This window comes from Poeciliopsis prolifica, unplaced genomic scaffold (assembly GCF_027474105.1).
Source record: "Poeciliopsis prolifica strain line A6 unplaced genomic scaffold, Auburn_PproV2 SCAFFOLD003, whole genome shotgun sequence".
NCBI lineage: Eukaryota > Metazoa > Chordata > Actinopteri > Cyprinodontiformes > Poeciliidae > Poeciliopsis > Poeciliopsis prolifica.
This window is the reverse complement of record NW_026562378.1, coordinates 10889646-11032167: the sequence shown is the minus strand read 5'-3', so window position 1 is coordinate 11032167 and position 142522 is coordinate 10889646. Positions and strand designations below refer to the sequence as shown.

At 39.5% G+C, this 142522-nt stretch overlaps 7 protein-coding genes and 1 long non-coding RNA gene across 32 annotated transcripts in view; 2 read left to right on the top strand and 6 right to left on the bottom strand.

Annotated features, from left to right (window-relative positions):
- The window catches only part of LOC129358511 (nuclear receptor subfamily 1 group D member 1-like), a 13301-nt gene extending 3178 nt beyond the window's left edge, over positions 1-10123 (bottom strand). Inside the window, exons 1-5 of the mRNA XM_055027629.1 lie at positions 9384-10123; positions 2741-3052; positions 2540-2628; positions 2289-2433; positions 1-20 (exon numbers count right to left, since the gene is read on the bottom strand). The exon at positions 1-20 is cut by the window's left edge and continues 549 nt beyond it. Of these exons, the coding sequence (XP_054883604.1) occupies positions 1-20; positions 2289-2433; positions 2540-2628; positions 2741-3052; positions 9384-9402 (585 nt within the window). The 5' untranslated portion in view covers positions 9403-10123. The remainder of the gene's footprint in view (positions 21-2288; positions 2434-2539; positions 2629-2740; positions 3053-9383) is intronic.
- A 15108-nt stretch (positions 10124-25231) lies between these two features.
- LOC129358513 (retinoic acid receptor gamma-A-like) lies at positions 25232-72198 on the top strand. Of its 5 annotated transcripts, none has more exons than XM_055027632.1 (9): positions 25232-25492; positions 42356-42712; positions 65383-65531; positions 66809-66950; positions 67155-67318; positions 67452-67628; positions 67787-67991; positions 68090-68248; positions 69234-72198. In XM_055027632.1, the coding sequence occupies exons 2-9, from the start codon at positions 42517-42519 to the stop codon at positions 69542-69544; spliced, it is 1503 nt and encodes a 500-aa protein (XP_054883607.1). In that variant the 5' UTR covers positions 25232-25492; positions 42356-42516; the 3' UTR covers positions 69545-72198. The 5 variants fall into 5 exon arrangements, with proteins under 5 accessions (XP_054883607.1, XP_054883609.1, XP_054883608.1 ...); XM_055027633.1 differs by lacking the exons at positions 25232-25492; positions 42356-42712 and adding exons at positions 50945-51031; positions 52575-52720; XM_055027634.1 differs by lacking the exons at positions 25232-25492; positions 42356-42712 and adding an exon at positions 47908-48863.
- Positions 45565-50908, bottom strand: LOC129358520 (uncharacterized). The gene is made up of 3 exons (XR_008605810.1): positions 50560-50908; positions 50287-50364; positions 45565-46499 (listed from the first exon to the last, which is right to left on the bottom strand). It is a non-coding gene; the product is annotated as an uncharacterized LOC129358520 (long non-coding RNA).
- A 97-nt stretch (positions 72199-72295) lies between the features above and the next one.
- Positions 72296-83312, bottom strand: calcoco1b (calcium binding and coiled-coil domain 1b). 2 transcript variants are annotated; one of them, XM_055027630.1, is made up of 14 exons: positions 83061-83312; positions 82390-82539; positions 82190-82292; positions 80858-81063; positions 80576-80788; positions 79458-79606; positions 79314-79383; positions 78243-78497; positions 78037-78150; positions 77713-77808; positions 76817-76904; positions 76580-76734; positions 75664-75746; positions 72296-73933 (listed from the first exon to the last, which is right to left on the bottom strand). In XM_055027630.1, the coding sequence occupies exons 2-14, from the start codon at positions 82519-82521 to the stop codon at positions 73906-73908; spliced, it is 1692 nt and encodes a 563-aa protein (XP_054883605.1). In that variant the 5' UTR covers positions 82522-82539; positions 83061-83312; the 3' UTR covers positions 72296-73905. The 2 variants fall into 2 exon arrangements, with proteins under 2 accessions (XP_054883605.1, XP_054883606.1); XM_055027631.1 differs by having other exon boundaries at positions 82390-82536.
- A 622-nt stretch (positions 83313-83934) lies between these two features.
- smug1 (single-strand-selective monofunctional uracil-DNA glycosylase 1) lies at positions 83935-88018 on the bottom strand. Its single transcript, XM_055027623.1, has 2 exons — positions 87631-88018; positions 83935-85759 (listed from the first exon to the last, which is right to left on the bottom strand). The coding sequence occupies exons 1-2, from the start codon at positions 87916-87918 to the stop codon at positions 85226-85228; spliced, it is 822 nt and encodes a 273-aa protein (XP_054883598.1). The 5' UTR covers positions 87919-88018; the 3' UTR covers positions 83935-85225.
- A 570-nt stretch (positions 88019-88588) lies between these two features.
- Positions 88589-110755, bottom strand: znf740a (zinc finger protein 740a). Of its 17 annotated transcripts, none has more exons than XM_055027605.1 (21): positions 110440-110755; positions 108127-108289; positions 107689-107871; positions 107158-107304; positions 105731-105851; positions 105403-105486; positions 103239-103322; positions 101746-101829; positions 101265-101348; positions 99852-99935; positions 99437-99520; positions 98802-98885; positions 97341-97424; positions 96904-96987; positions 96257-96340; positions 95770-95853; positions 93517-93600; positions 93019-93102; positions 92609-92692; positions 92090-92208; positions 88589-91429 (listed from the first exon to the last, which is right to left on the bottom strand). In XM_055027605.1, the coding sequence occupies exons 2-21, from the start codon at positions 108169-108171 to the stop codon at positions 91256-91258; spliced, it is 1965 nt and encodes a 654-aa protein (XP_054883580.1). In that variant the 5' UTR covers positions 108172-108289; positions 110440-110755; the 3' UTR covers positions 88589-91255. The 17 variants fall into 17 exon arrangements, with proteins under 17 accessions (XP_054883580.1, XP_054883581.1, XP_054883585.1 ...); XM_055027606.1 differs by lacking the exon at positions 110440-110755 and adding an exon at positions 110119-110432; XM_055027610.1 differs by lacking the exon at positions 93019-93102.
- Positions 110756-114674: 3919 nt separating this feature from the next.
- Positions 114675-133860, top strand: LOC129358394 (LIM domain and actin-binding protein 1-like). Of its 3 annotated transcripts, none has more exons than XM_055027407.1 (10): positions 114675-114821; positions 119687-119815; positions 120922-120964; positions 127103-127537; positions 129821-129875; positions 129969-130057; positions 130883-130961; positions 131043-131074; positions 131169-131302; positions 132128-133860. In XM_055027407.1, the coding sequence occupies exons 2-10, from the start codon at positions 119697-119699 to the stop codon at positions 133089-133091; spliced, it is 1950 nt and encodes a 649-aa protein (XP_054883382.1). In that variant the 5' UTR covers positions 114675-114821; positions 119687-119696; the 3' UTR covers positions 133092-133860. The 3 variants fall into 3 exon arrangements, with proteins under 3 accessions (XP_054883382.1, XP_054883381.1, XP_054883383.1); XM_055027406.1 differs by having other exon boundaries at positions 131166-131302; XM_055027408.1 differs by lacking the exons at positions 114675-114821; positions 119687-119815; positions 120922-120964 and adding an exon at positions 126205-126323 and having other exon boundaries at positions 131166-131302.
- Positions 133861-138736: 4876 nt separating this feature from the next.
- The window catches only part of LOC129358422 (SPRY domain-containing protein 3-like), a 20308-nt gene continuing 16522 nt past the window's right edge, over positions 138737-142522 (bottom strand). For both annotated transcript variants that reach the window (XM_055027470.1, XM_055027471.1), the window contains exons 9-11: positions 142490-142522; positions 142299-142417; positions 138737-142201 (exon numbers count right to left, since the gene is read on the bottom strand). The exon at positions 142490-142522 is cut by the window's right edge and continues 87 nt beyond it. In XM_055027470.1, coding sequence (XP_054883445.1) covers positions 142067-142201; positions 142299-142417; positions 142490-142522 — 287 coding nt within the window. In that variant the 3' untranslated portion in view covers positions 138737-142066. The remainder of the gene's footprint in view (positions 142202-142298; positions 142418-142489) is intronic.

Genomic DNA, 142522 nt, shown 5'->3' with positions numbered 1-142522 from the left:
AATACGCCCAAAACGCACCGCTGAGGAGAAAAAGAAAACAAGACAAAGCGTCTTCTGTTAGCGAAAACCGACGCAGACCATAATATTACAGCGGTAGCCTCTACAACTAATGAATTTACCCTCTGGTAAAAAAGTATAATTATATGTTACACTATCATTTTAGAGATGGGGATGTTCAGCGAATGGTATTGACAAAACAAAAAAAATGGTATTCAAACACTGGATGTTTTCAATTGATATTTATTAAATCGTAATTGACATATTCATGATTAATTGTGCCAATTAAACATACATGATGCTCGCTCTCATAGCACCAATCCGTTAATGTAACAACAAATCTTCCTCTTGAACTTCTCCTGGTTTTCACCACTTATATTTTCATTAAGCCTTTTCCAGCCATGTAATCATCACGATCAAAAAGACAGATTTTATTTAGGAACACATAACATATAAAGAAGTCGATGTTTCAGAAATCAGCAAGTCTTTACATATTTAGATATCTGATGCTGTAATAAATTGATACAAGAGAGAAGTGAACATCTAAATTATTTTAGGGCGAAAGAGGTCTCAGAAATATTCACACACAACTGATACAAGGTGGGAAATGTCCACATAATGCTGCTTAGCGTCGAATGAATTAATTTAAGCTTCCAGCTGGAATGAAACTCGAACACTGTGCATGTGACTGATCGGCGGTCCTTCACTCCATCACAGCTGTTACACCAGATTGAGAAACCTTCACGTCTGCCCGTCTCATTCTCCTCTTTGCCTTTTGCAGGCTCCCTTCCCCCTCTTTCAGTGGTGCACCTTCACTGGCTGTCCTATTTATAGTCTCCACCCTCTCCCCCTCCGCATGTTTTCTCCCTGTTTTCGCCTTTCAGATGAGCTTCTCTGTGGAAATAGGTCACTGGGTCAAAAACATTGAACCTGGTGTCATTAGTGAGGTGACAAAGTGAATGAGGCTTGGAAACGTTGAAGACAAGGGGGCAGGTGTGATGGGCTGAAAGGACAAAAGGTCAGAGGTGGGCTAACGCTGGCTAAAAAGGTGAATAAAAGCAGCTTTTTCTCTTCAAAGTGAGCATATTTAAAATAAAGATATGGATACATAGAGCTTGGTCAGGTTGCAGTTTGATAAATTAGCAGATTTTCTTGCTTTGGCTGGTTTTTGGGTCAACTAAAAATATTTGCTCCAGAAAAAAAACATGATTTATTATCACCTAGTTCAGCTATTCCCCAAAGGGCTGAAGTGTTGCAGTGGGAAAAATGCAGAAGGGCAATTTCAAAGAAGTTACACATTATTCTATAGGTAAGCTATGGACGGTTTAATGATTAACAAGACAGGATAACAATATGTCGCAGATGATTGCCTGCAAAGACTGTAAATCATGCTGACCACGAGGGCGGTAATCAGCTGCTTTGTGCCCCAGTTTTAAAAAGTAAACTCTCTTTTTTGCTGTTTGAGCAAAACTGAAGACGACAGGGACACTAAAGCTCCTCTTGCCATAAATCAGAGAGGAGTGAGGAGGGGAGGGAGAGGACGAAAGGAGGACAACGGAAGAAAAAAGGGAAGACAGAATCTGGCTCGTGTTTTCATTAAAACATGGAAGACCAACAACGCAGCGCTAACTATGTTATCGAACTTTATAGTTTCCACGTGTGTACTTGCAAAAGTATTAGCACCTCATAAGATTTTCTCATATTACAAGCCCAAACTTCAATCAACTATATTGGCCTTTTATGTGATAGGCTATTAGAAAGTGCAGCACATTTTTTGTGATGTGAAAGGATATTAAAAATCTGTGATATTAAAAATCATTTGCAAACAAAAGCCTGCAAGGTGCGCATCGTGATGTATTCATCCCCCCATTACTCTGTCAGCCCATTAGCAGTTAGTTAGTTCATTTAGGTTGTAGGCTGAAGAACGAGGAACACACCACACAGATCAGTTGTAGATTTAAGAAAATATTTAAAGCAAAGTTAGGGTATTAAGTTTTAAGCTTCTCACTGAGCTTTGTTCAGTTCATCATTTTAAAATACAAGAAATCTTCCTAAAATCTGGATATGGAAAGCATTCATCAAAGAATGAGTTATGGTGACTTTGGAGAAGCTGCAATAATCCCGCCGAAAGCTTCCCAGAAGATGCTCTGGTCAGATGAAACCAAAGCTGAACTTTTTGAATTGGCTTTTTTTTCCCCCCATTTCTACACATGAGCTCATGAAATGCCAATAAATATACATAAAGGTTTATGGTAGTGGGATACAATTTAAAAACAGATCAAGTCCCTCACCATCTCGGGACATGCCCACAGAGAGGCACTTCTTGAAACGACAGTGCTGGCACCGGTTACGGTTCATGCGCATGATGAGACAGTTCTCGTTCTTCACGCACATCTTGTAGTGGATGTTCTGCTGAATGCTGCGTCTGAAGAACCCCTGGAGACAGAATACAAAAAAAAGAGTGAGAATAAATGCTTTTAATGACATCTTTTGTGTCCTTGAAGCTCAAAAGGGGAGTGGGAGGTCTTGTTTCTCGACCTACCTTGCAGCCCTCACAGGCGTGGACACCGTAGTGGAAGCCGGACGCGATGTCCCCACACACCTTACATAACAGCACCATCCCTCCAGTCTCTGCAAATACAACAAACTCAACATCAAACAGAGGAAAGACGAGCAATAATAAACTACAGACAGTGACGAGGCGAGCAACGAGAACCGGAGGAGTGGAAACATGAGAACTTACTGGTAAACGTCCCGGTGAAACTGCAGGACCTTTTGGCAGCTGAGGCATGGCTGTAGGTTGCTGACGACGCTGTGGTAATGTGAGCAACAGGAGCATTGCTCACTTCCGGGAACTGAAAGACCATTTTAGGGGAAACAGCTCCTCCGCCATGGTCGCCTCTCTGCTTCAGCACGCCGATCTCCTGGAAGGAGACCCCCTCCGGGGACGAGGGCTGAGAGTGGGAGGACGGCGACTGGGTCTGGTATCCGCTGGATGGGCTTCCAGGACTCGGGCTGGCGCTGCCGGATGAGCCGGCGTACAGGATGACACCACCTGGAGTAGGGGAGCACAGAGCGTTGGAAACTTAGTTTGACCCCCTCAGTGTTTATCTGGGTCACGGCTCACATGCAACATGTAGGTGAGAGTGCGAGAAGTTGCTCTCCTTTGACAAGTAGAGCTCTCTTGGCAGACATTCAGGGAGAGCAAACAACACTGTGGCCATGTAGGGACAGCTTGAAATTTGATCCAATTAATATTTCAGAATAATAATTTTTTTTAAAAACTGTCTCTCTACAGTAACAACTAGTCTGATCTGGATGATTGCGTCAAGGTGTCAAACCAGAATGACAAGACCGTTAAAGCAGGAAAAACGATCAGTGTCTTGTGAACTAGAAGAACCTTTCAAACAATGATCTTTAAAGAGCCATCTCACGAAATGAAATATGATGATGCCAAGAAATCTTTATCTGACAGCTGACACACACACCCAACAGCGCGTCTCTCTTGGCTAAAGAGCTTCGTGGTCTTTTGTTACTGTTGATAAAGTAGCCTTCAGGATGTCGCATCGCATTGAAAAAGAGAGGCTTGAGGAGTAAATATAGTGTCATATCACACAATGACAGAAAGTCACAACATGTTAGTGACTGCAGCCTCAGATGCTCATGAACGGAGCCTTTGTTTATCAATGTCACATCAGATCGGAAATGCCCTATTACCCCCCCCACACCCTGGCCCTCCACCCCCTTCCGCCCCGCCCTCACGCCTGCTTTGTTTGGCAGACAGCGTTCTTCCCCCGCAGGATGAAAGACGGCCCCTCACGTGCAGCCCGCTCCCTGCCAGCTTGCTTTCAGAGACGAGTCTTTTCTGCACTCCCTCTGGTTTTTTTCTCTTTCTTTTTTTTTTCTCTCTCCTGCACCCTCCCATCCTCTCTGTCCTCCTCCCTCCCTCTCTCTTCTTCCCTCCCTCCCTCGCTTTAGCTCTGGGCATGCAAACCCATCTATCTGCCAGCCACCTGACCAGGAGCTCACATGGACTCTTGACACAGTTCCCGCCTGGCTCACAAGGCTCTTTGCGCAGTCCCGTGTAGACAACAGCAGCAGCAGCAGCAGCAGCATGACAAGCGCCGGGGCAGATCACGTTTGGAATAGAGGAGGCTTATAATGCTGTGATTTCAGAGAGCGAGGGAGGAAAGCAAGCGAGGACACGGCCACCTTATACGCTCATAAAACAGCACCGTAACTGCTGTTTAATGACAAAATGTGCGGAGGCATCACGGCTGTTTTTGTGCTCTTATGTCAACCTGGAAGCATAAACATTGATCTGGGAATTAATAAAACGAATGGCAAATTAAAAATATAGAGACATTTGTTCCTATTTTGGTTTGTGCTCTTTTATTATTACAGCTGGATTAGAAAGATAGGTTTAAAAAAAACAAACACTTGTCCTGTGTAACCAAGGGTTGATTTTTGATGCAAGTAAAATAAACTTTGTCACGCTTTTAGTAATTTCCTTACAAACCAGCTGGACAGATTAAATAATATGATGCTTTGCGGTTAAGATTTTTATATAACCACAAACAGTTAATGTAGCAAATACAAACTTTTTTTTTTAATTAATGTGCTTGAAAAGGTGCTCACTTTATCCTTGAAAACTTGCAGTACACATTTTATTACAAATATTATTTAATTGTGCCAAATAATGAACACAAAATCTGTTTGGTTTTGATTAATGCATCACTGCAAAAGCCTAACCATCAATTTTTATACATCCAGTTATGAGCGAGAACGAGACCTAAAGTGAACTGAGCGAAGACCTACTTTTACTTTTAACCTACTTTTCATTTTAAACTGTATTATAAATTAAATAAGAAAAAAAAAACCTACATGCAAATATGTCTGTTTACGCTCTGTTTTAATTGCTGGATTACCGAGCAGTAAAACAGGTGTATGAATATGTAAAGAGACTTTTCACATTAGTCCTCAAAGTGGTCCTTCTTAAGGTTGGCTGGTGGCCATGACTCATGCTTTGCAGCCTGTTGGACAGGTTTGAAGCATAGCTCAAAACAGAAATCTGCACCGTGCTGCTAAACGGGTTACGGAAGCCCAGACTAAGAAACAGAAGATGTCTGGTGTACCTTATCTGAAGAGGCAACACCCCGATCAGCTATGTAATTCTCTACACATCTCCTGTTTGGACCTTGAATAATCTGAGAAAAGGATTTCTTGCCTCTCGTGTTTTCTTTCCCTTTGGGATCACGTGCAACATTTCTGTTTAGCTCCAAGTGCCTCTGGAGTTCCCACGTGAGGTGCTTTGGGCTTGCCACCTCATGTGTGGCAGCAGCTTTGGCATCAGACCCAGATGTTTGCCTGCACACCTCATTGTTGTTGTTGTGCGCGGAGATAATGAAGTTATATGGATGTTGGCTGATCTCAGTGTCATGTCCTGTTTGCACACAGGCGCCACTCCCACATTTTAAATTCCCGTTCCCTCCCACCCAGAGTAAAAACATTCCACGTTCTGACTGCTTCCTTGAATGCAATGTGACTGGGTGACAGAGTAAACTGCAGGAATTGAACGGGTGCCAGATGCAGACACAGGTAACAACATGTGAGCTGTTTTTAGGAAACACGGCATAAACAGTTTTCCTTTCATGCCCCACCTTCATAACTTCATACCATGAGAGCCAAACTGTACAAACATCCGCCCACAAGTCATGTTGGGGTGGGAGATGCCCCCTTTTAACTTCTCTGGCCAGGCCCTTTTTGCATGGTTGCTAAGCTTCGCTCCACGTGAAACAGCTGGCCCTGCGTCACGTGACGCTGATGCCCTCAGCGGACATCAGCCTGTTTTTTTTTTCCCCTCAGCATCAAAATAACATTTCAAAAATCTTCTTCTATGGATTTTTTTTTTTAATCTTGCTTTAAGGTGAATGAGCTGCACATTTATTTGTGAGGAACTAAATCTGGTGTCGTGTTTCTTCTGCTATTGTAGGAACTCGTCACAAGAAAATGTTTTCATGAAGACGTGATCTAAGTTTTTCAGGAGTCAAGATGTTCCCAGTGAGGAAGCTGTGGTTCTGTCAGGTCAAAGAGTCACCTTTGGATCAGACAGAACAACAAAACCTTCAGCTCACAGTCATACTTCTCATTCCTTTTCTACAGAAATGCAACCAAACTCAGAGCTTAGTCAGCCACGCCACCCACATGCTTTGTAGTTGTTCAGTCTAATCATCAACCAGCATAGCTGTAAAAAATAGAAATAAAAACACCTACGGCTTGTACACAGAGCAGGAATCATTCACTGAAGCATTCATTGATAAATATAGCTTGACAACGGAGCTCAGAAAACCCTGTCAATCTCTGAATACAAGTTAAATAGTAAAAAAGTTGACAAAATAATTTATAAAAATGTATAAAATACACTGACCTGAGCTGAACTGAACCTGGAAAACAAATGGCATTTTGTGATATGGGTAAAGTGGCTCACTGCCCAGGGCGGCACAGTCCTGGGCGTAGCATTAGGGCTTTACCGTTGCTTATTAGCTGTATAGTACAATGTTCATTTATAGCCCTGCAAGAAAATGCAACTGCAGCTGGCGTGGCTGCAACCACCGAAGCTTCTGATTTAGTAAAGGATAATTTCATTATTTTTTAGAAAATGAACACTATTTAGTCAATCTGAATAACTGCTAAATCATAAAATACCTGTAATCACAGTTGTTAATTTATTATAATTTCACAACCCATATCTAAATGCTGCCAGACCCGTTGGAAAAAAAGAGCTGCCACTGTCTGACGGCGGGAAGTAGGCCTAAATACCTGAAAAGGCAACATATTATGGTTGAATCTAAAGAAATCCAACCCGGCTTTCTGTCAGAAAACCCTGAAGCAGAACGTCAGCCCGTCAGTTCATGACCTTCGGCTCAAGTGTACTTGGGTTAAGTGGAAATAATTACTGCAAAATGCTTGACAGAAGCAGCAGCTGCCAACAGTGGCACAAACAGCTGTTAGGTTAAGGAGGTGATTATTTCTTCACATGGGGCCAGGCTGATTTAAATAGTTTTGATCCCTTAATAAATGGTGTTACTTTTTTTTAAAAGTGCATTTTCTTTATGGAAACTATCATGAAAGGCTAAATAATTTGATCAGCAAACCAATGTCTGGCACCCTTCGTATATTCTAAGAATATGACACAACTACGTCTGTGTTATCAGATCTAGTTTTTTTTTTTTTGTTTGTTTGTTTTTTCAGTAGCCAACTTTGCGGTTTCATTTTTGCATTGAATGTGTTGCAGTGAAACATAAATGGTGGTTTATATCTGGGTTAATGTGTCCTTTCATTCAGTGTGTCAGACTGAAACCCAACTCTTCTTACTTCCTCCAAGAGCGGCCATCAAACTGGTAGCTGCCCAGTAACACCCGGCAGACAGACTGGGGAGGCTGCGGTACCCCTCTGACCCACTGACCAATCTATCAACAAACACACCGGAATCCCCCCACGCGTGCGCGAGCTGAGAGCGCGAGCAGCTTGCACGCGCGTTGGAGGAAAAGGGAGGAGGCAGTGGAGGGAGGAGGGGGGACCATGTGCGGCACGTGTCTGCCGAGGCTGACTCCACGTGAAGGCAACTCGAGGCGACGCGGGGAGGCTGCGTGTAAAAAGCTCGCAGCTTCGCCACGGTTCAAGAACTTGGTGATATTTGCGTGGAGATTAACACGAGAGACATTTGCGAGAGGAGTATGTTGCGCTTCTAGGCTCCGGCGTGTCCGCTCGCGCGCAGGAGAGGCTGTCAGACTCGCTGATAGACGATGCTGCAGCTGAGTCGATGTCTAATGCACGCTAATGTCGCATTTAACAGCTGTAACAGTATCCCCAGTTCATCCCAGTAAACTGGCTGATATCGACTGGCCCGGTCCGCTTATGGGCAACGCATGATCTGCTCATTCGTCATCATCTCACTATATTCAGGCGGTGATTCAGGACAAACCTCTGCCTGTTTACTCCTCAGCTCGTGCAGAAATGGAACATTTTTGCGCATGTGAAAAAAATGTTTTGACCCAGTGGCCCTGAATGTTCCCACACACTCTCGGTGTGTGTGAAAGGAGGGGAGAGGAGCAGAGGAATAACGGGATAAAAGCGGCTAAAAATACATGTTCCTATTTAAAATGTGAAGCCCCACGTACCAGCTCCACGACGTTCAATTAGTTCAGAACAGGGGCGCACCAAGAAAGATTTGGTGGGGGCTGCTAATTACCTCGGAGTCAAAAGCTACGCTAACCCTAACCCCACATAAAGTACATGTTTTCCCAAATTTACCTAATTCAATAGTGTTCACAATTTTAAAATATGGTATTAAAATGAGAAAACATATTGATGTAAATTAGTAAATAAATATGGATATGAGCATAAATTTAGATAGAAATCCATTGACAACAAAACTATATAAATAAATAAAGGATATTGACATAAGTAGTGAAAATTTGCCTAAAAATATAATTATGTGATAGAAGAAAACTTACTCTATAAATCAAATATTTCAAATTATTTTTCAGCTTTATTTTTTGGGATCCTCAAAGCATATCAAAATTAAAAAAAAACGTATTTAATAGATAATATTAACAGATATAAATAAAATGATGCTTTATTGATCAATTGTGGCCAATTGAATAAATATAATGAAAGTTTGTAAAAACTACAAATGTATTATTCCATAAAGAAAAAAAAACATTCAGTCATGTATCTTTTCATTCTGAAGTCTTACTCAGGTCTCACACAATGCAAGTTCTCTAATGATAGAAACTAAGTATATGCACACAAGGCTTTCTTTGAAATCATGAATCATCACCTCCCATCGCCCCCCTTTAGTTACGCCCCTGCTAGTACAGGGAGCCGAATCACCGCTTAAAATAAACACCTATCTGCTCATCCAGCACGTGCTCTCCTTTAATTAGTATATGACAGTAAATATCACGCGAGCCAAACTACTCGGATAAGTGGGATAGTGTGGAAGGAGAACGGTCTCGGTCAGAGTGGGTGGGCTTTTTGGGTCGCGCTTCACGTGAGTTTGTTTACGTGGAGAGAAATCGGAAGTCCAAGAAGAAAAAAAAAATGTCAGTAGGACTTCCCACTGTCACTGAAAGCCCCGCGCGCTGTCTCCACGGCTTTGCAACAACAATGAATGTGGACGAATGTCACTCAAAACGCAAAGTGCAAACATATTTGGGTTGCTAAAGCACACAGCCAAAATATATTAAAAAAACAAACAATTAAAACAAAAAATGACATAAAAATTCAATGGAAGGGTAACTTAAACACAGTAGGAAACACATATTAGCTGCGAATATCCACGGCAACGTTGACAAAACAGAAGACGTTTAAATCCCACTCACCTCCAGGACTGTTCTCCATGTTCTCCCGTCGATTCTCGCCTCCGAGTGGAATAACTGTGGACTTTCGCCGCTGCTCCGCTTTCCGCCGCTTGTCACTCAGGAGTTCCGTGGACACGAGTGAGAGAGAGACTCCGGAGCTGCACGCGCATATGTACACAGTGTACTATCCCGGAGCTCAGACCCGCGTGGGTAGAGAAAAAGCCCAGCCGACGATGAGACAGTAAAAATAAATATTCGGCTAAATATATATATATTTATATATATGATGAGAACGAGCTCAGCTGAGATCCAGGCTGGTGATGAGATGCTGGTCCGTCTGTTCTGTACTGGTGGCAGGATGTGACTGTGTGAGTGAGGGGTGTTCTCTACATAACAAGAGATCCCAGCTGCTTGCCATGTACAGTCACCATTAACACACCAACAGAGTGGAAGTGGATTAAACACTCCCCCTCTCATCAATAAGCAACACGCGTCCTAAAATAAGCGGCACGTTTTCAGGTGCCTGAGAAATGTGACCAGCTTTCCTCGTCATCTCTCTCTCTCTCTCTCTCTCCCTCTCCCTCTCTCTCTCTTTCTTTCTTTCAGTCCCTGCTTGTTTGTTGATGGGAATCAAGAATCCTCTCTCTCTTTTCTCTCTCTCTCTCTCACCGTCATGCTCTGTGAAAACATCCCCCGTTTACCTCCCCTACCCCGCAACTCATTTTACTCTTTCCCAGTGTTTCATTGGCCCACGGCCCCGCGTGGACACGGCGCATTGGGCTCGTTCGACATTGGAATGCTGCTTAAAAGCTCTGCAGCATGTGCGCATGGCATGTGAGCTCGCGCTGCCCTACTGACACACATTTTATGTTAATGAGCGGCCCGGGCTCGGAGATAAGCGCGAGAGAGCGAGCAGAGATGCGATAGCAGGGGAAGATGTCTCACTCGGAGGGGGTTTTTTGGAACTGGTCAAAATGTTAAGAATTAGGAAGGCTGTTTTATTGAAGGAAATCTTAATTAAATTGGGAGAATTCGTTATTTTTAATCAAATTCAGAAGAATAGGAGTATTTTCAATTCAAATAATATTGAAGACTGAGTAAATGTAATTTTGTAAATTTCTCAAGAAATCTTCCTCTAGTAAATCGAGATCTAGTCAGGGGCCAACAGGGGCCAGTGCAGGTCCTGGCTCCTGTTATGACCCCTGTACTAAAGAGAAAAAAAAATAAAATCTATTACTTTTAGTGATATGCGCTGGCAAAGAGATCATAACTAAACATAACAGAAGCTCAGTATTATTGTGTTAGAAAGAAAATGATAGATGATTTCCAATTCATTTCACTGTTAGAAATATGAAAAAATAGTTATGCATTTAGCCCTCTTCTGCTCGCCATTGAAACCACTGAATAGATATGGAGCTAATTAATATGAAAATTCAAAAACTTTTAATAAACATCAGTGTGAATCTTCTTGCATAGACAGTTCTTGTCTCTTATGGTCGTTGGGCGAGAGGTGGGGTTCGCCATTGTCAGCTTCCCAGTCCATCACAGGTCGACAAAAAGACAAACAGGACAAACAACCATGCACACACATTCACAATTAAAGGCAATTTGGAGTAATCCATTAACCCAGAAGTCAGGTTTTTGGCCTGTGGTAAGAAGAGCAGCAGTTTAATTTAAACTCATTACTACACAGAATATTACAAAAACAAACAAAAGGGGAAAAAAATGCAGAGTGAAACTACAAAGCAATGCAGACGGACTGAAATGTTATCTTAAAAACAATGCATAGTAAGGACAAGGTGTGTGTGTGACTGAGCTAGTTTTTTTTTTTGCTAGCAAAAAGCAAACAATAACAATAATTATAATTTCATACAACAAAATAATCGTTAAAAGGCAGGTATTTAAATAATTTTAGTTTCTGAGGTCTGAATTTATGTTACACACCCTACATAATGCAGGACATGCATTTCATTAATGAGGCATTCTTATTTTAATTTATTTAGAGATTTTTTTTAAATTATGAAATGAAGACTATCTCTTTGGTGATGGGCTAAGTTGGATTTTTGGACAGCAGCATAAAATCTTCCTTTGCTACTGCATTTGGATTTGTCAGCCAAACAGAGAGGAAATTACTATTGTATTTGGTTTCCATAAGTCAGAAATAGGAGAAAAAAGGCAGAAACAAAATACTTAAGAGAAAATTAAATTGTTCAGGAGTCATTAGTGTGTTCAAGTGTTTTAATCAAGTAACTTACCAACTTTATTTATGAAGCACTTTATGCACCGACAGGAGCAAAGTGTTATACACGATCATAAAATACAATGCAATTATAAAATAGAAAAGATCGAACATAAAATACATATAAATATACAGACACAATAAAAATATCTCAAATTGTTCCAAATGCCAAAGAAAAAACATGTGTCTTAAGAAAGAACTTAAAAACAACACGTAAAGAAGCAGATCATTTCTTGAAAGCTGCCACAGGAGCTGGGAAATATATAAATCACTGACTCCTATATAAAGTGCATTACAGTAATCCAGCTGCATTTCGAAATGCTGTCTGGAAAGAATAGGTTTTACTTTGGCTGGCTGCCTTAAGTGGAAAAAGCTGGATTTTACAACAGCTCTGATATACAGAATGTTTCCAGCTTAAGACCAGCATCTATCTTGACCCCTAAATTTATAATAACTGGCTTGACATACTGGGCCAGAGAAAAAAGATTGGTCCGGGAATCTACAGTGGATCTGCCAAAAATCACGACCTCTGTCTCATCTTCATTAAGTTTCAAGAAATTTAGGGCCACCCAGGCCTTCAAATCTTCCAGACATAAAAACAGAGACGGAAGAGACGTGGAGTCTGCATTCTTCAGTGGTAAATATATCTGTGTGTCATCTGCATAACAATGAAAACCAATCCCATATTTTTTTGAGATTGGTTTTCCAATCCCAAAAATTGGGAAAATAGAGCCAAGAGGAAGGAGGAACAACAAAAAAAGAAGAGGGCCTCGAACTGAGCCCTGTGGGACACCACATGACAGTGGAGCAGAGGGGGACCTATGGGCATCAAGACACTTGGCCAAATAAGATTTAAACCAATCCAGAGCTATGTGACCGATGCCGGAAATGTAAAATGCCACATAAAATCAGTTGAATCAAAAGCAGCTGATAAATCCAACAGCACCAAAACAACACAGTCACCGAAATCAGTTGCTAATAGGATATCATTAAAAACTTTTTAAAAGAGCTGACTCTGTGGTTTAAAACCAGACTGAAAAACCTCTACAATATCATGTTCATTAAGATAAGTCATCAGCTGATTATAGACAATAATCTCAAGAATTTTTTTGAAATAAAAGGCAGTTTAGAGATAGGCCTATAATTCGCCAGAACAGTAGGATCCAGAGTTGGTTTCTTATGCAGAGGCTGCAGAACAAATGAAGCTGCTGTTCACAAGAGCAAGGACAGAAGGACCCACAGCATATTTTAATGTGGTGATAAGCCTCTTGAAGATGGCGAAATTAAAGAAATAAGTCCAAAAGCTAACCGGAAGTTGATCATCTGTTTTTTTTTTTATCAAGAAGCGGCATGTGAGCATCTCTTCGATAGACGATCTCTGCCTTGAGAAAGCCGACACGTGCGGGGAGGGCGGACCTCAGCGTGACTCTCCGTTCTCTCCCCGCACCCCTCCCCCGCTCCGTCACGTTTGCTCTCTCCCGCACATTGTGATCACCGGAGAGCGGCTGGGACGCGGCGAATGTAGGTCAGGAGCAGCTGGCGCAAACAAGAGCGTCGTAAAACAACCCAAATGTGCTAAAAAGCACCGCGTCCGCACAGAAAGAATAATAATAAAAAAAAACAACAAAAAAGAAAAGGAAAAAAAAAAAACTCCTGTTGCGGGCAGACACACAAAAGAATCAAATTTAGGTCACATAGCCAGACCTCGGGGGTGGATTTGGAGGGGGTGTATTTATTCACCTCTTTCTTCTTCTCCTTGGTAGGTGAGCTGAATTACAATCTCCTCGCCTCAGGCTTTAGCTGGTGCAGAATGAGGCTATATAGGGGCAAAGGCTGTTTGGGATGAAACTTGCACCTGTTTAGGTGGTGTCAGACCCCCCATCAGTTACACAATAGACCACAAATAAACTGATTTTACTGACTGCTGCAGCCCATTTCATCCGACCGTTTTCTTGTTTTGAGTTTGTATTTTAGCCTAGTTTTTGTCATCCACAGCAACAAAGCCTGATTTTACCACTGCAGCTCCAAGTCAAATAAAACAAATAAGCGTCTCGATCTGTTTTCAGCAGTACGATTACTATGATTATTAAGAACGTAACAGGCTGTTTTATGAAGAATTTTTACAGTCATTGTCTTTCATGGTGCAATGCTTCACTTTCACAATACTGTTGACAACTGAAGCCAGAGAAACTTTAATCATTTCGACAGTGAAATTATTGAAATTTCACTGTAGACTGTGAAATTTGCACATCTCTAGCTTTGCACTTCAGACTGAAATATTGAGCTCTTCTTCTAAACCACAAGCTGAAAATCAGTCCAATTTCTCTGTCTGTCCAGCAAATGTCAAGTATTGCCATCGATTCTCAGTTGCTTTAAAAGTGTGAACTTTGACCCATTCTAACACATGTACGTGCTTTCAGCTAAACCATTTTATTGTGGTTTTTAGTTTATGTGTAGAGTTGCTAACCTGTTAGAAAGTAAATGATTATGATTATGTGAAGTGTGAATTTTCTGTCTCACAAATGATTCTGAATGGTGGGCCTGCTCTGTCCCCTTCAAGGCCCATTTGAAACTTTAAATTGAACTTTTACGTCTTTATTTTAAGAGTGCTATATCACTCTTTTATCTGCATATAAAAACAAAGATATTGTAGAGAAAATACACTCTCTTCAGGTTGTAGCGTTTCCTCTATAGACGTTAACACTGATGTTGCTTTTTAGTGAAGTGGTAAAAACTCTGATGCCTATGAGCCACAACCATAATGTGGTGTGACCGCTCATAAAATTTGCGAGCTTGTAGATTTCCAAGGCATGAGGTTCTGAGTCCACATGGAGGAAAATTGATCAGCTGCAATACAGCTTACACATGGAGTCCCACAGAGCTCCATCGTAGGCCATGTACTGTTTGGATTTCTACTTCTGGAGATGGATATTCCTACTGATGATATTAAAGCGTATTTACCCAAAAACAGAGAGATAGAAATAACTAACTGACTCTTTGAAACGTTTATTTATTTGTCAAAATGCTATAAAATCACAGTTCAATGCAAATGTATTTCGTCTTGTTGGAAAAGAAGCTGAAGTTATTTTGTTTGGGAAGTCAGGAGTTTCAGAAAAACCCTGGCAGACCTGGTCTACAAAAACATTAATGTTGGAGGTGTGTGAAGAAAATAAGAACATGTGACTAAAAATGATCAGAAACTAAAAATAAAAAGGAAAATAAATAAATGAGCAACATAACTAAATACATGTAGCTTAGAAAAATTAAAGGTGTGATGAAAAATTCTAATTTATGAATAGAGGTGGTGTTTAGAGCAAAGACTGTCTGAAGCAACTCAATGCTTAAATGTTCTTAACCATGTCTGTATTTTTCTGCCTGATCTGTTTTAATCAACATATATTTGACAGAACTAACATGTTTCTTTGGTTTCAGTTGAGGAAATAAGTAATTAAACAGCGCCACCTTGTGGTCTGCTATAGTACCCACCCTGAGGAGGAGTTCTGTTGTCACTGCCTGCTTCTCAAAGGGAATCAGGTCACATGAACAATGTCTGTGCTTTTTGACCCTATACTGTGAGTTTCTTCCCGTGTTTTGATGCTGCTTGGGGAGAGAAAAACAGTTTTTATTTAAGAATGTTAAAAAGAATGAAATCCTTGATGGCTTAGAAGAGATCCCGACACTTATGTATAAAATGGTGCAGTGTTTGTGAATGCTGATGGCAGAAATAAACCATCTCGCAGTTCCTCTTTTAGATTTGCACCGCGATGCTTTTTCTTGCCTCAAGGTGGCAGTGCGAGCATGGAAACGTGAGGTCGCTTCAGCTCTTCTTTGTGTTTTTTTTCTTTTTTTTTTTTTTTTTTGAGCCTTCACATGCTTCAGTACAAATGGTGTTCAGACTTTCAAACCTTTGCTGTCTCCACTGTAAACCCAGAGTGGGCGTGGATGTTTGAGCATGTGTCTGCAGAGGTCCAGGAAGGACTATATTTGCCGCAGAACCCATTAGCATTGCTTCTCTAATTGGAGTTATATTAAGCACTGCAGTCTCTTGACACTCTTTGCGTTGCATGCATATACTTTGTGTCACGTTGAGTCAATACCTGGTTACTCACCATGTTTACTTGATTTTGGAGTTGCGTGGCAACTTGCTTACTTCAGCAAGTGACTCTTCACATTTCCCCATTCCTCTGGAAAACAGGCAGTGTCTTTGTCTTCAAACTGCTGTCTTACTATTTTGACCTTGTAAATGTGATGTGAATGTGTAAATGTGTTACTGGAATCAAATTAGAGAGCCAAAGGAGGATTTTATCTGAGGTTTTATAGCTTTATACATCAGATAACATTGTAAGAGAGAAAGTAAGGCTTACTGTAATGACATGTAGATATAATTAGTCAACAGAGCAACTATTTGGGCATGCAGTGTCTTGCAAAAGTATGTGGACCCCTTGAACTTTTCTACATTTTATCACAACCACAAACTTTGATTGTTATTTATTTTATTTTTTGGGGTGTTTTATTTGGTATACTGACATAGGGAATGCTATAATTAATGTGTTCCTTTTAATCTGTGATAGAACCAACTGTTCTGTCTTAGATTTGATAGGAAATATGGATGAGCAAACAGCATCATGAAGTCAAGGAACACAGCAGACAGGTCAGATGAGACCAAATTTCATTTTTATTGGATTCAGCGAAATGCTATAAGAAAACTTGTTTGAAGCTGCAAAAGACTTTAAATTTGGGGCTGGAGGTTCAGCTACAACACAACAATGACCCAAAAGATGCAACCAGAACCGCAGCAGAATGATGTGGATGAAATTGAAAGATCTAAATCCATTTGAGAATCTGTTACAGAACTTGAAAACCTGTTACTGGATACACAGTCCATTGTATCTGACTGAGCTTGAGCTATTAAGCAAAAAAGGGTCAAAAAGTTCATAATTTAGTGTATACAGACACCACTAATCTGTACTTTGTGTGTCTCCCAAAGTACTCTATTAGTCTATTTAATCAATATGACAAAATGTGGACAAGGTCAAGGAACACGCATACTTTTGTAAAGCACTTTAGCGAGATCTGTAAGGCTTTGACAGCTTAAAGCAAGTATTAAATGGTGGTTTTTAAAGTGCATTAAGTAGTTGGATTTTGCTCAACATACTGTGAAGCTCGTTGCTCAAGTTCTTTAAAAGTAAATGTGTTGCAGCCAAAGAGGAAATTTAAGCAGAATCCAGAGAACAGCTGCTTTTAATAAACTAATGACAGCCATACCAACAAACAGCTCTGATATTCTGAAAATAATGTTGGCCCCACATAGGGGCGTTGGACATATTAAACAACATTTACAAACTGTGTTAGTCACATAATAAACAGGACAGAAAGAGTGAACTTGAGCGGTGTTAATGCACCAAACGTCTCCTGGGCTCCCACCCGAGGACTAATGCGTTTTCGAACAGACTTCATGGCAGCAGCCAGCAGAGATCTGCTGACATCTGTGGACAAGTGCTCTCTTGTGAAGAGGTGCCAAACAATCCTGCAGGGAGAACAGCTCCAGTCTCACCATATCGAAACGGTTTAAAGTGTTTTTCCGACTTCTGCCATCATCGCCATTTGTCTTCCAATCATTATCGAAAAGGAAAAAAGCAGCATTGATCAAAATAAAAAGGTGAAGATTAAGTACATGAACGGTTGTGCCTATGATTGCTCAGATTAGGCTTTTTGGCAACATATACAAACCAGCAACTGGTGGAATTAGCGGGGCTTTGTTTGCTCAGATTTGGCATAACTTGTTGGACAATACATGTCAAGCCTTCCAGCTGTACACAAAAATAATCTCTCTAATGACAAAATTGCAGCCTGAAATAGTCTCAGCTGTTTATGGACTAAACCATTCTTAACTCACAGGTGACCCATCTATACAAATGAAACATATTTTAATAGATATAAATAAACCCATTTTACTTTTTATGAAAAGATTTCATATTTTAACGTTGCACCTCAGCACCGTAACGAAAACACCAAAAACATCATGTGCAGAAACATAGTCTCTCCTGGAACCTCTGTGCGGTGTCTGGAGTTCCTGAGGAAGTATTTGTTCAAACACCTTGGAGAGGAAACAAGAAAGACAGACGAGTAATCATACCTGAGCAATATCAGGTCACATCTTTACACTCATGCTTCTTTCTACCTTTAGATGTCACACAAACATTTGCAAAGTTTTGCAAAACAATAGACTTTATTTGCTCCAAGAGTCAGTTCTTTTCTCCTTCTTAAAGAGGAGCAGCTGTGCAGGGCCTGGAACAAAAGGGTGCATGGTAATTATCAAAAACTCAACAAATATTCAATAAATAGTTCAAACTTGTTGATGTGCAAATATGAATACAGTGCTAAGATGAGCACTTTAAATATATCACTTTTAAAATACTATATAAGTTAAGGCATCCATAATGAAGACCTCTCCATCGCACAGAGCTTTAATCACAAACAGCATGAAAGATTTTCAGTTTAGCCGATCTTATCGTCCGCACGCTACCGGCTTCAGAGCCAAAGTGTGTTTGCTTCATTCTGCGACCTACAGCAATGCAGCTCAGCCTTTGGTCTGAAAAGTTCCAGTTCTGTTTATTTTATTTTTTTTGCTCCACAGAACAAAGTCCCAAAGTCTCTTTGACTTATTTATACATACATTGAAGCTGACTTCTTTTTGTTGTCACAATTGGTGTACATCTTGGAGTCGTTTGCTGTTTCGTAGTGAACAACCTTAGCTTTACTTACAAACCTAAAACCTCATCGGTTGCTGCTTTTAATGTTTGCTTCCGGGTACTGCAGTGGCGCAGTCACAGGTTCGAATCCCGGCCGGCTGACCTTTGCTGCATGTCTTCCCCCTTCTCTCATTACCCACTTTCCTGTTAATTAGTTAAATAAATCCACTTGAGCCTTTGAAAAAAAAAGAAAGAAAAAATTTGCTTCCACATGCATTTCTGGGAACATTCAGCGATTGGTCTGTTTTTGCATCTTCTTCGTTGGTTGGAAAACATTTAGGTTAATTTTCTTGGCTCTGCCATATTATGAAAAATTCTGTTGAGCAGGTTGAATAATTTTTAACTGCATTAATTGTTTTATGGGAAATTAGGATACAGTCCTTGTAATTCAGTTTTATTGATCAATTCAATTAGTTCCTTAGTTTTATTGGAAACACCTGAAGATGTTTTCATGCAGCATCATTACTAGAGAGATGACACTTTATTTAATATTGTGTATCTGATCAGAATTTAGCAACACATTTAGTGACCGGTACTTTGATTGAAATTCTCCTTGTGCGTTTAGTACAAAGGGATGAAGTTCGTTTGCCAGCCTACAAAACTATTCTCCTTCCTGATTTTTGTTTTTTCCCAAATGTCAGACAGGGAAGTAGCATGCTAATGGTTGCCCTTGAATACAGTTGAAACCAAACATTTGCATATACTGTATGTCTTTTTTTTTCTCACACTCTGAAAGTAAGTTAGACTGAAGCTTTCCTGTTTCATGCCTCCTGGGAAGCAGGTGGTTTTCGCCCTAAAATAATATGACCAGGTGTGTCTCCATATGAGTTTCAACAGAAGATTACAAAGCTGCATCATCTTTGCTTTCCCAAACCGTTGAAAGACATAGTAATCAAAGTGTAGGAACACTTAGAAAATTGAAGAAAGTGATCAAAATAATTTTTTTAAAAACAGATTTTGTTTCTTTTTGTATTCGACTATCAGAAATAAATCCAAACGGAACATAAACAGGAAAACTTTAGCCTGAATTACTGTTGTGCCACTAATATTCCGGGTGTATCTGAAGCTTTACTTAACTAATTTTGTGATCTGTTAAGGACAAGATGGCTCCTTCACATCCAGGTGCATTCACGCTCGATAATAATCCTGTAAATAAAATGTAATTCCCAAGGAATCATTTGTAGCTGTGAGGATTCTTTAGTCTCTAAGATGGCGATGCATGACTAACTGCAAAAGCTTGTGACTTAGACAACAAAGCTGCGATGATTGAGGAGCCACCAAGGCTCATCTCTCTGACTTCTCCTCATCTTCTAATTATCCCTCTGGTCCTGTCATCTCTTTTTAATGATGTGCACCCTCCAATCACCTTCTGTCCTGCAGGCAGTAACACATACGTATCAGCTGTAATTAGGCAATCGCTTCCACATGTGGATCAAACTCCTGCAAACCACTCAACCCCTACCTTACCCTCCCTTCCGCCCACTGTCTCCTTTTTCTCCCTCTGTTTTTCTTATTTCTCGGCTACCCTCTGTGTGCCCCTTTTCTTTCTCTCCTTTTTTTTGTCTCTCCCCCTCTTTCCCCTTTCTTTCTGATTGAATTACCATAAGTGCGGGTTTTGGCCAAAATATGCCAGCTTGTTCTGATTAAAACTCTCGCTGTTATACTAGAGACTTTCCAAATGTCTGTGAGCAGTTTTGTGTTGTATATTTGGGGCGGTGTTGGGGTTCCTGGGGGGAGACGGAGGGGTTGGCGCACAGGCAGTTTGAAGAGGGGAAAAATGTAACCAGACAACTCCGAATGGCGAAAGATGACGAGTGTACGTCCAAGAACAGGATGGGAATAGATGGAGAGGTACGGCGGCTGAGTGGAAACAGAGAGCGGATGAGACGGTAATGGTAGTTGACAGTGTTGGGTTCACGACAGGTTCACAGTGACATCATGGTTGAATTTTGGGGAACATTTATATCGGAAAAAACTATTTGCTTTTCATTGGATGCACATGTACCCCTTTAACCACTTTTTCCTCGCGTTTCTTTCCTTCTAAGACAAACCACAAGCACAAACTGCTGCAAATATCCTCAAATATTCAGATTTGCTTCAGAAAACAATACAGGACTGGAAAAAAAGTACTTTTACACCTTTAAGATTTCTTCTGCTTTTACCTTTTGGTTACAATTATCCATTTTGAAATCATCAAATAAATCCCTATTCCACCTTCACTTAATATGCTGCCTGATTAGTACCAAATGTGTTGAATAGAACCAGTTGGACAGCATGAAGGTGGCTAGACAATCTTGAAGAGTAGCCCATCATGCCCCAATATGAAAAAAATAAAATAAAATAACAAACAGATGCAAAGCAGTCACCACTATCTGTCGGTACGGAAAAGCTGACAAAGTCTATTGAAGAATTTGAGACTCCTCTGAACAACAGTGGGAGCAAAAATGACGTCGATGTTGGAGTTGCAAGATAAAAACCAATGTTGAACAAAATTGCCCGAATCAGATTTCCCCAAAAAGCAGCCTCGAAGATCCCCAAGATTTTTGTAGAATCCAAAAGACAAAAATAGAAGCTATGTATGCACCATGACAATGACTTGAAGCGTAGGAACGACCAACTTAAAAGACAAAAAAAGATTTTAAAGTGACCGATTGATCTAAATTTGATTGAGAAGTTTTGTCGTGACCTGAAACAGGGCGTGCAATCTCCGAAACCCTTCAATGTGGCTGACTTACATTAATTCTGTAAAGAAGAGTGGTCCAAAATTCCTCCATAGTGATGTAAAACACTCACTGCCAGTTATAATAAAAGCTAGATGGCAGTTTGTGTCGCCAAATGTTTAGTGGAAAATTACTTTTTTGCATACAGCCAGGTTGGCTTGGAAAGCTTTTTAGCATTGCTGGATGAAATCATCGTTTGAAAGTTTCATTTTTTTATTCACTCGGATTTTATTTGTTTGACTTTAAAATTAGTATATCTGAAGCTTTAGTGTGGGGAGGGGGAATGAAAACAGAGAAAATCTGCAACAAACTTTTCTGTAAATACTTTTTACATCGCCATGCAACATTGTAGCTTGTTTTTCTGTAGCAAAGCATCTTAACCAGTTGTTTACTGAACTCCACAAACCCAAGCTGGCAATTTTACCCGGTTTTTCTACCCTTCTTTTCCATTTTCCTCGCTTCTCTTTTTCCCCTCACAGCTCTTATTTTCTCTCTTGCTTTTGCTCCCCCTTTTTTTTTTTTATGCCTGCAAGTCTAGCCAGCCCTCACCGCTGGTACAGTATGTTCTTTGTGTGTAGGCATGTTTAGCAGTATGAGAGACAGCAAATACATAAAGGAGCCTTGGGACCAGAAATGTGTTTCGAGTGTATGTGTGGGTGTGATTATGTTTGTGTCAGCTCTTTTTCTTGCTCGGGGAAAATTAATAACAGGGTGTTGTGTCGTATTAAACGCTCTCTGTGTGTTGTGCAAGTGTCGTTTCTGTATGAGCCGTGGTGCCAGTGTTAATTGGTTTGCGGGCTGTGTGAGTCTGGTTCTGTTTTTGCAATTCTGCTTACATGTTTGTAGGTTTGTTTGCCGAGAGAAAAACAGTGAGCATGTCATGCATGCCTGTCATCCTCTGCATGCTCGTCCACGCACCAAAGAGACTCACATGACATCAATCTGAGAGCGGCGGGATAGTGATCTCATTACCAACAGCCTGCTGCTGATTAAAACCTGCACCCTCTGCCTTACCAGCACTGCCCCCCCACCTCCACCCTCCTTCACCATTTTCTTCTTCCTCTGCCTTTACCTCAGCACCCTTCCTCCTCTCTCCACCCCTCGACTCCAGAGTCGCACCACTCTGCGGTTTCTCCGCTGCCTGCTGCCAAAAAGGGCCCCATTTTAAATTCAGCAGAAGGTTATAAACTCCCAATCTATTTTTTGTTCTCAGTTCTTCTCAATTTTATTGTCCTGTGTTGTACATATTTAAACTTTTAATAAAAGTAAAACGCTTCTAAAAACAAAACAAACGTGCGGTCTTTAGGCGTAATGAGCTTGAGCTAAAAGGGAAAGTTCGTTTTCAGGTCTGATTGCAAGAAAGGATGTTCATTTGAATTCAGAAATACACAAATTCCTCGTTCTCACTCAGCAGACGTACACACTCTGTGACTGTTCACCTTCCTCTGACACAGAAACACAAACAGCACTAACCTCTGGCTCTTTTAAGGAGTAGTGTGGCACTGGGCCAGATGGTTACACCAGTAAACCCAACACAGTTAAATGCAGTGCCTCGTAAAATTATTCAGCCTAGCTTTTTCTCATTTTGTTTTTAAAGGAACAAATATCTCTGGATTTTATTGCAGCTGCAGCTGTAAGTCTTTGCGGGGATGTTCATACCAGCTTTGCACACCTGGACATTAAAATGTTTGGCCATTCGTCTTTGCAAACAGCAGAAGCTCAGTCAGGTTGGTTGGAGAGCATGTATACATTTTCAAGTCTTTCTATAGATTTTAAATTGTCTTTCGATTTGGGCTTTGACTGGGCTCCATTGGATGTTCAGGGACGTTGTACGGATGAAAGGGGACCTTCAGGTCCAGAGTCGAGTCTTTTTCAGCCTGAACAGGTTTTCTTTCAGGATTGTCTTGAATTTCGCTTCATTCATGCTCCCACCAACTCTGACCAACTTCCCTGTCCCTACTGATACAAATCACCCCCACACCATGATACTGCCACCACCATGTTTCGGGATGAGGATGACACATTCAGGGTGATGTGCAGTGTTTGCTTTTCTCCACACATAATTTTTTATGCAGTTGAAAACTTCCACTTTGGTCAACGAAGAAAAGAGGAGTCTTAAAAATAATTAAGACAAATAAAAATTCATCATTAAATAAGTTGTCTTTCCAGAAATCGTCCTTTATAATTTATTCTGCCTTATTAGCATTTATCTAATAAGATAGACCCCACTAGAGACAAGTGTGTTAGAAAATGGATGAATGGATATATATTTTAAAAGCTCATATACTGCAACTTTAGGGTCCAAGTCTTTGAGTGTAAAGTCCAGTCATGTCTCAATTCTTTCACCTCATTTTCAAGTTTCAAGTCTACATTGCAGTGATGGAGTAGATTAAAATGAAAAAATGGTGGTTAAATTTGTGTTATTCTGAGGCAAACAGTCATATTATATAATACATCATATAATACATCATTCATACGGTGGAGGGTCTATGAATGTTGGCGCATAATTACCATGCGGATCCCTTCAGAGTAAAACAATACATGTAGCAACTGTTTTATAACATGATCTTTAATAAATACATCTTATTACAGAGTTATTACCACAAAGCTCTGTGGGTCTTTCCACAAAGCTACGCTATTCAGGACCATTTTTACTTTCTGTAGATGATTAGTTGTGGCTGACCTCCCTGTAACATTTTCATATTTGCTATTAAGTGGAAACTAAAGTACTTGTAGCTGTCCAGAACGTCTGAAAGGTTGACGTCTACTAGTTCGGCCTTTTCAGTTGGGATAACCTTCCCTCTCTTGGATAACATTTGACTGCATCCATCCAGTCTGAATGACATTCCAATGTCGTTACTATTTATCTTGCTGGCATGCCAAGTTTTTTGCTAATATCTTTTTGGGAATCACCTTCTTGCTGCCAAAATGCTATTTCATGCCTGTCAAACCAAACTATCTTCGGTATTTCTTCAGTACAGACAACAAACTGACTGGAAACAACTTGATTTTAACAGACTGCCAAATCCAAAGGGCCTGCATAAGATAAGATTTAAAACGGGTTCTTATTTACCTATTAAATATAGATACCATGCTGGCTCATCCTTTGAATTACCTGACCTGTCAAAGTGAAAGGTAAGGAAAAATGTAAATGCATGATCTCATCTCTTGTTTCCAGTAGGCCTCCTGCACCTCCACAGTAATTTTCTGGATGGCTGTGCAGTGTGTTTCCTTGTTGCTGAGGCTGGTCAGATAGACGGCAGACAGTTTTATCTCTGACATGAAGAGGCAGCGAGCTTTACCCTCCGAGGGCCGACTGGCCAGGTTTGATCTCATCACGGATCAAATGGTGCTCCATTAAATGTTTCCTCACCAGAAAAGCGCAGGGTTGATTTGCTTAGGAAAATCCCGTAGGAGGAAAAAGAGTCCTCTGAATAATTGTGAAGATGTTCAAACTGAAAGGAGAAAATCCCTTTGTGCTTTTCAAGCCAGACACGATGGAAAGTAACATTTAGTCATTTGCATTTCAGTGAAATGCAAAGAATATATATTTTCCCACAGGTTTGAGTGAAAGTCCCTCAACATTTTGTAAAGCTCTTTGCAGGTACGAGTTGTTTTTTATGGGAAAGTTTGGATCAGCGTGTTAACGCTAAGCATTTTCAGGTCACAATGAGGCATTTGATTGGCCCGATTCCTTTATCCCTCAGGTTAGACAGTCACAGTCCAAAAGTCAAAGCACGCAGGAATGGAACGAAAGCTATGGGCTGATACTGATACCCCCAAAGGTGTGCACCACTTGCCAGATGTGTGTTTGTGTATGTCAGGGAGTTAATCGCTGTTTCATGACTGCGACTGCTTGTACATGCATGTACAAGCCAGCCTATCCTCGGCTGATGAGCAGAAAAAGACACAAACTGGGAGGCTGAAAGCAAACAGTTTGCTGTGCATTAAAAATCCCACTCACGAGCGTTGACTGACAGTGCATCTCAGATGGACCGAAGATAAGGAGTGACTTTGAGACAAAGAAAGCGAAGCGGGTGGGGGTTGAGGGGGCAGCAAGTTGAAACCTAAGCTCTCTGAACCCTGTTTTCCCTGCCTTCGGGCATTCTGTGGCTGGTAAAAATATGTGCTGTATATTTGAAGTGTTATATCACGTGACAAAGGCAGGGTTTGTGAATCAAAGTACACAGCAATTTCAAGAGGAGGGAAAAAGACAGAGGGAAAGAGAAAGAGGGTGTTCGCTGGTGAGAAGACGACGACGAGAGACACGGGAAAAGCAGAGAGGGAGGTGGAATGCAACAGGCTGAGCTCTGGCGTCGCTGTGAGACGGACTTCTGACTGACAAACGCGACTGAAACGGCGCTTCGCTTCAAACTCCCTTCCACACTGACTCTCTGAGGCATTCACATCCAACATCTGGTAAGTTCAGTCTTTGCTCCTGTGGCTTCCTGATAACTTTTAGTCTGCTGGCGGTTTTTAAGAGAAGAAGACGACGGGCAGAGGACATGTCAGAGCATGAGTGAGAAGTGTTCCTCTTGTCCTTCTCCCTTCGCTCTTTTTGTGTGTGAGTCAGTGTGTGTTTGTGGGACAGCACGAGGGGGGAGACTGAGTTTCTCGAGGACAGCTTTAATTGAGAACAGAGATTTGGAGAGGAGTAGAAAGAACATCAGAAAAAGCTTGGAAAGAGAATAAAAGCTCATCAGACCTATGGTACGCTGATGATGAATACTTTGTATTTGTTTGCCCTGCACATGAGTGGAAAACTCCTTTTCACTGCAGAGTTTTAAATAAACAAGTCAAAACTATTGTGCAAAGGGAAATAAGACGAGTCGGTCTTCCATCCACAAAAAAGCAAACCGATTTCCTCTGTTGTAAACATCAGGCTTTGTCAGCTGTGAGGCCATTTCAATTTGCTTTCCTGCAGCAGACGAAGACGCTGCTGCAACCTGAAGGCTCTCAACCGCCAAACCGACTGTCAAAGTTGATTGATCACTCCATCAACGTCACAATGACTGAGTACGTCAAGTCTACCTTAGTTTCAGTGAGATCGCTCACCCTGACCCACTCCCCACCAGAGGAAGCTCTCACTCTGTCGGATATCATAAGGCGATCTGCTGTCTGATCATTACTGCTGCTTTGCATCATGTGTGCAAATAAACTAGGTGACCCTCTCGCATTGAAACACGAGCTCTTTTTATACAGACTGAATCACTTCAAATAGCATCCTTTGTGCGATATGTGGTGTATGACTACAAATGTGCTGCTTGATTGATAATGATGATTAAGATGTCATTTGCATGCCAAGTGCTTCCTCTGCGATCTTATTTCTAGATTTCAGAGCTGCGTTTGAGACAGTTCATCATAAGCCACAGCTTGAAAGACTGAGAAAGTGAGTGGGATTGTCTGGTACTTTGGTGAATTGGGCCGGATCTTATTTGGAAATACTTTTTGTCATTTGGCTTTCTGAGCAAACAATGATCACTTGTGGGGTTCTTCAAGTTTTCGTTCTCAGGAAAGTTTTCATTTGACATTTGGCCTTTAGTTCAGACCAAGTTGTATTACAACATCTCTTACAACATCTGAGCTGATGACAATTGACTGTATTTCTGTTCCACAACATGACAACAGTCCATCACATTTACAAAAACAGAAGGTCCAAAAGCATCAAAGAGTGGTTGAGTTAGCATTTCTGCCAGCTTAATGCAGAAAAAAACAACATATTTTTGTCCCAATCATGGAAGCCCAGAACGCAGCACCCAACTGGACTCAGTGAGGCTGAAGGCCACAGACAATTTCAAGATGTCGTTCTGGACTCTGATGTTTATTTCTAAATTTGTTACTAAATCAGCTTACTGAAGGCTTGAAAACATTACAAGAAAAATAAATCCTGTCAAAAGAGATCACAGACAAAATACGACAATAAAGGTTTTTATTTTGAGTTGGTTATATTATTGTGTAAAACTACTAATAAGGCAACTGGATCTCATCTAAGTATTTTCTCTAGAAACCTTTGAATGGTTTTGAACCTAAAACCTGTTTAAATTTGCTTGTCAAGTACACACAACTTAAATCACCAGATTTCTGCCCAATCAGGTCAAGAGCAAAAGAAGAGGAGAGAGCAACTAACCTCCTAAAAGCTGTACAGAAACTGTTGACTCCTTCAAATTAGGACAGAAAACAACTTTACCCCAACTTTCCCATACGGCCCAAAGACTACTTTATCAGTTCATTTCATCATGTCTTAATTTTTCAAAATGCTAATTTTCATTTCACGCTTTCTCTCTTTTTACGTCATGGTTCAGTTTTACTATTAATCTTTTCATTTATCCCAAGGCTTTTAGTTTCTTTCCCTTCATTATTTCACTTTTCTGTTAATATTCGTAGCTTTCCGCATCTGTCGGCTAACACTACGTTGACGAGTGCTCGATCAGACCCACAGAAACACGAGGCCTCGCCGCCGGTCGCTCTCGCAGACTCTTGACAGATCTGTTCCAGATTAATTTTCCTTGATATCTGGAGGAATGTTCATCAGCATGTCACAGGGAAAAGTGCATGAGTCTGCAGGAAGGGGGGAAAAAAACAAGTGGGTGTGAACAATGTATCATACAGTATATCAGAATCACATTGTAAACATGCTTTCCGTGGCAGGGTCATTTCTGTAGAGCACCAGCTACTGAATGGACTGAGTGTAGTTACAGTTTTAAGTTTTCCTTTTAGTTTCATTTATGCAGAGAACAAACTGTTGGAACATCTTGTGTGTGTGGTTGCATGGTCATGTGTTGGGGTGTGCTAACGTCTTTAACTGCGCTCCAATCTCATCTTTGTTCTCTTCACTTTTGAAGAATGACAGCCCCTCAGGCTGAGAGCGATGTCTGACTCTTCTCTGTCTTTCCCTTTTTCTTTTCCCTCTGTCTCACTGCCTTCTTTCTTCCTTATTTCCTATATATATATCAAAAATGGGAGCAAATTCTTCACTCTTTTCTGGTGCGTGTCAGCTGAGTTTCATTTTGTACGGGTTTGTTCTCTCAGTTGCTACTTTCAAGACAAAGATGCAGCCATTTGCTGCTCGTTTCGGAGAGCGGAGGGCGTCACTGTTTTCAGTTCTGCACAATTGTCTGCCGAATTATTTTTGATGGATTTGTTTGGAGTCATGTTTTGGTCATAGTTTGGCTCGATGCCTTCAGAGATTTGGAAGTCACTTTGTGACTTTTACTGTTGCTCTCCTGCAGTTTCTGAAACTGAATGCTAAATAAGCCTCAGTGTCTACAGAGGGCTTCAGTGTTATTAATCACGTCCAGAGGGCTGTGCCTGAGTAAAAGCAACTAGTCCTTTTTAGCACAGTTTAAACCACTCTGAGGAGGAACATCAAGAAACTGATGGGGGATATTTGACTTTAATGCTAAATGAAAAGTGTCCTACTGAACACTGGATAAGATGTGACCTGCACAGCCTGAAGCGACAGGCCGTGACCCCAGAGCCGACCTGGAGGGTCGCCTCCTTATAATGACAACATTATGTGTCTTATTAAACATTACTGCCATTGTCAGCCTCATTTGCACCACTGACACAGAATCTCGGAGTTCGTCGCGTTTCAGTTTTGCCTTTTAACACATTTCGGTTTTGGTTGTTTTATATGCTACACTGTTTGGGAAAATAAAAATACGGGACATTTTGTGCAGACAGAGTCAATTCCAACTAAAAAACAGTCTCTGCCACAACAACATGCCTACCATGTGTCTATTTATGCCCGCTTTGTTTCAGGAAACGGAAAGGAACAATCTGCAAAGGCAGTGGTTCACAAAGACTGGATTACGTGAAAATCCCCCCCAAAAAAGAAAAAAATAATGAACTGGGCACACACATCGTTCAACCAGACATAAACCTTCACACATATTTTGTTTTCAAACTCTACTGAAGTTTAATTCACACTTCAGGTTGCAATAAAACAAACTACACATCATCTTTACATTGAAACACTGAACTGTTTTTCTTTTTGTTTTTGTTTTTTTTTCCATTGATCCAAACCGCAACCCGCGCCCCCACTGCAACGGCACGGCGCCCCCTCCAGGGGGCACGCCCCACACTTTGGGAACCAATGTGCCATGGGACGTTTGGTGTTGATCTGGTAACGATTTGTACCTGTTTACCTTGAAAGGAGTCATCTGTTGCAGAACTTTTTGTCAATTCGTAAATATTCATAACATTTCAGAAAATGGAATGAAAGTGTCTGAGTTGATGGTTCAGGCTATTTTAGAAGAGATGGAAAGATTTTGTCCCTTCATGGGAAATTCTAGTGTTACTGTAGTACAGAAATATGCACAGATTAGTAATAATAAAACAACAGAAAAACCAATAGAGCGCACTGTAAGATTAAAAGTACAATGCAGGAAAAACTATACAATAATGATTAGTCTGCTAAAGTGCAGACTAAGCAGACTTAGTCTTCTAATTATGCTAAAATTAAACACTTTAGAAAGTGTTTAATTGCTTTTCAGCCTCTGGTACAAGCGTCACCGCTGGCACCTCGGCTGCTTTCTGTGGTCTTCAGAAAAAAAATGTGGTCAGCTAATTAGCAAGGTAAAATTAAATGTGTAATAAAAAGGAGTTAAGTGATTTGTATGTGACTGATTTAATGACCTACAAATTAAAAGTTCAAGTAAACAAAAATCTTGCCACTTGTTAAAGCCGGTTGACTTGGGTTTTAAGGTCAGAGTTGGTGAGAAGCCCTCATCTTTACCATTTGAAAAGAATGGAAATGTTTCCCACTTCCAACTTTTAAGTTTAAACTACGAATGGTGCATAGACTCACAAGTTGGTAGGTACTCCCTTACTTGTCAAACGCAGAATCAGCCAATCACATGCTGTCAACTGGACACGTTTAAGAATCTGATCATGGTGAAAATGACTTTCTAAAGTTCAAACGGAGTGACAACGATTTGAATCAGTAGGACTAAAAATGATAATCAGAGATCAAACTGGTTTCAAATTAAAGACAGGCGACAATAGGTTGAATAACCGCTCAATACAACCAGAACATTGAACCCTCACACAAATGGGCTACAGAAGAAGACCACCTGCTACATTTTACACAAGCTCATTAAAATTAAACTGTAGGACATTGGAGAAATGGCGTCTGGTCCAATGAGTCTCATTTTACACTGGAGCGTTTACATAACGCATGATCAAAATTTGCAACACAATTAATGCAGCCCCAAAAAGACCAAAGAATGTTAATTTCTATTCTTTCATGCTTTTATACTTCAACACAATGAACTAAACTGGCTAAGCCCAAATAACCCACTGCTTCCAAAGACTGTGGTGCTTAGAAAGTGGTACATGCTATGAAAAGGTTTGATAATGACTAATCTGAAATATTTGTTTCAAATATTTATAGTCCATATCGTGGAGAAATTTGGTTATATGTGTTTCCAGACATTTTGGTTTCAGTAGGAGTCATAATATGTAAATACTCACAGACAGATTTGAGAAGCTTAATTAATCAAAAGAAGAAAATATTATATAAAGCCTTCAGAAAAAAATACCGTCAAATTAAAGTGGGTTTGGATGAAAAAATGGAACCACTTGAACCAGTTTTTCTATTGTTGACCCGTATGATCACAAAACTGGAATTCATTCAGCTTTTTCCAAAGTGCAGATGATGCTCTAGCATTCATGCTGACCTTCCCGCAATCATTTGGATGAACTTTGGTCTTATTTATCTTTTGTTGTTAGTTTTTAGACACCATTTGTTGTGCTAAAATTGTTTATTTAATCTCTAAACTTGATTTATGACGCACAGATGCTGCACCTACACACTCAAATGAAGCCAAATGGCTGAAATCTAATTGTACTAATGCTAATATCATCAGTCTACCTTAAAATGGCTCGCAATTTAAAAAAAATTCCCCAAATTTACAGTTGAATCTGAGCAAATAAAAAATAACAAAAGATGAACTTTTGCTTTACTGAAAGCATTTATTTCCAGATATCTTCTTCAGTTACTTTCTTTCAAAAGTAAAACATACATCCTTCCAAAATGTGTGTTCAATTTGGACCATTAGCCTCGTCCTTCTTGAATTTCTCTCAATGCTCTAAAAGCTCAGCAAAGGTGGTTAAATTATGTCAGCTGCAAGACGTGTGAATAAGATGGATTCCTGCTAATAACTTCTTATTATTGTTTTTAAGCAATAATGCCCAGAAAACATATCAAGTGTTGTTTCTCGTCCTAATGCTCTGTGTGGATATTCTTGACTGAGCTAACAATATAATTGCGTTCATAAATTAAAAATGTGTCCACAGCAGCCAAAAACATTTTGTGGTTGTATGAAAGCTGTCAGAAACTGATGGTTTATCGCCAAGTCGTATTTGTGCTTTTCAAAAGACATTTTTTGCATGTCAGTTTGACATGAAATATATAGTATGGTCATTTGTTGGAAAATCTAATTATGTTGTTTGCGGGTGACGATGCCTGTTTTTGTTTTTTTTGTTGTTTTTTTTTTTCTTCTTCTGGTGTTTGTGTGTTCGTACTTGCACTTTCTCCTCGGGGTATTCAGCACAGCTCATCTTTAACTGCATTCTCTAAGAATAAGACTCAACTTTGGGTTTTAGTTTACTGGTATTTTCCCCTCTTGGAATAATTTTTTTTTTCACTTGGGACTTTTTTTTTTTTACCGCACTAAATGTTGTTCGCCCTTTTTTGTTCCGCTCTGTCTCAGTAGATATTTACTAGAACTTCATGTCCTACAAAACCACACACATTCTTTTATTCCCCGCCACAAAGCAGATAACTCCTCAATGGCCTTTCAGTAGATCTTTATTGTGTAAAACAAAAGACGCCGAGCGCATAAAATGCAGACTGCCAATAAGGAAAAAGCTTTTATGAAAAGAAATGGGATGACATAGAAGCAAACCACTTTAGATTTATATTGGAACACAAGTTACTAACCTGGTAAAGAAAAATAAAGGTCTTGGTCTTTGCTTCTTATAGAAGATTTAGATGCTCTACCTCAATAAAATTCACTGGAAAGTTGTAATCAACTCTGCGGGGCCACATCTCTGCCAGCAGTGGAACGTCTTACACATTCCTCTTCCTCCATCTTTAATTGCTCAATATTTGGAAGTGTGGCTAAGACGAACTGAATGGCTTCGTTCACTTCCTCCGCTGTCATTGCCAAACTGCAACCACAGGCAGACAACGGTTCTAAAACGTCGTACAAAAAAAGACATCAGTTGTTCACAACTCCTCCTGCTTGCTGATTGGTCCAGTTGAAACCAATCAGCAACCTGGAGAAATTGATGTCAATGGGAGAAATCCCACATTGAGCACTGAAGGGAGATGACCGGGCTAAAATGATCGGAAGATATTTATATTTACCAATAGATTGATGTCATAGTGCAAGATTATTTCTTAGCTGAGAGGAGAAAGTAGATTTTTTTATTGATTGTTTTTTGTTTTTTTTTAAGATTGTGTTAAAAGACTAAGGCCATGTTTTAGGCAAAAGCAAAACCAGACACTTTGGGTCAGTTTTTCTCATCCCAAACCTCAAAAGAAGTTTAGAAGAGTCAGATCGTATAAAAAATGTACTAATCTTAATTTGTGGACTGATTTCATCTGTTTAACCCTCATTGGACATGGCCTTTAGCAGCATACGTTAGTACTTTGGTGCAGAAAGCATCGCTAGAACTGCATTTTTTTTTGTGTGCGTATACAAGAGAACATCGATCCTTACTTTAACTTGCTTCCACTATTTCCTAATTTAGAATAAAATCTCAAAAGCATCTCAGCTTGGATGAAACACATCAGTTTTACCAACTACTGTGGGAAGAAAGTAGCTGCTGGCTTTAAAAGTCGCTAGAAGTCGCTAAATGAAGTTATTACCTAAATTTTATAAGTGGCCATGTGTATGTAATTGTAATGGACACAATAATAGAGGTTTTCTTTGATGTTCCTTGTCCTTTATTCAGGGTTGGACTGAATCAACTGACCCAAAAAGACTCTGGGAGAGTTTCTTTTTTGTTATTGTTGCTCTCGCTGACTATTATGAATAGTAATGCAATGTGCTTTCATGTCAAAGTCTCCAATAAGACTGGAAAAATTTAACTTTTATATATATATTATATTTATATATAGTGACTGGGACCGTCTGAATATTTGTTACATATGTCAACAATGACACACAGACATGCCTCGACGGGCTATTTCTGAAGAAAATATTGTTTTCTTATAAACCGCTGTACTCAACCGGTTGCTATTCTGGGGACTGATTGGGAAAAGATTCAATTTCACAGTTTGCTCATCAGATGGTCACTGGTCTGGGTGGAACAAGTTGAAAAGATTCTGTTTATTTGTGTTTTTATTTTCAAGGAGAAAACCAGGATATTTGTATATTTATGAGGCTTTATATAAATACCAATCTGAAATGTGAAACAAGCAGAAGGTCCTCTGAACTTGATTTCTTTGCCACCTCTTTGAACCTCCAAAATTTCATAAACAGCCTCCTATTTGTTTCCATTTTATCCTCTGTTCTTGTACGAAGCATGTTTTCAGCTAAAGTTCAATTCCTTTCAAATTTCCCCTACGCTTTGCCAAAACCCCAACATTTACCTCACACACAGCTAAACGCATGTTGGTTTGATGGAACTAAAAAGAGTGAAGTGATAAAAGAGACTCCAGCCAAAATCTTTGAAACATGAAGCAGCGGTTGGGTTTCTGGACAGAGTAGACAGAGTGATGCATTTAAAAAAATAAAGTGCGTCTATTCAAAGCCATCCTTACAAGGATAAACACAGCTTGAGTAAAAGTAGCAGTGTTGCAGCAATAAAACCAAGAACTCTTCACTTCGGAAGACAAAAAGTCGTATGGGTACCTTTTACATTTTATTTCCCTGGATGATACAATTATTCAGAGCATCACTACTTAAAAATGTTAGATCACAAACAATAAAAGGTAGTCAAGCAAAAAATATTTAACCAAGAGTAAAAAAAAAGTATTTGGCAAAAATATTACAAAACTACCAAGTTTTGTACTACTTGATCATAATATCAGATTTATTTTCGGGAAAAAATGAATGAAATCAGACAAATAAAAGTCAGTAAAATATAACAATCATGATAAAGTAGATACAAACAGAATACAATTACACATATTTATTATTCAAATTATTTTTAGTAAATGTTATAATTACTAAACTATTCCATTTAAATCATGCATTAATTATCTGTGCAACTGTGTGAATATATAGCAAGAAAAAAAAGTTATTAGGGCCACAATGGCAGCAGAAATCAGTGGAGTCTGACATTATGTGGTTCCTGCAGACACGCTTCTGTTTGAGAGGTAAGATCTGAACTATTCAACCCCTGGGGACCAGTAGGGTCACAGCAGAGAGGAGAAATGGATCTGACAAAGCAATCACGAACCCGACAGGCTCCGAAACCGTGGCAGTGATTACTGGACCAGAATCAGACGGCCGTAGACAACAGGCTGCAAATGTGTGGGGAAAGGTAAGGTTAAAATAAAACTGAAGAGATGTGACAGGGGAATGAAAGTGAACAAGCAAGAAACTACACTGTAAAAAAAAAAAAACACAAAAAAACGGCTCTAATTTACGGTAAAAAAACTGCCAGTATTTTATTATTATTATAAAAATGTTTCCTGTTCAGTTTCCTCAATATTACTGAGGTCTGAAAAATAAATAAAAAACAGCTTGTGTCCGTACAAGGATAACCCATTGAAGAAGAAAAGACGGAGATTCTTGCTCTGGGTTGAGAGTAACAAGTCGCTGAGTTCAGCATGGTGTGCATCATGGATATGGTCTTCCCAGTCACAGGCTGAGTTTGAGACTCACACCTTGTCAATCAGGTGTTTCCTCTTTGCTGGAAAACAGAAACAGAGCAAAAGTTAGAATGATTCACTACATGAAGGTCATATGAACTCAGCATTCGCTGAAATGTTTGTTTAACCCTTGTTTACTTGCACATGGAGACTCCAACCATTCCTGCCTGAAAATTCAGAAGTTCTTAAAGTTTGTTGTCGACAGGTGTGATCCTCTCTGCAACCAGACAAAAAACAAGCAAAAAAATCCTCAGATGAAGACTTGTTGTTTCAGGGAATTTTCTATCTTCATGTTTCTCTTTACAGTGTTTTACTTTATGACCAGTAATTCAGGATAGATGACACAAGATGGAGAAAGTCAAACAGAAAAACTTCATTCTGTTTCAGAGAACTGTTTGATCGCAGGTTGAGCCAATGGATCATCCACTGACCTGTTAGAGAAACTCAGGACTCACTTGGGAGCAATTCACCAATTCAGCACAAATTTAGAAAAAAAAATCTAATACAAATAAATTAAAATATGATTGACATTATGACAACTTCAAGACTTCTGCTTGTTAAGACTCACACGATAAACTGATGCTGTTCTGGAAGTTGAGACAATTCAGCAGAGACACGTTTAATGCATTTTGATTGACATGATCAAAGCAAATCAAAATGGGGGGAAAAAAGCAGAGAAGAGCACATAATTAGTTGCATGGTGTACAGAAGGATTTGCAGCTTGCTCAAAGGAATGAGATGAGAAACTCCTTTTTTTGATGTGCAGAAGTGACAAAATAATTTGAAGACTGAATAAGTAATTTTAAGAATTTAAATTTGGTTCTGAGAAATGCACCCAAACTGAGAAAAAACTGTAAAACTGATTAACAAATCTACTGTCTGACCAGTCAGGACAAAACCTGAGCAAAGGATTATTTTATTTATTTATATGTAATTAAGTGTATCTCCCGAGTGAAAACCGACTGACTCATTTCTAATGAGTCAGTTTTTGTAACTCTAATCTTTTGTAACAAGTTGAAGATTGTTCAACTCAGTTTTTCTAAAACCTTAATCTCCTGTCCTGCTTTTCCCAGAGAAAGCTTCTTCACACCCTCCACGATATTTCTTCCCCTGAACACAAGAGGAAGGAGGACAAAAAAGAGCTGATAAATAGCTCTACACTGTGAATATCATATACATACCCACAACTAGAAAAAACAGAAAAATGACTCCCGCAGTGAGAAAAATTGACTCTGAGATAAATTCTTGAACTCACTTGTTAAAGTCTATAAAGATTTTCTGGAAACATTAAATCAAACTTTGGTTTGCACAAACTTGAAATGCAAACCAAAATGGAAGTCCTTAAGCACTTCTTATTTCTTAGCGTCTCTGTCATTGGAGTCTGTAAGCGTTTTATTTATGACCGGCACCGCTGTTTGTTACAAACTGGAAGTGGAAAACATGGCGTTCAACTTGACTGAGACACGCCGGTTTGTGGAAAATTATATAATCGTTAAAAAAATGTTATGAACTTTACTTTTCTGTCAAGACACTCTAAATTTGCTCCTGCTTACTGTAGTTTTACGTGAAATGAGACATTTTCTTGTTCTCTGCATTTGTAGTTTGGTAGAATAAAACTGAAAATTAATGAGTTTTGTTAGATTTCCCTATTAATTACACAAATGATTAGCAACAAAGACGCATCGAGGCCAATTCTCCTTTTATCAGGTCAGAAGTTCCTCCTCAAATTTCACAAATGCTGTTTATTTTTGGGAGATTTAAAAATTACAGACCAACTTAGATCCCAGATATGTTAACAAAGCTTCATGTGAAGTGCATGAACTGTGATCTGATCAAAATATATTTGTTATGATCAGGTCAGTCATAGAGTCAGAGACTCTGACTCCTTGGTTATGAGTGGAGATGTTTTGCAGGATGTTTTTTGATGTGTTAATCCTGGCAAAGATGGACAGAAGGGAAAGAAATGGTCCAGAGTTTGTTGAGGTAGAGTGCTGAAAAGATGAGAGATGACCTCTTAGTGTGGACAAGTCGTTGGACAGCTCTTCATTTCTGGTTTAATATCTGCAATCTGAGCGTGTTTGAGTTCCTCGCTATTATATCTGGAAGAACTAACTACATGCAGAGATTCTGATTTTGGCAGGTTTGTTTAAATTACATTAACCAAAGCATGAAGAATTAATGTTAGTTTGTGTGTTTGAGTTTTGTTTGATGTATGTTTTATTAAAAAAAATCAATATTATTAGTCAGTGCTCTTCACATGTATTGCTGTTGCAATGATTATCCCGTTCCAAACTGTGAAAGTGAAGTTTTTATTTGATTACTTTTATTCAGAGAACAAAAACAATTCCTGGAACCTCAATTTCTATAAATCATGGTTTTTTATTATTTCATAAAAATTTTAAAACTTTCAGTTGTTAATCAATAGCCATCCATGACTCTTCACAATGGGAAACACAAGAGAACATGCAAGTGAAGCAAGTCAAATATTTGTTGATTTTCATGAGTCATTATTCTTCAGCAAGAAAAACATTGTTTAAAAAGATAAACCACTTTTTCCTCTTACTGTGACAGTCAAATAAAAACTTTTACTGTTTTAGGTCAGCTTAGCTGACCAAAATTATTATTATTATTATTATTATTTTTTTTTTTTTATTATTATTTTTTATTTTTTATTTTTTTAATGTATTAATTTTATTCAAGATCAAAATGGAAAAAGCCAAACAAAATATTTACAAAATAACAACTTCAGGCACAAAAGTGACACTTCCAAATAGTTGAAAAAAAAAACCCTAATGTTTACAATAGACAAAATAATTCAAGGATAATGTAGTAAATGTTTTTTGCAGGCAAAGTTGAAAAAGGCGTTTACAAAAAAATGGCATTTACCTGAAATCTTGACTCCGAGAAAACTGCTGTGAGAAGTTTGGGTTCAATGTTTTGGATCAAACCAAATCTTAACGTTTATAAGGCAATTCTACCAAATAGTACAGAAATTAATGCTAACTTATTAATTCAGAGTGTTTTCCTACTTTTACATTTTTTCCACCTCAGATAGTAAAAATAGTGACATAATTTTGCTAATCGCTAAATTAGCAAAATTGTGCTAAGTTGTGCTGGCTAATCGCCAGCACAACGCTGGCCTAAAAGAAGAAAAGTTTAATCTGACTGAAAGGCAGAAAAACAAGAACAAGTAGGCGTCCTCATGTTATGTAAATATCTCATTTGCTCTATATTTAGGGTCAGAGAAGAATAAAGCTGCAAGAGAAAGAGCCTGTAAGCATGGGCACTGCATGAAGTGACTTGGTGGGGCAGAGAGGAGTAGAAGCAGCCGTTGTTTTTACATTGGATCTTATTTTATTAGTCTGGGGGAAAGAGAACATCACTTATGGGCGTGCAAGTGTGTGTGTGTGTGTGTTAGCTGTACCAGGACCAGGTGACCCGGTTTGACCCGACCCAGAAAGGTCTCATAAAAGCAGCATTGAGGCTTGGAGGCCCAGGGACACAGCGCTGCTTTTGTTGCCCAGCCCAAGGTGTATATTCCCCCTGGAGGTAACAGGGAGGGGTGGGGGGCAACAGCCCAGCAAGAGGCAGAAAGCTCTGCTTAGTGCCAGTTCTCATTAACTCCCAGTTTATTAGCAAGAATAAAATAGTTTCTATGTGCGTTTTTAATGGCTTTGCTCACCGTCCACTTTCTCCCTCCACCATTAAACACAATCAACTCGTTCTCCTATTAGTTTCCCATTTCATTAACTCCACGTCTTTCATCAGCTCGCCAGATGTTTCAAACCGGCCTCCTGTTTCATTACTTTCCTGACAAGCCTCACCATCTTCCTCTTTCTTTCCAGCGCACCAATTTTTCCCCCTCATGTGTTTTTTTTTTTTTTTTTTTTTTTTTGATACATCTGGTTTTCATACCACATATTTTTGCTCTTTGAATTTTGATTGGTTAAAGAGGATTCTTGAAGTCCCTGCATTTGCAGTCGGGTTCCTCCGTTCCTGCATTTACGGCTCCATTCTTCAAGGTCAATTGCCACCGTCAATGGACCTTCGGAGTGCGTGAACGTCGCGGGGACGGGGACCCCCCCGCGCTGATTACTCGCCCACGAGCGCGATTAAAGTCGCAGAACATCTGCGCGCGCCCCTGCATGTCAACCTGGTTCTTGCGTGCGTCTCTGCGTCCCGCCTAAAAAATAAAATAATAAAAAATTTAAAAAAAGAGGCTTCTGCGCACGTATGATCGCACAACGCAGCAGCAGTTCCCAGCGCGCACATGTAATTACGTTTGAAATAACTGCGCGCTGCGTCCAGCCTGCGCTTGGCGTTCTTTAATCGTCCAACACTGCAGCTCTTTGTGAAAACAGTTGCGGGGACTCTCCCCGGCGGGGCCCTCGCAGCGAAGAAAAACCGCAGCGGAGCCAAGCCGCTGCAGAAAATATGTCAATATGGGAAATATGACTTTAAAAACAACACTCTGGGAGCTGACTTTGTGGATTTTGGTGAGAAGTTGCGCTATATACTGTAGGCGCTCTGGCGCAGGAGTGGGAAGACATGACGTGGACGGATTTCACTCTAATAATAGACATGAGGAGAGGAGAGAGAAGTGAAATGTCCTCGTCGGTGATTAGAAACACTTCTCGTCGTAACACGGTTAAGTGAACAAACACAACACGATGGAAAAGAGTTGTTACGACCATTTAATCACACACCAGGCTGTCTTTTATTGTGGGGCCAGAAACAAAAATTGTCAGCAGTCAATGAAGAATATTTGCTACAGGCACAGACCTAAAGATGCGCTTCTTGTACTTTTTCATGGGATTGAATCCTTGGGACACTATCCTGAGCTGCTCCTTTTAAAGGAGCAGCTTTTATAAACAATATGGTTTTTCTAACATTTTTGCTAAAACTATCACTATGTGGTGATAATATAACATTAAATAATGAAACAGGAGCTTGTTTTGTTTTTTTATTTACCACAGATTTTCTATTGTACATAGTCGAAGTTAAAAAAAAAATATTTTTTAAAAATTATAAAAGTTTCATACGCAGCTTTAAACCAACCGTTTAACATTTAATAAGCGTTCCGAACAAAATGACTTAATCTTTTTTAAACAACTAGTTATGAAAATAAAGTTTGTTATTTGCAATTATAAATAATTGCGAAATAACAATAATTTTGTTAACAAAATAAGTTTTTTGTTATATTTTGTTTTATGTAAATATTTTTGCAATTATAAATAATTGCAAAAAAAATTATTTTTTGCAGCAAAATATTTACTGGTGCAGGTCATTTATCTGACCTGCACCAGTACCAGGGTAGAACACGGTGGCGGCAGTGGCATAATACGGGGGATACATTTCTTCGTCAGTGACAGGTAAGCAGGTCAGGAATGATATGGGCCGAGCTAATAAAACAAGGCATAGAGCTAGAAGAAAACGTGCTAGCGCTAACTTTACACTGTGTGAATATATAAATGCACACCACACTTTTCAGACATTCATTTGGAAAATAATTTTAGAACTTAGATTTGTCAAAATATACAGTACACCTATAATTAAATTCAAGTAGAACCTTAATTACAGTAAAATTATACGTGAAATAACAAACAGTTTGAGTCAAAATGACGGTGACCACCTGACAACGCCACCACTGCAGTTTTACTGTAAATTCTTGGCGAATTTGTCGTAATGCAGGTGTGATTATCTTTACATTTGTAGTTCATGGGGTGTGAATACTTATTCAAAACACCGTCAGCATCCTTCATTAGGATGCTGACCTGGGGCAGGACTTACAATAGTTCCCCTCATGCATTCAAATAGTTTTGAATAGAAACAGGACTCCTCACAGAAAACCACTTTGAACCAGGATTCTCCCTCTTTTACTAAGTGTTTAAGCTTTCCTTAGCGATTAGTTTAAACTAAAGGCAAATGGCATTAAGTGATATGTCATTTGTTAATTATAGTCATGTTTTTTTTGTGTGTTTTTTTTTAACAGCTGTCTAATAGTTTTTACATCTGTACTCGGTCTGAAATCAAGCCTCAATCAGAGCTGTCAGGGTGAGTGGAGTTTACTGTTTGTGTGAGTCTAGTCTGTCACTAGAGTCAAAAGATTTATGTTTTAGCCTGCACCCATGCATTCATTTTGAAAGAATTGTTTGTTTGTTTCTTTGTTTGTTTTAACTCAGCAAAATTTATTCTGTTTATTTGAAGTGCAACTTGGAGTTATTGAAAGTAAGACATGTGTAAAGCCATTATTCTCTCTGACTGCCTCTCATCCACCCTGGGTGTTTGATTCCCATGCAGACCCAAAACAACAAGACATTCTTTGGCCAAGCTGTATTTACCACAGATTCACCACAGAGAGCTTAACCCCACCCACTCATAAATTCACTCAAGGGGGCAGGAGTTACAGAGAAAGATGAAGGAAGTGCTGCACATTAAGCATTTCTGACAGAGTTATAAGCCACAATGTGACTCCTGGGAAACAAACAAAGGAAGATTTAGGAGCAGATGTTCTCATCAGAAAGTTGTCAGCAAAGCAGATGAGGTTGGGCCTGTGTATGGTGCGAGAATGCTAGGCTAATGTGTGTTTGTTCTAGCGAAGGGTTAAAATTGCCCAAGTTGCGGCTGACTGTTTGTGGGTTGGCTGGCTGGAGTCAGGCTGGCAAATGAAACAGAGGGACCCTTTATGATACACTTCTGCTGATTGAAATCATATGGTATGCTTGAAATTACTTTACTAGTCGAAATATTGGAAAAAAAAAAAAAGGCAACACAATATTGCCCCCACTGTTTCCGCTTGATCTTGCTCGTCTTCGTTGTTTTGCTCTTAATCTTCTTTGTTGTCGTTTTTCTCTTTTAATATTTCAGCGATGCCTCCGGCCCTGTTCCCAGATATCCTTCATAATCTCTTTCACATGTGAATTACTGGGATTTATCCTGCATATCATCAGTGTTTTACGGTTCACAATAGTGAGATTTTAACCTGAACCGACTGCCACACAAATTATGATGCTAAGTACGCACCAGTTTCTCTTAGCTGTTTCTTTGTTCAGATGCCTGAGCCGAAGCGTTCTCTAATCATTTTTATAGCTTTATGTTTTATTTGACTTAACATACACTATGTTCCTAATAAAGTTCAGCTGTTCTTTAACTAAATGCAATATAAATTGAAACTAGTGTTAAATGAATGGGGAATTTTAGCATACATAATTCCACAAAAACACTGTTGATCCATCTACAGGTGGAAATGATGACACAGCATGTTTTGAATTCAGGAAAAGGCCAGAAAAAATGCTCATTATTATTATCATTATTATTGTTTTACGTGACTAAAATAGCTATTTATTTAAACCAGTAATATATTATTTATTTCATTTGACAAACATTTCCCATTTTAACTTGAGTCCTACAGAAATGAACCTTCTGGCCTCTATCTGCTTCTTTCTCTGCAGCATTCGGACCTGAACAGGACTTTCCTTCACCGCGGCCGAACAGAAGAGCAGCCAGCAGCTGAGTGGGGCTGAATGGCACTACCCCGATTCAAACTCGCCATACGTCCCTGACAAAGAAGCTAAAGAGGAAGACGAAGGAGAAGAACCGAAACAAAATCAAGATGAATAAGCAGCAACACTTTTTCACAATGGCAACAAACAGAGAGCACCAAATGCGTCACATGACGGGATTCTCTCGTGCCATGTACCCCTTCACCTTTAACTCCATGAGGGGTCACTCACCTTTTGACCTGCTGGCCAGCAGTCACCTGTTTGGACGTTTCGGAGCGGACCTTCCCAAAGAGATGGCTGCGTTGTGTAAGTTGACAAATAACTCATCTGGTCTTCCACAGCAACGTTCTCTCAGTTTTATTTCTGCACGGTTTGCTGTGTGTAGGGGACACAGCAAACCGGGGTTAAACATGGTGATGGCAGCAACATGCTGGGGGACAGGAGAGTGAAAAATGTTCCAGGCTCAATAAACGTCGCCGGAGTGGGGGAGATGCTCGTGTTCCTGTGGGACAACAACTTTGGACACACAGACAGAAACACAATGTTTCAATCAAAGTTTATTTATTTGCTAGAATGGTCCAATCAAAGTCTAGGTCATCTAATTATTATTAACCTTGAGATATTCTGCAACAAAGAATGGGAAACATTTTCTCAGCACATGCAAAGCTGGTAGGATAATACCCAAAAAGACTTGTGACTATAAGTGAAATAAATATAACATGTATAACACTAGAGTATCTTTATGAGGACTTTGGAGTTCACCATAAGATGTTCAAATGGAGGAAGGGAAAGTTGGGATGCAAGAAAATCAATTTCTTTTTCCACGCACATGACGAGCCTGTGTGTCGAATGTGCGTGTCCCCTGACTGGCTATTTGGGGCGCAGAACAGAGGAAACTCAGGGTCCTCAGGGCAAATATGTGGAGAGAGGAGAGAAGAAGAGAGGAGAGGAGAGGAGAGGAGAGGAGAGGAGAGGAGAGGAGAGGAGAGGAGAGGAGAGGAGAGGAGAGAGGAGAGGAGAGGAGAGGAGAGGAGAGGAGAGGAGAGGAGAGGAGAGGAGAGGAGAGGAGAGGAGAGGAGAGGAGAGGAGAGGAGAGGAGAGGAGAGGAGAGGAGAGGAGAGGAGAGGAGAGGAGAGGAGAGGAGAGGAGAGGAGAGGAGAGGAGAGGAGAGGAGAGGAGATTTTTTCCATGCAGTAAACCAGACAGATGGCCAGTAAGAAGGCAGGCTGGAAAAACAGTCAACATAATGTGGTCCCTGTTTGTAATTTTCTGCTTTTCATGGACGTGCTCCAGCTCTTTATATTTGAACCAGGACTCTCCTCAAGCAGGAAAGTTTAGGCAGATGACAGAGTTTCTCATTTTGTTCTGCACATGTAATTCCTTTTCTACCACAGGGGGCGCTGTTGTTCTTCACATTGACAATTTATTTTCTTCAACCGAGGACATAAAATAATAAAAATAGGGACAGATTGATGGGTGAAAAACATTAAGATTCATGTTGCATCTTAACGAAAAGTCTGTGTGTTGCCTTTAGGACAACAACACAACATGCGTGTTATGCATGGACATAAAATCATACATAAAAAAAACTAAGATCCAGGAGGATCACTGGTATCTGTAAACTTTTTCCATTTCACAGTGAAACATCTAAATTTAGATCCTCAACCCCCTGATGAAACCAAGTCTTATGAGGCTTATATTTTAAAAATAAATAAATAAACATAGCTGCCATCTGAGGAGAACTTAACACATACAAACAAAGAAAAATGTAAGTTATGACGAAAAGAAACAAGACATAGTGATGATATAATAAAGTTGGCTCTGTAAACTAAGTTTACTTCAAACTGAGATATGTTTGGAGAGGCTCCCCTGCTGTCAGTCACATATCAGCGGTGCGATATGTACGACATGTTGACTGAGCTCCTCTAATCTGCTGATCTGAACTCTTTTTCTGGAGTCCTTCTGGAGGAGGCCTGGCGGTCCTGCAGGCTTCATGCTCCCAGTGTCTGATTACATCTTTCAGATGTTGCCTCAGGTGCTTTTACTGATGCTCAGGCAGAGATAGAAGGATAATGGGACAACATTTAAATAGATAAGTGTCACATGTAGAAAGGAGAGGCTCCTGGTATGCTGATGAATAGGAATAAACAAACTAAGGATTAATTAAATGGTATGTACTCTGTAACTTCTTGGATGAAATCTATATTTTTGTCTAGATTTTCTGCAAAACAAAGCATTTTACACTCAGGTTATCTTTATCTGATATTTGGATTTGTTGGATGATCTGAAACATGAAATCTGTGTAGAAAAAATACTTTTTTTTTTTCTTTTCACAATTTGCACAAAACTCAACACGAGCCTTATTATCCAGAATAAAATCTTCCTGTGGGATCTACAAGTCAGCGAACGTTTGAGACGAAAAAACAAAACATGTTTTCTTAATTATTTTTAGCCAAAAACATTCATCAGTCCAACTTCAAAAATGACATTATATAATATTGCCAATAGTAAAATAAGCTTTTCAGTTGTTTTCAAGTCTTAACCCTCATTATACATGCATAAATCTATCTGATCTATAAATATTTATACTCTTATCATACATTTATTTTTATTTTTTCTTTCCAGATCATAGTAATTTACGGTTAATATTGGATTAAAATTGTCACAAATACTGATACCGGAATCTGATACAGAGGAATAATAATAATAGAGGAATGAACCAACTTAGAGCAATGTTTTCATGTGAGAAACAAGGAATTATTTTTAATAATAATTATTCCTCTCCTCTCCTCTATTATATATTTTATTTAACAAAGACAGGCTAAACAAAGTTCTCCCCCAGCTGACAGCAATATGGATATCACAAGTCACCAAAAACTAACTTTATAAAGAATTATGAGGATTTTTATACGTATTGGATCGTCTGGTAAATATGAGTAAAATGCCTACAATTAAATTCATGTCATTCAAATACCACAATCTCACACTGACGTTTAAGAACAATAAAACCTTTTACTAAAGTACATTTATTTTAAAAAATAACATGTTTTTTTTTTGTTTGTTTTTATAAAATAAGCTATGTTGAACTTTTAAAACGTTTTTTAAAATAAATGTAACCAAAGCTATTACTATTCTAATTCTTTAAGGTTATTCAAGTGTCCAATGACTCATAAGTAGTAATCTGTGACTTTTTGCTTCTCTGGGGTCTGAATATGGGATGACACACCAACCCAGCTCCTCTCGGCCAAACCCGAAATGCAAAAGACGAGACAATGTGACATTAAAATGAGGCAGATCAGAGCTTATCTCTGATAGTGACAGAGTGGCTCCAGGTTAAACATTTCAATCACAAGCAAAGTCCTTTTTCTGAGGAAATGGTACAATAAATTTTCTAAATCTCACTGGTAGAGGACAGAGTGTGGCCTTGGGATCACAAGGTTTCTATTACGTTTATTAATTTGAATGTTTTCAGAAATTCTTATTCATCTGATGTGGATTGAGTCACTTGACTTTCAGGTACAAGGAGATGTCTAAGGACTCACACTCGTCCATTATGTCACATCTGCAGCCATTCACAACATTGATTTCAGTGATTTGAGCCGGCAAGGAGACGTGAGCCAGAGGAACGATGTTTAGTGGTTTTGCTCAATATTCTTCATGTTATGTTAAAAGGAAATTGAAACAAGAGCTCCTATTATTTGCAGACATCCCAAAGGTGATAAAAGGTTGTTGTGGCTGCATGCCCAGGTTGGTGGAAATTCTTTGGTTTTCATTATGAGTAACTCTGCAGCTAATAAGCTCGAATTAAGTTCTTCTTTTGCTAATGCAATGTGAACCAAAGGGTACATGGTCCCAGTAAAAGTTGGATTTATGAGTGAATTCAAACCAGACGCTTATTAGCATGAGTGCAAGTCCAGACTTTGTTGCCTAATGAGATGAACGTTAAAACATCTCCAGATCTGAAGTTAGCGGTTATCCACATGAAAAGCACCCTGACGTGTGTTCACTGATTCAGTAAGTTCTTGCTGAGCGGGGATGTGGTAAAGATGCATTTAAGTTCTCCTTGACATCGGCCCAGAACGTCTTGGAACTTCTGCAAAAGTAGAATAAAATCACCAGGTTAGGATAACATTAATCTTTTTTAATGCCTGTCATCAGAGACACCGGAGCAGTTCTGAATCATGCATGGACTTAGAAAAGGTGATGCATACTGAAATACTTATTTAAAAGAAAATCTGGGGGGAAAGAGCTAGAAGTTCTCTGTTGGTGTATTGAATGATCCGTTTCTGATTATTTAATAATAGAATAAGACGAATAAATTAGAACACGTCTACATTTATCCACACTTGAAACCTAAAATCACACGTGTGGAAAAATTTAAGAGATCACTTATAATGATCAATTTCTGTGGTTTTAGTTTTTATAGGTAAATGTCTGAGTACAATGAATATTGTTCTTTTATTCTATGATCTACTGACAGCATGTGTCCAAAATTCCAAGCAAAAATTTAGTATTTATTTGTAGAAAATGAGAAATAGTCAAAAGAACGAAAGTGATGCAGCGCTGTCAGACGTCACATAATGCAAAGAAAACAAGTTCATATCCAGTCGGGTTGAGTGCAGTGGGCTCTTCATTTTTTTATAGAGCTGTATAACATCAGGTGCACATGATCAGAGCATTGTTAATCTGCATTTCTAAACATCTCACAGTTAGTTTAAATCACTCCTGGCGGCTGGAGTGAGTGTGAACTTCATGGTGAGATATAAAGAGCTTTCTGGAGCCTTCAGAAAGAAGACTGTAATGAATTTCAAAACAGTTCCTTCAATGTATGAAGAGTCCTCTGCAAGAAGAGGACATTCAAAACCTCCCCTAGTCTGGTTGCCTGATCAAGATGCTCGAAAATGCACCTCCAGTGGACTGATAGTACTGTTGATTTGAAAGTGGACGTCTGTACACTAAGAAAGCGACTGAACAAGTTTACTTTTCATTAGAGGCGTGCAAGGGGAGGAAACCCTTTGCTTTTATGAGACATGAAGATAAGACTGAAGTTTGCCACAGAGAACATAAACCAAGAACAGATCTTTGTGGAGAGCATTCTTTGGACTGATAAGTTTCAAATTATCTTGACACCCAAACGAAAACGCAACCAAAACCAAAGAGAGCATCCCAGAAAAAGACAAAGAAAAACTCATGCAAACTACAAGGCAGATTTTATTGTTGCTCCATCAAGTCCTGGTCGTGAATCGTGCTGTGCATCAGACAAAACGTGAGATCACTTGTAAGAAACAAAAGCTGAACTGGGCTCTAGAACATGACAGGGACCTGAAGTATGCTAGCAAATCCACCAGGGATTAACTGAGTGATTGTTCATAAAAAGAAAAACCCTGAAGCGTCTCACAGCTGAGAGTCAGGAGCAGGACAAACCTTTCTTAAGCTGATATCAGAGATAAGTAAATGGCTATGAGAAAAGCCTCACTTATTGCATAAGACAAGCTGTGAGGAGGCAGGGTGTCCTAACCTGTCCTGTTGATATGCTTTGTTAAATGCAAATAAATCACTTTCGCCAGAAGAGAAAGACAATAATAGGGCTGGACGTCAACATGTTTATTCATAAAGAGCTGAATGTTTAATAGAGTGCCCTAATTTTTTCACACGACAGTAACTATTGTGCCAGTGACATCTGGTTCTTGGTTGTATTTTGAATTTGAGAGCGTTTTTGAGTGTGTGTGAGGTGAATGTGATAGTAACTTGAAACTAAAGGCTCAGAGCGAGACTTGTGTGTTTTCCTTTCTGTCTGTCATCACATGCACTCTCTTTAAGCACACAAATAATTGTCAGCATGTCTACACACACACACACACACACCCACACACCCACACACACACCCACACACCCACACACACACGTACCCACCGCCACTCTTTCTGCTGCACATTCCAACACACATGAATATCACAAACAGCAGTCTTGCACTCACATTTCATTGCTTCACATTTGTGACCATATCGTTGCGCTTGCGAATGGCCGCTGCTGGACTTGCTCAGACACAGAGAAACCCATTGTTCAGTCTCATATGTCTGTATCTGACATGAGGACTGGACTTTTATTGGAGAACAACTCCGTCCTCTCGCGAGTTGGATGTTTGAAAAGTAAGGATAAAAACTTGTTTGAAAGTGTTTTACGTTTCAAAGAGATTCGCTTTGTGGGGATGGAGGAGGATGAGTGAGCCTGTTTTTGTGTGTGTGTGTGTGTTTTTTTTTTTTTTTTTCAGGAAAGTGATCCAACTATTCCTTTTATTCGCTTCCCCCCAGCGTATTTATGTGCTTCTTTTCTCAAACAGCAACAGGGGGCAGGGTGCTGTGAGGCAGGGAGGCTAATTGTCTCAAGGTGTGGAGAGAGCTCAGCGGGCTGATGTGGCGCAGCTCCGCTTCCAGCGGCGTCTGAGACAGAAAAACAGGTAAATACTGGAGGGACGCCTGCAAAAAATAACCATCAAAGAAAGGAAGGAGAATAATAGATTCACTTGTAAAAATAGGGAGAAACATCCATTAATATATTCAAGACAGAGCAAGAAATACAAACAAAAAGTGTAGGACAAACAAAGAAAACAGACTCTACATGTAAATATACAAAAGAAGTGTGGAGAGTACGAAGCCACAGGCAGGACAAGTTGAGTGTGTATCTGTGAAGGTGGTGTTGGTGGAGGGGGGGTGTTAGGGCCCCAGTGGGGGTTTCTTCCAGAGTTCATCTCTCTTGAACGAGGGAAGGAAAGGGAGGAGGTGTGGAGGGAGGGGGAGTTTGTCTCGTACACAAAGTGTCCAGACTTTGCAGAGTTTGGGGCCGGCGCGGCCCGCCTGCAGCACGGTTGCACTTCAGTGTGACTGAGGGGAGGAGAGCTGCATCCACTGGAAGAGACCTCAAAAGAGTTCGGTTCGATAGAGACCAGATAGTGAAGGCCTGGAGATAATGAGGGGGAATGACCCACACGGAGATGATTTTAATGGAAGTGAATTGAGCTGAATGAGCTGCGACGAGTGAAACAGTGAAACAGTGCAAACCGGAGCCAGATAAATATGTGAATTAGTTTTTGATGTGTTCTGCCAGTGAGAGGTACAGGTCTATTCTTGAGTTAGTTTATTTCTTTGAATAATGTCCCTTTTCTTTAAATCTGCCGCCAAAGAGCTGGAGATTTAGAGGACAGTTTTTAAGACTTCAGCCTGCTGACATCTATTTTACTTGATTCTTTCTTTAATATGTTTCACAATTACCACATTCAACATTCACTTTCTCTTCACAAAAATGTAAGGTTTCACTTTTACTGAATTTAACCCTTGAGTAAAGTAAGTCCCCCTTAAGGTGTAGCTCAACATTTGTTAGCTGCTTTGTGACTTTATTCATCGCTATGCATCAGGAGTGAGTGGTTTGCTTACCTGTCTTCTCCAACGTTCACATCACTTTGGTTACATGCAATTAATGTTAAATGTGCTTTACAAATATGACCAGTTTTTTTAAACTTTTTTTTTATCTGAAAATCTTTACGTGTGCAATACGGCAAGATGTTATTTTAATTAAAAAGAAAAGCCTCTGATGTACATTGAAACATGTAAATTGTATATGGAGCGGAGGTGATGTCACACCATGAGAGCAAGAAAGCAATCGGCGTCACACAGCTCTTTCCCTACTACTTTAACACAAAGAAAAGTTACTAGAGTTGCCATTTTAAACTGTTTTTAGTGTTTTAAATTAGCTGTCAATGCAGTTAGTATTGGCAAACATCAATCTCTTTATTGTCTCTAACTGATTTCCAAAAGTCTAACAACATTTCCAAATGCAGTATGAAAGCCAAAACGTTACTCTTCAATAGTATAAATCAAACTCACTTTGCTGTAACATTATCTGGTCCTGATTATCTGCTGGGGTCGAACGCTGTTGAAACTTTATGAGCAGCCGACATGTGTCTGTAGAAAATAGTTTCCTTTTAATTTACTGCTTATACTTTGGGATTCTTTAGTTTTAACTTTTGTTGGTATTTTTATTGGACTTTTGAAGAGACAAGACACGTTAGAAGTTCAACAGTTTATATAACATCAGCCTGTAATCTTCTGATGCTGCTGGCCACCAGCTTGGTCAAGTAGCCAGAACAAGTGTGTTACCTGGGTTGAGGTTAGAACTGCTTGCATGTCATGTCATCAATAGCTGCTGGTCAATAGGGGGCGCTGGAGCGCCGCCCTCCCCGACACGGACAAGAGCGGTGCACCTCAAGATGACCTGTAAACATGTTTAAGAAATTGTATTAACCGGTTTTCTTAAATAGTGTGTGCCTAAATGTAATCCGATGTACAGCATTTCCGCCCAGCTGACTGTCCTCCAACAGGAAGTTAGCCCTGACTCCTGTCAGTTTCCTCTCTGGGGTTATGCTAATAGCGCCCGAGAAGTTAAGCTAATCAGCCAATTGTGTGTGGTTGCTAGGGAAAAATAATAAACATTTAACCAATCAGCTTCAAAGAATTTAACGGGGAGCTCAGAACGGTTCTGCGTTGTCATGGTGACTATGGCAGTTTGATTGCTGCTGCTGTTTATTTGATGCTTAGCATGATGCTAATGCTGCTCTGGATAAATGTTGCTGTGAGTTGCTCCTGCTGTTATGCTGATGTTTTGTTGACATAATAATATTTTGTTCTGATGTTAATCTTCTAGGTTATGTTAGCTGTTAACAGTTATTTAATGACCACATACTATATATTTTGCAATTTTGCGATCAGATCTTTTACTTTTAGCTGATCTAACCCTTCGTGCTATTTTGCTACATGGAGAATGATATATTATTGTGGAATTGTAGGAAGGGAAGAGACATTTATTGGCATGTCAGCCCTATCAAGATTTGTTTTCGCCAGCTGCCACTGCATTTCATCCTCATCACTGACGTTCTGGAGATAGTCTTTGATAAATCCTGCTGTGTAGGGGGGCTCCCGCTCTGTCCTGCAATTATTTATGTCTTGGAGGATAGAGTTTGATTTCTACGAGAGGAGAGTTGCAGAATTTCCACTAATGCTACCGCATTACGCTGCCTCCACCGAAAACTGACCAGCATTCGCAGAGATGATTTGGCAAGTTTGCGCAGGTCCGACACACAACTCTGGAGCTCAAACCAGAAAATAATGACCTAATTAATGTTGAATAATTACGGGAGAAATAAACAGTGCATACATTTCATCACATCACAGTGGAAACCTCAACTTATCTGATCATCTGCCCAACCGTTTATCATGCTGTTGATTTTATGCACAATTTCAATGAAATTTAAGGAAGCAAGTTTAAGTACATTTTACAAATAAAACAAATAACTACTTTAAAACCATTTTGCAGGTTGTGCATATTTGTGAGTGAGGCTTTTGCATATGCACATTTAATGAGCTGACTGCTTTCAGTAAACCCAAGTTCCAGAGAAAGTTGACATGCTGGCTCAAGTGCTTCTCTCTCTCTGCGTACTTTTCTCTCCGCTGATCTGTACGAGTTGGGATTTTTATATTTTGCTTTTGCAGAAAGCAACTCTGCTTTGCTGTTTGCCGGAGAGAACACGATGAAAACCGAAGCAGGAAAACAAAAAACAAGGACAGAGTACAGGGAGACAAAAAAATATTCCTTTTCATTTTCTGCTCATGAAAAACAGAGGTGAGTTTGAAAACTTGGAGCGAGAAAGGGAGGGACGCGGTGTTTGGTGTCCGGTCAATCAGAAAGGAGGGACACACCTCCTCTGGCTTGTTTTCCCCTCCCTGAACCCCACCGCTCCTCCCTCCCCCTCTCATCCCCACCACCACCACCACAGCAGATAGTTGGCTGTAAGTGTGCTGGAGTGTGAGAGGCCCACGGAGCCAGCAAGAGGGGAGGTGAGATCAGTTACAGCAGGCAGAGCGAAAGCAGGCAGCCAAGCAAGTGATCTAGGAGCAGAGAAAGACTGGAATAAAGACAGGGGTAAAGAAAGGGAGGAGAAAGAGCCGGCGGAAAGTCCAGGCTCGGTTCATGTGAGGGGGAGCAGGACGGGACGCCCAGGGGGCAGTGGCAGACAGATAGGGAACACCTGGACCAAACAGGGCATTAGGTTACTCCACAGGAAGCTCTTTTTGTGGGCTCTTCTCCCAGCTTCACTGCTCTCTGTGATCTGATACAGCATGTTTGACTGCATGGAGGCTCTCGGGCTGGTTCCTCGGCCCCTCTTCGATGTGTCCAGGCAGGGCTCCTGCATGCTGGGCAAGGCCACCTCTTACTTCTCCAGACTGGACCCTTTCGCTTGGACCGGGGCGGGCAGCGTTCAGTGTGAGTCCAGTCAGCCTTCAATATGAAGAACAGCAGTAACTCTGTGTGTGTTGGTGTGTGTATGTGTGTGTTGGTGTGTGTGTCACTATGCTGTTGCTGCTGGTTTTGTTATCACGGAGGGAGCTCTCTCCACAGGAAGAGTCAGATTCCTTTCGATTATATGTGCCGGTTCTCACCCTGCAGCTTGTTTGTTTATGTGCTTAGCGAGCTTTGTGAGTGTGACTGAGTGAGTCGGGGAGTGTATTTATACATCACGGGGTTTGTTTTCTTTATGAATGACTTCACATGATTGACAGCTCTTTTAAACAATGCAGGGAATTAAACCGGTGATGTGTCCAGAAGAGAGCAGAGTCCAAAACAGAAACAACACTGACAGACTGACGGGAAATGGGCCTTCAAATCACATGCTGGCTGACACCCTCAATCACAGAGACGGCGTTATTTACACACAGACAGCGTGCTGAAGACAAATGACGGCAGCGACAGAATGATTCATCTGTATTCCTTTATTTTGGACGATGCAAACTCTTCCCAAAACTTCTTAATTGTGCAAGAAGCTGTGGACAAAAATTAAAAAAAAGAGAAGTCAGTAGCTGACGGATAAAGTAAGAACCACATGATTTCTGAACCATACAGGCGAGACATTCTTCTGATAGCTGCTGAGCAGAAAAGGCTCAGATTGCATCAGGCGTTCAGGTGTTGTAAGAAACCTAATCAGCACGCACAAACACCGCCGAGATAAAGAAGAAAATCTCACTTTATCTGCTGCAATAATGGCCAGTTTCTTTTGCTGCTGCCATTCGGTCTATTTTTGCACTTTCTGATATAATCTTTGACTCAATCCACAGTTTTATTCATCACTTCTCTCCAACGAGCTGAGATGTCCCTGAAGAGGGCCTTTAATCTATTTATCTGTGGTAATTATTCAGATACCAGTGCATTAAACGCTGTGGAGTCCATGGCGCTCGCTAATGATGATGGATGAGGAGTCAGGATGACAAACACCACAGCAGGGCCTGTTTCAACTCGCTGTGGAGCTTTGCCAGATGCCAGCCTGAAAGACAAATGTCCACAAGTGCTCATTAATCTTTCTCTTTTTTTTTCTTACTGCACCTTAAATTCGGCTTAGTTTCTTAGGGGGTTTTTTTGGTTATTTTTAGCTGCTGATTGTTTACCAAGCAGTGCAAGGAAACAAATTTTCCCACATCGTGGAAATGTGCAAGTTGTTCACTGAGTAATTGTGGATGTTTTTAAGGAGGATTGTCTCCCGGAAATCCATGATTTACTCGCCTTCTATTTTGTTTTTAAATGATACCATCATAGTGTTGAACTGTTAGCTCTATTTTGCAGGTAGTAAAACTATGAGGAAATACTTAAGTTATTGGTAGAAAAAGAGTTGAAGTTAGTTTTTAGTGATGGTTAAATAAATCACTCACTTCTCAGCTTGTCTAAATAGAAAAGTGTTTAAATACTGTTTGGTTTGTTCACAAATTACTGATACCTGGACTAGACAGGTATCATTCTATTTAAAATTAAATTGTTTTTATGATCTAGGTGACACGAATATACTTTCTTATTAAAGACTCTGGTTCTATAGAAAAAAAAACACTGAAAATGTAATATTTTTCCGTCTCTCAATATTTTTTGACAGTACCTGGTGTCTTAAAAATCCTTCTGGGTGCCTGTAGATTTTCCTTTTAATGTCCTTTATGACAATTTCTGCAGAGTCATCATAAAGATGTATTTTTTTTACATCCTAAAGATGCACACTCGTAGATCAAAGACATATTATCCATATTATGAAGGGGCTCCAACACAAGGGGGGGAAAAAAAACATTAAACACCCAGATCAAATTGCAATGGTTCATAAAATGCGTCTTCAATGGCATGAAAATGCCAAAAGGCTACATGGATTTTGTTTTAGGAATGGCAAATACTTGAATTTAATTAAGAACAAAATTCCCAAAAAACACACAAGACCTAACCAAATATGATTAGCACAACCAAAATGAAGAAGAATCAAATTCATGTAGCCCAGAGCCTACAAACCTCATGAAGAAATCCCTGTTGTTTTCTCCTGCTGCGATAACCACAGAGTAACACAGATAATAATCACCTCATGTTCATGGTGAGCTGACTCAAAGACTTTTATCTTTCTCCTCTTGTCGGAGAATGACAAATTCAGCCTTTTGAAAGTGTTTCCAGTGGTGAAAAACACGCATAGTTACTCTGTGAATACTCTCTTATTAAGTTGGAAAACAACAAGCAGCACATCTGTTGAGCAGCAGCATGCAGGCTGGCCACAGACAGCCCTACTGATTATTAGACAGCCCTAGTGATTATTAGACATCCCTACTGATTATTAGACATCCCTACTGATTATTACACATCCCTACTGATTATTAGACAGCCCTACTGATTATTAGACAGCCCTACTGATTATTAGACATCCCTACTGATTATTAGACAGCCCTACTGATTATTAGACATCCCTACTGATTATTAGACATCCCTACTGATTATTAGACATCCCTACTGATTATTAGACAGCCCTACTGATTATTAGACATCCCTACTGATTATTAGACAGCCCTACTGATTATTAGACAGCCCTACTGATTATTAGACAGCCCTACTGATTATTAGACATCCCTACTGATTATTAGACATCCCTACTGATTATTAGACAGCCCTACTGATTATTAGACAGCCCTACTGATTATTAGACATCCCTACTGATTATTAGACATCCCTACTGATTATTAGACAGCCCTACTGATTATTAGACAGCCCTACTGATTATTAGACATCCCTACTGATTATTAGACAGCCCTACTGATTATCCAGCTAATATCTGATCATTATGCTTGTATTTCTCTTTGAAGAGCATAATATTCTGCACTATGAGGATTTTATTTAAATTTTTTCTTCTGGTTTATTCTATATTTTTGACACCAAAATTGAAATGAAATAAGTACCAGTTGTTATACCATAACTAATCATCAGTATATTATTTATTGGAAATAAATAAGTTAAATAGAAAGATAATTGAAATAAAATCAATTCATAAAGTACACCTTCGTTGTAAATGTTCTCAATATCATAAATTAATAATATTTCTACTATGATAGTATGACTCTCATTCTGCCCAGATGATTGAAGATAGTGATAAATGTCAACATTACTGGAACTTTACCATTCTTTCTAAGCTGCTGTGTTTTTGTTCCTGTGTGGATCAGTGCAGCTCCTCTTTGCCTCCCTTTGTTCCCATTTCTTTAGGTATTTAATGCAGCAGAGTCATGCCAAACTTTGCCCCTTCCCTCCTTTTTTCTGCCTGGTGTCTGTGCTCCTTTTCAGCTAGAAATGCATGTTCAGTCTTTACTCACATGTGGATCGCCTTTCACACCTTGTGTTGTGTAACCAAGCACCTCTAATGAACCGATCACAATTAGAAAGAGCCAGTTAAGTGATTCAGCCGGCGTGTGTGTGGACATTTGACTTTTGAGGAAGACGAGGGCTGAGAGAAGAATAGCAGGATGAAGCTGGAATTTGGGATTCAAGGTGTTTCATGCCTTCAGGGGAAACAGTCGCTCCTCTTCATTCAGAGATAATCTCTTTTTTTTTCCCCTGGCATCTTCTTTAAAGTTGTCTCTTCAAAGTTGGCCAGACAATGGAGCCTCATATTATCACAGGGACGGAGGAAAGTTAACTGCTGAACAATAGGGAGATGCTGCCGCCGCTGCTGCTACACAGTGACTACTAAACCTTAGACGCAGCAGTGACTCGACTCTAATCTGACCTAAAAGTTAGGGCCGGCATGCCACGTTTGTTATTCTGCTGAAGAATAATCCTAATAATTTATTTGAATTATTAAAATTAGTATTTAGTGTTAATATTAGAATTATTTTGTTAATCTTCCATCCGTCAGTTGTCTGTACCTGCTTGTCCTCGTAGGGTTGTGGTCCTCTTTTTTTTTTAACTACTATGTTTATATCGCTGTTCTATTTGCCATAAAATTTCTCAATAAAATGAAACAATTTTACTGTACAATAACATTTTTATACAATTCTATGTTTACGCTGAATGATATCAAGTCATTTAATTGCAGAAAATGACAAATTACATATTTTTAAGAACTCCACCGTATGTGTATTCCACATTTTGTTGCATCAGAATAAACTTTTGGTGCTATATTTTGGATTGTTTGTTTGAATTGTTACGGTTGATAATATTTATTATTATTCATACTTTAACATACATTTTACATAATTTGGTATTTTTGATTACATTTAAATCTTTCTAAACAAATCAGTTTGTATCAAGACAGAACAAATGTTATTTCTAGGCTTTTTTTTTAAAGGCAAACACATCCTTAATAAAGCATGTGTTTGTAAATAAATTCTCATCAATAAATTGATATCATCAATTCAATATTGTTGACAGAATCAAATCTGATTACACGCATCACAGCCTGGTCCCTGTTGTTTTTCATTTCGATGTGTTAAATGTGCATAAAACTAAGAATAGTGGATTTTAAAGTTTTATTTTAGCTTTATTTGGCAGTTTAAACCAAATATATCCGTTATGTGGATATATGTGTAGGAGCAATATAAAAAAGACACATTTCCTCACTGCTATTCAGTGCCACTCACATTAGTCTGACAATATATGTGAATATATTGTAATAATTGTCATGAATTTTAATTGTTTACGCTGCAACGTTTTGCAGAACATATCAAATTGGGATTCTGAATTAAGTATTGCTTTGCTTAAATGGTGAAGTTAGAAACATCCCAACTGAGTTTTAAAATACTTTAACAATCTATGTTGTTTTTTCAAATGTGTTTATGAGATAAAATATACCACTGCTTATTATATAGTTTTTATGAAGCATACTTATTTACTTATTTATAGTTAACATTATTTCAAGCTGGAGTTTGATATGATCCCTATTTAAGTAATTTTGAGACCATCAGAACTGAGACATCTTTGTATTATATTACAGCTGATTGTTTTTAAGTTTTGAAGTCGTGTTGAAACTTGTCTCCAAGTTTCACGTCTCCCAACCTGCCCTCAACACATATCAGCTTTCGCAAACTTCTTCTTTTTAGTCATTAAAATGTTTTAGCCCCTTTTGTGAGTTCAAGGCACACGGTAAACAGGTCAAGGGGAAATATATGGGAAAAAAACTCCAGCTGGCTTTGGTTACAACACAATATCCTGAGCTCTGGACACCTCTGAGGGGCTGAATACGAATGAACACCACATCTTTCAAATTATTTATAAAAATAAAACCTATTATTTTATTTCTTTCCGTTCAGAGTGATGCACCACTTTGTGTTTGTCTGCCCACAAATTCCCAATAAAATACTTTAAGGTTTGTGGTTTTGATGTATCAAAATGTGAAAAGGTTCCACATGGTTTCTAGAAGAGGAAATATAGAGGCTATATGGACTGTAATATCAAAAAAAGAGACAAAATATAAACCCATTTGTGTTTATGGGGTGTTGTAAAAGAAAGAAAGAGACAAAAGGGACAGGAGGGACAAACTTAAACTTAACAACCTGTCACATAAATGCAGCCTCCCCCTCACTCTGCAGACAAACTCTTCACACATGCATGAAAATCCAGACCGAACTTCCAATTTTCTAACATTTGTCTTTTTCTATCATTAAGTTTTCCTCTAAACTCCATATCCCCGCTACAAACATTTTAGCTGTTTTTTTGTTTTCACTTTTTGCAAGATTTCTTTCCTTCTAGTAAGCATGTGCATGCGCGTGTGTGCGTGTTTGGGTGTGCGTGTGTGTGTGCGTGTCTGCGTGTATGTGTGTGTGTGTTCTTGCCTCCTTTTCAAGTGTTTGTTTTATGGAACCATCTACTGGACAGTAGCCCGGTTTTCACAGGCTTCCCTTTAAAAGGCGCTGCCAATGACAGGAAGGGCTCCTCCTCCTCCTGCTGCCCGGGCAGGAAGGCAGGAGGAGGAGGACAGAGGGGGGAAGAGGGTTATTAGTGAAGGTCGAGCTCGGGGAGGAAGGCTGAGGGGAAGGGGTGCCTCTGGTATTGAACTTAGAACAGCTGATGAAAGGGATTGTATCTCAGATATGTCCCATCTCCTCCCTGCTGTAATTACCTACTCAGCATCTTTGAGGCCGAGACGCTCGCAAGGTTTTCTAGCAGCAAACAGTGACGCATCCATTTGAAAATGGCAATTTGAGTTTTTGTGAAAGACTCTGAGCTCATTTTATTTAGATGACCTTTTCTAGTAGACTTAGTCCAGTTTTGTTGAGCGCTGCATTTCTGATTAACATTTCTCCCAGTGTATCGTCACCATGTTTGTTGTTGCACTGCAAATCAAATGGAAAGAAACCACATGACCCATGCATCCATACATCTCACACACACACACACACACACACACACACACACACCCACACACACACACACCCACACACACACACACACACACACACACACCCACACACACACACACACACACACACACACACACCCACACACACACACACAACACACACACACACACCCACACCCCCCACACACACACACCCCCACACACACAACACACACACACACCCACGCATACACACACACACACACACACACTTCCTACTGTGCGCTGCTCAACATTTTGTGGCTTGGGATGTTAGACAGAAACTGAATTTACTACCAGAATAAATGCTTTAGAGATTAAGATTTGCATTTTGAAGCAATTTTGATTGTCTTTTACCATGAATAAATTTTAATAGAATTATCAGTGAGTTCTTAACATTTATTGCGATCAATGGTAACGGATGTATAAAAAGCTTTTTTTCATTGCTTTCTGTAGGAAAAGTAAAGGTTTGATCTTTGTACATTTGTTCAAAAGGGGGAAATCCAGCATTAAGAAAGAAATACCAACCAACAACATTCACTAGCAGCCTTGCTAGTGACCAACAAGTTGACATGTCACAAGGTTTGAGGAAGCAGACAGGACTCCAGGTTATCTGTTGAGTTTATTTTCTGTTAAAATATTTCTTGTTTTTGTGTCTTTTATCGTGCGACTGATTTTGGTTTTATCTTGCTTAACTGTGCATTGAGGGTAAAGCAAAGCCTACTCAGATTCTGACTCTAACCTTCCTCTTACCAGATGTGAGCAGGTTGGACCATGTCCAGAATCAGGTCCTTTCGGGCCGGACCAGAAGAACACCTTTAGGATCAGCTCCCCCTGTGTGTTTCTGGGCTTCGTGTTCTGGACTCTGACAATCTAAACTCCTGAAAACTTTATGTCATCATAATGTGTCAGTCAAGTATTTGGTCTCACATATTTGTCAGAGCACAAAGACACTTTGGGTTTTTCACACTGAAATATCAGAACTGTGTCTCACCCTGGAGCCAAATGGACAAATACCTCCAGGAGAATGTGAAGGCGTGTCTGCAGCACACAGTGATTCATGTTTGACTTTCAATTGAAATATTTGACCATGGAGAAATCACAAAACCCTGTTTGCTCAAGAGCACTGAAATATCAGCAGCAAAGTTTTGCTAGTGTTGAGTACATTTATTGACAGTTGTCTTGATTTTCTCACCAGGACCTAAAAAGCGTCACTTTCTTTCAATGTTCCTGTTATAGCAACTGTTCCTGTCAATGTTCCTGTTATAGCAACACGTCAGAGCCTCTGGCAGAAAAACAGTCCCAGAGCATCACAGACTCTCTGCCCTACTTAACAGTGGGCACGAGGAACCCTTCAACTTCTGTTTTACACCAGCCCGGCATGCAGTAAAGCTCAATTTTAGGCTCAGCAAATGAATGTCAGCTAACTCCATATGCTTATATTTGTGATGGTAGGACAGAGAACAGTTTCACACAGGCAGCATCTAAAGGTTGCTATGGAGACTTGGTGGCGTACCAATGTTGGCTACAAGTTGAAATATTTTTTTATCAAAATGACGTTATGAATGTAACTTTGCGTTCAGATTGTTCTCAAGGCTTTAGGCCTGTTGCTCTTTACTTACTATGAAGATCAACATAACCAGGTTGGCTTTAGGAAATTACATGTTCGCCTCTATTTGGCATTTCGAAGAGTTTCACGCCAAAAGGAGGAAAAGAAGTAAAAAGAGTAAAAGTCACAAGACAATCTGATCAACAAAAGTGCAGAATGGTACAAGTTGGAACCCAGCTTTGGAAGTTAAACTTGTATTAATTGACGCATAAAGGGATATTTTTGCTTTGCAGACTTTGTAAATGAGTAATGTCCAGATTTGGCTGTGACTGTCTGTCCTGTGAGCTGATAAGGAAGGTGTCTCCTTTCCGAGGGGCCTCTGTTGTCTAAACAGGGATGTGCTGATCCGACAACAGCCACTGAGGAAACGGCGGAGGAAAGAGATAGATGCGTGGAAGTGAAGTGAAGGAATGTTGCACGGTATTCATGACATGTTTTAGTTGCAGCTGTGAGTAAATGAAGCTTAGACAGAAAAATATGCTGCATGACGGAGAAGATTTATAGTTTTGTTGCGTACGAAACTCTTTGTGGGAGTTGGCTGATGGAGGGGATTCACACGAGTCCCGTTGTCTCCTCTGTGTGCTGACTGATGGAGTGACACGCTGAGGGGTGAGCTGTAGGTTAGGAAGAGAGAGGGTTTTTTTGTTGTTGTTTTCAAGGCTGAGCTCAGTTCAGGGTGATGACAGCTGCCGACAGTTCTTGGCTCCTCGCCCTCTTTCTCCACACCAGGTAAAATCCTCCCATTTCTCTTCTCTCTCTCTCTCTCTTTTCTCGCCACGCTCAGACAGTGTCAGTCACTCGTTCTCTCCTGGCGCCAGATGCAGCTTCTCTGTTTCAGTAGGAGCTGTTTTTTCCACTGGATTTCGCAGGACTGCGTTTACACCGTCAGTGTTACTATATAAACAGAAACCAGTGATCCGGTTACAGTGCATCTCACCTGCTGCCGCTCCTCCGCTCTCTCCCGGTGCCCCTGAACACAAAACCATTCGCACCAAGCTAAGCCTGAGACATGACACAACCCGAGACGATTTTCCTCGTCAAAACTCCGACGACTGAAAACCTTTTTTAGAGGATGCCGGCCTTTTAATACCTATCTCAGTCCAAGTTTTTTAACCCATGTTTTCATGTTAGGAGCAATGCCTTGATTTCTTTGTATGTGTCTTTTACTTGCATTATTAAAAGCATCTGGAATCTTTGTTTTTTGTTTGTTATGAAAACTTGGAAACCCCAATATGCGGTTTCTTCTCTAAAAGCAAACATAGTAGATTTTTGTTTGTCACAACTTCTGCTGCTCTGAATGTACTTCGTGTCCCAAATTATTATGCAAATTGGATTTAAGTGCCATAAAGATTACATTTTTTGTTGTGCTATTAAATTTATAGATGGTATAACCAGCCCTATAAAGGTTATACCATGTGTGTCAGGGCTCCTTGGATCACTACAATTAATTTCAGAGATCTGATTAGTTTGTCTGGTGAGCTCAATTAAAGGAAATCGACTTAAGAAGGATGTTCCACATTATTAAGCAAGCCACAGGTTTCAAGCAATATGGGAAAGAGAAAGGATCTCTCTGCCGATGAAGATTATCAGATAGTATAGAGCTGCATGACAAGATATGAAAGTGTTAGATATTTAACAAAAACTGAAGCGCTACGCATTAAGAATGGAAAAAAAAAATATTTGTGTGTGATTCATTGTTATTAAAGGAATTGTTAGATTTGTTTATTTTCTTAAAATTAATTATTTGAAAAAGCAAGATTTTCCCACCACTGTGTAAATTTACTCTAAAAGTGCTATTTTCTTTTTTCTGTGTATATCTATTTTTTGTCTAATACCATGCAGCTTCATTTATTTTTAGCCGTCTCCCTCATCTGCTGCGGTACCACTCAGTGTGCAGGAAGCTGCGTCTTTTATCACAATCCAGGTGTTGCTTGAAATGAACTCACTGCACTGCTCATCACTGCAAACAGTATGTAATCAGGAGACTTTTTATGTCAGCTTTTTGCTTTGCAGAGCACACCAGATGAGTCAAAATGTAAACGTTTCATCCAGACGGGACAGTATGGTCTGCACCTGTGGTTCTTAAATAGGAAAGAAATGATTAAATAACCTACCCTCAAATTCAAATGTTGCTGGAGGAGCTGAAAATCCAAATTGAACTTGAATAAATTAATCCTGACAGTAATATTTGCAAAGGTCTCTTTGAGCCTTAAAACCAACAGAAAATCCCTAAATTATGCAGATGTGTCTCAGAGAGATGAATAGCTGCTAATGAGCTGTGATCCCGCTCGGTGTGTTTTGGTTTCCTGTTGTAGAAGAAGAATCCCGGAGAGGGAAGCATTCATCCCGGAGACTCATGTACAAACTTGCAGATTTCTTTGTCAAAATCAGTTGGAGGCTTACAAAATACCTCCAGCCACCAATTTAAAAACAACTTACTATGTTACAGGGATTATTTTTCGCAGATAGCGGGTTTGTTGTGGAATGCAGCGGCCGTGTTGAAAGCTCACTGACTTCTCGGTCCGCCTCATTCTTCACAGCTCGGATATATTCGGCATCCAAAAGTGTTCGACTGGGAATTAGTTAATTTACATTAGCTGCTGCCAGGCTGGTGTTGATTTGTCCTTTTTTTTTATTATTTGCACATATTGGGGAAGTTTATAGGAGGCTGTTGATCATTAGCAGCGGCCTTCGAAGTCAAGGTCAAAGTTAAATAGTCAAGGTTTTATTTAACCTCCCGTCCACTGAGAAGTTTCTGTCCTCTGCCTCACCTCCTGCTTTCCCTTTCTCTCTCTTTTCATTTTTCCCCTCTCTGTTTTTATTAGATAATTCCTTTGTCCCTCTCTGGGTTTGAAACCTTACCACTCTTGTTAATGACGAGCTGGGGGTTCAGGTTGGGGTTGCTGCCGTGGGGTGAGGGCCACATTTGGTTCAGTCCTGTGCTGTCCATTGAAGGTGACAGGAGGGGCTGTGACTTTGGGGTATTTGACCCCCAGATTCTTTATTTTTACTAGGAAGTGTACCAAGGAGGGAGCTGTTGATGTGAATAGCGGCCCAAGGTGACTGGATCCCAATAAAGAGGCCGTCACCCTGGCCGGGGCCCCCTTCCCATCCGAGACACAACCTTTATAGGGCTGGTTATGAGCCTGGGCAACTATTAAACCCCGTCCAGGCTGCACTGAGGAATTTAGGGCCAGGAAACAGAGGGGTGGGGGCAGGCGTGGGCTCCGAGAGGTGAAGTTGGGGTGACTGAAGGTGAAAGTTGAAAGGCACATTTGATCGGAGATTTTGTGGTAGATTTCCAATCCCAGATTTTCTGAAGTTCTGATCTGCTTATGCTCATTTTCATTGATTCCTCTCGTGCTTTTGACATTCACGTATTTCAACAATAAGATGTTTGAAGTATTAGAAAACAATTACTCCTTAAAAACAGCCCAGGCTTACATAGAAGTTGGAGTTTGGAGAGCTGACACTGTTACCCAGCTCTGCAGATAAACTGGACTTTGCTCATATTTAAGAGAAACAACGAAATGATTGAAGAGTTGACGTTTTAAACTCTCTTCAGCATCTTTTATCATCAATCTTTAGCATGATCAGCACAGTAACCTCTGCTATGACAAAATAAAGGTTTTTAAAATAATTAAATAGCAACTTTACAATAATACTCTCAGCTTTAACACTCACGTTGTCTTACCTCTCTTGAAACACGTTTAGTAATTCCTGCAAAGTAATTTAAAAGTGCACATCACTAATGCTAAAAAAAAAAGCAAATTGAGTGATCTTCCCTCACTAACATCATCAGCACAGAGAAGTGTTTTTATTTGCTGTCAAGCATAAAATGACCCTTTCCTGGTCTCAGTGCAACTCTGTTCTGTAAATAGATAGTTGGGTCGCTGCAGTTTTTCCTCAGGTTTTCTGCTGTATTTTCATTTAAGTGCAAGAAACCACAGCTGGATGAACTTTACTACAACCATTAAACATTGTTTGTCTTGAATCGTTTTCACTAGGAGCAGTGGAAGGCCTCTGCCAAAAAATATGCTGTTCTACAGTGTGAAATTTTCCTTAGCGAGACAGTGCGAGGGGACGGAGGGAGACAGCGAGGTCTCGTAAACATCCCACCTCTGTTTGTTCACATGGGGCTTCAGGGAGACGGGCAGGTCCGGTCGGATGGCTCTTCCAAATAAAACAACAGAAAAGAAAAGGAAAACAAAGCAATATGAGCATGCACACAAACACACACGTGCAAAATTTTCACATTTGAGTCAAAAAGTCAGCAGAGGTGTCCCACCGCTCCTCCTGCTCTCCAATAAATGGTGAAGCCAATCAAAGCTCAGCTGCCAATCAGCATTTTATCAGCAGGGCCATCTGGCCATCAGCTAATTGTGTCTCTTTTAAGTCCCTGTCAATCAGCAGAGCCCCCCACCGCCCTCCTCCCTTTTCTCTTAAAAATGTCTGCTTTTGAGCTTGTTCCCTTCTGGCTCCACAGGGTGGCCCGAGGAAGGATGGGGGTTGTTTGTTGACCACTCTCTCCTAATCAGCTGCTGCATTTGCTTTCATCATCATTTCAAAGACTCTTAGGATTAATGCAAACAAGATGCATTCTTATAATAAATGACCTTTCTTCCCCCCTTTTTGTATTTATTTTTTCATTTTCTTGCCCTGCAGCGGTGGAGACGCAGAGCACCAGTTCAGAGGAGATGGTGCCCAGCTCCCCTTCCCCTCCTCCTCCTCCCCGGGTCTACAAGCCGTGCTTTGTGTGCCAGGACAAGTCATCTGGTTATCACTACGGAGTGAGCTCCTGTGAGGGCTGCAAGGTAAAAGAAGCCAGAGGTACATGCAGAGTTTACAGGACATGTGTAAAAAAAAAAAAAAAAAAAGAGAGAGAGAGAGAGAGAGAGAGAAAGAAGAAGCTGAACAGCTGAGGTCAGTTTAAAAGAAACCCAGAGTGGGAGCCTGATTCTCTCCGAGAGCCAAACAGATGTGTGAAGAGTGCAGCTGTGTGCTTGCTGCTGCCCCCTGGTGTGTAGCCACTGCCACTGCACAGGCACGCAGCATCGTCTGGAAGCTCGGCGTTTCCCAGTCCAATTTTAAATACCAGATAAATGTGAAGCTGTAATTTAAATGTCAACTTTAAAAAATATCAGACTACTTCCATGAAAGTGAAACCCAACGGCATTTAAATGTTAACAAAAACAGATTGCAGCTGTTTAAAAGTGATTGAAATCCTAAAAACATGATCTCTTTGATAATTTATCTGCAGCATGTACATATGCAAGACCTTTGTTTAGGATTTCCTGTCATAGACCAACTCAAAGCAGTGCATGACATTTCGGAGAAAGGAAAAGCTATGCATCGTTGCCAAAATTTATTGAACAATAAAAGGTTTGAAAAGGAAGAGGAGAATTTATGTGTATCTCTTTTCACTCATAACCAGAATAAAACTCCAGCAGTTCAGTAGTGGAAATTAAACTGAGCAGATTAATGGGAGGATGGATTGAGCTAAATACCTGAAAATCCCAGGAGAAACCCTGTTAGGATGCATTAAATCCTAAGACTGGTGTGGAGGTTCATGCTCCAGCAAATCAGCAGCCATAAACTTACATTTCAGGCTGCAATGTAAAAGTTTAAATCAAAGCATATTCCTGTGTCAGAATGGCCCAGTCAAAGTCCAAACCTGTCTCTAATTTGACCAGGAGAACTTGACTCAGAGACTGATGTTCACAAACACACATGTTTTAGCCAGTCTCAAGATAGGATGGGCAAAAACGTTTGTCTCTAAAAGCAGTAAACCAAAAGTTATTGATGATTCAATAAAGTATTTAATCAGGGTGGCCAAATAAAAATGCACACCACACTTTTCAGGTTTGTAATATTTACTTACTTTCCAGAATTGTGGACTTTGTGTCAGTCTATCATGTTAAAATGCAATAAAAGACATTGAGAGGCACCAACACTTTGAAAGACACGGTAATTATATTATATTCTACCTCTATGTCAGCTAAAGTGGAAACATTTTAGAAGCTGTCCTGTTTCTGTCTGTTCTGGAAACTTAGACCAAGGACATAAATCAGAGTCTTTTCTGCTTTTTTAGGGATTTTTCCGCCGGAGCATCCAGAAGAACATGGTGTACACCTGCCATCGAGACAAGAACTGTCAGATTAATAAAGTGACCCGCAACCGCTGCCAATACTGTAGGCTGCAGAAGTGCTTTGAGGTCGGCATGTCCAAAGAAGGTCTGTGGGCTGGAAAGCAACTCTTCCTGTTAATTAATTTATATCTAACCTTTTTAAGCTGACTTAGACTGTAATTCAAAACTTATTTTAAACTTTATTAGGACGGCCAATAAGTGTGGAGTGGGCCTGCGAGTTGTTGCGATCACAAATTTCCGAAATCACAGCCAAACATCCTGTAGTAACCGGATTTTCTTCAACCTTCAGCCGTGCGCAACGACCGGAACAAGAAGAAGAAGGACGTGAAGGAGGAGGTGGTGCTGCCCGAGAACTACGAGCTCAGCGGAGAACTGGAGGAGCTTGTGAACAAAGTCAGCAAAGCTCACCAAGAGACATTCCCGTCTCTGTGCCAGCTGGGAAAATACACCACAGTGAGTTTTTTGACTTCCACGCACGGCGGAGTGTCAAGCATCACTCTGCACCGAGGCTAGCTGCTTTCCAGGAAAGACAAACCACAGAGCCGGCTCTGTAAAGACAAAAAGTGTCCCTGTTTCTCTCTCCCAGAACTCCAGTGCTGACCACAGAGTGCAGCTGGACCTGGGCCTGTGGGATAAGTTCAGTGAGCTTTCCACTAAGTGCATTATAAAGATTGTGGAGTTTGCCAAGCGACTACCAGGCTTCACTACGCTCACCATCGCTGACCAGATCACCCTCCTCAAATCTGCATGTCTGGACATACTGGTATTAGCCCTCTCCTGGTTAACCAACCCTCCACCTTCCCAAGGCTTTCTCATTCATCACGCTGCTTCACTTCCTGAGACAAAGCAAATATTACATTTTTTAAACTGTGCAGTTTTCTTTTCCCTGAGTTCTGTAATGTTTTTCCTTCCCTTGTGCAGATGCTGAGGATATGCACCCGCTACACTCCAGAGCAGGACACAATGACGTTCTCAGACGGCCTGACTCTCAACAGGACCCAGATGCACAACGCCGGCTTTGGGCCGCTCACAGACCTGGTGTTTGCCTTCGCCGGTCAGCTCCTGCCTCTGGAGATGGACGACACAGAGACGGGGCTCCTGAGCGCAATCTGTCTCATTTGTGGAGGTAAGGCTTCACGGAGGCTATAAAGCGTCTCATTTTGTGTATGTCTTCTTGTCAGCTGTTTGTGAGGTTAATATTGTTTCCTCTTTGCCCCTCAACAGACCGCATGGACTTGGAAGAGCCGGAGAAGGTCGACAAACTCCAGGAGCCGCTGTTGGAGGCTCTAAAGATCTACACTCGCCGCAGACGCCCAAACAAGCCTCACATGTTCCCTCGCATGCTGATGAAAGTCACAGACCTGCGAGGAATCAGCACCAAGGGTTAGGGCGTTTTGTTTTTTTATTATAAAACCGTAAGAATTTTTTTCAGGTGATCAAAACGCCAGTCTTCCTCTCCCGGTTGTAATCTTAAAGAGGAGATATTATGAAAAATTCCTATTTTTTTAATGTTTTTATACTTCCATTTGGGTTTCAACGGCTTCTAAAAACAGCCAAAGTAGCAACCCCAGCGAAGCACAGCCTGTCACCGAGCAACTCAAGCTGAGTTTGGTCATCTGGTTTTACTGCTGTGCAATGGCTGCTGGAAAAGACAAAGTTTTTGTAGTTGACTTACCATCCTGAAACCACTCGTTTCATTCTTGTTGGTTGTGCAGGAAGCTCCACGTCTGCTTTTCAAAGATGTGCGATTGTATGATTGCACATCTGTTTGTAGGCATTTTTCATGTACGAGTGCAAACGTTGAGTTGGTGGCGTGACCAGCAGCAGCTTGTTTTGATTTAAGGTAACAAGATGCCCTGAGACACCTCATTCTGAAAGGAGCTCAAAATAGGCAGAATTGACCAAACAATCTCATTAACTAATAATTTTCTCCAAAAAATGTAAATAAGATGTTTTGTATACTTTATAGACCTATCCTAAATTATTCAAGAAACATAATAGGTCACTTTTATAAGGTTTTGTTATATTGTATCACTTTATATGTTATATGTTGGGACTGAAAAGCAATTAGAAGTCATTTGCAGTCTTTCTGTAACATATGCAAGTTAAGCAGGGCTCTGCGCTCAGCTCCATCTGCCTTCCCCATCAACTCTTTGGCTTTGAATGCAAATGCATGCCACACTTTTCAGATTTCACTTGTGAGCAACTTCTTTTAGTTTTACTCTGTGTAAAATGTCTAAAAATCTGAATGAAATCAAAGTTTGTCCATTTGCAAAGCACTGTGTGCATCTGCACGGCTTAGGTCCGCTTGTTTCCTCTGCAAGGAGAACATGTCGTTTTGACGTTGCGCCTCTCTGCCCGCCCGCAGGTGCAGAGCGAGCCATCACCCTGAAGACGGAGATCCCGGGACCCATGCCGCCTCTGATTAGGGAGATGCTGGAGAACCCGGAAGCCTTCGAGGACAGCAGCGACTCCACCGACAGCGCCTCGGCCCCTCCCCCAGCCATCCAGGCCATCAAGCAGGAGGAGAAGTCCACGTACGAATCGGCCTTCGAGGAGGAAGAGGAGGAGGAGGAGGACGACTACTGGGACGAGGAGAAGGAGTGGGGGGCGGACAGCGACGGGGAGCCCTGGGGGGAGGCGGCACAGAAGAAGGCCGTGGCGGGAAAGACGCAGTGAGAAAGGAAGGCCGCTTCCTGTCTGAGAGACCGCTGAGCCGCACAGAGCAACACCACCTCACACGTTTAGGCTCGTTAATGACATTGTGATCAGCTGTACATACTGACTTTAAGAAAACTGTTTTCAATTCAGAATAGGAAGCAACTAAACAAAGAGAAAAAGCACTACATTTCAGTGGATGAATGAGGGCACCATTAAAATATCGATGTGACTTTGCAAAAAAAATGTCCCTGAGTTCAACCCAGAGCAGCAAGGATTGCTGGGAGGAAGAAAAGGAGCTCATCTTCTGTCTCTTAAGGGCTATGCTTTGTATAAAGTGGTTGATTGCAGCAGCTGAGCTCTACATGGTGTTCATGTGCCACGAATGTCTTCTCAGAATTACTTCTCAGAGATTATGCAACTTATTTGTTTTTCTGTGTACGTCCTTTTCCTGAGCATGTTACCTTTACGTCTGTTTGCCTCTTCTTTTGTTTGGTATATTTTTTTTACTCTCATTTGACTCGATGCATGTGAAGTTTGAACTTTAACCATTTTCATTTCTGCTTTTTTTTGGACAAAAGCATTTAAAAGTGTGAAAGAGAGACAAGGGAGTCATGAGCAGGACTCAAACTCAGAGAAATCACAATAAGTTTTCAGTCATGAAATTATTTGAGAGAGGACGATAAGAAAACTGGTGTTTTAACTCTGGTGCCAAATAGGAAAAAAAATGCAAACACAAGACATATCTCTCATCCTTTTTATAAATCTATATTAATATTTCTGACCCCTTATTAAAATCTTTAAATCTTCAGAGGGGTCGTCCTTCACTCTCAGGTTGATTCTGTCTCACTTTTCTGTGTAACAGTTTCTGCAAAACTAAAAATCCCAGCCACATAAAGTCAAAAAAGAACTTGTGATATTGCAAGCAAAGATATTTAAACGAATATTAAAACAAATATACTCAGGAGGTAGTGTGTGTGCGTGTGTGTGTCTGCCATTTTCAACAATTCAAGCTCGAAAGCGCAGATGGGATAAAAAGAAACAAACATCTGAAAATAATGCCAAATATAGTAGTTTTCCATATTTACACACATTCCATGTTTAAAAATAAATTTAATAGATGAAGCTCTCAAAAAAATTTATTCTAAATTGAATATGGAGTATGATCGGTTTACCCCGAACACACTGGATGCATGCAGAGCCGGTCCAAAGTTGTCCAAAGTGGGTTTTGATCTGGAGAGCCATCACTGACCCACATAGACTTAGGATGTTTTAAGTTAATGACCTTCTAAAGCTACATTTTATTATGAAGGACTTTAATTTTTAATTTGATGTCCAAAAGTCTTTAGAGAAAATTTAAAAGCTGGCTGATTGTTGATAAATATGTCATCTTTAAATCGACTCAGAATTGGGAAAGTCAACAGTTTTGGGTTGTTTCTATAAAATATTTTAAAAGTCACAGATAGAAAATATCAATTAGTACTTCTGACAATTTGCATCTAAGTAAACCAGTACTGCACATAATGTTGTACAAACTATCATGTGTTACTTTAGTGTTTAATGTGTAAAACAGAGAAAAATGCGTTGTATTAATTAATCCCACAGATTATCTGACTTTCGACTGGAGTGTTCAACTTTGGAGTCAAATTGTTCCAAAGCTCGACATCAGAGACGAATGAAATATCCCATGAGGCTCTGGTTACAAGTTAGAAAACATTACTGAAGAATTTATTAAGAGTCAAAAGCCTCGTCTCAAAGATTAATTGATTGGAACGATTGTTAAAAAAATGCTCATCCAGCATCAGCAGTGAATGGGTGTCCTCCTGAAGCACAGGGTGATATTTTAGTGAAATAAAATATTACAGTTCTTTGATAATAGAATAAAAACTGATCAAATGAAAAACTTGTGTTGAGTGCCAAAAGTATTGAAGTTTTTCATATTTATAATCAGATTAATAGCCATCAGAAAGGCAAAACTAAGGTTGTCAGGATTTTCATTTATTAAGGTGTATTGGTTCTTGTTGGATCTAAACGTTGCTCTCTCACACACACACACACACACACCTACACACACACACACACACCCACACACATTGTGACATAGTAACTGCATAGCACCAGCCGAAATTACACTTCTCACGATCTTTTCAGATCATTCAAAGTTTATTCATTTTAAAGTAAATGCTTTGTTTCTGATGTTATTAATTATCTTGAATTTGAGGCGGTGCAATAAATTAACCACAGAGGTTGTTGCCAAACTCTCAAGCCAGCAATATTATAGGCATCAATATGTAACAATGAAAGACCAAAGACAGATAAGTCACTTTGTGTTGGGCAAGATTTTACTTTTTGGGTTTTTTTTACATGATGAAGCTGGATAAATCTCATCTCTCTAACATTTTGTTGTTGCTGATGAATGTCTTTCATATTTTATTCCAGGCATGTTGTCTACGTGTTCAGGGAGCGACGTTCATCATGTGTCTTCTTATATCTGAGAAACCAAATTATGTCTCTGACTATTGCACACAGCTACAAACAAGTTCAAAAACTGTGTTGAAATGCTCTGGTTACATTTCTACGAGAGGCTGAAACTATGTTTGCTTTTTTATGCTTACTATTAAATGTTTTATGATGTTTCCTGTATTTTGATAAAAGCATTTTTTTTTGTTCTCAGACATTATGGTGTCCAGTTGTCTCAACTTTTTTTTTTTCCCCAACAAACATTTACAGACATGGACACATTTGTGGTCACCACTGAAAAGGATCCTTGAAAACTGTTTTCATTTTATTCACTTTTATTGCAGTAACATTATCTCACGTTAAAATAATAATCTGAGGGCATTTTTATATAGGTTAAAAATTGCTGCTTGTATCTAGTTGTTGATTTCTAGTAGTTCAGTTAAAAGAAACAAATGGGTTATTTCAGCAGGATACTAACTCAAAACATAGGGTAGGATAACATCTCAGTCTCCAGACCTGAATCCTTTAGAAAAGCTGAAAAGAAGAAAGACAGAAGAACCAGGACAATGGACTAAAGCAGAGGTCAGCAACCTGCGGCTCCAGACCCACAAGTGGCTCCTAAGAGCCTCCATAGTGGCTTTAACTAGGCCACTTCAGCCTAAAAATTAAAGAAAATGGAGCATTAAAAAAAAAGTTAAGGTTAATTGTTTTTCAAAAATAAAATAAAAAAATAAATAAAGCTAAGTTAATTGTTTTTACTGTGTTTTATTAAGAGCTACTTGGGAAAAAAAAGCAAATTAAAGTTAACTGTTTTTGGAGTATTTCAAAAAACAAGGTTTTTAAAAAAATAAAGCCAATTTAATATAATTATTTTTACAGTTTAAAACAAAACAATAAACAAAACATGAAGCTAAGTTTATTGTTTTTACAGTTTTTTTATAAAGAGGTATTTTAGTAAAATAAAGCTAACTGACCTGAACTGTTTTTACAGTATTTCAAAAAGAGCAGTTTTTAAACAACATCGCTAATGAACTTTTTAACAATAAGCTCATTAACTGTTAACTGCTTTTACAGCTTTTAGGTGATTTTACACAGTAGCTCTATAACAGAATAAAATGAGAAATAAATGTGCCAACCTGGCCCAATGTTATAACTTGTTCTCTCAGTAAATTGAATTGTGTCCACCACACTTTTTCACACTGACTACCTATACTTAAATAAAGGCTTTTTAAAGTGAGAATATTCCCCTGCAATAATGATAATGATAATAATAATAACAGCTTTAACTCCAGTCAAGTGAAGACCTCCATCATGCAGATGTCTGTGTATCATTTTCATGATCAGGATCTTTTTTTTCTGTTAGTATCATGTCAATAAATCACAGAAACCGAACAACACTGGCGAGCGTTTCACTAGGAGCCCTGAACAGCAGTTTCCCGACGCTGCGGCGCTGCAGACAGGCATTCATGTTCCTCCGGCCTGACTCGGTGCTTGGAGAGCTGAAGCAGAACGTTTCACACTTGACAGCGATCGCACGCCCACACATCTGACACGGTTTTAGGAGTCGTGCTCTCATGCAAAACCCAGGGGCCAAAGTAGCACCAGAACAACACGTAGAGTATGAAAGTCAGGCCAACGGCGTATTTCTCACATTTGCCACATATTCACATTACGGCAAGGTTAAAGGCTGGAACACAGAGGATTGAATTACAAGTACTAAAATCCGTGTAACCTGAGTCGAGGTTCGCACTTAACACGAGAAATATTTCCTATAACATGATTGACCACTCAGGAACAAAAAAAAAAGAAAAATTAAAGTGCATTTTCACAAATATAAGAAACAAAAGCTAACTAAATGCTCTTTGTTTAGCTTGGATTCAAATAAACATTAGTGGCGCCAAAGCTGCTTGCTCCTTGTTCTGTTACCACATTGGGGAGTCAGCCAGCTCACTGCAGAGAAAACAGATGAAAGTTTCACAGAACATGCAATCAAACAACATCGTAGTAGAAAACAAAGGTTTTTTATGTTTGCAGCTGACTTTAAATCAATTGCTGTTTTAATTTGTGGTGCACCTCCGTCACCTTGGGCAGCAGCTTCGCAATAATTTAGGGCTTTTGATGATTTAGTTGAGTACAAACACAGCTATTTAGAGCTTGTGTTGTTTTTAATGTGTATTTAATGTCTCTGATGACGGACTGGTGAAATGTTCCTTGGAAGGAAAATCGACTGCACAGTTTTTCCAGCCTGGCTGCGTCAACTCTTCTCATTAGAAATGCTGCAGCTCATTATGCCTGCTTGGTTTCCAGGCATGTACTTGGCTTTTAAACACAGCCCAGCACATTTCCAAGAATCAGAAATCAGGGATCAGATCAGTTAACCTGTTTTACCCATTAAAAGTCCAGTTTAGGTCCATCGTCCACATTTCAGCCCTCTAGTTGAAGATTTTAGGAGAAGTTTAGTTTATAGGTAATCCTCATTCATTATTTCTTCTTCTTTGTGAAGTGCATCAGTATAACCGACAGAAAAACAAACCCTCAGCATAATGCTGCCACCACCATGTCTGACAACTGCTACATTATTCCTACGTTTAGAAATCTCACCCTGACTCTTGTCTTTGTGGCCTAATCACTCAACCTTTCTCTTCTCTGACCATAAAACTTTCCTCCAGAAGGCATTTGCCTCGTCCATGCCAGCAGCTGCAAGCTTAACTCAAGCTTCAGAGTGTTGAAGCAGAGCTTCATGTCTGCGGCCTCTCGGTCCGTGGTGATGTTCGGCCGGCGCCAGTGGGGACAGTAACGTATGTTATGATAGGCTCGGGTCTGAGCTTGGTGGTTGTTCATAAACATTACATCCAATTTCAATCCGACAGTTGGAGTCGCGTAATTGAAACCTGTGTTCCAACAGGACATCGATCCAAAACACACATCAAAACTGATGACGGATTGAACAACACAGGCTCCTGGAGGGTTCTGACCTCGACTTGGTGAGAGGTCATGGACTCATGAACTCAATTTAACTCTTCAAAACTGTCATGAACCAGTTAAAAAGGCAGTGTTAGGTATTTTTCAGGTGGATGGTGCTATTTTGTAGCACAATCAAGTCACTATGTCACCTTCGTTTTTTATAAAAATGCTGCATATGTCGACTTTGCAACTTGATGCACTGAAATTGGGCCTCTGTCTGTTTAGAGACATTCCTACTTTTTCCAACACTCCACCTCAAGAGAAACAAAGCAACACTCCAGGTCTGTTTTGGATGAAGGAATAACATTATAACGTGGCATGTAGCTGAAAAAGGTTCCTGTTAAATATCCAGGAATAAATATGGTGGCAGATTACTGATGGCTGCAAAAAGCAGGTAGATCAGGTGCAAAGTGGGCTGTGTGCATATGTTTGACTCTGTGTTATTGATCAAAACTTGTGCTGCCATTTCTTGTTTGTTTTTTTCTTTTTAATCATTCGAGCTGAATGCATCATTTGCTCTTGAAAAGGAGTGGTTCAAACAAACCAAAGGCCGCAGATTAGACATGACATGTATAATCACGATAGGGGGATGAAAAGTTCTCGTGAGCACGGAGGACATGTCCACTCTGATGTGTTTCGGCGACACAGCCTCTGAGGAAAGATTGTGTAAGAGAGGATATTCGGAGCGGTGCTCGGTGTGGCTGGACTCTCCTCACCTCAGGACGGGGTCGGCGAGTTCAGGCAGGATCAGCTGCTTCGCTTCGCCGGTTTGGGGTTTGCTGAGCTGAGATCTTTCATCCTGATTTCACAGACGAAAAGAAAAAGACTCGAGTCAGAGCCTGTGATGCCGACCAGCATTTCCAGGGTCGGATTTACCGGCTTCCAGGGAAATATGACTTTTATGTGCTACATTGAAAACTAGAAATTATTTCTGCATGTCAAATACAGAAATCAATTCTGAAGTGATTTCTCGTTATAATTTAACGTGCTACTTTTTAATTTAACATAGCAGCCAGCTGTGCTGCAGCATATGAAGGAAAAACAGAAACACTTTTATTATTAGGTAGCCTATTTTTATTTCTCTCCTCCTCTTCAACAGTGCTGCAGATAATAAAATTAATGGTGACATTCCAACGATATGATGTTCTTTCCTGAAGCTTGGACTTTGTTTAGTTAATTTGCTTTAGCATAAGACAACACAAAGAGGGAGGCAGCCTTGGCAGTAAAAACAAAATAATCCAAACACATAAAGTAGCATTTACCTTGCATGGTTACTAATTTAAAACTGTAATCTACAATGCAAATACATGATTTACATTTGAATATTAACAGGCTAGTTATTAAGGTAATTTTTGGTTATTTTATGACTTTTCTTATCACACACAGTTTGCTTTCGTCTAATTTATTCACGCCATCCCTGCAGACAGATCGTCTTGCCCCGGCCTGTTTCTGCAGCAAACATGAACCCGGATGTTCAACAATGAAACTGGAGCAAACACTCATGACACAGCAGAGCTGCAGGAATCTCTTGAGACAACAATCTAATGTTTGCCCACTCAGAGTGGGTCGATCCCTAATGCAGGCGCTATTAATGGTTGTTTGGTTTAGGCCTGAGCAGGCAGGCGGACGTACCTGTGAGTCAACGGGCGACTCGTCACCTTCGCTTCGGCTCAGAGTCTCGACTGGGATCTCAGAGGTGGAGCTTTCCTCCGGGCAGAAAGATGAAGAAGCAGATCTGGGAGCAGCTGATGGAGCGAAATCCCCGTTCAAAGATGAAGAACCTGGAGCTGTTTCAAAATGTTCCTGATTTTAAGCCTCCTTAGAATAAAGTCACCGGTCCGGTTCATGAAAATCCTTTTCCATACTCACAGATACATTTAACCTCTGTGTTGTTTGGGTTCGTTTCTTCCCCGATGCCCAGCTTCATCTCCAGCTGCCGAATGCACGTCACCAAATCCTGGAAGGTTTCAGGCAAACGGATTATCAGGGTGAGACAAAAAAGATTAGAATAATATCTCTGTAAGTAAGTGGAGAAAAACACACACACTCACAACAAAAACAGCATGTAGAACCTTTTGCAAACCTCTGAAATTATTCTGCTTCATTCTTAATTTTTTTTTTTTTGTGACATTTTGCATGTTTGAAATAAATGCAGATTTTATTTCATTTCAATTAAATGGCAGATAACTCTTGGTTAGCTCTATTTCATGTTTATAACCCCAGGTGAAGAGAGATTTGGTTTTAGACGACTATTTTAACTCAGATATTCAACTCAGTTGAAAGCATTTACAAAGTGTCAACTGGAACATGTGTGCAGCAAATTTATTTCAAATTAAAAACGGGCTCATTCGTCCCAAACTGTATGAAGCTAAACTTTTGCTGATCATATTTCATGTTTGATAGTAAATGACTATCTGTGCATTGCGAATAGAGATTATATGTTTGTCAGGTTTCTACTTTGAAAATCTAACACTGTGAATCAGTTGAACACCTGGACTTGAAAACACAAATTGGTAACATTTTAGTTTCAAAAAAGATGTATTTATTTACTAAACTAAAAATGATTTTATTTACTAAAAGTGACACATTTAGCTACACAGTCTACAAGCTGGGCATCAGATCAGCAGAAGATGCACTTCATCTGGAGATGAAGCTGGGGAATCATGTTTCTCTATGACTTTTAGAATAATGCCTTCAAGCAAAACGATGACAATGAAAGAAGTTTCATAAGGAACCCAGAGTTGCTTGTGGCGTTGAAGCCTTGCCTGCTTGTGCAGCAGCTCCTGCTCTCTCCCTTTCTGGACCTTCCTCAGAGCGGCTTTCAGCTCCTGCAGCTCTCGCTTGGCGTCGCTCAGCAGCGCCTGCAGGGGGGAACAGCAACCTCACAACCTGTGACATCTGACATGTGTCCCGCCGATCACATGTTGGGAACTGTTCGCTCTGGTTGCCAGCGTGCGTGTGAGAAAAGAACTGCGCCGAACTCTGGCACGCTTCTCCGAAACACACTCTGAGCAACCGAGCAACGCCCATCATGTTTTGAGCTGATGGTGTGTCGATGCTTTTACTTTTGTTGTGTTTTGGTTGCTCACTTTTTCTCTCCCGAGCTCTGCCTCCAGGTTGTCTCGTTCAGACCTCTCCTCCTGGAGCCACTCCTCCTTCCTCTGAAGCTCACAGCTCAGATCCTGGACTTTCTTCTTATCAATCTGCACAAAAAAGATAAAAATAGGATTGAGAATAAGTTTGGCTCCACATATGTCTCACGCATGCCCTGCAGCAGGTCCTGCTGGATCTTCACCTCTGCTGCGTGCCTGTAAGCCTCTCTCTCCAGGGCCCAGGTGGCCCGCTCCTCCCTGAGGGCCAGGTCCTGGTCTGACAGCTGCAGGGTGAACTGCGCCACCTGGAGGCGGACTTGGTGCAGCTCAGCGTGAGTGCGGTTGCGTTGGGCGGTCAGGTCTCGCAGCTCGTTGTGCAGGCCTTCGGCTGCATGGTCGCTGGCTTCCAGCTGCTCCTGCAGGCTGCGCAGCTCTGCAGCCGAGGCCTCCACTTCCACCTGGGGCAGAGATGAAGACTCAGAGTGTCACAAAATGGTGGTGGTGGAGGTGGTGAGGCAGACGCTGGAGACCCAGGTAGGTGAATGGTGAGTAATTTAATGAAAATAATCCACAAAAACACAGTCAACAGAGTCCGCGGCCAGGCAGCACGGCTGAGCGGAAGCCAGGGCTCAACGCCGGTAGCAACTGGTCATACAGGCGGCTAAACACACAACGGCAGACTAAATACACTGAGGGTAATCAGGAGAACAAGACACACCTGGGAACAATCAAGGGGAAGACAGGACAACGAGGAGAACTCAGGACACAGAAACTCAGAATTAAACACAGAAAAACACAGAACCTGACACAGAGGTGTCAGAGGTGCAGAGGGCGGGTGGAGCACCCAAAAACTGTGCATAAGTAGGAGTAGCTTCAACAATTTTTTATTCGAGTAACCGTAAAAAACAGTCATCCAAGAAATGACTCAAGAGTAAAAAAGAATTAAGTACCGAGTAACTGATCAAAACATCAGGTTAAAATATAAAGTTATGTGAAAATTTTGGTATTTTAAAGACCAAAGTGAAAATCATTTATAGAAATATCATCATTACTAAATAACAAAATCAAGCAAATGAACATTTTCCAAATTAATTAGTTTGTATCTGGTGATTTTTTTTTTTTTGTTTGTTAAAGCAAGTTTTTTCTTCATTCAGTGTTTCTCACAGTGTGTCCAGAGGTTTTACTCAAGTAAGAGTCGCGATTCTTCACAATGAAATTAGTGAAGTAAAAGTAAAACGTAACTTTGTGACTAAGCTGCCATCAGAGTTTCATACCTGCAGGGATTTCCTTTTTTCCTCATCATGTTTCATCTGGGAGGACATTTTCTTCACTCTCTCCTTCAACCTGTGAAAACCAAGCAAAGTTAGCTTTAGATGCAGTTACTAAGATGAAGTCACATAAATATTTCAGACTCTTACCTTTGCAGCTCCATGTTTGCTTGCTCTTCTCTGTCAGCCAGAACCTTCACCTCGTCCCTCAGGTCTTGGACTTGCTGCTGGTTCTCGCCCTTCTCAGCTACAAGTTTTCTCAGTTCAGACCTCTGGATTTCCTGACTGTACTTCACATCCTTCCAGCATAAGACATGATTGATTACAGTGTTTTAGAAAATATCACTCGGAAACCTGTTGTCACATTACAGCTGCAAGCTTCGGATGAAAAGAGTTTTCCAAACACTGAGGAGTGGGAGGAAACTGAAGCACGGTTTCCAAATTTCCTTTACAAGAAGAAGTTATTTTTTTAGACTCGAAAGTAAATCTTAGGAGCAACATAGATACTAAATTTGGACCTGAAAAGACTGAAACTTTTTTCTGCGCTTAATATTAGTCAGAACAGATCGGAAATTCAATTTAAGTTTCACCACAGATTTAAACTTTTGTTTTAGCTTCCAGCTTGGTTTTTAAACCGCTGCGTCTCTTTTAAAAGAATCATTTCCTCAGCTAGACGCTGCCATGGCCACGTTTTGTGTGATGCTATGTTCAAGATGATGCAAAATATTAGTTTTCAACTTCACAAAGCATTTTGCATGTAGAGTAAAAAACAAAAACTAACAAAAAAATCAATCTTAGTCTGATTTAAACAAAGCAAATTCTTCCACTTGGTTATTTTGTTTCTTGCCAGTTTGTGGAGAAATAAAAATATTTGTTTGTATTTTGTTGGTCATCCATAAAAGCCAGCAGACTGACAGTCCTTGTAGAATGAGCTGAGCTGCTCTCTGCAGCTCCTCCAGAGACATCATTAGTTTATTGAAGTCTTTTCTGTCTACAGTTTCTGTTCCTGCTGTCCTCCACACTTTTTAAAATATTTGCTAATATATTGAGCATTTTCTTCCACTTCACAATTATGAACAACTTTGTTTTGACCCGTCACATTTAATGTCAATGAAATACATTTGGGTTTGTGGTTGTAATGTGACACAATGTGGAAATGTAAATGGTGTTGGGGGACACCTCTGTGTTCATTGCTGTGGGATTTCTGTTCAGTGTGTTTCAGTTTGTGGATCAAAACGAATGTGATCCGGTGTCCAAGCCCGTCTTACCGTGTGTTTTTCTTCCAGCCTTTTCAGCATCTCACAGCTCTGCCTCAGGTTGTCTCTGAGCTCAGTGATCTCCTCCTTCATTGTCTGCCTCTCCGTCTCCCACTCCAGCCTCGCTCTTTTGCCGGCTTCTTTTTCAGTTTCCACCTCCTTCTTGGCTTCATCCAGAGCTCGCTGCAAGGCCGCCTGATTGTCGAGGCTCTGCTCGAGCCGACTCTGGTGACGGTAAAGGTAAACATGGAAGAGTTATCGTCACAGTGAATGTTAGGCTTTCCCCTCCCTCACCTGCAGCAGCTGCGCTCTGGGGATGACCAGCATCAGCTCCTCTTCCTCTCCATCTTCCTCATCCCGTTCTTCCTTCAGCGTCTCCAGCTCCTCCAGCGGCTTCGGGGCGCAGAACGTGAACGGACGACTGCGGGCACAAACCTTCCCCACCTTATCCACATAAACAAACTGGTACTCCACAGCACTGGGGCGAGGCAAGTACGACGCTGCAGAAGAAATATCAAGCTTTACTCAGACTTATAGTTTCAAATATGGTCAACCTGAACATTAACAAGTTAATAGATAAAAAGCTCTTGAGCAGGATATTCTTAGTTGATCTCAGTTCTTTGGGTTTTTGTATTGAAAACCATGGGAAAGCATTTAAAACCTGTAACAGCGAGGATTCCTGAGACAACTACGTATTTGAAAACTTGTTCTACTTATCTAAAATGGTTTACATATTTCTGTTAAAATGCAAAGCATCATTTCAATATTCCTTGTGGTTTCTTATGCACACAAAATTCACCCTGCAGTTTATGATACTAACATGACCACAAAAGCTTAATGCATCAAAATGTGCAAAGCTTCAAAAAAACTAACAATATTGCCTGATTCATTTTTTTGGTGCTATAAGAGAAGGCATTTTCAATGCTTCACTGTACTCGCATTGGCTCATAAAATAAATATAATATTAAGTACAGAAGCAGTTTTTTTATTTTAGATGGGTTACAGTGGCAGGAATCTGGATATCTAAACCCTGCAACGCCAAATGCATAATTTCTAAAGGATGTGCGTCTTTTACGAAGTTAAAAACTTGCGGTAACCATAGTAAATATCTTTGAAAATATATTATTCTCTATGAAAACGCAAAATGATGTTGAAGCTTAATGTATCAATTATGATAGAGAGACATGAATATTGAGAAACTACTCTTTTTTTTTTGTAAAGAGTTGCAATTAAACCCTAGATATAGGCACATTATTGATCATTTTTGTTGGAGGCAGGTGTCTTTAAAATGATAACAAAACAAAGTGAAAGGACTATCAATAAAAATCTGTCAAAGGTGAGTCTAAATCTGTTGTTGATATGACTGAATCTTCTCTTAAAGCTCATTTTAAGCTCAAATTGAAGTGTTCATTTTTACAGTCATTGTTGTTATATTTGAGTTGTTTTTATTGCACTTTGGTCAACTGTGTTGTTTTTAAAGTGCTTTATGAATGCAGCACTGTATCCATGACTCTGGTGAGTCAGTATCCATAACTAATGAGTCATGGATACAGATTTAGAGTCTGATTATATTGTTGCTGAGCGTGGTGAGACGTGCTGTAAGTAATTCGTAAATTTAATTGGTACCCTGGAAAACGGCACAGTGGTCGACGCTGGTTCCCTCCGTGTAGCCCTCAGGAACCAGAGCCCAAGTGTAGGTGTAATACTGTTTGACTGAAGACCAGCCCATCTACCACACAGGAGACACATCACAACCCATAAAACAGCAGATTCTTTGCCTCATTCATTCAAGGGTTAAAAATGTATGCTAACGTGGGTTATTATACCTGAAAAATCCCTATCCAGTCACCGCTGCTCCACCCATGCTCTGATGTCAGACTGTAATGGCACTCCACCCTGGTTTGGGGGAAGTACAACTGCCCCACATTTCGAAACACCACCGCCGGCTGTTTATCCATCAGTGACAGGAAGCTCTGCTGTTGAGGAAGAAAACACACATGGGTCTGGTTTGATGAGCTCCAGTTTCCCTCTGGATGAGAACAGCTGATGAAAGGTAATAGCTGAGCTCAGGAATGCAACTTTGTGCTCATAGCAAGCAAGGAGCTCACACACACACACACACACACACACACACGCACACACACACACACACACGCGCCCACGCACACACACACACACGGCCTGTTAGAGTTTAGTTAAAGCAAAACCTGCAAGTCATATTAAATACTCCAAGAGAAAATAATAGGAATAATGGAAATTTTGGAATGGGTTATCTTAAAAGTATTTTACTTAATCATAATTAAAAGTAATCTAATCTTTCTAACACTGAAAAAAAAAAACGCTATTAAATTTGTTTGAGCAAAGTTTCAGAGGAAATAAATGGCAATTTCAATTCAAAACAATTAAAATTATGTCACACTTGCTTAGTTTAGATCTACACATTTTAAAAACTTAAATGTTTATTTAAAAAATGTTGATAATGAACAATGAATCAGACCTTAATCTCTTGAGAAATGTGCGCCTGCCTTCAGCTCCTCGTGAGAGATCTGATCAGTCTGGAGAAAGTGATGAGCAATTCTGTCAGGTGCAGGAGTTTCACAACATCCCCTGGACCATGTGGAGTCCAGATAAACATCTCAGACACAGAAGGGATTGTGGGAGATGTAGTGAGTGCATCACTGGTAAGGGGGCAAAGTCGCTCTGAAGACTTCAACTCCCAGAAAAGAAAACATATTCTGAGCATGTGCTACTTGTAGTTTGGACGTGTTGCAATAATCAGAGGTTACTGTCACACCATGTAAATGATACCAACAACAAGGGACAAAAATAGATAAAGTCATGTGAACCTTATTTTTTTATATATGTATATATAGAAAATGTTTGCTGTTTAAGCAAAGTAATTATTTTTAAGTTTCATGTTCAGGGCAAGCTGTAGGCTGCTTAGTATATTTATATCCTGTGACTTTGATGACATGTTGTTTCCACGTTGGACGCTAGATGGCAGTGCAGCGGCGCTCCAAGATATGACCAAAATTAGAGACAAAGAAGGCAAGCAAATAAAACATATTTTAGACTCCTACCATTTATGCATGGACTTCAAATTGGCAATAAATGTTTCATTTTTGATGATGAAACAAATTTAATCTTCAACAAGCTTCAAGGCAGGGCAGTTCTTCAAAAAGACAAAATAAACCACTTTTCAGCCTTCCTGTTAGAAATATTTTCAAACTAGGGTGGCGCTTGTTTTACATTCTGCGAAAATGTGTATACTAAGTGTAAAAAGAACATGCTGAATCACAGGTCAGAATAGAATTTTTTTACATTGATTTTTCTATTTTTCAGCAAACAAAATATTAAGAAAGGATTTAGCATTAATTTGTAGACAAGAGTGTTTTTATTTTAGTAGCAAAAACCCTGAAAGACACAGAACCCTGAAACAGACCTGAGGAAAACAACCAATACGTGATAAAAACAAACTAAATATAACAAAAAAGATAAACAGAAAATATAAAAGAATTGCGTCTCACATGTGCAACATTTCTCTCAACAGCATATAATGCAGTATATGTAGATATTAGATGTCACCAGCGTCACATTTCGGTGCCATTTTAGTAGTTTGTCAGGAGTGCTAACTGAGTCATTTAGTGACTCATTGTGGATAACATTTTAATCTGTTGATAAACCACCTGGTTGAAACTAAAGCCTAATTGATGATTTATTTCTACTCATTTGTTGTCATTTTTATTACCACATAAAAGGGGAACAGAGTGTCCTGAACTTCAGGTATATGGAAGAAATAAAGGTTTGATTCCCCGCTGAATTGTGCCCCGGCAGTACGTTTGGGCTCCGTCACAGAGAACTGGATTTTGGTCTCATCTGACCAGAACAGGTTCTGTTTTGAGAATTAATATTTAATGCACTCTCAATCATTCAGATGTTCACTGGCAAACTTCAGATGGAGAGCTTGTGTCCCTACGCATAATGGAGCGACTCAAATTTCTACAAAACACAAAGCAGCAAAGTCATAAACATGGAAGGAAGGAAGACGGGGCACAAAGAGCAAAAGAAAGAAAGGAAGGATGCAAGGAATGAGAGGAAGAAAGGAAAGAAAATGAGGACAGCAGGGATAACGAAAGAACAAATGTAGGAACAAATGAAAGACACAATCAAAGAAGCCGAAGTATGAGACAAAGGTAGAATGATGTAAGGAAGATAGGAAGGACACAAAAAAGGAAAGAAGTAGCTGCACCAGAAAGGTAGCAAGACAAGGAAGGAAGGCAGGCTGACACTTTTAGACCCTGGGGTTATAAACCAAGTCTGGAAATACCGATGCTTTTGTTTACTCTTATTTTCATACCAATTTACCCACATTCAGAAATAAAATGCCATACCCTTCCAGGCTGCATGAGTCCTGCATAAAGTTCAGCATAACGAGACCAAACTCCCTTCTCAGATGTGGGCACGAAGAAACAGAAATAGTGATGTTTTGTAGTTCTGAGGATGAATATTTAATGCACTTCATGCAGACATGCTCGCTCTGTAGACGCGCGTTAAGATTTCTCCACACGAAGGTCAAAGAGGAAGGTCAGAGACGGTATAACAAGCTGAATATGGAGCAGCTCTTCACCTCCTGATGAACCATCAGATCGGACCTGCAGCTCGTTAGCTGCTACTCAGCAGAGGAAGGACACCCAGGTCCGCCAGCTTGGCTCTAGCCACCTCCTCCCAGCCCTTGTTGGCCAGCGGGTTCCTGGGCGACGGGTGCATGACGCCCTCGACTCGCACATTCACTACGCCCTCGGCAGACAGCGCCCGCCGCGCCCGTTGCTCCGCAACCTTCCCCACGCCGATCACCATGGAGACGCCCAGCAACTTGACCACTTTGCAGAGCGCCGCGTCACACAGGGACAGCAGTTTCTCTCGCTCCGTTGCAGGCAGCTCCGGCGGCGTCAAGTTCTTCCCGCTGGCGCTCATGAAGATCAGCGGGCACAGGTTGTGAACGAAGCAGTGGCGGAAGAACTGCTCGGGCTCGCCGCACAGCTTTCTGAAGAAGCCCCAAAAGCGAGCGCCGCTCACTTCGCTCTGCGTGCAGCCGAGGCCCAGGATCCGTCTCTTTGGATGCTCCTCAGCAGGGCGACCGACCTCACCCGAGATCTTCAGCCAATCAACGACTGACTTCACCTCACCGAACGGGACCTGAGTCAGACAGAAACACGTCACTCACACTGAACCTTAACGGTGCAGCATGTAACTTTTATTTAAAACAAAAACAAACATTTTTTCACATATTTGTTAAACTGTCACGATGTTTTGACAGAGTATTACGAGACATTATCTGTGATAAGATCAATCTCCTCCACATTCTCCCTGCATTGCTATTTCCATCTGAAAAAATGTACCGCTCCAACCAAAAACAACCAATCAGAATCAGGGGGAGGGCCTTAGCGCTGGCAATCAACCTTCGCTAAATGTGTTGATGGCTTACCATTACAGAAAAACCCTTTGTGCCTTCATCGGTGGCCATGCTAACTAGGCTGAGCATTCACAACAGGCTATGCTAGCTGCAGCATAGCAAATGGGGAGAACGGGAGGTAGGATGAGCAGCACCATAGGAGACTGTGATGGACAGCGCTAACGCCTTCCAACTGGCTCTAACTGGTTGTTTGTGGCAAATTACCTGTCTCATACTGTCACAACAAAGTGGCAATTTCAACAAATAGTTGAAATTACAGTTATTTTTTCCTCCAGACACAGACTTTGCATGCAAGACAAAAACTTCCACTTTGGTCTAATCTGACCCCAACACCGTCCGCATGTGTTCCATGTGTTTGCTGTTATTTTATATTGCATGTGACAAAACAGGGCTTTTGGCTTTTTTCCAAATATGGCACTTGCCAATTCTCTTCTATAAAGACCAGATTGGTGAGAAAATATTAGTCGTTCTGTCAACAAGCCCTGCCAGACAAGCTGTGGGTCTCTGCAGCTCTTCCAGTTTTCGTGGGCCTGTTTCTCTGATTTAGGCTCCTTAGCAGTGGCGGAGCCAGAGGGGTGGCAGTAGGGGTGGCCCTGGCCACCCCTACTGCCACCCCTCTGGAAATGGTTATTTTAAAATATAATACTTATGAGATCGGCAAAGATTTGCCAGGAAAACTGTAATTTCCGACTGTCCCTGAAGGCAGCCCGATGCCCGACGCTGTTCATTGGTTAAACTGACATGTGGGTCCTGCTTGATCCAAAACACATCAAAGGCTCTAGAGTTACACCGTCAAGGAGTTTTGCAGGTATTTACATTTTACCGCTCAGCAGTAACCGCTGTTACCTTCCTAATGAGAGGCGACACTTGTCATACATTTCTAAAAAGAAAAAAATGGTTGTGTACCATGCTAGTGCTGATAGATCGTGTTTTAGACAGATTATTTTAACACATGTTTTAGTGACATGCTGCCCTCTAATGTTTTATATCTCCCAGCTCTTGCTTGAAATGTGTGTTTTAAGAATATGTGAAAAACCATTAAGTTTTATGATGACTGAAATGTAAGTAGGCTATGTCATATGAAAGCTTTGAATTATAACCTGACTAGTTATATTAATTAATTTTGATCAAAAGGAAACAAATATTTTTTCCTTTCGTTCCATGGAACGGTCCATTTGTACATGGACCCCTCTGACCCCCCCTTTTGCTCACCCTTTGGCCACCCCTTGAAAAAAAGTCTAGCTCCGCCACTGCTCCTTAGCTGGCCTCTCACCTAGCAACTGTACCATACTCTTCAAATTTTCAGATGTGAACAGCGCATTATGCACCCAAAAAGCCTATTCACTGATTAGTAAGCTTCTGAAGTGAATTGCTTAAATTGTATTTTATTTTGGGGATCAAAGTTTTTGGGAGGTGAACACAAATGCACACCACACTTTTGAATTTGTGAAATTCTATATATATATATATATATATATATATATATATATATATATATATATATATATATATATATATATATTTATATATATAACTCCAATAAAACACTTTGAAGTTTGGTGCAACAGTTTCGCAGAGAAGGTTAAATGCCCACCCCGGTCTGCGCCATGCCGAAAGGTCCGGGATTCATCCCCAGAAACAGGACCGTCTTCCCGGGCTGGCAGTACTTCTCCACGTAGCAGCAGTGGGTGTCCCAGGCGTACTCCAGCGGGTTGTAGATGTAGCGGACGGGCTCCCCGAAGGTGAGCCCCCGGAGGAGGGCGTTCAGCTCCTGCTCCGCCCGCAGGAACCTGGAGGACGGGGTCCCGTCTCCGGGCTCAGAGGCCCGGTTCTGTGAATCTGGGAGCCCCGGTTCATTCCCAGACGTGCCGCCGTCCGACATATTTGAGTAAGTCGCTGATTGTCCAACTAAAAAGGCGCATTAAGTTGTTTTCATGGATCACAGCGTAAAAGCAGAACACAAAGAGTCGCAGCAGTTTCTTCCTCTGATGCTGCGTTTTACACAGAATGTGTTGCTGCCATCTTCAGGATTATTTGTGTAATTACAGTCGTCTTTCTCAGCCCACCAACTTTACTGCTTTTGTTCTTTTGCAGGCAGCCCTGGGTTGGCAGCATGTAAAAGTATTTCAGTACAGAAAAACCCGCCGACAATTAGAGACTCTCCTCTAACTTGAACACGTTTCTGCTTAAATACATTTAAATAAAAATAATGAGGTCATTAGAACCAGGCTGCAGGCTGTGGAGGTGATTCAGCCATTTGATTGAGGTGTGTTGGATCAGAAAAATCTAATATCTGGCCTCAAACACTGGAGTTTGACAGGTGAACGTTACGATGTCATACCAACAGTGAATCACCCCGAGAATACAAAAACAAAATACAGCATTTTCTATTTCCCATGCGCCTTCTTATTTATCCAGGAATTCAAGACTGCATAGGAACCCTTTGAAGATTAGACTTCTACATCTTCATACCGGTGTAAAAACAGGGATCATATATACTTTGGCACATTTGACTTTCAGTTTCATTAATAATAATAATAAAAAACAGCAAGTCCTTTACAAATTCTTTATTTTAGCATAATAGTAAGAAGCCTCTCCTCTGGTTTTCATACAGCTGAAACTAATTGGATCACAAGGGTACATATTAGTTAGCCCATTTTTACAATAATTAATTGTAAATTTTTTTAGGAAGTTATTCTTATGCACTTTTTCCTACACAAAATAATCAATAGAGATCCTATCTTAACTGAGGACCGTAACTCTGCATGCAAGACTAATAAAGAAAAACAACTAATCTGTGATAGCTACTGTTATGCTGTTGTTCATCTAATACCATTATCAATATAATTTACTACAAATACCAGGGACTTTGTATAAGAAAAGCAAACATTTTCCTGTGATACTACATCATATTATGTCAAAATTACAGAACATACTGGGCTCCCAACTGTACTGATCCAAATCTTTCTGTTCGCCTTGTGTCAAAGAGAAAACAAACTTGTCAAAGCCTAATATCTAACACAGACTGAAAGGAATTTAAAAAAAAAAGAAATCAAATTTCCATGTTTTTCCATTTCATTCCAGTGTACAATTTCATCTGAATAATAAAAAAAAAGGTCCTTAAAACAAGCATAAAAATGTGATGCGCTCTGACCCTTCCTTTGAAAAACAAAATCTCATAAAGAGATCTGAGATGGAAGGATTCTATTGCGTTTAATGATGGAAAAGATAATACTAAAAACAATAAATGACAAATATTAACAAGCAACATCTACATACTGTATTGCCCTTTTGCGTTTTTTTTTTTTTTTTTTTTTTTTTAATATGTGCACACGCCAGTGGAGTCCTTCCAACAGGCTGGGAATAGTGTTTCCAAACCAAATCACTGCATTTCTTTAAACCTGGCTCTTTTTCTCTGCCATAATTTCAGCCAAATCAATTCACTTCAAACTGCACCTGTTCTCTGTGCACACTTTACCAGCTGCACAACTTTGTCGTTATAAAAAAAAAAAAAAAAAAAAAAAACATCCCAATTTCCTTACAATTCTGACACATTGAAGCAAATACAGAGGCTGCAGAAAGCGTCCACATTTGGTTAATGGCTTCAACAGCATGTCGTCCAGATCGGTACAATACAGGTTGAACAGGTTTCTCTGTCTTGCACTGACGTTTCAGGGCCAGAAGCTGCTCGGTAACAGCGGGGGCTGAGCAACACGACCAGCAGCTGATTGGCCGCTTGAAAAGATTCCCTCCATAGTTCATGATGCACAGAATAAAGTTATTACGGCGGCATTTAGTACAACAACTCATGTATTTCAAACTTAAGGCTAAAACCAATGACATGATAAACATTTACACACCGGTCACATAGCTGGAAAAAACAAAAAAGAAGCAATTTGTTAAAAACCGCTGAGCACTACCTTCAGGACAGTGTGCCATGTTACAAAATTAGTAGGTATAATGACCTAAAATTTCCATCAGAAAGATGAAGTCTGTTTTCCGAAGCTTTCAGCATTCAACAACTGAGAGCTTAAGTCATTTTGAAACAAAAGAAAAAAGAAAGGCTGGTAAATGTATCTGAGCCACAGCCTAAAACACAGCAGAAAATAAAAGGCAACAAACAAAATTAATAAACATACTAAGGCCACAATATTCTGTATACTGCTGCTAATCTCACAATGTGACGAGCTGTACAAACAGTGAGACTCGAGGAGGCCGACCTGCACCGGTTTCCACCCAAACTCTGGGAGAGACATTTTTCTGACACAGCACTGGAGATCTCAGTATATATACACACACAGGTGACTGGACAGTAATTGTGGAAGAAGTACTGTTACACTGCTGTCCTCTGAAACTCGCGAGTCGACACAAAAAAATTGATCTGGTTTACAAACATTGTTAGACAAACAGCTTCCCTCAGGACTCGACTGCGCCGACAGACTGTATCTGAACTCCAATTTCACTCTTATTTTGGCCCATTTCACGCATGAAAAGACAACACTCAAGTCCAATCTAGATTAATATACATTTTCAATTATTTACACCGATTAAAACTGGGCCTTCCCTGCTGATCGAGTCAACAGGATTTAGTGTGTCAAGACACTGACGGTGCCAGTCGATGCTTCCAGTAAAAACAGCACCGAAAGGCAAACTGTGGTCCCAATGACGCGGAGGTTCCACGCTCGACCTGGAGGGAAAACTCAGTTTTACCGATTAAACCTGAGTGACGATTCTTTTGAGGCAAAATGGGCCATTTAAGAGGAACAAAAATAAAAATACCAAGTTACTCCGATAGTATTTTTCCACCATTTTTGTCTTTTTTTTTTTTTCTTGCAAAAACATTAGGACAAACGATATCCAGTTCCCTTCCCGAGGAGTACCACCAAATGCAGTTTGTTTGAACAATAAAAACCTTTTTTTTTTTCTTGGGAACAAAAATGTACAAAACAGGACCATTGACCACTGTTCATCACAGAAAAGAGTATCATTTCAAATAAAAAAAAAAAAAAAAAACAGGGAAGAAAAGGGAACACAGTGAAATGCAAATAAAAAAAAAACAACAAAAAAAAATTGCCCCACTGTCATTGATAATCCCAGGACTGGAGCTGAGAGAGCGGTCTGCGCTAGAATGTGGCGCCACTCTGCACAGAGCCGAGAGGAGGAAACCCTGCGGCTTGTCCCATCTCCGCTGTAGTTATGGATCCCGGGAAGGCGTAATGTCAGACAGCCAGCCGTCCCGGAGGTGGGTGCAGGGGGCTCCAGGTTGGCGGCGCAGGCGGGGGCTCCTGCTGATATGGGCGTGGTTCGCAGCATGGCTGGTTCTCTACTTTGGCTACGCTGCGGCCCTGGCACAACCGCCGATGTCGCAGCAGACGGTCTGTGCGTGAAAAGTTCTTCGAGAGACAGAAAAGGGAAATATTAGATGCATTTATCTTCCACTAACACACAGCACAAAACTTGTTCAAAACTCATTTAAAGTTAAAAAATGTGTATGTTTCCAAAGTCTATCAAGTTTCAAAAGTGTGGACTTACTGAAAATTGTGTTTTTATAAAAATCAATTCCAACCCTCGTTGGTCCCGTAATTTCTTTTGCATAACTGTGCACGTTTGTTTTTGATGCATAAGATATGTTGTGCAAGTTTCATTTATAATTAGATTTTTTTTTCTCTGAAGTCTTAAGCCTTATGATTTATGAAGCCATATTTTTTAAATAACTGTTGAGACTTAATTATTTCTTTTCCTCTAATTCCCTAGTTATGTAATGGGGGGACGGATTGTTGTTCAGCTTTTTTTTTTGATCATAAAAATGAATAAACTAGATTAGACCGACTGTTAATAAAGGCTTGTGACATTTCTCTTTAGCGAAACTTTTGGTTCACTTTTGTAGATGTTTATTTAAATCTCTTCTGTTTTATCCATTGTAATTGCTTTCCCCATTTTTACCCATTGTAAATTACAAGTAAGAAAGGGAACTATAGATGAGATGCATTATCATCATTAGTCATATATCAATGGGTTTGAAAAGGCTTTGCTTCCTGTTCGGTCAGACCTACCTGCTGGCACCTTTCGCACTGATAAGGCTTCTCCCCACTGTGAACGCGCTTGTGTCTCTCAAGGTGGTAGCGCTGAATAAACCTCATATCACACATGTCACATGCAAATGGCTTCTCTCCTGGAAGAGCACACAAATACACAGTCAATGCATCAGTCTTAGAGTCTTGTGTCAGCAAAATGGCAAAAGTGTTAATTTAGATTGCTTAAGAGAATAAATGTCCAACACTTATATCAGTTCAGGGGGAAATAACTCGTCTATTAAATGTCAAACAATCAGAGTACTTTGAGCTGTTTTCTAAAAAGGCCTCGTCATCAACTCATTATGTGTAGATCAGAGTGGAGTTTCTCAATTTCATGGCCCAGATCTAAGCAACACAGAGGGCCCCACAAAACTGGGGCGAGTTTCTTTTAGGCTGGTTCAACATCCCATCAAATGACTTAACAATCCAAACTCGAGTTTGTTGTTCATGCACCGGTGCCTTTTCTGGGTAACAGGGGCTCGGCAGAGGAACGCATACCCGTATGAGTGAGGCTGTGTCTCTCCAGGTGGTTACGCTGAATAAACCTCATGTCACACATGGAACAAGCAAACGGCTTCACCCCTACACACACAGAGCAATATATTAGCCCTACCAACCACAAGTGCAAGACAGACAGGGTTTAAGCTCAAGCTAGCCCTGCAAAAGGGAATTCATCCTACACAGGAATGTAATGTGCATTTTGTCGTCTTAATATAAGCATTCATGCAACTAAAATGGCTGATTAATATTTTAACATGAGGCTACAGTACTGTGCAACAGTCTTGGGCCATTCCTCCATTTCCATTCTGGTAAAAATGGGAAATATAAACCAAAGATGACAGAAAACATGTACAGTACTTTGCACAGTACTGTAGACGATGCAAGAGGTCAGGTGCACTGAGGCGTACCAGTATGAGTGAGGCTGTGTCTCGCCAGGTGGTAACGCTGAACAAACCTCATGTCACAAATGGTGCAAGCAAAAGGTTTCACACCTAAACGCAGAGCATCAACACGTTAATTTCAGGGCTTTTACTTTACGTTTCACAATCCATCAATCAGAAATGTACTTGAAACTTGTAATTACAATTGATGGGTTGTTAACCACTTCTCAATTGTTTAAAATGATCAGTTATGTATGCTCGAAATTTGTTTGAATGCAATGAACATTGTGTTTTGTTTGTTTTTTTGTCAAATTGTGTATCCACTTCTAAACACATCCCATGAGCTGATGATATATTTAGTCCTGGTCTTATATGTTACTTTAACACACAGTGCACCGGAGTTAAAAAAAAAAAAAAATGTGTCCCTTTCTTTCACAGAAATATCAATTGTCTGAGATAATTGAAATTTGATAATGTATGAACAAGCTGATCTCAGTGACATGGGTAAGGTGGGCGGACGCATACCCATATGAGTGAGGCTGTGTCTCGCCAGGTGGTAGCGTTGAAAAAACCTCTTGTCACACATGGTGCAAGCATAAGGTTTCACACCTAAACGCAAAGTAGCAATATTACTATTATATCACTTCAGCTCTCATTTCCATTCTTCAACAAAAATATCTAAATAATTACTTAACTACATATTTTCCAAGTCATGCAACACAAAGAAAAATATGTTTACACGTTTCACATGTTAACTTTAGGGTACACTAGTCAGCAGCAAATAACTACACAACTGACCACCGTACTTACTTTACAAGTTGATAAAGTTTGCACTTTATGACACGAGGAGTTAAAAATTACTTAGTTGAAAGCACCAGAATAATTTGTGTGTGTTGTGTTAGTAATTTATCAAGACAAAGAGAAGTTCAAACGTTTCAACAGACGTAAATATTTTTCCTCTAAATAATTCACTTGAAGGTCATCAAATTGATACTGTATCGTCAAAGTCATTGAACTTGGTCAAACTAATCTAAAAAACTAGACTTTTCTTACCATCATAGAAAAACAAGGCAACTAATAAGCGTTTTAAACGCACAGACCAGATGTTGATATTTTTGTCCATTTGATGGATGCTGAGTTTAACACGCCAAATGTTTCACAGGAGCCAAGTTGTTTTGCCAAATTACCTATGAATTTAAAGAGGTGTGCAAAACAGTAGGGATGACAACATGGTGGTGTTCGTTTACCATATAACAACAGTGACAAGAATGAGTTATCCTAAGTAAACAATCTAACGATTATGTTTTAGATTAGAATAATTCAAATTGATGCTTCTGTGGTTGGAAATTATTTTATCCACTAGCGGATCCATTTAGGGATGGACAATATGGCATTTATCTGTATTTTACACTTCAAAATCTAGGAAGATGTATTGTGTAGCTCTGGTCTTTGTGAATGTTTCACCAACTATACAGATTTCTCAAACAAACAGAAAGCATCTTTAAGAACTTCTTAAATGAGCAGTCATTTATATTTGGAACAGAGACATCAATGTATGACAGAGCAGGTCTTGACCAATTAAAACATTTATAAAGTGTTGCTCTATTATACTCTTCTCTTTAGTATCTTAGATTAACAATTAGTATGGTTAGCAATAGTAGCTGCAAACGACTATAAGGGAATACCTCAACTCAAACATTTCAAAATTGATTTCATCATCTGGAAGCTCAAAAAGACAAAATAAACCAGCTGCATTCACTTTTCAGTCTTCCTGTTATCTACCAAAAGTCTTACTTTCCCAGAGCTTACAGACATTTATCAACATATTATGAAGAAAGTTTAAATTTAAACACCGTCTTACTTCTCTGTTTCATTCAACATAATTTTTAATGCCAACTGGTAATGAACAGAAAATGTTGGGCCTTCATCCCACGGAAACAAGTTGCACAGAGAGTTGTCGGTTGTGCTTAAGTGTGGTGCGTTCACTGGACTTTAGAGAATTTCTGACTGGTAGATCAGGGCAGATCATGGTTGAAATTGTCCAAGTCTGATCACAATTTCTTGGTGAATCTGTAACATTCATAATGTCCAAAAAACTTTTTCACCGGAAAGACATTTTTGGCAAAAACATTTTTTGAATAGATTTTCATCCAGGTTAAATTAAGCTGACTTTTGTCGAATACAATTGTACTTTATTATTGAAATACACTCTGCTACAGATCACTTAGCCAAAGTGAATGACTTTGTATTAAATTAAAAAGGTAAAAACACCACTTTACCACTCATAGTTTTCACCTACTTAAAAGTAAGTTAATGAAGCAAAAGCTGAGAGTCTGAGCATAGAACAGCGGTGTACAGAATAGATTATATTAGATTATATTAATTTGCTACTACCAAATCACCCACCCTGAGTGCCAAAGGCCATCAATAAATGGTGCATCTCAAATGTTTAAAGGTGCATTGTGTACTCTTCTGCATTTCCATTGCAATACTTGTAGTAGAGTAGTGAAATAGTCTAATTGATAATGGGTTAGTTAGATATTTAGAGCCATCTGTACATGTAGATCGCTTTCTGTATATACAGTCACATATTTATATAAAACCAATTGCAATCAAATCTTTGAGACTTCTCATCCCTTCCATCTTCACTGCAATAAATACCATAAGATATAGTGAAAATGTCCATATCACCCATCCCTAGAATCTGGAAACACTTGATGCTGATTTAAAGTAACGGTGTCCTGTACATTGTGAGAGGGCGAGTGCACTGAGGCGTACCAGTATGAGTGAGGCTGTGTCTTGCCAGGTGGTAACGCTGGACAAACCTCATGTCACACATGGTACAAGCAAAAGGTTTCACACCTAAACGCAGAGCATTAAAGTATTATATACAAAACTGTCTGGGCTTGTGTTCACAATCCATCAATAAGCATGACACTTTAAACATATAGACGAAATTGATGGGTTGTTAACCACAATAATTGCAGGGGATTGTTTTCTTTTTTTTAAAAGTTTTTTCCAAGAAAATGGTACCCGATTTTATTAAAGAACACATCAAACTATATGAACCAATTCAAATCCACAATTTAACACATCACATGAGCTGATGATGTTGCAGTCCTGTATCCTGTCATCTATAAAGGTGTGCTTTAATATTCAGCTTGAGTCAATATGGATTACTGCGTAAGCTTGCTGGGTGAACATCTGATGAAACATAAAACACAGTTTGATCTTAGTGACATGGGTAAGGTGGGCGAACGCATACCCATATGAGTGAGGCTGTGTCTCGCCAGGTGGTAGCGTTGAAAAAACCTCTTGTCACACATGGTGCAAGCATAAGGTTTCACACCTAAATGCAAAGTAGCAGTATTATATCACTTTGCCTCCTTTTCACTTGTTTAAATGTATAGTAAAAGTTTAACGTTATTGGTTATTAACCACACAAAATGCCTAATCGATTTCACATTGTTAAAAATTAACAATAAAAAAAAAAGAGTAAAATGCTGATTTATGAATTATCCTGTTTATCCTTAACAATACTGACCAATATCAACAGGTCTTTGTTAACTTTATAATTACAGGGTTCCAGGACAATTTCCATGTGAAGAAACAATCCAGAACAAACTTTAGAGTTCAGCCCTTTATGTTCACTTCAAAACATGAAATATGAGCGAAAGATAGAGACGGAATGATGGAGATCTAGAGAAATTGAGATAGAAATTTTCCATATTCTTTTTTATTTTCTCATACATAAACAAACCTGGAAAATACAGAACCTGAATTCCAGACTTTGTAGGAACCCTGTAATTAACACGTTCCTGAGACGTGAATATGCAGAGACGTGATGAGAATTAACATAAATGTTAATAACTGTGCACCCTGAAGTCTGACTGACGGTGGACAGACCCATACCCGTATGAGTGAGGCTGTGTCTCGCCAGGTGGTAACGTTGAAAAAACTTCATGTCACACATGGTGCAAGCAAAAGGTTTCACACCTAAACCCAGAGCATCAAGAAAAAAAAATATTTTATGTCTCTACAACAACAACAAAAATATGAGTCTTAAATCCTGTTTGGTAACAAATGAGCCAATATGGTTTAATTATTAACTGTGGTTAATAACCAATGTCATAATCCTAATGTAACTTACAAGTGTACAATATGGTTGTTGCAAATTACAAAATAGGTTGTCCTAAATCCACTCCAACACAAGACCCGTGTGTACAACCTACTGGAAATCAAACTATCTGAATCTGTGAATGAATGCAGCTATAATAACATAAGAGTCTAGATCAGGCATACGACAGCATCCTAATCTTGTGGCAGGTTTAGGATTGGCAGAGGCATACCCATATGAGTGAGGCTGTGTCTCGCCAGGTGGTAGCGCTGAAAAAACCTCTTGTCACACATGGTGCAAGCGTACGGCTTCACCCCTATACACACAAAGTATGAGCTTTAGCATAAAAAAAAAAAATAAAGAACCTCAACTGCCAAAAATGATCAATGATAAACTTTACTAATTGCTTTAGTAAAGTTTGGCTGCACTTATCAGCGCTCGGTTTGAACTGGAAATCCCAGCTTGCTTCACAAACCTGCTATCCAAATCGATAGAAAAACAAAACGTTTCCACATCTCTTTAACTGCCACTAATCTTTGGCTATTATGTTAATTGAGCTGCCATTGAATAAGGAAGGTCTTCTGTTCAAATGGCCAAATCAACTTGTTTCAAACCAAAAACGTTTGGGGTTTTCGGGAGGTGCTTATAAGTGACCAGACAAGCAACTGGGGCCTTAATCCCCAGAGGGGATCATTCCAACTCACGAAATGCCAAATAAATCCTAATTGTGATCATGTTTCCAACAAACCCAAAAAGGATTTCCTGATTAGATTTGTCAAACTAAATCACGCTGATAGCAGGAGACGATTTTAGGCAGTTGGCAAACAACTGTTTTCAACATTACAGAATCTGATGTGCTTTCAGAAAATAGAAAGCAAAAGTAACTTCTGAAAGTCGATTTCATTCCATCATTTAAAGTCTTAGCAAAATCCAACTTACAAAACAATATAAAAATGAGACATATTTACAAACAGTTATGTATGCATAAAAGTAGATGTTTGTTTCCTGACCATAACTTTGAATGTGAAATGACACAATGACAGAATGTGCAGGTATTTAACGAGTGTGCTGGGGTTTTTTTCTTTGCCAAGGAAACCAAAGTATTAACCAAAAATTGGTGCCCGTTCTGAGCACAGTTCCAGTTTGATATGGCCTCACAAAGTGTGTGTGTGTGACTGCAAGATGTGCTAAATTTACATCTCCCAATCAGAATACAATTATAACAGCATGTGTTTCTAATTTTTCAGGCAGCAGTTTAGTTTTCATTGCGCAGCAATGTAAGGCAAATTTCATGTAACTTTTAAAACATTGATTCAATATTTTATTAAAATCCAGTTTGCTTTCTGAAGATCTTTGGCAAACATCTTTGAGTTGTAATAAAATTGCATTAAAAACAGGAAGCATACACCAAGATATTCTAGACTGCAGTGATGCAATGACGGCTAAAAAGCCTGATTTCCACGTACTTCCTGGTTGTCATGTCATTTCATAAACAAAGAACAGGGAAAATGTTGTAATACACTGACGATTTGTAAAGATGCTCCAGGACTAAATTAGCAACTGCCAGGACAGTTATAGCAAGCATTACAAACTCGAGTTTGAAGCAGCCATTCAACCATCAATGCGTACTGCATGCACGATCAAAGCCAGGAAGCGATTGGATGGAGGCAAACATAAATAAATGAGCGCATACCTGTATGAGTGAGGCTGTGTCTCTCCAGCTGGTAACGTTGAATAAATCTCATGTCACACATGGTACAAGCATATGGCTTCACCCCTAAAACACAACAAAATTAGAGGTATTCAACATCAAGACATTGAAAAACTATTCACACAAATTTAGTTTTTTCTTCTATCATGCATTAATAATGTGAAGTTAGAGACATTACACTAATATAGGTTGAAAGAGCAGTGCAGTTTAGCTTAATACATGCTGGTCATAGCTTTAAGCTGTTTGTTTGAATTTCATGGTGAAGTTTTTCCCACCAAGAGACCAGAACCTTTATAAGAACTTCATCAAATCCTCAAAGAATGTTTGTTATTGATCAGCTTCATAACTGCACTTAATACACCTGGTAGTGTAATGTTTCTCTCATTGAAAACAAGCAATAGTCAGCAATGTGCATGCAAAAGTACCATTACAGTATTAAAAGTCAAGGTAATTGACAGAATCACTTCTTCAGTGGACAGTTTTCCAACAAAGCCTAAAGATTTATTGACAGTCGTATCATTAAAGTATGGAGAAGGGATTATGAATGTAATTTTAAGTTGTTTTTTTTTTTCTTTTAAATGGGAAAACGTTCACAGTGAAAAATTAATCAATCATACCGGTATGAGTGAGGGTGTGTCTTGCCAAATGGTAACGCTGGAAGAACCTCATGTCACACATGGAGCAAGCGTATGGCTTCACCCCTAAATGTATACAGTACCAGATTTTAGAGACAAGAAAATCTAGTCAAATGAGGGCACAGCTGTATAATTTGACATATACTAATATCTATTTTATGTTACAAATGCTCATTAACGTTTATAGCCAGCTATTTCTGTGCAGACATAAAGACGCAACATCAAATACAAACAATACAGGACAAACTGAGTTCGCAACTTAAGTTTAATGATTCAGATTGACAAAAAAAAAAAAGGTAGACATGTTTTAGTGCTGACAAAAATGACCCATACCATTAACAGAAAATGTCTAGAAACCCTAGCACTGTCAAGAAAGACGGATAAGTAAAACTTCTACCCGTGTGAGTGAGAGTGTGTCTTGCCAGGTGGTATCTCTGGAAAAATCTCATGTCACACATGGAGCAAGCATATGGCTTCACCCCTGCACACACAAAGCAAAGTTTTTCTTGTAAAAACGACAAAATGAACTCAACAGGACACACTTACTTACAGCTGCTCCTCAATAAATTTGAATATCGTTGGTTTCCTTTAATAATTTGATTCAAATATTGAAACTGACACACACATTACACAAGTGTAATTATGGTTTACAGCTAATAAAAACCAAAAATTCACTGTCTAAGAAAATCCAGCTATTATAGAAATGTTATATTTATCCCACCTTATGGGATAAATAAGATGGGACTGTTGAGTTGACGTCTGTCCACAAGAAGGTCAAACCACAACATGTCACTGCCAAAGATGGTGGCTGTTTAGAAACTGTATTCAAGAAGCATAGTGATGGAAAAAAATAACGGCAACCTTGCAAGGATTGGGAAGCAGAACCCATCCAAGGTTCTTGGACTGGACTCCTGCTCGATATCTCTCCATCAACATCGGTATCGGCAAATTTGAGTCATTTTTTAACATCTAAACATCGAGTTAATAAGTAAAATTTATTGACAATAAATCAATAAGTTTTACAACAAATATTTATTTCCATCTTGTATTGGAATTGGGATAACCATGTGGTGTTTGCTTGGGAATGTGTCAGTAATAGTGAAGCGGTGCAGGATTGTGGGTGGTTTAACTAAAGTAGCTATGCACCGTCATTGGTGTGATTGTTTATTTAGGGTGTCAAAAGGTTAGAAAAACACAGTTTATATCTGTAAATATCAGTTATTGGCCAATAGCAGCAATATTTCAATCGCATAACCAGCTATTATTTTAATGATTATTAAAAATAATAGATCAAGAGCCATTTTTTGACTTGGTTTTATAAATAATTCTGATTTTCTGAGAAACAGAATTATAGGTTTTCCATTAGTTAAAAACCATAATTATGCAAATGAAAATAAAAGTCTTGTTTAATATTCTGTGTGTGATGAATCAATATTTGTGGGTTAAATTTACTCAAATAAAATTATCTTTTCAATTACTGAGGCACATCTGTATTTTATGTATCCAGACATGCCAAGGAGGACCAGAACTGAAACAAAATACACATTCAACTAAAATTTTCTAATCTGTCGACAGTCATGAAACAGGGACTTTGATTAAAACTGTATTCTGTAACCTGTTTACAGTAAAAGGGCTGTTTTCAATCCAGACAGGAATATTTTCAAGTATTATCTGCAGGATTTAGCTGCTAAACACTTCATACACATGTTAACAGCTAAGATGCTGTAATGCTAATAAATATTTCATGTTACATATGACTAATAAATTTGGGCATTTGGGCACTGATGAAGGAAAAAGGGTGAAACCATACCCGTGTGAGTGAGGCTGTGTCGTGCCAAGTGGTGGCGTTGGAAAAATCTCATATCACACACAGAGCAAGCGTATGGCTTCACCCCTACACATACAAAAGTATGTAAATATTCAAAAGAAACCTTGAACATTTGACCATCAACTATTTCTAAGTGAGGTTGTTTTTCTTTTCTCCAGTTATACATTTATACCATGTGTCATTTTTAATGTGGGTGTGTGTGTGATGAAGGTTATTTCACTTGAACAAAAAAAAAACAACAAATAAATGGATCTAACAACTGAACAGAATAATATAGGCAGTGCTCACACACACAGCTGTTTCATAAAGTATTCATACAGTTAATAGAAAAATGCTAAGCTTCAACTTATCTGTTACATGTCTGGATACATCCACAAGCGTCTGAACACTAGACTTTCTTTTCATTTAAAAGCTGCTAAATCTTTGCTTTTGGTGAAAACTTCTAGAGTGAGCAGACGCATACCAGTGTGTGTGAGGGTGTGTCTTGCCAGATGGTAACGTTGGAAGAACCTCATGTCGCACATGGAGCAAGTGTACGGCTTCACCCCTACATACACAGATTATCAACAAATTAGCTACGCCGTTACTTTGGGATTACGGGGAATTCATAACAACCAGTTTATCAGGATCTGATATTCCTTCATTCACTTTTTATGTTGGTTTAAAAGAAGTTTGGTAAAATTATTAGCAGAGATTGAGACTATAAACTTTCAAATGAAATGGAGTACGTCACAAAACAAAAACAATATTTTGGGATGTTTTAACAATGCATAGAGGATCTCAGATGGTAAAAGCTACATTGCTATGGGACAGAAGGGAAAAATATGTAAAAAAAAAAATGTATTTGAAGTTCATCAAAATTAAAACTGCAGAAATATTACAATGAGTTTTCCCAATTATGTTGTAGTGAAGCCGGTCTTCCTCAGATTTGAACTTTCCTGGAGAAAGAGCGTCCTTTCCCCAGGCCTCTCTAAATTTGCATCTCTGGACCTTAGACCTAGTTAGGACAAACTTCTCACCCAGGTAAATGTAAATGTCACCCCAAGACCATAAGGTCTAATACATAATTATGTAATTATGTCTTTTAGTCATTGGTATGGCTTCATGTTTCATAAAAAACAATTGAAAACCACATAAGTCATTAAATGATGGGTTGTTCATAGTGGAACCTCTCAAAATCTAAAGGAAGGGATTTAGAAAAAATACATTTCCTGTCTAATAGGTTTTAGGTTTAATTTTACACCAAGTCCACCTGTGATCAGCTCATCAGTGCCTTGTGCTTTCACACTGTAGCCAACAATGGGCATTTCTAAAATACTGGACATTTACTTTTGTACGACCAAAGAAAAAACATACAAGAATGTCAAAAAAAAGAATTTGAAAAATAAAGAAAATGTGATCAACGGTAAAAGTGAGTTTATTTGTAGAAGTAAAAGTAAATATGGACAATTATATTTGCATCTGAATTGTTTTTGAAGCAGTCACTGACATCTATGTATGCCTGTTATGCTAACAGTTCAAACTGTTGTTTGTATTTGTGTACACTTACAAATTGTCAGTGTGGAGGAAAGCCCATCCAAAAAGCAAAAGTAAAAAATGAGGGGAAATTTTGCTTTTATAAATTTTCAGAAACCCTTTAAGTGCTCGTCAGTATTTATAGTTAGGATAACTGTTGCACAGGATATCAGTCACTTTATAATAAGCATTTTCTAACTTTGCAAGCAGATATTTCTAACACTTAATAAAAAAGGGCCAGAGCTAACCTGAAATGGTTTTTGTCAGTTTATTCCACAAAATCAAAACCTACAGCCTGTGTTTTTCTTTCACCCTGTGTGTTTTTTTTCTCTCTTCGATCGAAGTCAACCTTCCCTTTCCCTGTGTAAGAATCAATCCACTGACTTTAGAGTCCACCCAATCACGCTAAACAAAAACTGGGTACGGTAAAAGAACGCATACCCGTATGAGTGAGTCTGTGTCTCTCCAGGTGGTAACGCTGGAAAAACCTCATGTCACACATGGAACAAGCAAACGGCTTCACCCCTACACACACAGAGCATACAAGTATTAGCTAGTCAGTCTGGTAAGTAGGGAATAACTCAGGAAGAAAAAGTAAGAAATGTGTAAAGTGTGTATGGGAAAAGACAGATGCAGTATTGGGAAAAAGAAAAACTGTAAATGTCAACTACATCAACGTGGATTGGTAGATTAGCCCAAGGTTAGTTAGCTTTAATTTCTTACAGAGAATAACTTAGAAGCAATAATTTAATTACAACAATTATTTAGAAGGTTGACTTACCCAGTCTGTTTTATAGCTATTATGTAAACATCTCCCCAATTGATGTCCGCAATTTTTAATTGTACACAATAAAACATTATGGATTCAGTATTTGATCACCATGCAGATGCTGTCAACACAAACCGAAGAACATGCATAGTAAAAAGGGGCTATGTATTGCATGATTTGTGTTGCCTGTGCTTTAACAGCTTAAAATCTGAACATCGGGGTCCATAAGTAAGAGTCCATCATGAAGTCCACTATTAAAAAGTCTTCACTACAAATCTAATTCACTTGTTAAAGCACAGAGGGGTGAATATTTTCTTGTCCTTTAGCCAGAATAACAACCACATACTGAAGAGTAAATATGGTCAAATTTGTAAAATGTTAGTGATTAAACTAACAAAGCAAAAATCTTTGTTAGTCCAAAACTCCAAATTATTTTTAACTGACCTGCTCATATATTTAAAGTCGGCAAAGATGCAGAGTCAGCTCTCCAACAATTTAACATCTTATGTTGGGATTCAACATCAAAAAACTTCATGAACAAAATTGTAAAAATTAAGTCACAGTACTCCTAACCTATTAATGTACATTTCTAAAGGAATTCTCAACTATCAGCAGTTGTACACTTACAGATCCAACTGCATGTAATATAGTGTCATATAGCAGTAATTATGGTTGCAAACCCCCATAAAAAACAGTTCCATTAAAATTGTTACAATTGCAATTTAGTTTTTTGTGGCTTTTGTAGGAATTAGGGATTGAAAAATATTGAATAATTTATTATTATTTTGTGAAAGAAAAACTATTGTCAAAGGGATTAGTACTCATGTGGTAAAGAAGAACAATCCTCAAAAACCGGCAGAATGATTGCCGTTTTTACAGGTTTAAAAAGTAGATTTCCACTGTTCCATGAGGTTGTCAAGAAATTCTGTGTTTCAAAATATGGCTTAAAACAATTACTCCATCGTTTAGCAGCACAGTTGCACAACTGAATTTTACTATTGGGATTCAGTAACCTTTTTTAAAATAATTTTTTATACAATTTGACCCTTTATATTGTAATTTTTGATCACATTTACAATTAACCCCACAAAGGAACATGATAATGTATTTTGTCTATGTAAGCCGTCTCTGGGGCAAATGATTGATACTTTTCTGTGTTAAATAAAAGCAATTATATAATGCATGACAATTCAATCAAAAATGTATGTGTAAATACCATGACACAATAAAATCTCACTAAAGGTTCTCAGCCCATGACAGTCTGATACTATCTAAGCCTGATATAAGATGACCTTGGACCAAGTAGAACCTGCCAAATTTAAGTTCAAAATTAAAATATTTCTGTAAATTAAAAAAATCTGCACTGTTTGTATTTTAAGAATTTAAAATGGCAAACAAGTATCAATATAAAGTGGGAAGCTGAAATTACCTTCTGTTTACACCAGATCTTCCTCTGCTCCTCAAAAAATGTTCACCAATCCTTAAATAACTGCTAAAATGATCAAAACTTCAATCAAGTTTCTATAACTACACCAGCTTATGTTTAATACAAAAGTCAAAACTATTAAAAACAAAGAAATTCACATAAAGAGTTTTTAATAATGGACTCTGGACTACAGGACCACAATGGCTTCTATTCTTTTGTTTTCTGATTGTGGGGACAAATAAAAAGATTGCATGTCATAATTTGGAAGAAAGAGATTTCGGGGCTGGCTTTGTTGGAAATTACTGTCCACAGACAAAAATGAATCGTCAGCATCTGTCCCTTGAGTTATGTGAAAGACTACATGCGTAGTCAGATTTATGTAAAAATGGGCACGGCTGAAGGACGCATACCCGTGTGAATGAGGCTGTGTCTCTCCAGGTGGTAACGCTGAATAAACCTCATGTCACAAACGGCACAAGCATACGGCTTCTCCCCTAAACCGAAGAGCACCAGTTTTAGTTCAAGTCCCCCACAGATACCAGTTAGCTGTGAGGCAAAGCTATTACCAAACAAGGCTTTAAGTAGGCCACTGGAAAAGCTCACAACTGCTGCACACTTCTAGACTCAGTCCAACTTAAAACGTTTAAGGCCTCTTTCAACATTTGATTTAAATATTCAGTCACTAAAAGCAGGTCTGGCTTCAAAGAGAAGTCGAGCTACTACAAGCGGCTACCATACCTGTATGAATGAGGATATGTCTCTTTAGGTGATATCCACTTCTGAATGCTCCGTAACAATGATCACAAATAAAATTTTTCTGCACTTTGGAGGCCGGACCATTCTCATCTCCACCTGCGCCCTATGAAATAAGCAGATAAAAAATAAAAAAAAAATTTAAATATAGGCTTAAGAAGAGTGTGACACAAATATTCAATATGTAGTAAACTTTAATGCAAACAGACATTTGAATAAAATAAGAATATCGTGGAGATGTTTATTTGTTTTAAGAATGAAATTCAAATGTTCCACTCATGGTATACATTCAATACATGTCAACTAACATACTCATGTTTATTCATTTTAATGATTATGACACAGAGCTACTGAAAACCTAAAATTCTACACTCCAGAATATTATTGCAAAACCCCTATCATACACACGAAAGAAAACATATTTGACAGAAATGGAAGCCCATGCAATAAACTGTATGCATTCCGAGCTTCTCCTGGGCTTTTTGGCCATTCCTCCTTCAGAAACTGGGGCCTTGATTTCTAAATTCAATGTGGAACACTTCTAATGTCTGGTTCAGATGCAATATAAGAAATCCATTGGCTGTAGTTAATGTCCTGGATCAGGATATGTTCTCCTTCCACTTAACTTTTCATTAACAGTTTCACACAACACCCAGAAAATCCAGCTTCTTTAGGAATGAGCTTTAGTTGCTTACCCTTCTTGCTGATGGTAAGTCAGTGACTGCTGGATACCTATCATGTAATCAGGCTTTCCCTGACTATATACTGCTAACATGTCAGAAAAAAATAAATAAATAAAACTTTCCATACAAGTCTCATGAAATACTCTGTGTGAAAAGTTGGGTTTTCATTAGCTGTAAGACCTTAAGAAAATTAGCTAAATTAAATGCTTTATTACTGCATGTAATGAAACTTTACATCAGTTTTTTTTGTGAACTGAACATCAGCCGCCCTTTTATTCAATGCGACTGTTAACACAATCAAAATTCATGTTGAATTGTTTATTCCACAAACACTAAAATTACTGCAGAAACAGTAAAATTCAGCTTTTCCCTCAAAGCACAATGTCAATTTTAAATGAGAAAATCTCCCAGTCGCGTCAGATGGCCTTAATGCCCTCCTGTTACTGCTCCCCCTGTTATGCTCACAACTGCAGTCATTGTGCTCCACTTCACTCCCCTCCCCCCTTCCTCTCCAGAGAACCTCCACCCACCCCCTCCACATCTTTCCTGTGCTCCTCCCCCCACCCCCACACAAACAAAAATGTGCACCCTTGGATGATCCAAGGCAGGCGCAGATCAGCGAAGTCAAATGCTGAATGCGGTACGTACACACACGGGGAGCTGAGTGCACATTCATGAAATAAGAATACAAGAATTTTCCCAACAATTTCAACAATCCGGGCTACTGACCTTCCCTCCCCTTCCTTCTTGTTCTCTCACTTTACAGGGCGTCACTGATTTCCTGTTCTTTTTTTTCTGCTGCATGTCTTCGTTGGTCCTCATGTCCTTCTCATCCAGCAAGCGGGGAGCTTGGAATTCACCTTCCTTCCTGATAAGCTACGGAGCAAGAGAAAGTTAATTATTTCCCATTTTCCCAAAGGCCTCTTCTTAGTGCTGTAAACAGAGGTTCTGATCATGACCAAAATCCAAGCAATAGCAGCAACCTTTAACTCTTTATTATACAGTATTTTCAGTTACAGCTACCGTCAGAAATAAACTGCAAGGGTCATATAGACCTGTTTTACAACCTTTCTAATAATTCACACAATTCTTTAATATGATTTTGTTTATGACGAATCTAAATTATGCAACAAAAATAACAAAACTGGTTTATCCAAGAATAATTGCATACAAAAGTTGTATAAAAGCAAAATTTTTGCAATCTTCACACTGTGAAAGCCTAGCAGTTAACCCCCCCATATTTCCCATGTGAGTCCTAACCAGGGGTGGACAGCTCATTCCAGAAGGGAGGATCATGTGGCTCTGGGGAGCACGGTCCGGTCCGTCTCTCTGAGGTGGTGCATGGCCGAGCGGAGCCATCATTTTTTTAGGAGGAGCAGCCATTGTACTGGCCTGCATCAGGGCCATGCTGGACAGGACGGCTTCGCAGCCAAGCAGCCCCGCCTGCATGAGGAAGGGGGAGGGGGGGGACAAAAAAGAAACAAAAAAAAAAAGAAACAAAAAAAAAAAACAAGGCGCAACACTTTACAAGCTGTATCAAGTCATACAAAATGAGCTGCAATTTGAAATGAACTACAGCTAAGACAGTAGTGTCAGAGTAGCGGCATCCGCCAAGCTATTCATCAACGACAACATCCTGAGTGACACAAGACTGCAAGTAAAACTATTTGTAACCACTTTGGTGTTGTCAAAACAAACCCATTTCATATGGTCGCGGACTGAGCTGCTGGGCAGATGTGACATTGCTGTGGTATATGTGAGCGCAGGGACAGGGGTGGGGACAAGGTCATCCAGAGATCCGTCAGTCAGGATGGTCGGGCTGGTGGGAAGCCACACCCACCTCACTCATCTAGTACTAAAACTGAGGAAGAGGAGGATGTGGACGAAACAGACAGACATACAGTTACAACTGCTTCATTGGCTGCCTTTACGGACACATAATACAAAGCAAGTTCATGTAAACAGATGATTTTCCTTTGCACAAATGATTCCAAGTAATGAACATATTTTCAACAACAACAGGACTCACTGTTGCTAAAAGTGAACATAATCTGGCCTAATACTTGAGAGTTAGAATTATCCTATTGGGAAGAAACATTTCAGTACTTATCAGTTATTTGTTTATTGATAAGTTTAACCAATAAATGCGCTACACGACAACTGCACCTATAATTACACACAATCTATAATTCAGTGGTGACTGAGAAGAATAATATCAAAAGAAAAAAAATCAAATGAGAAAAATCAGGTTTTAAAGATAAGAGGAATTAATTTTTTTAATCAAGTCAGTAGTTTGTTAGTTAAACCTTTAAAATATCTATCATTTAATCATTTAATGAAAATACCACATGCTACAATAAGCAATGTAATTTTTGGATGTCACAAAGATTACTGCATTTGATTTTGAGTCTCAACAGTTTACAGATTTTTATTTACATTCAAAATAATTCACAGAAGTCTGCCTTTGAAATGCAATTAACTCACATAGATATCATTGCTCTCCCAATTGAAATTATTTTGACCTAGACCCTTGACAATTTTGACTGGTTTTGTTACAAGGTAGATTGCTACATGTGGTTTTAACAGTAAAACCAGAACCTTACTATATTCTACATTAAGGTTGAATATGTACAATATAGTAACTGTGAATGAAAGTATTCCTGTAACTTATCTGATACTAATATTAAGCTCCATAATGTTCATCATTTATCAAATAACATTTGCAAAAGATTTTATTGAATATGTATAAAAAAAATTTAAAAGCAAGTAATTTTTTAATGATCTGAGTAGTTTTTCTGTGGTTCTTAAGGTAATTGAAGGGCGTCAATGACCCCAGAATTTCACCCTTTAAATTGATGTACAGTCAGTAAGTCAGTCTTGGCTTCATCTTAAACTCCTCTGAAAACTCACTTGTGTGAAATAACTTATTTTAGCAAAGTATGTTAATGTACACTTTGGATGTGATATTTAACATAAATAGAATAACGTTTGTGCTTTTAAAATGTCTTATTGGCTGCTCTACTGTGAAGAAACTACAATATTTTCCTCGTTAAAAAAGTTAGTTTAATACAGTTCGAGTAAATCATTAGTTTTCCATTGTTGTATGTAACCATATGTAGGATTGTGTTTTTTAAGGGGAAAAAAAGCAGACAAAAGCCTGTTTAAACCCCCCACCCCTTTTAACAAATATGCCATCAATGTACTGGATTTTAAACAGAAACATCACGAAGACTTTAGTTTTTTCACATATATTAGATTGGTGATGGGACCGACATGTTTTTCATCATAAAAGCTTCAAGGCGTTTCAGTTCACTAACGTGAGCTAACGTTAGTGAACTGAAACGTTAGCTAACGGACCGCTACAGCTAATGCTAATTTAATAAGTCAAGAAAAAAAGAGTACATAATTTACAAATGTTTATTGCCGTTTGGTTAGTTACAATACAGAGAATAAACCTAAGTAAAGACTGACTCTATAGTAAACGTACATTTTCAGTACATGCAGCAGCTTGGCCTTCGTCCTGCCTCTGAACACTGCGTTAGTTTAGCCGCTGTTGGAGCAGGCTAGCTAACAGCAGCTAACTGCTCGGTGGCGCCCTCGCCCACTCTAACGCTACAGACTAAAACGCGGAGCAAATCATGAGAAAACGTTCACTTCGGATTGATACGGCGGTTTCGCTAGAGTATATACCTCACAAGACGGGTCACTTCATGTTTTTCCCCAGTTAGATTAGTAAAAAAAAGAAAAAAAGAAACCACAGGCTCAACTGGTTCCAGACGAGTCTGGGCTATAAAGACATTCGTGATGGCCGTCGTTACGAGTGCCTCCCCCTCCCGATCATTAAGCTAACATTTGTTAGCATCCCAGCTCTGGCTAACACTGACGCTGTAACAATGCATAACCCGCTTTCCTTCCTTCTTCGACTGTACGTTTACGAAATGCGCACACACACATCCAAATGCATAATCAACATTACACGAACACTGAAAACTACACGATTTTTCTACGTACCAGCTTCGCTCGCCGACGTCTTCTGCACCGTCTAGTTTACAAACACAGGAAACGCCACAGGATGTAGCCCACTCCCCCACACAGCAACAGCAGCAAACCCTCCTCAGACGAGGAGAAAGGGCTCATCTTCTTCCAGCTCCCCGAGAAGCCAGAGTGGCGATCAAACTGAAACAGCAGAGAAGACTGTTAGTCCATTGTTATTCCTGATCTGGAGACGCCCACCACCACCACCGCCTTAAGGTTGATAAATGTTGTTTGGGCCTCTCTCTCAGCTCACTGGAGATTCAGACCACGTCTGAAGAGGCGCAGATGAAAAAAAAAAAAAAAGAAAACGGAGTGAACTCTTAAAATGACAGAGAACAGGGACGTGTGTACAAACTAGGGAGTTACAGTAGTTTTTATGCTGCCCTTTGCCCTTTTGGATTGAGTCATCTACATGGATGAGCCTGAGCAGAGACAATTAATTCTTATATCATTGGACTTATTTTTATTTTTCTTTACACATCGACGTGTCAGGAAAAACCCATTTGTCAGTTGCATCCATGAAAAGCGATCTAATGTCTTCCTACCAAAGCCAGGCATCTTTGTAATTAATAATTCACTTAGCGGACAGGGCTTTTATAATGTGTTGACGAACTGTTGTCTACACAACCACAACAGCCCAGCATCTCCTCCGAATACGTGTCACACTCTTCCTGTAGGATGGCTAGTTATTTACCAGTGTGGCTGCATTGGTCATTATCTTCCAAACTAATTCTACGAGAGATCAGAGTTGCAGAAAGCTTTTCTGTCAGCTCCATTTTCAAGTTCTTCAGGTCATCTTGACAAACTCTGAGCACCAATCTATTGGAGGATGAAATTAAATTCATAAGGATGCAGGTATTGGATTGCCACTGGTTTCAGAACCCTAGTTTGATAGCTCTGCATTGAGATTGCAGCCAATGATCGCAAGCTTTGTTTGTTTTTTTTCCACCGTCACACTTTCTTTACCAAAAGCCATTTGGCATTGGCAGAGAGCATTTGGTCAGCTTTTGATGGACACAGTCAGCTTCACTTCCTTTGCAAACATGGAACCATTTAAGGGGAACTAAACTGGCTTTGATTTAGTGCCAACAAAATGCTCAAAAATATATCCCAATTTACCTGCAGGTTGCATACTGGCTCCATACTATGGTTTTGAACCAGGTCTTAGGATCTTTGGCAGTGTGGGGATGTTTCAACTTCTGCTTTAAAAGGAAACCAGCCTCTTTATGCAGCTTGTCAGAAGAGGAAAGCATGAAGTGCTCTATAACTTCCTGGTAGACGTATATGCTCAATAAAACACATTGGACAGAAAACATCTTGGATCTCGTGCCTCGCCCTTCTCTCTCCAGACTCTGTGACATTGATTTCCAGATAAAATGCCAATTGTACTTTTATCAAAAGAGAACGAGAAGGGGTGATGTGTGACGGGGCGGTGTTAGGAAATTTGATGTTAAATTGGTTTTATCACAGGCCTGAAGATCACTAGCTGTTTATCCACATTCTCAACGACAGCTTAGAAACAGTAAACTGAGATTAGCTTCATCTGTCTGCTTATTGACTCATAATTTTCATATACGCTAAATGAAATTGCCTGAGAAATAATTCTTACTTTTATCTCAAGCTTTCACAATTTCTTGCATTTGTGGTTGAAAAAAAATATTAGAGTAGGAATAGGATTATAAAACAATGTTCATGTAACTCTAAAGTAGCCACTGAATGGAATATGTTTTAGACGAAGGTTGAGTCAAAGTTTTCACTCTTCTTTTGAGTTTTGCTTCTTTTCTTTTCTTTTTTTTTTTGCTGTTTTTTTAGTCATTTTAGAAATGCCAGGAAGACAATCTTAAGCATCAGAAAATTATATTGATGACAAATTCTCTTGCAAAGATGGAGAATAATTGAAACAAAGTGTTTTGGTGGTGTGAGATATTTTCCCAAGCAAATGTAGTAAAATTCAACATTACCTTTCACGCCGCCATTGAACATTCCCAGCATTATTGTGCCACATTAAGCTGCTTTTATTTGTTTGAGAGCATGCGACAAGAGGCTTCTTTGAGACAGGAAATCCGAGTTCTGTTCTTCTAATAAATTCAAAAACATAAAGTAGATGTATTGCATTAAAAGCTGTTGGATGTGTAATTAGTCCAATTCAGAAACAACCACTGGATGTTGTTCAAAGAGGTTCAACCAAGTGCGAACGTTTCTTCGTTCAAAGTAATCTCTTCCTATTTAGAAGGCAAATACCATGCAAACATCTAGTTAACTCCATCCTTTACTCCCCACCCAAAAATTGTTCTCTCTTTTGGGTGTGCCTTTGCTGTATTTGATGAGAAGGCGAATCTAAAGATTTATTTGTTTTACAGTGTTTTCAGTTACATCACTGTTGACCAAGGGTTCATGGGTCCTTATGCAGGACTCACTTGCGTAAGTGAGATGCACTCCCGATTAAGCGTATCACCCTCCTGTCACCACAGATACCATAGTATTTCTTTGAGTCTATTGAAGAATCATCATTTGTGCATTTAACAATTACGTTTTGAAGTAAAATTGTGAGACTTGACAATGCGGTGAGATAGTTCACGTGACATTGTAATAATTCATTATTTATTAATAAGGTTTTGGATGGTGTTTTTGAATTAGACAGCTGCACATATTTTTTGCTTTGATTATTACATGTAAAATTAAATTATTGCACCGATAAAATGGATTTCTAATACAAATGTATGTCATAGTTCGCACAATTTTTTATACGGTGGTCTGCAGAAAGTCATTAAGAACCGCCGTGGGGGAGGCTAGGACACAAAAGCTCTTTGTCAAAGAAGCTGGCCGTGAACAGAGTGCCATAGGCAAGAATAATAATGGAAAGGTGAGTGGAAGGAAAAACTGTAGCGGAAAAATAAGCATAATCAGCAGTGATAACTAAATCTTCAACAGAATTGTGAAGCTAAATCCATTCAAGAGTTTGGGTAGATAAAAGGCCTGTACTATCGCTCAACTCATGAGCTGTAACCTTGATGTTGGTCCATTGAGTTTCTATTAAGACCAAAGCCTGTGCAGTTCCTGACAATCTTAAAACACACTTTATGGAGATGGTGATTTGATTTCCCAACAGAACTTGGCACCCACACACATAATTACTAAGCTTTGGTATCACTGTGCTTGATTGACCAGCAAACTAAAGCTAGTTAAACACATTGGGAAGGTAATAATCACCAGAATCAACAATGCAGATGACAAAACCTGAGCTTCATAAAAAGCTCAGCAGAGCCACAGGTTGATCGCCTTCATATTATGTTCTATTGCCTGGGGAGTATAAGGACATATTGAATACTGTGAAAAATAGTAGGCAGAATTTTCCGTATTTAAAAAAAACCCCTTTCTAATCTGTGTTATATAAGAAGAAGTTATATAATATTTACATTTTACAAGTAAGGGGATTTGAAGTTGTTGTTTTTGTCTATTATCTGTCGATCATAAATAGCTTGAACTATATCAGTGTGTTATTGATCTACACAATATGAGTGACTCTCTTTGAATGGACATTTTCTTTCTTGACATCCAAAAGCATAACATGTGACTGAGCCAAGAAGATAAATATCAACTATTACCTTTTAGCTCCCCAATGCTGCCCCCTGTATTTATTTATTTATTTATTTATTTATTTATGTCTGTATGGTGTTTTATGTTTGCTTATTTATTTAGTTATTTATTTTTGTTGGAGAAGCTATGTAAGTTTTGCCAAATGTATGTAATATGAAGAAACGTATAATATTCTGATACACTAATAATAATAATAATAATAATAATAATAAAAACTGAGTGGAAGTGCTCTTGCTGCTTTAGGGATCCAAATAAAAGGCGTAAGTTAACTCAGTGGTTTAACGCGCTTTGTTCATTTTTGTCATCTCGCCCACCCTCTTCCCCCTCCCCCTCTTTTCCCCTCCCTCCCCCTGTCGTGGACACGGTTGCTGTCTCCATGTTTGTCTCATTGTCCTCAGACTGTCTCTTGACTTTCAACATTGGGAAGTGAGCAGCAGGCACCTGTTCTCAGGAATTTTAGCCTGCGCCCACACATACAAAAAAAAAACAAAAAACTCTCCAGGTAAGTGTAACGTTATGCCTCAGGTCATTGGTGCAGCAAGTCACGTGACCCGCCTCTTCCACTCACCTTTGCGCTCGCTCCTCCTCGTCGCCGTCCACTCCGGGCGGTGTCGCGGCTCCAGCAGCCAGTGTCAGGTGTCTGGCAGGTTTTTCTCACAAGCTTTGGCTAAACGGAAGTTCCCACAGGTTGGAGCAAATACATGTCAGGACGGGGGAACGTTCACTGAACAACTAACGCCGCTCTTACCCAAAGCAAAGAGGTATGTTTGGGAGATTTGAGTTCGTCTGTTGCTAACATTGAGGGAAAGTTTAATAAATACACGTGTGTGCGTTGTTTGGAGCAGCTCGTGTGTGTGTTTCTGTTTAATTCACGACTTTCCTTGAAGTTAAACGACTGGGTTCTCGGTCTGCGTCATCTGAAGGCTACAGCCTATTTTACCCTTTTCTCTCCGATCCACCATGAAAGCTAGACCTATAATTAAAGTTTTTCAGATGACATGCTGGCCTCAGAGCTGGGCCGCCTGTCTTCAAGTTATTCCTCTATTGCATACTTCAGTAATGACTCTGTAGATCAAAAGTCACTCATGCTCTCCTTAACACCTGACTGAGGCTTTTGAATGAATTCATAATAGATCAATTATGCATTAAGCAAGGAGGATTCCTCCTTTTCTCTGACTTTGTGTGCTGTGGTAGCTTGTTGTCATAGCAAAAACCTTTAAGGAATTATGTAGAAATCAAGGGCATTGAGAAGATTTATGATTTTGTTTAATTATGAAATCCTCAAGAGTTTACAGAATTATGTCGGCTGTCATCTTGTCAAGCCCTTGCTTGTGTCTCATGCCCCTGCTGAAACAGGGCGACCACTTTCACAACATATGATGCCACTGACTCAGTCAATACTCCTATTGTGAGCTTTTAGCTGGAAAAATGTTGCTCACCTTCGTGGAGTTTTGGAAAATGAAAATGAAGAAACCTCTGCTCATATGATCTGGAACTGATAAGGTGGCACCGAAAAGATTTTTATGACTCATGGTCACAAAAATAATCTCCAAAGTGACTGAGATGGCTTTTATGACCTTGGGCAGCCAGAGTTAAATGAAGCAGGGATTTAAAAAAAAAAGAAAAGAAATATCATTGAGCGTCTACACAGTGATGCAATTGCACGGGCAACTAGAAAATCCCCAAAACTCACCAGGAGCATTAGTAGAACTGATACCAGGAGGATCTGACAAAAGGAGTGGTGATTACTAGAAATGGAAACAGTGCTGTAAACTGAATACAACAGACAAGGACAGCATGTATAGGAGCACACTAGTTTACAATCGCAAACTATGAATAATAATTGATACATAATAAAAGAGAACTAATACTATGAATGAATGATGCGCATAAGAATTAAGGATCTAGAGTCCATGTAATTGGGACAGTTTTATATTCTGCTGGTACGATAACCCTAAGTATACCATATCACTGGTCAATCTATCCACCAAATTGCTATAATTTCCTTTTGTGTTGTATTTATATTCTTTGTTTTGTATTTAATTTGTATTTTTTTGTATTTTGTGTATGCTTACTGTGTGCCACATTTTTGCCTGTGAGCTGCTGGTAACTATAATTTCCTGAGGGAGTCTTCCCAAGGGATCAATAAAGTCAAGTCTAAGTCTAAGTCTCTAAAAATAAACCAGGTTCTTGGCAGTAGCTACAGTGTTTACAATTTTTTTTGCATAATCTTATCTAATTTCTTTTATTTGAAGAAGGAAGGCAATCATTTCAAAATCAGTGTGATTAGGACAAATGACTGTTGCCTAATGTATTCCAAGCATTTTGAACTTACATTTTTAAGGCTGTCATAATAATTACCCAGTTGTACAGAGTCTCATGACAACAGATGGTCACTGTGGATGTAAATGAAAACAAAGCTAATAAAGGTATCCTAAGAAAGTAGAGTGGTATTCTATGGAAATATACAGATCCAGTTTTAGTTAATTTAAATTGATAAAATCTGCCATAGTGTCTGTTAGTATTCTGCCTCTTTGACAACTTACTTACTTTGTGATATGGCATCTTTCTGTTACAGGCAATACAAAGATTTCAATCTTACAAAACTCTAAAATATCACTTTAAGCAAAAGATTAATAATAATAATAATAGAATGTTATCAAATTGTAGCTAAAATTTGTTTTTAAGCGCTCATCGCACAGAGTTGTATGCCTTTCTGCTGTTCTGCTCTGCATAGTGTAAAACAAACAGTTATTAGCTTGTTAATTAGTAAGGCTATCTGCTCAGGTAGCCACCCTGCGTTCAGCTGCTTAAGACACGTTTTTCTGGGCTTGGTCGCAATGATCAAAGTCTCTAAGACCTTGGCTGTATGTAAACCACAGCTTTGCATTAGTTTTAAGTCTTAATTTGCTCAATTTATTTATTTGTAATCAAAACATTAAGGCTGCTTTTGCATGCCTTAAAAGCATGACCCTATCTTTCTCTTAACTGCTTTCTATTGATGTGGAGAAAACAGAGGATCTGTACTGATAATTCACTTCATTAGTATCTGGAAGGACAGGTCAGACGCACATTTACCTCGTCTCATTCATTGCTTCTAAATCCTTTGGCTTTTTAAGATTTAAGTCGAACAGGTGACTTCTCCAGGGTGTGTCCCCTCCTTTGCATGAAGGAAATGACTCCAGGCTTAAACCAAGACCTGAAGCAAACAGATGAACAGTTGAATGACAACAAGAAGAACCCGATCCAGTGTTCTGGCTTAGTATTGGATCAGGCAACATACAGGATGACGAAATGAGCCACCCTGCCTTCAGATCTAAAGTTTGTGTCAATAATAAGTCGCCTTAAGGAACGCAAACGTTAACATCGTAACGCTCGTTTGTGCATACATGCTGGATTGTGTTCCGCCATTATTTATGTTTTGTTCATATTTCTCAAACTTAATACCAAAATCAAAAGTATTTATAGAGTAGATTGAAGTAAACACAAATAAATAGATCCAATTGGGGCTAAAGTTAAAGAAGGACTGTTTTTAAATGAGCTTCGAAGTTCAGTTCAAAGTCCTGAAAGTAGTCAGCAGTACTGCTGATTCTCAGAGTGATGATGTAATCCTCTAGGTGTGCCACGGTGAACATGACCACGGCTGAAGTGACTGTTGAAGTAAAACACTGTATATGGCAGCTATTTATGAGGCCCTGCTAACATTTTATATACATGTTGAAACCACAAATAGCAATATATTTATTTTGTTAGCATTCTTGGTGTAAATACACAAACCGCTGAGTAAATAAATCAAACTTTTAAGGTAAATTTAAGATAAATGTACCCAACACTCTTCTGATTATCAAAAACGTCTTCGTAAACTAAGTTTATTTTTCTTCTCGATAGCTGTGCTCTTCCTTGTGTTGGTTCATTTTATAAAATCCTTATAAAATAAATTGAAGGTTGTTTGTAATGTGATAAATTGTGAACTATATCAGGCGGTATGACTTTTGCAAGTTACAGTAGGTTTAAAATTTGTAAGATATCCTCTGTGTTTTCTTTTGACCTGTATGCCCATGCAGAAATTGCTCAAAGGTTAATCATTTGACAAATAAACCAGATCTATAAACAAAGTCTTAGTCAAAGCATATTTAAGTGAAAGCGTAATTTTGGGTTCACGCTCATCTTCTGTGAAACTGTGTCGCCACTGAGTCGTCCACTTGTGTGAATGTACCTACTCTCTGCTGCTTTCAGTTTATGTTTTTTCTCTTTGCATTCATGCAACCTGATCTGCAGTACAAGTTCAGACACGTCGACTCGTCTGTTTGCATGCACAACTGAATGAGCACAAATATGTGCATTCAGTCGTGGGGCGTTTTGTTAGGGAAGTGTTATGCTATAAACTTGCAAATGAATGATCGTAGACAGAAAACAAGTCCAGCACACACCGTGCTGGACTCTTCCATCTGGGTGTCTCACGGTTTGATGCAAGAACAGGTTTCAGACGAGTTTACCCATTTCAGTAGAAACTGTAATCTTAATAACGGAGTGCCAGAACGATGGACCAACCGTCAACAGATATGGGAAAAAAAGGAAGCACCCTGTTGATGATGAATTATTTTTGTATGTTTATTTCCTATGTGCTAGGTGGCTGAGTGTTACTCTCAAATGAATCTTATTTTAGTGATTGTATCTTTCATTATTTTGTACGTGTGCATATTTGTAGCATATTATGTTTTAGTTTAATTATTTGATGACTATCTTTTCTAAAAGCAGCTGTTTGTGCAAAACAAACGTCGTCCGTTTTGGCTTGAATACTTTTGTAAAAAACATGTTTAGTCTCTGTGGCATTTTATTGTGAATTAAAGGTTAATTAGTAAATAGACAAATAAATAAAAAAGCTAAATGCCTTTAAGGGGAAAATAAATGGCATTCATAGATTTGGTGCATTTTGTTGCAACCAGACACTTAAATGTTTTAATCGGGATTTATGTGATAAAACAACCTAAAGTTCTGCATTAATATGAAGTGAAAGAACAACTATGGTTTAAAAAAAAAATCTGTGCATGAATTATGCATATTCTCATACATTTTCTTTTACAGTGAAACCCCTAAATAAAATCCAGCGCACCAAGTTTTCCTCAGATTTCACATAAATTTAGCTGGTCTGTCAAGTTCTAACGTGACGCATTGTGAAAAAGTTAAAGGGATGTAATGAATGCTTTTGCAAGCACATGTGTCATATCACATTGCATTGTTTTGTATGAGTTGCCCCCGCATCATATTTTGTATTGCTTTGAATTTGTTTCACATCATATCAAATAGCATCACAAACTATCTTGTGATATTGCCAGACTCTCACGATCATATTGTGTCACAGTTGGCCTCAAAACACTGTGAATCATTTTGCATTCTAACAGTCCTATCCTAACACTTCTCAGCATTATTCTTCAACAAACACGAGGCATTAATAATTACATAAGATCATCTCTTTTGTTTGCTGCTTTTATTTTCTCTATTTCCCAAAGCCTTTTTCTTTCTTGTGGCATAAAACAAAGAAATATGTTTGTAGAAATAGATTACAAAGAAATATGTTCAAATATTTACTGAATGTGTTTGTGGCTTTTATTTTTTCTTGCTTCAGGTTGCTAGCCATGGAGAACGGCCCATTTGTTCGGGGCGCCAAGATGACGCAGTCCTTGCGTATCACCGCCAAAGAGCTGTCGCTCGGCGGGCGAGGGAAGAGCACTGGCATTGCAAAAATATTCTCCAAGTGGGTAACATTTTTGCAAAGTTTGGTAGTAATTTCTACTTTTAGCAGCTGCTAAACACAGATAGAGGTTAAAGTACATTTTAGGACATGTTAAACATGATTGAATAGTCTATGATATCCTCTTGATTTTACAAACGTGACATCTTAAATGATTTTGATTATTTTTCGGGTACATTTGAAATTATGATCAGACCTCTAAATGTGTTAAGTGTAAATCTCTTGAGTTGCCTGAATACATTGTTTTCAGGATTCAAATCCAATCATTCAAACACAAAAGCTACTCCTGGCAAACATGATCTATTATTCTGAATTTGGGTAACATGCATGCACTCTCCAATGTTAGCATACTTTTAGCACATGCTGAAATATTTTTGATGATATATAGCTCAAAATGTCAATTTTACATAATTATCCCCCTTTTAACAATGTTTCATTGAACTTAATTGTATATTCCCTCTAAAACCTTTTCACTCTTATGAAATGTGTTTCTATTTTTTGTGGTTCCGATCCGAGCTTCGGTCTGTTGACTCTAATGAAATGTGACCGATTATTGCCAACTAAAAGCATATTTCCTTACTGTAAATTATAAGTGGACAATAGATCATATCACTCAAGCATGTAATGACCAAAAGCTGCCTGGGTATAAAATGGTGACTATGCAAAACGAGCAGAAGCCGCTCCTACCAGGAGAAACCTGAACAGCACGGGATGAAGCGACAGCCCTCCAAAAACACCATGGTTATCTGTAGCTTTCTCAAGACCATGTGGGCAAGTGGGAAGGCTGTTTAAACATGTTTAGTAGATGATGACATATTATTTTGTAAGTGGGAAGTGTTCTGTTTGGAGAAATGATAGCGTAGATTTCCAGATTAAGTCAGTCATCATGGTGGAGGCTGGATTCACATGAATGAAGTTTTGTGTATCTAAGCACCGGCGTCTGTTTCGAGAAAGTCGTCATATAACATTAAAATAAGCAAATGAACAGTTTTTCTTTGCATATGTTGTAACTTAAAGCCTCCCAACGTTTTAAATCAGAAAACATAAAATGTGTACGCTCTGCATTGTTGTGAGTCAGTAGAGATCAGAGTTGTTTCCTTGCTCTGCAGGTACCAGAAGAATGCCGAGAAATCCAGTGCAGAGAAGAAAGGAGTGAGTATTACTCTTAAAAATGGATCACATCGAACAGTGATATGCATGTAAAATTATTTGGTGCAAAGAAAACATTCACAGATCTTTGCAAAAGAATTCATTTCCGCCAGCCCTGCAGATATTGTTGTTGCTTTGGTGTATTTTATTGGGAGTTTTTGTGAAACACCAACACAAAGTTACTGACTTTTTCTGAAAATCTTTATGTCCATTTCTATTCAGACTCTCCGATCCCAAACTTTGTAGAAACACCCCATCCACTGCAGTTACAGCTGCAGATCTTCTAACATATGTCTCTACAATCTTTGCAAATTTGGATACCAACAGTTTTGGCCCTTTGTCTTTCTAAAATGCCACAAGCTCATTCGGTTAGATCGGATCGAGAACATCTGTGAACATCTTTTTTTTTTAAGATTCTCAATTAGATTTAGGCTTAGACTTTGGGCTTTCCTAGTGGCTGCTTAGACTCAGCCTGTTCAGTGGAGCTTTGGCTACATGTTCAGAGTCTCTCTGTCCTGCTGGAAGGTGAATCGATGCAGGCCATTTGTACTCTATTAAGTAAGTGGCTCTTCTTGACTGTACAGGAGTTTATTTATAGTCATCAACGTAAAGGAAACTGAATGAAAATGGAGGTCACATATTTCAGATTTGTATTTGTTTAAAAAAGTTCAAAACCATGCACATCCTGAACTTGTTGGTTCAGGATGCGGTTGGTCAAGTCCACCAATATACATCTAAAAACTTGACAACTTTTAGATGATATCCTTGCTCAAAAACACCTAAATTAAATGAGTGGTTCGTTATGAAGCCTCTGCAAAGATAAAAATGTGCTGATGAGTGAACTTGGGCAACCCTGCAACATAAAATCCCTTTAAAATCCAGTAAAGTTTAAATTTCTTGGAAAAACAGGTGAAGCTCTGGAGGTGTGAATGGTTTTATGAGGCACTGTAGTGACCCAATCTTTTGTTGGAAGACGGGAATTAAAGTCTTTCATTTAAAGACTAAACAAACAAGCAGATTAACGTGTAAATTACCATTTATTTTGCCCCTTCCCCTGGGGTGGGATTGCTACAAATTGTGTGTGCTGCTTGTCTCTCTTGATTTCCTCCGTTCCGCTCATGTGGTGGTAACCTAATGAAAGCTTTAGGAGATGAGGAACATGCACACAAACGCATTGACTCACCATGCCAACACACTGCGTGTCTTGCCCTGTCCCAGCTGACCTCTCATTGGCTACTTGTTGCGACAGGCAAGCTATCAAACCCATAATCCTGCTCCAGTGTAATCCCCCCACTTGTAAAACTTATTGAGGCTCCACGTGCAGGTTTGGCTGGTGTGTCAGAGTGAAAGAGCGATAAACAAACTTGGACCGAGATCAAATGAGAAACGGATCAGAGAACGTCATGAGGAAACACAAGGTACTGTTGTACAGTGTGATTACAGGGTCTGTTTCCCAGCAGCTATTTGGAGAGATTGTAGGCATCTTCTTTCTGTAATGCTCTGGGTGGTAAAGCCGAAACCTGATATAAACCAAGGTAGCTGCTCAGATGTTACTGTAATGATAGGAGCTGAATTCTCACAAAGCTCCGCCAGCTGTAATCTAAACCAATATTTAGTGTGAATCAGTTTAATTATTGTTTTTCAACGTTTTAACGTATGTTTGCCTTCCCGATACAATTACATTAAAGTAGAGCGTCAGCTGAATTATTTATGAATAACTCTTGTGGTATGATGTGTCTGAGCTTAGTTTGAATGAGCGCCATGAAAGACCATCTGTTTGTGCGGTGTGTGTGTGTGTGCGTGTGTGTGTGTGTGTGTGTGTGTGTGTGTGGGAAGACAGTTGGGGGATGGGAGTTTTGTCAACATGTTCAGAAAATACCAAGTCCATCTTTTATTATGTAATCAAGAGACAGATTGTTATAAAGAATAGTATATCTGGATTCTATTCTGTTGTGACTTGCTGTAATTTATTAATCCCAAATTAAACTTTATTTAAAGGGGTGTGCATCAGACTGGCATAATACTGTCACAAACATAACAAAACACCTGTTAACATGAAGGAATCTTCATGAATGTTGTCATGAAGTGTCATTTGGTAAATACTAACACTTTTAAAGCAAAGTTGATACTTTTAATGCAAATTTTAATATAATTTCGCATTAAAAGGATCATTATTGTCTGAGTAATGCAACATTTACACCCTTAATGCAACTTTTAGGGCAACTTTGCATTAAAAGTGTTATTATTTACCAAATGACACTTCATGACAACATTCATCAAGACTCCTTGTTCATGACAGGTGTTGTGTCATGTTTATGACAGTGTTACGTCAGTCTTACACAAACGCCTTCAAATAAATTACCATCCAGTGAACCTAATTCATTACATGGATGAAATGATCTCATCTTTTAATTATTTATTGGCTTTTCCAACTTGTTGCTTAATGTAAGAAAGGAAAGCTTGAAAGGCATAAGAACAAAGTCAATATTCAGTTTATTTCTTTGAAGATGAAGATGAAGATGATCTACAGCCTCAAATTACCCAGTTTAACTACACGATGTACAGCTAAGCCCTAAATTGTTCACCTAACACTGTTTCTGACAGGCACATCAGACAGGCATCTCAAAAGACAACAAGATAATATAAAAGTGGTTTCTGTTTCTAAATGGGAGTTGAAAGTTATTTTTAATCATAAGGAATCAAACCCTTATGATTGCTGAGCAGCTTTCTGCATGTTTCTGCTGGTATTTTGATGCCTAAAGTCTGTACACTGTGAGCGCTTGAAGGATTTTCTTTTAGGAACAATTTTGTATTTTAAAACCTGATGCACCAAACATGGAGGCTGTTGTCCTTGACATATTTGTCCTCCGTCTGATTAATGCTTATCTATTTGCCCTTTCTCTTTTCAAGCTACTAATGAGTAAAGTCCACATGTGACAAAACATTAAGCAAGAATAAAATCTTTTAGACGAATATTTTTAAACAGTTTTCAAATACATTTTTTTTATTTTTTAGAATTGGTTAATGTGGAGTTATTGGTATTGAGCCTCCTTTACTCTGATACTCTTAAATAAAATCCACCGCAGCAACTTTTATTCAATAGTTCTCCTTGACAGAGTTTAACTTCTCTCTATCAAATAAAGTCCTGAAATAAAATACGCTGAAGTTTCTGGGTATGTTGTGACAAAATATGATCAATTGAAGGGACTTCTTCTGTTTAAGCTCAAATAATCTCTTATTTTTTTGTTTTTAAAAATATATTTTTCACAAGACGAGGCTGGCATGTGTTTAGTAGATTACATAGAAATATGGCTGCTCTAATTCCAGTTATAAAAAGTATTTTTGTTTGTCAAGGGAAATCACTGTTGTGCCTTTTCCATCACTTGTTTTGCCGTTTTGAACACAGTCTCATGTCTGCCTGTGTCTGTGATTATGTATTTATATATATATGGGAGAGAAGGGAATTTTTTATATATATAAAACTGACACTCTTTATGTGAAAACTTGCGGCTGCTTTCGGGGATAATTTAAGGCGGAGGTTTCCGATTCCAGGACCGGAGGGCATGCATCCTGCATGTTTTATGTGTTCCTGGCTCGGCACGGCTGATTTAAAAGCAGTGGCTCATTATTGTCAGGCCTCTGCTCAACCTGATGAAAACCTGAAAAAGTGTTTAAGTCACTGGAATCTGGTAGCATCACTGACCCTGATCAGGTACCTCAGAGACAGAAATGACCAAAAATACAGAATCCATGAATGTTTTTAAATTTTCTGTTGCAATAACAGTTTTGATTGAACCTGCCATCTTTAAAGGACCAGCATTGTCTGTCCAAATATCCATACCCTTTGGTCTTTCAGTTCTGAACACAAGCTTTAACAAACATGATTAGATTTTACGAGATGGATCAGCACAAGGTAGAAGTTATGACCTGGGGGTGAGACTGGAGGTGTTCTGGTCAGATTCCCTCTCTAGGTTTCATGGAAGAAGCTTCTTTGGATGGAAAACTAAAACTACAGATCATCCTCAACACGTTTCCATATTGGGAAACATGGTGGTGGCACTATCATGATAGGGTACATGGAGCCGGACAATAAATCTAAACATAGAGCCAGAGCTGCGATGGAAGTTTTTTTTTTTTAAAGAGAACTGAGCAGCTTTTCCTTAATAGCAGATATCGGTGCAGCCATTCATTAAAAGTGGCCAATTAAAACAAGCCTTTTTGAAAGAGTCATAATAATAATAATAATAATAATAATAATAATAATAATAATAATAATAATAATAATTCTAGATTAATGAAATGGAAAACAATTGAATAAGAGAAATGTGCAAGAAACTGCTATGCACAAATCAGTTGTAAGTTCATTTTATTAGTTTATATTGCGTTTGGGTTTTGTTGAACAGGTTAAAATACAAAAGTTACAATAGACATAGTTTTGTGCATTGATTTAAAAAAAAATCACTTTTGTGGCAATGAGAGGTTTTTTTATCAACAATTGGAGATCAATTGTCGATAATTAGTGTCAATTATCAACATGGACTTGATAATTTGGACGAAAGCTGAATGGTTTAGTCAAAGTCCAGGTCAAAAGTAAACTGAGAATGTGTTGTGGCGTTCACAGATCCTCTCTGTTTTGCAAAGACGAATGAGCCAAAATTTAAAACTTTAGTTGCGGGCAGACTCTTCCTCAGCTTTATTTTGGGGCATCATAGTAAAGGTGACTAAAATTTAACCCTACTTTTCTGTGCTTATTATTTATTTATATTTGCTTTGTAGAACCTTTTGAAAACCAGGTGTTTGTTCTATGGTACTTTTACAGTGATGCACTGATTTGTGTTGGTCTGTCTCAGAAAATATTTGCAGTAATGACTTGACAAAAAAATAAAAGAAAAACATAATTTCGTAAGGTATTGTGACTCTCGTAAGGTAGAGTCATATGATTATAGTGCTTAGGAAATAAGCAACTCCTAATTAAATACTTTACCATTTAATTTTCCTTCCTGCTTTAATTGATCCCTTTTATTCTTTTAATCTGAGTATTCTGTGTCTTTCTGGTGAGTCGTGCATTAATTTGAGGTTTCGTCCACGAACACTTCATCAGAGGAAACAAGAAGTATTCAGGGAGCAAAGAGTTAACTTTTCCCGGAGCGTATCATTTCCTGCTCTGGTTTCCTGGGTATTCTGACTCTGTTTCTCACTTTCCTGCTGTTAGAGCGGGGCCGGACCGGCTCTCTCTGGTAGGTTTTGTCAAGCCGCCTGTGTCATGCACAGCTCGACCTTCTGCTGTCTCTCTCCTCCTGGACTTTCCTTGCTGTCTATCTGTAGTGACACCAATCCTGGCTGCTTCATCTCATTGAAAAAGGTTTCTTCTTCTTTTCTACTCGCTTAAACAAAAAATTGGGAACAATCTCTTCGTGATCCGGTTGTCCATTCAGGCTGGCCTGGCTTCACAAAGACAGCAGTTGTGCCACTGCTTTTTGTTCTTTGTCGGGGTTTTATCACTTGCTGAAATTTCGTCGCTGCGTTCTTTACTGTTTTTATGCATTTATAGGATTCAGTTCGTGTTTGTCATCTTTAATAACTTGTAATTAACTGCAAGACATATTAAATAGTTTTTTTGTGGAAATTGTGCAAGGTTGTGGGCAGGAAACGTCATTCTGAAGTCCATTTTGTTTCTATGATTAACAGAAGTGCATATTTCCCTGTCCACATCCTCTTCGCTCATGTGTCACTTCTTTTCTACAATTGAGGAACTTCCTGCCTGCTGAAGTGTGTGGTGCTCCTGCTGAGTTCTATTTTCCTCACCTGTCACTAAAAGCAGACCTTTCGGTGTTAAACGGAGCCGTCGTCTGTGGCGTTTAGAGAAAAAAGAGAAAAGAAAAGCAGCTGAGTTTTCCGTCACAGCTAATAAACCAGCATCTCTGACTTCAGGAGCCACATCTCTGTATTGGAGCAGCATTGAGCAGCTGCTCACTTCATCTATTAACCCAGCCAAGTTCAGAATCAGGCATTTCCTTCATTCCACTGCGTTAATCCGAGGCCTTACAGCTGTCTTTCTCCATCAGTTTGCCTGCAACTAAGTAGTTCTTGTGCCTGAATGTTTTTTTTAAATTCAGTTAATTTCTCTTGTTTTTCTTGCAGACCACTGATAGTGCTCCATCCTCTGTGCGCTCTGAAAAACTCAATTCTCTGAAGAATCGATTTGAGCAAACGGGCAACCTTAATCAGGATAAAAAGCCTCCTGCTCCGCCTCCGAGCGGCTCCAGCATTCGCCGCTCACGCTCCGTCCTGACTAGACCCGCTGCCATCCGCGAGGAACCCGCGCCTGTCAAGAACCAGGACCTGCACGCCGATAAGGGGGATCAGCGCGCAGCCAGACCAGTGCAGCAGCCACCCGCAGCCCCGGCGGGCGACAAGCAGAGAGGCATGGAGAGGGATGAGGTCACAGACCGGCGAAAACCCGAGATGATTGAGGAGGAAGGTCCCTCCAGCCCGCTCGCCACTTTTGAAAAACCCAAAGTTCAGCTGACCGACCTGAAGATGAGGTTTGAGAAGGGAGAAGACGCCGCTGGAAAGGTAAACTTGTTGATTTGTAAAAGTAGCAAAAGTCTAAACTTGACGGAGAGTGCAACATAACTCAGGTTTTTAGCTTGTTAAGGTTAAAATTTTATGGGGTTTGTTTTTGTTTTTACTGTGTCTTGCACAAGTATTCATACTACTGGAGATTTTATTTTTCACAAGAATTGTGTGGTAAACCAACACAAAACACAATATATCTGCAAAGTGAAAAATTAGGATATATAGTTATATAACTATTGTATATATATTTATATAGTTATATTATTTCAATGTTTCAATGTTCAAGTTACAAAGATTTGGATAATTATTTATGTATTATTCATTGATGTATGCTAATAATGTGTTTTAGAACATAATAAGGTGTCATGTAGAGTTATTAAAAATTTACATGCATGTTTCAGCAAATAGACATTAACAATTTATCACAAGTCAAATCATGTTTGTCATGTTTTCTAATTTTTGAGCAATTTTGGATTTGCTGAAAAGTGAACTTCTGTCCCAGAATTTAGATAGCTTCTGCATTTGGCAGACGCTATCCCATAGTATGCCGCTGCCACCGCCGTATTTCTCTCTTCATTATCCTGTTTGTTCAAACAAACTCATAGACCTTCACAAAACAGCTGTGTTTATACTAAGATTAATCGACACACAGCCTGACTCTACTCACTAATTAGCACACTGGATGAACACACTTTTTATTTTTAACATTGCAAATTATTTTCCTTCCACATCTTAATCCATCATGTAAAATTCCAGTAAAACAGATTTATTCTTTACGTTGTGACTTGATAAGATGTAGAAAAGAAAAGGTTAAAGGTGAACATTCTTGTCCTGGTGTTCATGCACATTTCCCTTACCATTCTTTCTTAAAACCGTCCATACTTACTTTTTTTCACTCATTTCTGAAGTCACCAGTTTCTACCTTCCCCAGTTCCACTCTTTCGCTGCAGCTCTCGTTCTCTTTCTCTCTCTCTCTCATTTTCTCTCTGGCCAATAAAACAAGTCTCCCTCTCTCCAGCTCCTGAAACAGAGGAATGCAGACATTCCTTTCCAAGGCCCATCTCAGTCTTCATGGGATCACCTCAGTAAAGCTGCTGTCTTTATCTTGGCATTGTTAACATATTTAAAACCAAGACCCATTTTTTTTTTAGAGTTTTTCCTTCACTCTTTGGGTTTCTTTAGTCAATTCATGCCAGTATTTATGTTTGCTCAGTTTCCCTCTAGTGTTATTATGCTTAATCTGCTGTATTATTCACATTTATTCATCTCAACATCATCAATAGGAAAGCTACAAAAAAAATTTCACTCGGCTCTTTGTAACACGTGGGCTGTTTGAAACGGCTCACATTCCTTGTGCTTTTTTTGTGTGTGTGCAGAGAGAAACTATCATTAGTGTCAGAGCCGCGATGCGATCAGGCTCATCCAGGCTGTGTTTAGTGAAGGACACATAAATGCGTTCAGATGTTTTGACTGCAGGTCAGATGCGGGCAGGTGGCAGCTTTATCAGATCCCAGCTGTCCCAGTTATCCTCTGCTACCTGTATGGCTTTTGTTTCTTTTCTGATTCAGCACACCATCCGGATGTCGTTTACAGTACCAGGCAAAAGTTTTCGTACCTCCTGAATGTTTCTGTTTGTTTGTTTTTTTCCCCTTTAGAACAGGAAACGTAAAAGAAATTCAAAGTGTTGCGAACATTTGTACCGGAACAAATATATAAACCCGAATGCAACCACAGCTCATGATCCATTGACTTGCAAGTTCAACTGCAGCCAAATATTACTTTTTAGTAGAGTTAATGCTAAACGCACACTCCGATTTTCAGATTTTCATTTGTTGAAAGGAAGTTTTGCCTTTAATGTGACTAAATACAGATGAACTTTAGTTACTGACACAGAAATTAATGCTAAAACCTTTTTCCAATGTAACTATGCAGCTATTTTTTATTTTGTGTTTTAATGTTACCACTTTATTGTACAAATGTTAGTATAAATACTTGGATAAAACATGTAAAAATTCAGGTTCCGGACGTGGAACCTGAACAAATCGAACTTGTTCAAAGAACGCTTGATGACCTGTGACATGTTTTGTTAAGTTTAATCTGGAAATTGTTTGGGTGGTGTCTCTCACTATCAACCATTGCAAAACATTTGAGTAGTGAAGGCAGAGTTGAGTAATACTTAAAGTGCTTTCCTCAGCAAATTAGGGAAGGAAAACTAGGCCTGAATCATGCATGCACGTTTAGCTCCACTCCTAAAACCTGGGCCTGTTTTTACTCCTTCAGGTCGGCAGGTCGACGATTCGCAGCACTTCGTCTGAAGACTCAGAACGTCCTAAAAGTAAGCGAATGATTTATTTATATCAACATTTGTTGTGTTTTTTTTAAAACATCCATCGACCTCAGTTTATGAAGATCCACACCTCTGCTTCAGGTTCGCCTGCGCTGACCCGCTCTGGGTCTATGAGGGAGACTAAGGCCAAGTACGAGCTGAGTGTTGCTAAACACAACGCCGGCCTCTCTGTGAGTTCAGCACAAGACACATTTTAACTCAGTTGAAACAAACAGAAATATTTCTGCTATGTTTTAATTGTTAAAAAATAACAAATCAGTGGATTTCCCCGATAAAATCTGTTTAATCCCGTCTGCGGATAAATTCATTAAGGACGTAAATGAAGGATGAAATCCGGCCTGCAGCTTCGTTCTCCTGCAGCTAGATTTTGTGTGGTGACAAGAGAACTGCGGTTCAGAAACAGCCGGGAACAAAACAGGTTTGAGTGTTAGGCAGTGAGGCTTTCTGTATGTTGCTGAAGGGGCATCATCAACAGGGAAGATATGCGGATTGTGTGACTGCGTAAAGTATGCGATGCTGACACACACACAGCCGTCAGTCACCATGCTCTCACCTTCCTGGGTAAATGTCACAAGTGAGTTTTGTCTTGTAAAACTAGTTTTGTTCAGTTTAAAAATAGTTCTCTGAGGTAGTATCGTCGTCGAAGCCAGATTGATTGTAACTGAAATGATTAAATTGATATCGAGAAAATAAGGAATGCTTTTCAAAGGTTTTATTGGCTGTAGTGGCCTTTGTTCGATAGTGAATTGACAGGAAAGTGGGTAATGAGTAGAGGGGAAGACACAGCACACTAGAAATACTCTTAAACATTAAAACTGCTTTCATCAAAGAACAATCGTACATCTTGAACTTTGATCTGACCATCCTGTCTTTTAGAATTGATATAATAAAACCAGTTTTACTAGTTCAGCTGAACTATTGTTTGCATCGTTCTCTCTCAGTGTCCAAACTTGGATGATTGTGTCACTAATCCTGTTATTTCTCTGTTTCACCAGACTGATCAACAAAAAGGGACTTCTCTAAGAAAATCTGCATCCATGAGAGTCAAACAGACTCCGGCAGCAGAGTGCAACGGTAACGTTTTCCAGAAATCAGAGGAAACGTGAAAAGGCCTTCAGCGACGTCAGAGCTGATTCTGTGTTTTCTCTCTTTCAGGAGAAGGAACTGAGCAGCCCAAAGCAACCAGGGTGGGGCAGCATGACAATCTCACAGCCAGTTACTGAAATCAGTTATTCGCTCTTTGTTCTTCACGAATGCATTTCATTGCTTTTGTTTTAGCAGAAGTTTCGCCTGCCAGAGATAACTAAATGCGCTGCGTGTCAGAAAACGGTGTATCCTCTGGAGAAACTGGTGGTTGGTGAGCACACTTACCACAAAAACTGCTTCGCCTGTTCTCACTGCAACACAAAGCTGAAGTAAGCTGCTGCACTTGGATGTACTCTTCTATTTATTCTTGTATGACTATAGAAAAGATTAGTCCAGACCCTTGAATGTGCTTTGCTTCACAATCCCTTCAATTCTGCACTTCATCCTGTTCTGCTGCACTTTTTCCTTCCACATAACTTTCCATTTGTGTGCTTAGATGGCAGCTGATGGTAGTGATATCTTTTTAATGAGAAACTGACTTCTAGTTTTATTAGTTATAACAACAATAACAAAACTGTAACAGAAAAAAAATCCTATCCGAATTGAATTACTAAAATTAATCAACTTGTCAATGAAATTCACATTTATTACTTACATATATACATATATATATATACAGCCATATACATATGACTTGTTTGAAATAAGAACATAAGAGTAAATGCATTTCTTTCTTACCAATCTTGTTGCTGTGTCTCTTTCTGTCCTTCCCTCTTTCCTATCATTTTCCAGCTTATTTTCCTTTTTTTCATTCATTTCTTGTTCTTTCCTCTGTATTTTCTTCATTCTTGCTTCTTTCTCTTTTTTTCTTTCTTTCTTCCTCATCTTTGTGTCTTTTCTTCATGGCTTCCTTCTATCTGTCCTCTGCCTTTTTGTCCAATCTCAATTCCTTTTTGGTCTCCTTCTTTCCTTGCTTCACTTTTCTTTCTTTCCTTCTTTAATTCTGCCACAAATTTAGTATGAACTTTGCATTTTAAGTCAAACTAAGTTTTGAAATCTGTGGAAAAGGGTTTCTTGGAATTCTGGGAGTTTTAACATGAAATAAATTTCATAAGATTTGTGCTCATGTAAAATCCTTGCTGCTCTGTCTCTAGTCTGTGGAACTACGCCTCCCTGCATGGTAAGATCTACTGCAAGCCGCACTACAACCAGCTGTTCAAGGCCAAAGGGAACTACGACGAAGGCTTCGGCCATCGCCCTCATAAGGAGCTGTGGGAACCTCGAGACGACGGAGAGGAAAGTGAGGAACCGCCGAAGCCCAAAGAGCGGCCAGTGGAGGCGAAGCAGCCAGCTGAGAGTGTGTCCGAGCCGCAGCCAGATCCCAGTGAGGAAACGTCACCACAGGTCAAGGTCACAGACATGGCCGCCTTGCTGGAGACCCGCACAAAAACGCGGGCCGACTCCAGAGAGACGCCGCAGGATGCAGACAAGCCGGCCGAGAAGCGGCGGCTGAAGGTGGCCTGGCCGCCTCCGGCTGGCGAAGACCGACCCGGACCGCTGAGTCCGTCCGCAGAGGACGTCCCTTCAAACAGACCCCGGAGAGCCAAGTGGCCTCCAGAGGACGAGGTCCACTCATCCTTCCAGAGCTCGGAGCAGGCCGAGCTGAGGAGCCTGAGGAGGTCCACGTCTCTGAAGGAGCGCAGGCGTGTGTTCACAGTTGCAGCCAAACCAAAACCGACTCCCACGGCCGCCTCGGATCCCAGGGAGCCGCGGCGCCCACTCAAATTAGTGCAGGACTGGACGACATCGCTGGAGGACAAACAGTCATCTGAAGACAAACCCGAAGTAAACCACCAGCAGGAGGAAAAGGAGGAGCGGAGGATGAATCAAACGCCAAACGGAGGCGTGAGCGCCTCGAAGAAGGAGAATCCGACTGAAGATGAGGAGGAACGGAAGGAGAGAGCGCCAGAGGAGGCTGGGAAAGAGAAGCGCTCTTCCCAGGATGTGGGCTTCTGGGAAGACAACAAGGAGGGGAGCGACGCTGAGGATCTGAGCGCCGAGGATATCATCAAGAAGAACCGCTACTACGATGAAGACGACGAGGATTCAATAGTATAAGAAAAATCCACTTCCAGAAACCAAAAAGAAAAAACAGTTTTAGCTCAAAGGTGCCCGACTAATTTAGCGTTACCAGATTTTACTCCTGCAGAAACCAAAACTATCCCAGCTATCTGTGAATCCAATCTTTTATTGCTCTTTTTATGTTTCAGTTATACTTGTAAAAAGATAAAAACATTTTTTTTTATCATGTGCCCTTTGAAAAGTGAAGAACAGCATTGAAGTTAGTTTTAGTTTTGGCTCTCCGTTTGATTTTAACTCCTGAAAACTTGGTCCAGCTCTGATCTTCGCTCAGGGATCAAACAGCTGGTCGTTGCCCAGTTTTCTCCTTGCCTTCATATTACATTAATTCTGCTTCCTTTTACTTTTCTGTTTGAAAATGTTTTTTTTTTTTTAAGTTTAAATGTTTTATCTGATTCAAATGTTTTCTTTGCAGAACACCTGGCTGATCTTCCACACACTGCTTGTGCAATTAGATTTTTTTTCTTCATTATTGTGTTGCATGTTAGAAAATGTGCATTTATTTTTTGTAAATTCATCTCTTGAAATAAAAACGGACCAAATGAGCTGCCAAAGTTACGTGGTAATTCCTAACATCTCTAGGGGCCTTTTCAAGTTAAAAGGAACATTTTCCAATGTAATCCATTTTGTATGGGAAACATTTTTAATGTATTTTTATGCTTTGGAGTACATGTTTGCACAACAATTTGTCTTCTTGTGACTGGAGATCACAGCCTGTTTCTGAAACAGAATTAAAATGTACTACTGAGTCCTTGGTGTGCTTTATCTTTTTTGGAGTCTAGTTCATAAACTAACTCTGTTCAGACTGTAAATTTAATGTGGCAAGATTTGAGAATTATTCTGATATTATCCAATCAGCATTTGGGGGCAAAATTTTCAGTTCCCGGATGTGCGAAGATCGGTTCTGATGCTGTGAATGATATTCACAGCAACTGAAGCTCTCGAAGTTCCTGGTGACTTGATCCGAATCCAACCTCACTAGCAGCAAAACGCTCGACTGCAAACTGCTTCTGATGCAAAATAATGACAATGGTCAGAACATACTTTAAGACACTTGGTATTATAGAACAAAAAGTGGTTTTAAAAAGTATTAAATCGAGGGCTGATAACGTATTCTCCACTTCACTGCTGTCATAAATGCACAAACCAATTATATTGAGGCATTGCTGGCACCTTCTTGGGCTCTAAAGCCTTTTTGATGAACGTTTTCTAGCAGCTAACAAATGATAAAATATTGAAATCAATGCCAATTTGCTCTTCTGAGTTATATTGGAATGACTGTTTTGTGCACACCAACAAAATTCACTGAAATGATCCTACAAGGTCTTTTGTTTTTGTTGCTTAAACATTGCACATGAGGTTTTATGTTAAAATGATTTTTGCTTTAATTTGAACCACAATAATTTCTGCTGGTGTAAAGACAATGTTGATCATTACAGTCATAATAATGCAATAAGATAGATTATGTTAATACTTGACTGAAAGTGTGGAATAAACACCTGCTAAATTTAACAGGCATTTTTCAAATGTTTCTTGAATTAAATATATTTTTTATCCAGGGTCAGCCTGAGGCAAAGCAGACCAAGCAGCCACTTAGGGCCCCACTAAGGGGCCTCCTCAGTGGAGCTGATTTTTAATTTATCATTTAAATGTCATTATAATATCAAAAACACACAATTTCACTATGAACTTATTTGTTTTTACAATAATATATATATATTTGATAACGTATGTAGAAATCATTATTTTATGGATGAAAAAAAAATCTGCTCTTGGAGGGCCCCTGGTGGCCTCAGCTGGTACCGCACGCTTCGCAGGTACCATGATCTGTCGTGGGACCAACTTAGATTCAAAAATGAAAAATATCTGTGACAGTTGTTTTGTCGGTCATGTATATGACCTCAGAAGATGGCGCTCATATCCCTGAGTCTAGAGGAGTGACGTCACGTTCCGAAGAACCCCCCTTCCCAATAAAAATGATAGAAAACATACTAAGAAAATGCCTCAGACCTGCAGCCTACAGGCGGTTCTAGACACAGACAAACAGAAGTGGCTCTTACCTCCGTGAAGCTGACACCTCGGCTCAAATGATGCCTGAATGTGTATGACCTTTGTTCACCTTTGAAGAGCCCGACAGCATAATTCTTATTCTGATTCCGTTTCTGGATTGTATAATATTGAGCTACATAGTGCGTACTCTACAATTTCTAATATCACTAATCAACCAAAATAATCCTTTTCTGGGTTAAACAGGGAGTACGCCATAGTTTCTAACAAAGTAAAATAAAAAAGAGGAAAGGACACATTAGGGCAGATGGCAACATTCAGACAAAACAAAGGGTGCAGGCGGTGACATCACAGGGCCATGAAACCATGTTACTCAGCCTCCCGGCAGAAGTCTGATAAGATGTTGTTATCAAGGAATATCCTTGGGAGCGCTCAGCTCCACAAATGCATGGATAACAGGAGGGGGTGAAGCGGGAAGGAGCGTTATGTTTACACATCTTCAAGGAGATTGGAAATATGCAACCCTTCCAAGGCAACACGGGGAAAGCCAATTCAGAGACAGAATGTCTTAAGTTGGGTAGATTATAAATTTCAATCTTCCCTGAAGTCTCTCCATGTTGCTAGCCGAAACTAGCAACTTCTCCAAGTTCAATTTCATCTCATTAGTGAGCTTTGAGTCCTCAGCAGGGCAGTAAGACTCACATCCAACTTGCATCTCTGTTCACACCAACAGTATGAGTGTTTGCTAGTTCGACCAAGTCCGTCACAAATTTGTCGATAAGCAAATTGCTGTTTGCCAGCTCCAAACAGCAGAAATCCAATTATCACAAATAAATCCAGGATAAATCCAGGTAGGTGTGTCCCTAGTGGACAAGAGGACTCTCCTGTGTCCAGTCTTCTGGTCGAGAAAATTTCATCAATTGCATTGAGAGACCAGTTGACCAGATCTATAATTTGTAGATTCGGAGGATGTGCAAAGAAAGGCTCCAAAAATATAGAAAAAGACAGAAAAAAACCTCCGCCTTCACCGAGAGCAAAGTAGAAAAATCTCCAGATGGAGACTCAACAGTTGAACTCAACAGCTGGAGACTCAACAGTTGAAGACTCAACAGTTGAAGGCTCAACAGCTGGAGACTCAACAGCTGGAGACTCAACAGTTGAAGGCTCAACAGCTGGAGACTCAACAGTTGAAGGCTCAACAGCTGGAGACTCAACAGCTGGAGACTCAACAGCTCGAGAGTCATCAGTTGGAGACACAGCTGGAGACTCAACAGCTGGAGACTCAACAGTTGAAGGCTCAACAGCTGGAGACTCAACAGTTGAAGGCTCAACAGCTGGAGACTCAACAGCTGGAGACTCAACAGTTGAAGGCTCAACAGCTGGAGACTCAACAGTTGAAGGCTCAACAGCTGGAGACTCAACAGCTGAAGACTCAACAGCTGGAGACTCAACAGTTGAAGACTCAACAGCTGGAGACTCAACAGTTGAAGACTCAACAGCTGGAGACTCAACAGCTGAAGACTCAACAGCTAGAGACTGAACAGTTGAAGGCTCAACAGCTGGAGACTCAACAGCTGAAGACTCAACAGCTAGAGACTCAACAGCTCGAGAGTCATCAGTTGGAGACTCAACAGCTGGAGACTCAACAGTTGAAGACTCAACAGCTAGAGACTCAACAGCTCGAGAGTCATCAGTTGGAGACTCAACAGCTGGAGACTCAACAGCTGGAGACTCAACAGTTGAAGGCTCAACAGCTGGAGACTCAACAGCTGAAGACTCAACAGCTAGAGACTCAACAGCTCGAGAGTCATCAGTTGGAGACTCAACAGCTGGAGACTCAACAGCTGAAGACTCAACAGCTGGAGACTCAACAGCTGAAGACTCAACAGCTGGAGACTCAACAGTTGAAGGCTCAACAGCTGGAGACTCAACAGCTGAAGACTCAAAAGCTAGAGACTCAACAGTTGAAGGCTCAACAGCTGAAGACTCAAAAGCTAGAGACTCAACAGCTGAAGACTCAACAGCTGAAGACTCAACAGCTAGAGACTCAACAGCTAGAGACTCAACAGCTGAAGACTCAACAGCTGAAGACTCAACAGCTGAAGACTCAACAGCTAGAGACTCAACAGCTCGAGAGTCATCAGTTGGAGACTCAACAGCTGGAGACTCAACAGCTGAAGACTCAACAGCTAGAGACTCAACAGCTGAAGACTCAACAGCTGAAGACTCAACAGCTGAAGACTCAACAGCTAGAGACTCAACAGCTCGAGAGTCATCAGTTGGAGACTCAACAGCTGGAGACTCAACAGCTGAAGACTCAACAGCTAGAGACTCAACAGCTCGAGAGTCATCAGTTGGAGACTCAACAGCTGGAGACTCAACAGCTGAAGACTCAACAGCTGGAGACTCAACAGCTGAAGACTCAACAGCTGGAGACTCAACAGTTGAAGGCTCGACAGCTAGAGACTCAACAGTTGAAGACTCAACACCTAGAGACTCAACAGCTGAAGACTCAACAGTTGAAGGCTCGACAACTAGAGACTCAGCAGTTGAAGACTCAACACCTAGAGACTCAACAGTTGAAGACTCAACAGCTGGAGACTCAACAGTTGAAGACTCAACAGCTGGAGACTCAACAGTTGAAGACTCAACAGCTGGAGACTTTTTTAATACCTCTGTGCACTTCTCTTCTATAGTCTAGCAATGTCTATAGCCCGGACGAAGGCCTGTGAAACAATATTCTGAAATGTGGCTTTCAAGTCACTGTACGTGAACTTCTGGTTCTCTAGCAAGTCCGAAACCACATCTGAGAAAATATTTGTAAAACATTTCAAGAGATATTTGGTCTTCTCATAGTCCACTGTCAAATCGTCTCAGTCATCATCCTGGATTTGATGGTAATATTCCTCAATCGCAGTAAGATTGAGGAATCTTACTGCGCTAAGCCTTGGAGATTTCCTCTTGTTGAATCGATTGGAGTCATTGTGCTGAACGCAGATCCTCTTCTCGAACTGACTTGGAATGAATTTTACCAACAGAAGTTATATAGTGTTACACAACAAAGCGCTGGGGACATCACAAACTATGACGCATCAGCACAAGAATTCGTGCAGAGCTATGATGTCATCGACCTGCAGTGTCCTGGGGATCTGTGCTACTTCGTCACTTTCTAATGTCACCACTTCTTTTTCAGTAACGAGTAATCTAACGCCTTACTATTCCAAATCCTGGATACGATGGGCTTCACATTAAGTATCCGCCAATCACGATCCCCCAAGATACTCACATGTTGTTAAATGTAGCTTTTGAAACAACATTCATTGGGTAAAAGTGAGCGCCTGAGCGGTCAGAAATATTTCCAGATATTTGTGTTTTCCTCCAAGTGGAAGTTTAGCAGTCATCTCCCAAAGGGCAATTTGCTTTGCAGACAGCAAGAATAAATGTGTACTACATAAATGAAAATAAATTACAATGTTAGCACACACCAACACACATGCAACACACAGTACAATAGGGATGTTGTGGTGTACTATTGCTGTTACTCATTAAATGTGTCTGAAGTGTGAGAACGCTGTGACCTCAGTACAACAGAAGGAGGAGCAGAGTCAGAACTGCTGTGAGTTTAAATATTAATTTATTAACATTTTTGGCATTATTGCTTTAAACATAAAAAATAGAGGTGAAAGGAGAAAAAAAAGTACAAGTGTTTGAACTGAAGATAGAAATGCTGCAGATATTTCACTGGAGACCGTAAACAATAAAAACAAACTGAAAAACACCCTCTACAGTACAGAATGACGTGATTTTTGCACCAAGCATTTTCAGCACATAAATAGCAGCAACTCAGCGTTAAAACGAAAAGAACAACCTAGATCTAATATTCCAGCAAAGGTTGAAATCCAGCCTGGACTCGGCTGCATCTTTCATTCTGACCTTTCACTGTCCGCATCGACCAAGTTTGAACAAATCCTCTTTCTGTGCAAGATTATTTCATAAAGGTTCAACATTTCATGCAGGACAATCTGCTCATTGGGCCTCATGTTAAGACATACGTAAAGGTTTTTCTTTTAAAGGTACAGCTTAACAGGGACTGCCTCTGACAGGACAGGACTGGTGATAGAAAATAGACAGACGAGCCCTTTAAAAATGTAGTCGTTGCTGACTAAAAGTCACTTGAAGAACATATTCCTTCAAAAATCTGATTTCTCAACAGATCTTTAACTTTCTGCAGGCATATAGAAGGATGAATCTTTGTCTTTGCTAAAAATAATATATATTAAAAAAAGGTGACAAGAAAATGTAGAACAATTTTGGCAAAAAACTAAAACAAGCAAATATGACACAGAGCAAGAGATAAAAATCACAAAAAAAGGAGAATAAAAAAATCAGAAGAAACTTAAAAACACATTTTTGATTATCAAATATACCTGAGAACAAGTATGGCTTCAATTTCAAAATACAAATTAAAAATTTACATCAACATTTTGATTGAAGTGGTAGGGAGAAAAAGACACAAATCTCCACATGGAAAAGTTAAATAATCAAATTTCTCGTAGTTTTCCACATGAAATTAAATATCAACATACAAAGTAATTTTTTTTTGTGTGTTTTCAATCTTATAATTATCTGAATCAGTTTAGTATTTTTCCTTAGTTTACAGTCATGGAACAGATTGTTTATCCAGCATATAGAAAAAAAGATGACAATTTGAAACTCTGTTAAAAAGTAATTTCAAAGAAAAATCTGGGAATTAGGACAACTCCACATCCATCCTCACTTGAAATGGCTAAAGATCACACATGCTTATGATATCGGCCATGTATGATTAGAACAATGTTACTGCACGTAGGTCTGTCCTGTTCAGACCTCGGTGTGTTTAAAGTGCTCCTAGCTGCTGAAGTGAGAGTGAAGGCCATTCAGAAAGAAGACAGTAGCAGCTTATGAGTCTGTGAGGGATTAAAGCAGATTAATATCAGCCGTTCCAATGAATGAAAAAATCATCTACAAGCGGAGGACATTCAAAACAGTCAAAGCTCTCAGGCCTGGATGTCTGACACAGTTCACCCTGAAAGCTGACAGCAAGATGCTGAACGAAGTCCCCCAAAAATCCACCAGGGGCCCTGCAGGGCGGCTCTCGCTCCCGTTAGCTTCCAAGAAAAGCATAAGAGGTTTTACTGGAACAGGCTGGAGAGAATAATGATCTTTAGACAGGTGGGGGATATTTGCTTTAAATCAAATGACCATCAAATATCTCACATCCCAAAGTGAAGACAGGGGCAAACGTTCCTCAGATTGTCAGCAACAAGAAACGGCTCGCCAAATCTCGACCTAAGTTGGTCAAACTGGGTGTGAGGTTTTTTTTTTTTTCAGTTAAAAATTACATTGCTGAATGAGTAAAACAAACTTAATGTGTGTACATATAAATTAATTTCACAAAAACAAAAAAGTATATTTGAATTTGATATTTTCCTCCTCAACTTTATAAAAAAAAAATAAAAAATCACTTTTTAGCTGCGAGAGTAAAGGGTAGAATATGAAACGTGGTGAATCACAAATGTTTCTAGACAGAAAAAAAAACACACATTTGAAGTAAAACCAAAGAACAGAAAGTAAACAGCTTTTTGTGATGACTGTCCACAGAGAGAACCCCTCAAAAACACATTTCAAAATAAATTTCCAACAGGTCAAAACTGAAGAAATACAAAAACTTTAAATGGGTCCTAGTTCCACTGGCAGATCATTTCACTTATAACAACACATTGATCCCCTGTTGTAAGTGAAATAATCTGCAAGCGGAACCAGAACTTTCTGATCAACATTGCAGAATTACTGACGTAAAACAAGCTGCTTTAGCGTTCTGAAACGCTACTTTAAAGTTATTTTTGTCATATTTCAGGCTTAATTAGATATGTGCACGAGAAACAAGACCAAAAATTCTCGGTAAGAATTTGTGTTTTTGCAGTGATAGAAAGAAAACACCAATCAGCCATAAGATCCAACACTGTAAAAGCTTTTTTGTTTTGTTTACTGATTGTTTTCAATTTCAGTATATTCTGAAAAAAAAAGAAAGAAAAAGATCACACACATGATATTGTTTAACTTCGGTCTAGTTTAGAAGCATAAAATGTTTCCATCATCTGGTCAGTGAGGAAACCAAAATCTGATTTCCTCAAATAAATAGTCGAATTTTTTTTTTTTAAGATTCATCCAATAAACGTCGTTTAGTTGAAGCTGGGATCAGATTAATTAAGGACTCTCTTTAAAGCTTTAAGATCCACTTTCTCTTATTGCAAGATAACAAACAAGAAGCATAAAAATAGCTTTGATTTCAACACAATTATTATTGCACTTTTATTTCCTCATAGTTACCTGAAACAGCTTCCTCCAGACGTGCCGCGTGAAGCAGCTGGTTCTACCGAGTCACAGGACGGTGATCCGTCTCACCACTGAGTGTCAGTAATGAACCGTCGACAGGAGGAGCAAAACGCAGTTATGGTAAAATGATGCTACACCTCCTTTAAAGTCAGGGGCTTTTCCATCTCTGCCTCATCGTTGTAGAATAAATAAATCACATTTGCAGTTTTGAAATAATTTCATAACTCATTTTAACCAGAACTGCCTTTGCTGATCTGTTGGGTAACTGAGGTTTCTTTTACTTAGACTTTTACATTCATCATTCAAGACCTTTGTTTTGGCATTTCATTGAGCCTCGTGTGTCAAAATGAATAACTTTTCCCTCCAAACTCAGCCTATTTCAACAGTTTCTTACAGTACAAAGATTATTTCACAATAAAGCCGTTTCTTTGAGGCACAGATGTCTGAAGGACTTTACTTTCGTGAACCTTTAAGACGCGTTTTGTCAGTACGTGAAGCGATGTTTACGCCACAAAGGTGCAGTGAAGATTTGGAGGAATCATCCCAAAGGTTTCTAGTTGTCCTGGTTTCTGTCACCCACTGAGGGGGTGGAGTTCAACTCTCACCTTCTCCCCAGTGCTCATCATGCCAATGGTGGGATAGAAACCGTTTGGCGGCAAGGCCACTTCCCTTTTCCCCACCACTTTCCCGTTCCGCGTGAAAAACACCTGTTCCAACACACAAGCAGGAAAACAAGCGGTGAATGTCGACCAGCTGCATCCGAGTCACGAGCTTTCACACTCCTGCCTTCAGACAGAACCTCACCATGACCTTCCTCCCCTCCGAATCGTCCCCCTCGTCCTCCTCTTCGTCGTCGTTGTTTGCGTACAGGTTGTTCTGCACCTCGCTGGAAGCCACGTCCAGGTCAAAGTCGTCGGCGTCATCTGAAAGAGCGGCGCCAGCGTTAGGGAGCCGATCAAAGAGTCGGAAAAGAGAGACGACGTGAGGACGTTCACCTCCTCGGTCCGCGCTGAAGTCTCGTGGGAACA

What these genes read in the sequence shown, in the direction of transcription:
- LOC129358513 (XM_055027632.1), top strand. Translation starts at nt 42,517, where the DNA reads ATGAATAAGCAGCAACACTTTTTCACAATGGCAACAAACAGAGAGCAC. An exon ending in CAAAGAGATGGCTGCGTTGT is followed by an intron (nt 42,713 to 65,382) that starts GTAAGTTGACAA and finishes CTTGCCCTGCAG; the next exon opens with CGGTGGAGACGCAGAGCACC. An exon ending in AATCTGTCTCATTTGTGGAG is followed by an intron (nt 67,992 to 68,089) that starts GTAAGGCTTCAC and finishes GCCCCTCAACAG; the next exon opens with ACCGCATGGACTTGGAAGAG.
- calcoco1b (XM_055027630.1), bottom strand. Translation starts at nt 82,521, where the DNA reads ATGGATAAACAGCCGGCGGTGGTGTTTCGAAATGTGGGGCAGTTGTAC. An exon ending in CCAGAGCGCAGCTGCTGCAG is followed by an intron (nt 80,789 to 80,857) that starts GTGAGGGAGGGG and finishes TACCGTCACCAG; the next exon opens with AGTCGGCTCGAGCAGAGCCT. An exon ending in GGCTGGAAGAAAAACACACG is followed by an intron (nt 79,607 to 80,575) that starts GTAAGACGGGCT and finishes TTATGCTGGAAG; the next exon opens with GATGTGAAGTACAGTCAGGA.
- smug1 (XM_055027623.1), bottom strand. Translation starts at nt 87,918, where the DNA reads ATGTCGGACGGCGGCACGTCTGGGAATGAACCGGGGCTCCCAGATTCA. An exon ending in TCGGCATGGCGCAGACCGGG is followed by an intron (nt 85,760 to 87,630) that starts GTGGGCATTTAA and finishes TGTCTGACTCAG; the next exon opens with GTCCCGTTCGGTGAGGTGAA.
- znf740a (XM_055027605.1), bottom strand. Translation starts at nt 108,171, where the DNA reads ATGTCACATCTGCCCAGCAGCTCAGTCCGCGACCATATGAAATGG. An exon ending in ACACAGCCTCATTCACACGG is followed by an intron (nt 103,323 to 105,402) that starts GTATGCGTCCTT and finishes CTGTGTGTGTAG; the next exon opens with GGGTGAAGCCGTTTGCTTGT. An exon ending in ACACAGCCTCACTCATACTG is followed by an intron (nt 93,601 to 95,769) that starts GTACGCCTCAGT and finishes CTTTGCGTTTAG; the next exon opens with GTGTGAAACCTTATGCTTGC.
- LOC129358394 (XM_055027406.1), top strand. Translation starts at nt 119,697, where the DNA reads ATGGAGAACGGCCCATTTGTTCGGGGCGCCAAGATGACGCAGTCCTTG. An exon ending in GAGAAGACGCCGCTGGAAAG is followed by an intron (nt 127,538 to 129,820) that starts GTAAACTTGTTG and finishes TTACTCCTTCAG; the next exon opens with GTCGGCAGGTCGACGATTCG. An exon ending in AACACAACGCCGGCCTCTCT is followed by an intron (nt 130,058 to 130,882) that starts GTGAGTTCAGCA and finishes CTGTTTCACCAG; the next exon opens with ACTGATCAACAAAAAGGGAC.